We start from the raw sequence: 111,194 nt of genomic DNA on the forward strand, positions 1-111,194 counted from the left end.
AGTTGTCCACGTTGAAGTTCATCTACCATTTTTATGTTCCCTCCTGAAACCTTATAAGACATTCCTGACATTTATTTTTCTTCTGTCTAGTGGTGAGAGTTGTATTTCATTTGTATGTTTGGATATTTCACTATGCATTCCCTCCTCTTAGACATTTACAAAACTAAAATTGGGCCTAGCTCATACTTAGGAGATCCTCACTCTTTATATTCCTCATATATTCTCTATTAACTTTAATCCTTTTTTACAGATTAAATGCCAGTTCCCTTCTCGTAAGAAGACTGGCCTTATGGTGATTCCAATTAGTAACTAGTCTTTAGTGTGGAACTTTTATCAGAGACTTTTATTTTAATCATCAAAGGAGAATGATATCCACTAGATTTCCATTAGCCACTTGCTTATTTACTCCCATGCCTCACCTCCCCTTCCCCCAACCAGAAAAACTCCAGCCTATTAGTTAGGCATATTTTCCCCTTATAGAAACTATATTGCGTCTTCTAATTTTTTAAATGTTCTGTAGTTAAATCCTTTACTAGATTCTGCCAATTTTTGAGGAATGAAAATGAGACTCTATAATATCCAAGTAAAACCCGGAACCCTTCTCATGGGTAGAGGTATTGGTGATGATGCTTCAGGCCTCTGGTAGGCTATTTACTATGAGCAGCAGTTCCCTTTTGTCTTTGAGTTCTATCACAACTCTGAGGTGGGAACCATTGAGTTGAGGAGATTTATTTACTGTTAGTTTGAAGATGTAAAAAAAAAAAATTCAGGGCTGGAAAAGGCCTTAGCTATCATCTGATCTAACCTCACAGGTAAGACCTGTGATGTAGGGGATGAAGGGTATCAAGGGTGTTCAGAAAAGACTAGCATCTCTAGTGTGAAGTCTTGCTGAGTCCTTTTTAGGGCTGTTTATCCACTTTGGTATACAGCCAGTCACCCAGCTTTCATTTAGGGCTCCTAGGAGCTATAGTATGCACAGTAAAACCATCACGGCAGAAGAACTAAACCAGTTTGAGGGTAATTATTGGCTTCAAACTAATGGTGAAGACATTCCCCAGGGAAATAGGTGGATAAGAACAGTTTGTTCCAGCCATGAAGCTGGCTGAAGCAGATTGAAGACATCAAAGCTATCGCATCCTGGGCTGTCTTATCTTGTCATTGGACTTGGATGACTACAAGAAAATGGGGCCTCATTGCATAGTCATTAGTCTGAGGACTTTGTACAATGCTGCTTCATTTAAATTCAGTTCATGTATGAGACAAGATATCACTGTGATATTATTGGTCCTCTTCAAAAACAAAGGGTGAACAAGAAATGAGGAAACTTAGTCCACAGAAGTTAATTAATAACATGCCCAGGATTCTGGAAGAATGGGCAGATAGGGAAAAAAAAGAAAACCCTTTAGAAAAATGTCTTTTTTCTGTGAAACACCCCCAATTTTGGGTTATGGTCTTTTGTTTTTGAGTTACTAAAATATTTAATGTTCACATATTCTCACCCAGCTCTCAAAATAATTTCTGGAAGTCATTTGCAGTTCTGAAAAACATATGTGTGCCTGGATCATCAGGTTACACTTTTGTGGGTAGGACAAGGGATGTCAGGCTTCTTGGCTTAACTATCTAGAAACCTGAAAAAATTTCTCCACTAGGGTAAAAAAGCTAGCATCAACTTTTTGCTTGCAAGAAAGCTAGCCACAATGTATCAGAGAACAGGAAAAGGAATGAACAAGCACTATCCTGTGTCATATAGCTCTACAGTAACCCCATTTCCCAAAGAGTCCACAGTGAGTTTCCAAATATAGTTGGAATCCCATGGAAAAATGTTTTCTTCCTGGCTTCCTTCTTAAGTTGATCCCATTGTGTTCTTTTTTAGAGCAGTAGACTTCTTCCTTGGAAGGATCATAGATTTTAGAGATTTTAAAGGGACCTGAGAACAGCTTCATCATTTTCAGAGGAAGAAACTAGACCAAAATGATTAACTTTCCACCCAAGGTCATCTATAAAATAAGAGAACCACAGGTCCTCTGATGCCAAATCCAGCTTTATTTTCACCACATTAGTGCTGCTGCTTTAGGCAGAGACTTACTTATCCAGAATCAGGATCTTGGTGCCATTGCCACAGTGATAATGTACACGTTAGAGATTTTCCTCTCAGGTTTGTTTTTATTTATGATACATAAGTTTTGGAGTTAGAAAAACAGTAATTCAAAAACAACTTCAGACATATAGCTGTGTTATCCTAGGTAAGTCATCTGCCTCAGTTTCCTCAACTGTAGAGATTGAGAACCAAATGAGATGATATATGTATCAACATGCTTTCTAAATGTTATTTATTGTTAATCTATCCTTCACATAGGAGCCTAATGCTTCTGACGATATATCACTATTCCTTCCCTCTTTGTGACCCCCTTTAGGTTTTTCTTGGCAAAGATACAGGAGTGGGTATTTTTACTTTTTCCAGCTCATTTTACAGATGAGAAAGCTGAGGCAAACAGGATTAAGTGACTTGCTCAGGGTCAGATTTGAACTGAGAAAGATGTCTTCCTGACTCCAGGCCTGGTACTCTATTTGCTTTGACACTTAGGTGCCCATAAGTGGTGCTTACTGCCCCTCTGATAAAATATGGTTTCCTTGATTTGGACATACACAATTGTCTCCAATTTAATTTTTCCATTCTTATTTCACACTTCTTTCCTTTGCATATTCTTGAGTTCCAGTCCCATGCCTAGACAACACCCCTTCCTAACCTTTGCCTGTTAGAATCCTTCCCTTTCTAAATATCAGGTCTCGAAGCCTTTCAAAAATTTCCTAATTGCAGTTGCTGGTGTTCTCTCCTTCCTCAAATTAACTTGTACTTGCTTACCTTTGTATATATTATGCATACCATTAGAATGTAATCTTAAGGGAAAGGATTTTATTTTTTATCTTTGTATTTTCAGCTCATTGTACAGTTCTTGGCATAGAGTAAGCATTTAATAAATATTGGTTGGATCAGATATCCTGGAAAAGAGACAGTATAGTCAGGAGAGGATGGCTGTCTTCAAGAATTTGAAGGGATGGAATCATGCAGGGAAGTAGGAACAATCTGCTTCAATCAGGGGAACAGAACCAGCAACAATGAATGGGAGTGGAACATTAGAGTTCAATATGTGGAAAAATTTAATAACCATTACTGCTAAGTCAAAATAGAGACTTTTTTTTTTTTTTGATAAAACAATGAGTTTCTTATTCCCAGAGGTGTTAACAAATACTTAATGACTACTTATTGGGAAAATTGTATAGGATTATCATTGGACTTTGAACTAGATAATCTCTATGGACCCTTCTAATATTGAGGATTGCGGTTGTAGTTCATGAGGTTTTTTTTTTTTTTTTTGGAGAAAGCTCCTTTCTTATTGTGTATTTTGTTTTGTGCATTTAAAAATTTTTTTCTGAAAAATTACATAGGCTTCAAAGTTAAGAACCCTGTCCTTAGGAGAAAAACCTCCAACTCCTTTTGAAGATGAATGCTTGCTTTATCTTTGTTTCACTTTGTGGAAGATACTAAATTTGGACCACTTCATAATCTTTTTCTACCCTAGTGTTGGCCATTTATTCTCAGATTTTTATAGAATGTAAATATAGAAGCCTACTTCTTTGATGCCAAAAGCTAAGATAGTAGATTCTGTAAAAGCTGAGTACTTTCGTTTATAACAAAATCAATTACAAAGAACTCTGATTTCATTGATGGGAGTGTACTCCCATTGTTGATAAAGATGACAACTATCCTGCATGTCATTATTTGACTTGAGTGCAATAACCCAAAATCCACCACTTGGTGTCCTAGAGAGTCTATCCAGGCTTAGCCAGGCTGGTCCTCAGATGTCTGAAATAGTATTGAGCCTGTGCTAGAGGCAGAGCAGGGTAACTAGGAATCCTAGCCCTGAAAATGAATTCAAATTTCCATTGGGAGAAGAGGTTTTCAAAGTGGGACTGGGTACAGAAGACTGATCTGAGTGATGAATTAATTAGGCAGAAAGGGGACTGACAGGAAAGGTCCTAGGAAACATCTGGAAAGTATGGGGTGAACTTTAAAGGAGGAGTGGGAAACCTTTAAAACGACTATGCTAACAGCTCCTGGCCTTGTATATCAGGAAATGTGAGAGAAGCAGTCAGCTTTGGAGATGGAGTCCCTGAGAAACTAGATTTCATGAACACCAGAAGACGACAAGATTCCATTTTTAAAAAGGTGTACATGTACATCTATATTATTGTCTTTGTATATCATTTTTATTTGTTAATGCTTAGCATGGTGCCTGGCACATAGAATAATAAATTATTCCCTCCCTTTCTCCCTGCCTTTTCCTCCCCTCCTCATTTAACAAAGGAAGGGGAAAACTAAGCAAAACTACACACACATTCAGCAAGCTCATTATCCCCCACCTCTTCAATGAGAGGGACCACACTGTTTCACTTGCTCCTTTCCAAAAAAGGGGGGGGAGGGGCAGCATGACCTTTACCCTAACATTAAGTTCTGAAACTTTTGAAACCTATGGATTTTTCAGAAAAAAAAAAAAGTTCTTAAATGCATAAAACAAATGAGATTACAAAAAAAGCCCAAAGTTATTGAAAATGAAGATGCAACATTTTCCCTCCATCCAAGTTCATGGGCCTTCTGAAGTTTACGAAGAAACTGGTGGCCAGATTCCTAGAAAAAAATCCTTGCTCCAGAAGTCTGTAATCGTTGTAAACTGTTAGCCAGATATTCCGGTAACACTTGGGAATGAAATGGCTGTTTCTAGCCAGCTCTCCAACCAGGGTCGGCTCACTACCATTCCTCACATTCTAAGCAGCCCCATTCACAAGTAAGCGAGGGGACAGGGGGTGGCAGCAACTTTGGCCTCTGGGACAGTGCCGTCCCTGGTGGCTTGGGGGAAGCCGCCGGCCCAGACAGATCCTCGGATGGGTTTCTGCCAAAGCCAATCAGGAGGCTGGCGGGAGGGAGCTAGCCCCAAGCCTCAGGACCCACAGCGGAGGGGCCGGGGCTGAGCTGGGGGCAGGGGGAGGAGGGAGGAAGAGGAGGAGGAGGAGGAGGAGGAGGGGATTCCCAGCCCTGGGGGGAGGCTCACGTGTCCGGGGCTAGGACCCGTCACGCGCTGCCCGCCCCGGGGTTGCCGCGTCACCAAGTTCCTTAAAACGCTGGGACGGCGGCGCCTTCACCTGACGAACCCGAGGAGCGCAGCTACATGGCGGCGGCCGAGGCTGCGTCGGGGCCCAAGGGGGTGGCAGCGCTGGAGCTATGGCTCAGTGAGTACGGCGCGGGCTCGGGCGCTTCTGGAGGTGATGACGCCCGCCGGCCCAACTACCGGCGACGAACGCGGAGTGTTGTGCCTCCGGAGCAGCTCCGTGCGCCCGACGCGCGGGGTCTGTGCCTCCTTGGCTGCGCCCGGCTCGGGGGACGGGGCAGAGCAGGGGCCGCACTAGGCTGGGCTGGGCCCGTGCGGAGGCCGGGCCCGAGCAAGTTCGCTCCGTCCCCTTTTTCTCCCTTGGTTTGTTGCTCCTGGCTCCGGGCTGGGAGGTGCCGCCCCGCCCCACTCCGCTCAGCTTCGGGGATCCCTAGGACACTCAGGTGCTCGGAACCGCGGACCCTGGCCCGGGAAGACGAGCCTGCACCCCACGCCTGGCTTCCTGCGCTTTCCCCCTCCGCCCCCGATTCGTGGCCCGGAGTTTGGATTCAGCTTTGCTTTTTTGGCCTTGGAAGGTCAAGTCTGCGGCGGGGGTGGGGTGAAATGCAGGGAGCCGAAGGAAGGAAGGGAGATCCCCGAGGGTGCTAGAAAGCTAGCTCAAAGTCCCGGGCTCGGCTACTCGGGACCTGCGGACATTCACACCCAAGGGTCTTCGCTCTGTAATTTGAATATCCCTCTCAACACAATCCGCCTCTACCCAGCCGCTTCCTGCAGCTTGGGGTGGGCTAGCCGAGGCCCAGAGGCTTTTGTGGTGGGACTGGGGAAATCCCAAAGGGGGGTGGCTGCAGCCCCGGGGCCTCAATGACTGCTTGCTGGCATGAGAGGCCATCGAGCCCTGTGGGATTCGTTGGGGGCTACTAAGAACCCTTCTCTGAAGCCAAGATTGTGTGCGCCGAGGCAAGGACGAGATGCCTCCGGGTTTTCAGACCTGAGATCGTGCCCTTGATGAACTTTTACCTTCAGTTAGGGTGTAGAGGGGATTTTTTTTTTAGGCCCTCTGGATTAGATGGCCACTGAGGCCCAATTCTGGAATTCTGTTAAGATTCATATCATCCCTCTCTTCCCTCCTCCCAAACTCCCCTTGCCCAAGGTCACAGATCTATTCGATGGCAGAACTAGTACTAGAATACTGGCTTCCTGATTCTTAACCATAGTTTAAGGATCTTAGCATTACAAATGTGAATGTTACATCACCTCTTTTCCCACAGCAATTACCTTTAGACAATTGTAGGATTGGTGAATGCCTCTCAGCCTTATTAGTACTTTTAAAATAAAACCAATCGGGAGTGTTGAAAGTTTGAGCCCAGCTGGAATGCAGATATTTCTGGAATCGGCAAGCAGACTAAACCCTTTGATTCCTCGGTTACTCTTCCTCTCTGCCGGTGCTGGAGTGTAAGAGTCACCCAGAACTCACAAGTTCAAGTTCTAGCTGATCTTGTGACCCTGAGGTAACCTTGGGTCATCTGTCTTTGCCCTCTATTGCCACCCCTTAGGAGTATCTTCTTTGTTTTCTCACTCTCTTCCCTCCCATCCAAAAAAATCTCACTTTATAGTAAAAGTTAACACTTGGCATCGCTGGGAAGAGGAGCCGTTTTTGCAAATACATGTGATCCCTGCTATTGGGAGAGACAAATCACTTGAGCTATAGTGGGGCTAAGGCTAATCAAATATCCTCATTAAGTTCAGTGTCTAGATCCTGGTCAATATAGGTCACCAGCTAGGAAGGAAGAATTGGCCCAAGTAGGAAGTAGAGCCTGTCAAAACTCCTGTGTTAATCAGTAGTGGTCCCTGATACTTGAATGGCTGCTCCACGACCAACTTGGGTGAAATCAGAAGATCCAGTACCAAAAAAATATATTTTATTTATTTATTTTTTTGGGGGGGGGGGTAGCTTTTGACTTGTCATCTCACCATATAGACCATTTCATTTGATGTCCCCAATCATGAAGAATTTTCCTTTTTTGGTCTTGATCTGTGGCTTCATCTGTGCAGGGAACTCTTAAGAGGAAATTATCTATGCAGATAATCTACTGTTTCTGTAACTTCACATTTTAGAGTTGCCTGGGTCATTGAGAGGTTGTGTCTTGCCCAGAATCACCTGCTAAGGGTCAGAGGTTAGACTTATACCATTCTTTCAGTGGATGACTCAAGACACCATCTTTGCTATATTTCTATATCGCTGCACTGGAGGATGCCTTACTATATTAATTATAGTTCAATAATCATTTCTTCCTTACATAAAGCCGTTCTCCATCTCTCTAACTTCCATGTTTAAGTCTCAGTTTTGCCTTCTGAGATCAAGGAGAACAAGACTAATCCCTCTATCATTTCCTAGAGCAGTCAATAAGTACTTATTAAATGCCTGTTATTTTGATATTATATCTCTTACCCCTTAATCTATGCCTCCTTATGACATCCTCTCCTTCTGACTAATGCTCTCTGAGCCTAGAGGATGAGGTGCAGTACATACATTGTTCAGTTGTGTCCGACTCATTTGAGGTTTTCTTGGCAAACATTTCCTCCTCCAAATATCAATCAACATTTGAGGAAACCAAGGAAAACAGGGTAAAGTTGACTTGCCCTGAGACATAAAAGCTAGTAAATTTGTGAGGCCATGTGTGAACTCAGTAAGATGTCTTCTGACTTCAGGCCTGCCACTAACACCTAGCTCCCACAAACTGATAATCATGTCCTTCATGGATAGTAGTGATGAAAATAATTGACATTTATATGGTGTTTTAAGGTTTGTAAAGTGACTTATAAGTATTGGTTCAACACGATCCTATGCAGTTAAGTGTTTATAGATAGTCTCATTTTATGGATGAAGAAATAGGTTGAAATAAAAATGGGTTGAAATATGCTCAGAGGTATCCAATTAATGAGTGTATGAAATGGAATTTTAATCCTTGTCTCTATGACTCAGTGAATAATTCATTTTATGATGATTTTTTTTTTATTTCATTCTCATATTGAAGTCTTATATTGGTGTGAGACATTTACTGAATGCGTATTTGTCTGGTGGATTCATTGGTATCATTTTTAGTTGTATGGATTATTCCCATGTTTAGGAAAATTCTTCCCTCTCCCCTTCCATGATGTTTATCCTTGGTCTCTCCATTCTCTGTATTAGGTTAACTTCTTTGCTATTTGGACCTCTAGAATTCTCTTATTTAATGCTTGGCTTATCCTGTAATAATTGATTGTATTTAAAGGAACCAAAATAAAGGAATTCTCAGAAGGCTTCCAGGTAAGAAGATCCATCTTGGCCAAGGCCAATAATAAATTTCACTTGATCTGAGCCACAGCTTTCTCTCTCTTTTTAAAATTTTTATTTCAAAAAGATAGTGTTTTCAGTTTTGATTCTCTTTTCTTGCAGAAGGTTTTGGGCTTTGGTACAGACTGTCACCTGCAGGTCTGAATTTTTAAAGTTTTTTTTTTTTTTTTTAAAACAGAAATATCTTTTCCTGTACTGCTTTCTTTAGTTGTTGGTCTTGGGCCCTCGGAGTCAATGTCATCAAAGAGCCCACAATTTTGCTTTTTATCTTTTATTACAAGCTTTAACATTTCACGGCTAAATCTACTGCCAGGATCATAGGTTCATAGTTTTAGAGTAGGAAGGAACCTTAAACATAGGTTCATAGTTTTAGAGTAGGAAGGAACCTTAAAAATAATCTAATCAAAATTCTGGCTTTGGTTTCCTGATTGCCTCCAGGATCTGATACAAAGTCTTTTGTTTGGTACTCAAAGCTTTTCATAAACTAGTTCCATCCTACCTTTTCAGTCCCCAATACAGATACTCTTTGATCCAATGGCCTTTCCCTCTTCACTGGTATATAAATAAACAAGACATTCAGTTTTCTAACTCTTAGATTTTCTCTGATTGTCCCCCATGCCTGGAATTGCTTTCCCTTCCTCATCTCCATCTCCTGGTTTCCCTGGCTTCCTTTAAGACCCTCCTAAAATCTCATCTTCTTTTGAAAGCCTTTTAAAATACTATGGTCATTAGCTGTGGATGAAACTGACTATATAAGGGAGATTAGATTTCTAACCCTAAGTAACCACTGGGAGCTAAAGAACACGTCTGACCTCATCATCCCCATACTCAATAACTTCAGTGTCTCCTGATCTTTAGAGGATTTTAAGAATTAGAGGTGAGGGGATTAAGGAAGATCTTCATATCATACAGAAATAAAGTGATTTGCCCAAAGTCAGGTGGGTAGTAAGTAGCTGAGCTGAGATTTGAACTCAAGTATTCTAATTCTTTTGTTCTGTAAGATTTGACTCTTTGTGACCTCATTTATTTGGCAGTTGTTTGCCATTTCCTTCTGCAGCTCACTTGACAGAAACTGAGGCAAACAGGGTGAAGTGATTTTGCTAATAAATAAACCGCTAGTAACTAGTCGAATTTGAACTCACATGAGTCTTTCTATCTTCACACTCGACACTTCTACCTGCCTAGGAAGAGAATATATATACACATATGCAAAAACATATCTCAAATATGTGTGTATATCTGTGCATATAGGTGTACATATGTATATATACATACAAAAACATATTTAAGATGCATGTGTGCATGCATATGTGTATTTCAGACAAGAGGTACACAAATGGCTACTCGGTGCCTACATGGAAGCCTTGACCTTCAACATTTCTGACCTGAATTGTTTCACCCCTTCTTAAGCAACCTGGTACCCGTTCTTCTTGCTTACTCTCCATCATATTGATACCAATCCTAGTGTAAAAACCCCATTGACTTTAGCCACCGCATGGTGCAAAACTTCCGAGCTAGCTCAAGGGATCAACCAACCTCAGCCTATCAGGCAGTAAGAATGACAAGGTTAGGTTATCTAGCTAAACTGAACACTGTTCTTTCTACCATATTGTTGTGACTAAAAAATATGACATGACCTTTGGCATCAGGCATCTTGTAGTCGAGCTAGTGAGACTTAATGCTATGGGGATTGTACATGGGAGACATTGGTTTGCGCTGAAATGGCCTTTTAAAAAGGGTGGGGTTTAAATTGGCTAGGAGGAGGTAGGAAAGATGGGGAAGACAATCTTCACTTACATCTTGAACAAAAATTTGAAGATAAAAATTTTCTGATTCGTCTGATGGGTGGGTGTTTATTTGTCAACCAACTTTTAGTAATAAGTGCATATTATGCTGGGAAAAGTCCCTCTGCCCTCCAGCAGCTCACGTTGTAAATGGCCTTGGGCCACCAAATGCAAGTGCACTAGATATAGAGTGAAAGATAATGTGCTTGTAGGAGGCATAGAATACCACCTGTGGAAGGGGGGATTCAAACTGAGGTTGGAAGAAAGCCTGGGAAGCTAGTAGGCAGAACTGAGAAGGCAGAGTGTTCCAGCTGGAAAAATGAATTTTGCTTGACTTCATATTTGTAATGAATATTATATTTCTTGCCTTCCTAATCAGTGGGGGAGGGGCAAGGGGAGAGAATTTGAAATTGGAAAAAAATTTTTTTAAAGAAAATTATTTAAAATCACAATGGATGAATAAATATTAAAATGGATAATATTAAGCTGCTGTAGAAGATAACATTGTCACTTTCAAAGCAGTTCCTAAGAGGATGAAAAGCCCAGTTTGTAATTGTTTTACTGATAAGATGCTGGAGAGCTCTCTTAATTTAATCAATCCAAAATCTCATCAAAGGGACTTTATAAATGTCTTTGAAGTCTTCAAAGAGAATATGAAAAAGACTTTTCAGCTTCTTTTTCTATTCTTCCCCTAAACTGCTGGATAAGCACTGTATGTGGTAGACATGACTGTTCTGATCCTAAGAAAGATAATCATTATAGGGAGCACATGTTCTGCCACAATTCTGATTTCTTTTTTGAAAAATTTATTTTAATTGTATGATACCAAGAGGAGAGCCCATGCCCCAAGCATCTTGTTCCTTTTACAGTTTTCCATCTTGTTCCTTTTACAGTTTTCCATCTTCCCCCTTTTGCTACTTTTCTACTTCTTACCCTCGAGTCAAGGTTCTTTTATTAAATCTTAAATTGTTAATAGTATTTTATTTTTCCAATTACATGTAAAGATAATTTTCAGCATTCATTTTTGTAAGATTTTGAGTTTTCCTCCCCTCAGAAAGATGATATGCAGAGTGATATATATACAATCAATTTAACATTTCCATATGAGTCATATTGAGAAAGAAGAATCAAAACAAGGAAAAACTATGAGAAAACAACAAAGTGAAAATAATGTTGAGGTACAGGTGCAGTCAGACTTTTCTCATACCAAGTCACCACCAGGGTGGGGTTAACCACCAAAATTATGGGGTATTTTATGAGACCCCCAAAAGTTTATTGGGGTTGCATGTCTCTGTCTCAAGTCATCCCAAAAGAATTTGTAGGCATAGGCAGCCAAATCAAGGAGCAAAGATTTCATTATACTGCTAAGTATAAAGTTAGCAAGGTTGAGGGGTTTTAGCAATTAACAAGGGGAAAGACAAGTGATGGAACTCATAATTAACCCAGAGGAAGACTCCATTAAAGTTAAGAGGTGGTGGGCTAAATTCATAGAAAAGTTAGCGAAGACCACAGTATGAGCAGTTCTTTTATAATGTTGCACGTTGGACATCATAACTTGGCTTTTGATTTGGATATAGTAAATAGGGAGTTTCTAGAGACCACCTGAGGAGCAACTGTAATTAAAAGTCCATTTAAACAAAAGGCCTACCCAAAAATAAATGGCCCACTTAAGGCTGAAATGACCCCCATCTGTGCCCTTCCCTGCTTGCATTAGGGATTATTTTAATCCTGTCAGTACTTTTGGCTTTCTTTGCCCACCTGGATACCTTGGACCTTGATGCTTCCATCCACATTCAGTGTCCATAGTTCTTCTGAATGCAGATGGCATTTTCTATCCAAAGTTTGTTGGAATTGCTGAAAGAGCAAAGTCTTTTATCATATAATCTTGACTGTTACTATGTACAATGTTCTTCTTGTTCAGGGCTCATTTCACTCGGCATCAGTTCATGTCCTTCCAGACTTTTCAGCCTGCTCATCATTACTTACAGAACAGTAATATACCATTACGTTTATATACCATAACTTATTCAGCCATTCTCCAAGTGATGGCCATCCCCTCAATTTCCAATTCCTTGCCACTACAAAATGGGCTGTTACAAATATTTCTGCATGTGTGAATTCTTTTCCCTGTTTTATGATCTCTTTGGGATACAGACCCAGTAGGGACACCGCTGGATCAAAGCATATGTAGTAAAGTCCTTTGGACCCAAAGAGATACTTAAGAAGGGAAAGGCACCTGTATGTGCCAAAATGTTTGTGGCAGCCCTGTTTGTAGTGGCTAGAAACTGGAAAGTGAATGGATGCCCATCAGTTGGAGAATGGTTGGGTAAATTGTGGTATATGAATATTATGTAATATTAATTGTTCTGTAAGAAATGACCAGTAGGATGAATACAGAGAAGCTTGGAGAGACCTACATGAACTGAGGCTAAGTGAAATGAGCAGAACCAGGAGATCATTACACACTTCAACAATACCTATGAGGATGTATTCTGATGGAAGTGGATTTCCTCGACAAAGAGAAGATCTAACTCAGTTTCAGTTGATCAATGGTGAACAGAAGCAGCTACACCCAAAGAAAGAACACTAGGAAATGAATGTAAACTGTTTGCATTTTTGTTTTTCTTCCCATGTTATTTTTACCTTCTGAATCCAATTCTTCTTGTGCAACAAGAGAACTGTTTGGTTCTGCACACATATATTGTATCTAGGATATACTGTATATATAGGATTGCTTGCCATCTGGGGGAGGGAGTAGAGGGAGGGAAGGGAAAAATTGAAACAAGTGAGTGTAAGGGATATTGTAAAAAAATTACCCAGGCATGGGTTCTGTCAGTAAAGTTAAAATTATTAAAAAATAAAAGCCCTTTGTACGTAGTTACAAATTGTTCTCCAGAATGGTTGCATCAGTTCACAACTTTTAAGTTCCAGTTTTTCCATTCATCATTATTTTGTCCTGTCATTTTAGTCAGTCTGATAGGTGAGGTTTTAATTTGCATTTTTCCAATCAATAATGATTTAGAGCATATAGGTGACTTTAATTTCTCCTCCTCATGAAATGTTTTATAGCACTTTTCTTTTTAACACTATCCTTGATTTTAATTTATGAAAAATTAGTATCTTTTCTATATCTATATCTGTATATTGTATATCTGTATCACCAACAGAGGGCTATCCCCCTGTGACAAAAAATAAAAAGGGGAAAAAAACCCAGTTCAACAGAAAGAATATATCAAATGAGTCTAACATGGTTTCCTATCAGTAAGAAAAGGAGGTGAATTTTCTCCTTAATTTTGGTTTTCCTTCATCCTTCATCCTTTCAATAATAGATAGGTTAACTGCTTGGTTCCAAGAGCTCTTGCAGTTGTCCTTTGCCTCTGCTTTCTTCAGCCTCCAGCCAGCACAAAGGTGGAAGATGGAATGACTCTCTGTTGCCTCTGAGAGAAGGCTTCTGGCTCTCAATCTCCCAGAGTGCTGAATCTGGTTGCACCTCCAAGAGAGGGCTTCTCAAATGAATTGACGCTCCCCTCTCAATCTTTTCAGCTGAATTTCCAACTCGCTTCTTATATATATATGCTCTCCCAAAGGTTGACTCCTCCTTCTGGAGGCTGGGATTAACTGAGGTGTGAATTCACAAAGTTACAAAGTTAATTTTGTGAATCTCCCATACTTGTGAACTCCATTGAGTACTTGAAATACTTCTTGCTTATATGAGCTCTCTAAGGTGTGAACACAAGCATTGTATCAATTCCATTGAGTTAACACTAGGATTCTAACATCTTCCTTGAGTTATGACCTTGTTTCAAGTTGAGTTAACATTAGGATTCTAACTAACTTTCATCGTGGGTATTTCAATTTACATTTTTAAAGTCATTGGGTAAATGGGTTACTGGTTTGCTTATTTCATTTGGCATTTCAGTTCATGTCATCCCATATTTCTCTGTATTCTTCATATTCATTCATGAATGTGCAGTCAAACTTCATTACATTCATGTACCACAATTAATGTAGACAAACACCAAATGACAAGTATTCAACTTCTTTCCAACTTATTGCTATCACAAAAACTGATGCTAGGGATGTTTGATTATATATGGGACATCTTTCTTTGTCTTTTAAGCTAAGTCTTCCTGACTTTGAGGCCTACTCTCTATTCTTTGCATTATATTTTGCTCGTAAAAAATAAAATAAAATTTAGCTCTGAGAGGGGAAAATGACCTATGAATAGAAAAATAGATGACAGTGTTTCCTTGAAGATGGAGATGATGTAAATCTCACACTAAAGACTGAAAACCTGCCTGAAGTGTGAAGGAAAAAGATACTTATGACTCTGCTTTGCTGCCAGAAATGTGGTTTCAGGACAATTACCTTAGATTGAGTTTGTATAGCATTAATGTTTGATCAACTTTACTCTGAATCTGAGTCACATTGCAGATGATTATCTCTCTTTATAACTTCTCAAAAGGCTATTTTGAGAGCATGAGACCTCATTTATCTCTCATTTGTCTACTTCATCAGTCCTGTCATTGTTCCTATTTTCTCTGTTTCTCACTCTCCCTTTTCCTCCTTTTTTTTCTTGGCAGATAAAGCGACAGATCCAAGCATGTCTGAGGAGAACTGGTCTTGTATCCAATGTTTCTGTGATCAGGTGAACACTGACCCCAATGGGTAAGATTAATTTTGTACATTCTTGCCTAAGTGGTTCTTGTAATCTCATGGGCACAACTATCAGACAATGAGAACCCTAAAATTTAAAGAGGCAGATATTCTGATAGGTTGTTTTGGGAGTCTCTTCTGTGGGTTGAGGGATTAAAAACAAGGAGAAAGGAGTTGTGAAAGGGTAAAGAGAGATGGAATAGGACCCTTAATGAAAGTGGTATGAGAAGGTAGGTGAGGTGAGCAAGAACTGATGTTCATAAGGGATTATCTTTAAAAGAACAAACTAAACCTTGCTTCCCAGTTCTCTTACTTGGAGCCCACAATGGCTCTCTGCCACAGGTTCAGGGTTCCTGGGCCCTTGTTGTATAAAATAAAATGTTCCTCTCAGAAAAGAGTCCCTAGTAATTTTCTTGGACTCACTCCTCTACTATGGAGGCTTACACAGTGCCTGAGGTGCTTCCTACTTGATTTCCTATTCCTCTGTCTCTAGCTTTTTTTCTCTGTCATATTGTATGCTCATGACAGTGGAAGAGGAAACCCTCCTTTTCGCACTGACTCATCCTTTTTTAAGTGTCTGTTGGTTCCTTCTTTGGTATGCAAAAGTAACTCAATATAGCACTATGCTGGTAATATGTTCCAGTCTGCTGGAACCATCTCTGTCTTGGTCCTATTGATGGAGGCAATTATGTAATGAATGCACTGTGGTCAGGGAGTTTGAAACCCCCACAAATACAGTGCTTTCTGTAGATTATAACAGTATTCTCATGGCCTCATCAGAATTAAATAACTCCAAAGGAGTGATTTAGATCCCATCCACTTTGATTTTTTGGGGGTACTCCTAGTGTGTGTGTCTGTGTCTGTGTGTCTGTCTGTGCCTCTGGCCTGCTTCTCTGGGATTCCTAGGGCAGCCCCAGTATTAGGAGATTCATGTGTGACAAGCCATGTCCCCTCCCCTTTTTCCTTCTGTCTAGAGAGAGCTCTCAGTCCAAGCCTGGTCTTGCCTTGTTTCTGTTTCCTCAGGCCATCCCATGCACCTTGGCTGTTGGCCCACAAGATCCAGTCCCCGCAGGAGATGGAAGCTCTTCATGCCTTAACAGTGAGTTGGAGCATGGCCTTTCCCCTCCCCCCTCATCATTGGAGAAAAGGACACTAGAGACTCTGTCTGTGGCTGATGAGCTCCCGCTTTGACTTTCCTGAAGGAGCTATTCAGACTTCCAAGCTTTGGGGGGGAAAGCAGGATGTGGGGTGAGGGAAGGAAAGGGGGAGGGGAGAGCTGAGCCCAAGGTTTTACATTCTCAAGCCTACCTCATAATAAATAAGACTAGATGCTTTCATACTAGGTGAGGAAGGAGAAGCATTCTCCTAGCTTTTGGTACGTGCTTTTGTGCATGTCATACCAGTCAAGGCAAAGAGAGAGGGCTTGGAAGAGAGAAAGGAGGATCTGGCCAATCAGGAATTCTGGAATGGAAGGGAGGAAAGAGAGAGAGAAGAATCATCTGATAGATATTTTAAGCTTGCTAGTCTAGGAGGACCAGAAAAGCCTTGGGTTTGGGGAAGCCTAACATACCACATATCCCAATACTGAGAGGACATATTTCCAAGGAATTCCATGCAGGGAAACAGATGTACAAAAACACATTTTGCTCACATTTACTTACTATACCATGTGCCAGCCATGTTTCTACTTGCTGTAAAGACATAGCCATCACAATTATAAATAGTGGACAGCTAGGTGGTGCCGTGGATAGAGTACCAGTCTTAAAGTCAGGAGGACCTGAATTCAAATCTGGTCTCAGACCCTTAGCACTTCCTAGCTGTGTGACCCTGGGCAAGTCACTTAACCCCAATTGCCTCAACAAAAAAAAGGAAAAAATATATAAATAGCTTTTTTTTTGGATCCTGATCACTTCATGATCAGTTCCCATGAATTCAACTCTCATCTTTATGCAGATGATTCTTAATTTCAACTTCTGCAGATCTTAAGTCTTATCTTCAACTGCTTTATATATTCAGTTCCAAATGGACCTCTCGATTTAGATGTCTCATATAGACACTTTAAACTCAGCATCTCCACAACTGGAACTCATGGTCTTTCTTCCCAAAACTTTCCCTCTTCCTAAATTCCCTATTACTGTTCCTATTCTCCCAGGCTCTAGTCTGGGTGTCTCTTTTCTTATTATCACACCTATCTCATAGCTAATCAGTCCCTAAGGCCTATTATTCCTACCTTCACAACATTGCTTCTAGGTGCCCCCTTTTCTCCTCTCACACTGCCAACACTCTGCTGCTGCTCCTCCTCATCTCACTCCTAGACTATTGCAGTAGCCTGGTCTTCCTGAGTCAAGTGATTCTTCTCTGAGCTGTCAAATTGATCCTCCTAAAGGTAAGTTGGAGTATCTCTCTCTCTCTCACACACACACACACACACACACACACACACACACACACTCAAATACTCAACACTCACACTCACACTCCTCCCTATTCACTTAACTTTAAATCAAATTTAGGATTCTCTTTTTTGGCTTTTAAAGCCCTCCATATCCTAGACCCATCCAAAGTTTCCAGTCTTCTTACATTTTAGTTCTCTCCATGGAGACTTATCACTACATCTTCCCTCTCTAGGCATTTTCTCTGGCTATTGCCTATGTCTGGAACTCTCATCATCTGCTTCCTGGCTTTCCTGGCTTCTTTCCAGTCCTAGGATAAAATCTAGTTTTCTGTAAGAAGCATTTCCTGAACTCCCTTAAAGGCAGTGCCTTTTCTCTGCAGATTATCTCCAGTTTATTGTATATCTCTTGTTTGTACCTAATTGTTTCCCCCATTACACTGTGCACTCCTTGAGAGAAGGTCCTGTTTTTTGCTTCTTTTGTATCCTCAGAGTTTAGAACAGTGCCTATCACATAGAAGGTGCTTTTAATTGACTGGTTCACTAGTGACTTGAACATACAGATGATATGCTTATCTAATTTTTAAATGACACCAAGCTGGGACTTGTAGCTGGGATTGTGGGTTTTAAAGTCAGAAAATTCATAATCCAAATTTCCTTACTAGATGAAGAATTTGAGATCCAGAAAAATTGATTCGCCTAAGGTCATAAAGCTGATAGGAACAAAATCCTGGTGGATCTCACAGGCTGAAATGATGGAGTGAAACCAATACGGTGAAATATAGCAACAATGTCAAGCCCTGTATTTAAGTTAAAAAAGAATCAACTGCAGAGTTACACACTTGAGAGAGACTTGGCTAAAGGGCAGTTCATTTGAAATAGTTTCAGAGGCTTTAGTTGACCATACATTTGCAAGTTAGTATTGTGGCAGATGTTAAAAACACAAATGCGGGGCAGCTAGGTGGCGCAGTGCGATAGAGCATCAGCCCTGAAGTCAAGAGGACTGAGTTCAAATCTGGCCTCAGACACATAACACTTTCTGATTGTGTTATCCTGGACAGTCACTTAACCCCAATAGCCTCAGCCAAAAAAAAAAAAGAAAGAAAGAAAGAAAGAAAAACACAAATGCATTACTTAGGAAGAATAAGAAGAGGAAAAACATTTTTCTGTATTATATATAGCCCTTCCTATATCATGGGAAATAATAATTGAAAAATGGTATAACATAAGACATAATAACATTGGAGCTTTGGACTTGGAATTGGAAAGGCCTGTCTCTGATAATAGTTATGTGACCATGGCAAGTCATTTGACATGTTTCAGTTTCCCTATCTGTTAAATGGGGATAATAATACATGTGGTACTTACCTCAGATACTTGTTTTAAGACAAGGTAAAATAATATGTCAAGTACTGTGTCCAATTCTGGTTGTCACACATTAAGAAGGATTTGGACCAACAGAAGAATCAACTTGGGAGATATCATGATAACAGTATTTGAAAACTTAGCACAAAATCCTGGAGTTAGTAGGAAAGTCACTTAGTTTAGTAGTTAATTAGTCATTTAGAGATCATTTGTTTCAGTTCACTTCATGGTTCATTAATCTCATATATACAATTTACATATTTGTGTATATGTAAGACAAATGACCATTAAAGCCATTGCCAATAATAACAACACAAGTCTAAATAAAGCTATGATCATATGGTCACTGATTCACAATTATATAGTATTAAGGTTTGGAATAGAATTAAATTTGCCAATCAAGAAACATTTATTAAGCGCCTACTTTGTGCCAGACACTTTGCTAAATACTAGGAAAATAAAGGTCGGCAAAAGAAACTCCTTTCTTTTGCGCTCAAAATCTAATGGGGAGGAAGGGAGACACCATATATAAATTGGAACACACAAGGTAAATGCAGAGTAGATGTGGGATAATCTCAGATGGGTTGGCACTAGCACCTCTTGTAGTAGGGTATTTAAGTTGCACTTTAAAGAAAGTCAAAAACTTGGAGATATGAGACAAAGCATTTTAAGTGAAGAGGACAGTTAATGCAAAGACAGAGAGGAGAAGATGGGAGTGTTATGTTCAAGAAATTACAAGTAGACTAGTGTTGGATTCTAGAGTTGCGTGAAGAGGAGTAAAATATTAGAAGACTGAAAGGAGCCAGGTTATAAATGTCTTTAAGTCAGAAAGATTTATATTCGATCCTGTAATCAGATAATAGGAGTTTGTTTGGGGATTTTATTGAATAAGAGAGTGACGTGGTAAGATCTGTTTAATGAAGATCTTTTTGACAGCATAGTGGCAGGTAGAATGAGTGGGGAGAATCAGGAAGTAGGGAGACAAATGTGAACATATATGGGAAAAGTAAAAAGCCTTAATTAGCATGATTGCTGTGTGAGTAGAAAAAAGGTAGTTGTGTGTCAGATTTTTGTAAAGAAAAGAATGACAAGATTTGGCAGCAGATTGGATTTATAAAGTGAGAGAGAGATGAGTATAGAATCAACCAAAGCTACAAACATGAAATGAAGGGAGAGTTGTAATTTGTCTCCTTGACAATAACTGGGAAGTTCAGAAGAGGGGGAGGTTTGATTGGGGAAGAATTGCTGCTTTGACTTTTTGTAGGAGGCTGTTAAATGCTTTAAGTTTTCATAATAATGTTAGTCCCTTCTCACAGAGAAAATTATAAAGATTGTGTTCACCATGATTGGTTTAGCTCTTCCTTGTTTTGAAAGGCTTGAGCTCTACAGGATTTCACAAACAAAACAGCCATTCCTCTTCTGATCTCCTTTGCTTGAAACACTGCCATGGAAACTGATTTTTTTTGTTTAATCTAAAAAGTTAGGTTTCCTGTAGGAGTTCCCTAGCACACAAGCAGAAACATTGAAGCTTTAATAAGATGACACAAAACTTAGCCATCAGCGATTTTTAGGGTGTTGCATTTTGATTTTATAAGACATCAGCCTAAAAATGGCATTGTTATTTAAAATGACACCATTTTCAGTGACCTGAAAGTGGGGCCCCAGAGGTCTTGTTGGATTTTGGGTATGGCCAATGCAGAAATTAGGTGGGGAGTCCTTTCTTAGATTAGAGTTGGGCTACATAGGATCCTGTTTCTTTCTTTCTAATGGGTCTAAGGCCAGTAAGATTTCTTGGAAATTCTTATACCAGAGTAATGGCCTACTCTCCCTCTTAGGTATTTCTCATGGGTCTTCTTGAAGGAGGGGCATCTGAATTGAGTGACAGATGCTATCCTACCAGAAGCTGCTCATCCTTGGCCCCATGAATAGGAGCCCAGTAGACATGAGTTCTTCTTGTGCTGAAAACTAATTGGCCCTTTCTAGGTACTGGAGGTGTGCATGAACTATTGTGGAGAGAAATTCCATGGCGAGGTGGCCAAGTTCCGCTTTTTGAATGAGCTGATCAAAGTGCTTTCTCCAAAGGTGAGTATGTCCCAGGAAACCCTGAGTTTTTAAAGGTTATGTTAGTGGAATATAAATTCTAGCAGGTCTTAACAAAAATTTAAAGATCCTAAGCAGCCTATTTCCTGAGTATCAAGTTAGCTATATTCAGAGAGGCCCATTCCCAAAGGGTAGGTGGTGAATTCTTTTGTCCAAGGCAACTCATTAAATCATCAACTGAAGCATGGAGGAGTTGTGATCTGATTCTTTAGGGGGGATCTTTGGAAGTAATGAAATGTAACATATAATTCAAAGAGGCACTTGAAGGAATTCTTTAGTTTGAATGGATGCTAGGTTTGGAGTTATTGGTGTGCAGACTTAGGTTTCATTTTGAGCCTCATCAATGTCTTTCTGTTTCCCATATTTTGAGGGAAATCATCTTCCTTACTTTTTTGGGCTTCTATCTTAATTCATTCCTATAGTATTTTAATGAGCATCCCCAGAAAATGGAATGGAGGGTCTTAAGCAAGATTGGGTTTAGAGAATGAATCCTTCCGTCCTGAGGCAGCAAGGAAGTCTCTAAGCCTAGAATTATACCCATATACTAAATAGTCAGCAAATGTTGGTCAGCTTTGGGACTTATATCTGAAACCTACCTTCTACTGCCTAACATTTAGTTGGAAGTATTGGGTAGTAAAAAGAACAGTGGAGAGTATTGTGTAGTAAAAAGAAAGGTGAGAGCCAAGCAACTTGGACAGCAAGGGGAAAATAGCTCTGGAGCTCCCAGGGACCTGACACCAATTGTATTACTTAAATACTGTTGGTTTTGGACTGGACTGTTTCTCAGATTTTTTAATGGTCTAAAATTCCATCTTTCTACCCTTCACTTTTAGTATCTTGGATCCTGGACCACAGACAAAGTCAAATCAAGAATTATTGAAATAATGTTCAGTTGGACAGTTTGGTTTCCTGAGGATATCAAAATACGAGATGCTTATCAGATGCTGAAGAAACAAGGTCTAGCTTATATTACATTCCTATTTATTTTGAGTTTTAAGAACTTTACCTTTCCCTCTCTGTCTACCTCCTGACCCCGATTTTGGGAGGTTAGTCAGGAATCGTTCAGTGATTGTTGGATTTGGGGATATGTTTCATCAAGATGACCCAATGTGGCTTCGAGTGTGTAAAGTCTAAAGTTCATTGGTCTCAGAGTTAGGCTTTGTCTCTACTGTTCAGTAGCAGTCACCTTGTAGTGGTAGAGAGTCACTGACTCTCCTAAAGCATCCATGCCCCTGCCTTTGTGTTGATCCATAGAATTTCCCTCAAAGATGGTCTAAAACTATGCTGGATGTATCCTACCTAGCAAGTGCACTTGTCTGTCCCTTACAGGACACCAGGGATTAGGCCCTTCAGATTCTTTGCAGAGGGAGCCTTCTTAAACTATAAGATTCTTGGATTCAATCTGAGGTCGCCAAGACCCCCATGAGGGCTGAGCAGAGGCAGCATTTGAAATCTAGGTGTTGCATGTTTCAGGAATCATTAAACAAGACCCCAAATTACCAGTGGACAAAATCTTACCCCCACCTTCTCCCAGGCCCAAGAGCTCCATCTTTGATGCTGATGAAGAAAAATCAAAGGTAATTAATTAATATACTTTTCTTTTACCTACCTTTGTGTTGGAGGGTTAATCTTTACTTCCTCTTCATGGTCTGCCTGATAAGCAACACACGAGGAGGTTTTTACATAGATTGTCTATGGGCTATGACTATAGGTCCCTAAGTCCTTCTAGAAGATCCTTAAGCATCCAACTTAGTGGTCATTAAGCCTCTGTGAACTCATGCAAGAGATAGAAAGGGATCTGGCTTCTGGAAACGATGTAGTGATTTTGAAAGCTTTGGATAAAAGGAAATTGTGTGTGTGTGTGTGTGTGTGTGTGTGTGTGTGTGTGTATCTGCCAGCACATCCTGGGGCTCTAGCTGGTGATATTTAGGAGCGGAGAGGTGAGGAAGGGAAATAATGCTGTGCAGGTTCTCTAATCCTCGGATAGGTAGTTCAGGAATTATTAAGGTAATATTAAGGTAGTATAAATAGTATAATATATAGAGAGAGAGAGAGAAAGAGAAAGAGAGAGAATGAGAATGTGTATATATAATAATTAAGGTAGTACTGTGTACATAACTAGTATTTTTATTCAGAATAAAATGAATACATCAAGGACATTCTGGATGAAAGGGGGAAAGGAAGGGTACCCTGAGTGGGGTGAATGTATATGTGTGTAGAGAAATAGACAATTACTACAGGTTGAGGGATAGGCCAACTACATATCAGTCTGGTGACTTTGTTTTAAGTATTAATCTGGCTGCATCAACTCTCAACTGGATGAACTACCCAAAGCCTCCCAAAGTTACCCCTATATCAGCCAGCATTTGGTGTAGAGAATAATCAGATTTTAAGGGTTTCCAAGGTTACATCTAGTGATATTTCTGCCTTTTGTCATCCTTAGCTGGCTGACCTCCCCTGTGGATGTACTGCCAGTTTGACTCCTTCTTTGGCTTCCTTCATTGAATAATAAGGAGAAATGCTACAGTGGTTTGTTTCTTATATGTGCTCAGAAGCCTGACTTTCAGGCCAGGTATTCACTCACCTCCTTTCTTCCAGGTGTATCAATCCAATGTCTTTTCCTTTTCTGCTTTTTGGGCAGTCACATTTTCCCCCAACTTTGAAAGATCAGGACCCACATGATAGTCTCAGCATTCTACTGTGGCATGAGCTACTCATTAAGCCCTGGTTTTGTCCAGTGTCTCAGAGAATAGCCACTGATGGGACACTGGGTTCGAGTAGGAACAAAAAAATGGGAGAAAAGGACAATTATGGTCTTACTGTCATCTTCTCATGGAATTTCTTCCTCAGCTCTTGACAAGACTTCTGAAAAGTAACCATCCTGAAGATTTACAGGCAGCCAACAGATTGATCAAGACCCTTATCAAGGAGGTGGGCAGCAGTAGACTTTTTATTTCTTTTGGATAAAGAGGAGCCAGTAATAGGAACCAGTTTCTAGAGTCCAGATCTTAGAATTTTTAATAGTGTTAATAGTGTTTAATAGTGTTTTAATAGTGTTTTGGTTCTTTTGGAGAGAGCCTTGTGTCTTAAGATAGATATACTCCTTTTATTCCTTCTGACAATGTTTGATCCTTGGGTAGAAGATGATGGAGAGCATAGGTATGTTAGCTATGTGTGTAGGGGTGTGAATGGACAGTTTGCTGGGAAAAATGGGCATGGACACTTCCTTAATCTAATTCTCAGCCCCAGCTCAGGTGGTTTTGTAAAGGTTTATACTGATATTCCAAACCAGTGTACATTTGCTACAGATTCTATTTGAAAACTTTGGATAAAAATAAGACTAGTTTGGGAAATTTATCAGGAAACCTACTTTCAAGTGGGTGACTTATCTCAGCATCCCTATCTTCTTAAAGTAGCAAGTCAGTGTCCAAAAAAAGAAATTATAAGGGATGATACCTCTAATGTAGTGAGTACCAAGAATGTTCTTGTTCACTTACCTCCTTTCTTCTATTCTTTTGGAAGGAACAAGAGAAATCTGAGAAGGTGTCCAAGAGAATCAACACCATACAGGAAGTCCACAGCAATGTAAAACTGATAAAGGAGATGGTAAGCAACCATCAAGGGCCAAAACAGAAGCAACTGGACCTGAAAAGCCTACAGGTAATCCTAGATCTGGGTAACCACAAAAATTGGGAATATTAGAAACTTTGAGCATTTAGATTTGTTACAGGCCCAAAATGAGGACCTTGAATAGGGTCAAAATAATTTGTGAAACTGGTTTCTTGGAGGAGGAAATTGACTTTCCAGGTATTAGATTAGAATCGAACAATTTTGGAATGAAGGAAGTTGGGAGAAATCGGGGCACTGTGTCTAGAGCAAGGATTTTTTATCTGTGTTCTATGAACTTAAATTTTTTTTATAACTAGGCTTATTATAATTGATTTTCTTTAAAATATATGTATTTTTTGCATTTAAAAAACATTCTGAGAAGAGGCTCATAAACTTTGAGAAGAGTTTACTCAAAGTAAACTCACTTTACTAATGAGTTTTGGATTTTGTTAATGAGTTTTACACACATACATACACACACAGACATACACACACACACACACACACACACACACACACACACACACATACACACTCCCTCTCTTTAAATGAAAGGGAGAAAGAAAAAGCCATCAGACTTTCTTCACTGGAATATATTCCAAATTGTAAGGTGAGGTGGTCTCTATACATATGTTAAAAAGAATTCCTCTTTAAGAACTTAAAACTCAGGAGCCATATTAAAAAAACAAGCTGTGTGAATTTTGAGATTGGAAGTTATCCTAGACAAGATTTTCTTAAGATGTGTGTGTGTGTGTGTGTGTGTGTGTGTATTTTTTAATATGTGTTTGTCTTGCCCTTTTCAGTATCACATAAATCAGTCATCCCAAAATAAACCCAGCATTGAATTATTGCCTGTCCTCCCCTTTTTGGGGCCAAAGCTGCACAGTAAATGCCATGGACTGACGTAGCTAAAAGAGTAGGGTTTACCTCTGTAGGTTGGGAACCATTGCAACCTAATATTCTCATTGTCACATCAAATCCTTTGGAAAGCGTGGGGTACTTGTTTCTCAGGCTTGGCTTTGAGAGATGTGGCTAACAAAAGGTTGAGTTTTTCCATGGGATACCATTTTCTTAAAAAGCAGTCCTCTATTATCAGTTGTCAGAAGTTTTGAGAAGGCATCTGGGAGGACTAATTTGACTTTTCCTTAGGAATATACTACTACTGTGCAGGAAACAGAGTGACCCCAGGATATTCTTATAGGCTTATAGAGTGTTATAATTAGAAAGTCTTTAGAGATCATTTCGTCCAAAACCTTCATTTTACAACTGAGAAAACTGAAGTCTAGAAAGGCTGACACCTTATAATTTCATATGACAAGAGTATCAGAGCATGGAGCCTCTTTCGTGCAGTGCTCTGACCACTGCACTAAGGAGTCTCACTCCTGTCTTTTGGTTCCTTGAGGTTTGGCCTGGAATATTGTGATAGGCTTCTAATTGGTTTTCCTGCCTCAGGTGTTTTCCCCTCTCCAGTTCATCCTCCACTTAACTGCCAAAAGTACACAAGTCTCCATTAATGAATCCCAGTGATTTCTTATTCATTGCCTCTAGGATCATTTAAGCCCCTTCATAACTTTCCTTCAACCTGCTTTTCCAGCCTTATTATGCTTTGCTTCTTTAATGAACTCTTTGATCTTGCCAAAGTAACTTATTGTTTCTCATAAGCTACATACTGTCTCCAATCTCCATGCCTTTGAATAAAATTGTATCCCTAATCTGAAAGCACTTCCTCTTAGAATTCCTAGTTCACCATCCTTCATAATTTTTTATATATATACATATACATATATATATATATATATTTTTTTTTTTTTTCCTGAGAAAAAGATATTTTGCAAAATAAACCAGGATATCAGAAACATCTTATGTTATGTGCCAGAGGTATCAAAGCAGGTGGCTCATTCTGTAGTGTGGTCTGAACCAAGTTAAAGTATAATTAGGGAATGTTTAACAAAATAAATAAAAACAGAATGTAGATGCTGAAACATTATACAGCCCGAAGGGAGTCCATTTCTGTTTGTTTGGACACTATTGTTAGAGGTAGTGTTCCGCCTTCATGGACCCCAATCTCTGTAGAGTAGCTGAGTGAGATGCCTTTTCTTATCTCTTTGAGGCCAGGTTTGTTCTCTGTTAATTTCACAACATTTAGTTGCTATAGTTTTATGGTTTGTGGGGAGAATATGCAAAGTTTATGTGAGAGTCAGTCCCTGCTTATGGTCTAGCAAGGGGTAGGACATAAAAAGAGATAACTATGTACAGTATGTGATAAGGGCCTGAGAGAGTTACCAAACAAAGTGCTGTGAAGGTGCAAAGGCCAAATTGGTTCCTGTTTGGGATCCTCAAGAGTTGAGATACTTATTTCCTCTGAGTGTAATAACTGGTTTTGGTTTTGAAATATACAGTGAATTGAGCTTAAGGGATGAGAACTTGGGTAGGCTGGCACTGGGGAGTGTGGCTCATTGGAAGAGCTTCCTGTGGAGCACCGCCAGGCGTCTACTGCTCCCCGACAGCCACGAGCCGAGAGCTCTGGGTTGCATGTGGTCTCTTTGTCACTTAGGACCTGTACGAGAAGTGTGAAAAGCTGAGGCCCACTCTGTTCCGGCTTGCCAGTGACACTGTGGATGATGATGAGGCACTAGGTAACGGGGGTTTTTTGTTTTTTTATTTTTAGTTCTTCATTTGAAGCCATGCCCTGGAACATGATCACAGATGTGATCCTGGGCTGGGGGATGAGACAAACATAAATTTTGGTCCTGTAGTTTAAGAGGTGGTGGTAACTGAGGTTTGGGTATCTGGTTTGAATTGCCCAAAGACTTCCTCTTTTTTTTTTTTTTTTTTTTTTTTTTTGAAAGTGAGGAAGGTATATTTTAATGATCTAAAAAAGTTGGAGAAGAGGTAGTCAGAGCTAGAGGGGGAGTAGAGACTGAAGGAACCAGCTGGGCAAAGCTAGACAAGGGATGTTCAATTCTGTTTTAATGGGGAGAACTTTTTATGTCTCTGAATGAAGCTGTGGCTCTGGGCTTGGCATTCAAGCTCTGTGAGCAGCTGGGAGAAGAGGAAGGTATCTTTGATGTGAGATTTGTTCAGCTCTCTCTGAAGATGGTGCTAGTTTCTCCTTGCCAGTGTTTCTAACTTGTTTTCCATGCCTTCTGCAAGCTGCTGGGCCTGGCATTCTGGCTGACTTTGATCAGCTACAAACCAAAGGACAGAAATGAATTGAGAAGGTCCTGTTAGTCATTCTCTAGTTTAAGCTACGTTAAAAGATTAGCATTGTTACTGGCTCCTACTTTTTTGGAGGCTAACAGGTCTGTATCTCAATGGTGAGAGTAACTGTAGAGTAGCTACAGTTGTGACCAGAGGCTTCATTGATTCAGTTGGATTAATATGACCTTATTGGAATCAAGTGAAAATAAAAAATGCTACTTTTCTGGTTGAGGGAGAAAGTAGAGGGATATGTGGATTTCTGTGGATAGTGAAGTTTGTATAAAAAATAGCTAAAGTAAGCCTGGAACTGGGGACTGTTGATGGACTAGACCAAGTGACTTGTTTTTTCCTCTTGTTTTTGCAGCAGAGATTCTCCAGGCCAATGACATTCTTACTCAGGGTGTTCTCCTATATAAGCAGGTGGTGGAGGGGCAAGTCAATGCTGGGAATGTGATGGCCAGCACAGTCACCAGAAGTACCCAGGGAGAGCTGCCTGCCTCCCAAGGTAGCACACCTTTCATATTCTATATACTTTTCACTTTGCAGGATTACCTTAATAGTGTTTTTTGTTTTTTTCAGAGTGAAGCAGTTTATTATGATGATGGTGATTATTATTTTTGGCAAGACAGTTGAGGTTAAGTGGCTTGCCCAAGGTTACAATTAGTTTAAGTGTCTAAGGTTAAATTTGAACTCGGGTTCTCCTGACTCCAAAGACAGTGCTCCATCCATTGTGTTGTGCTGCCCCAGAAGCAGTTTATTTTAACTTGTCACACTTACCTTTAGTTATTTTTTTATTTTCTATAGTTAATATTTTTTATTTTTCTCCAATTACATGTAAAATAATTTTTTACATTTGTTTAAAATTTTGAATTCTAGATTCTCCCTTTCTCTCCAACCCCCCCCATCTTTTTAAAAATTTTTAGAAATATTAAGAAATATTCATGAATCATAAAATAAGATGGATGTGATAGTGGAAGGGCACTTCCTAGGCAGCTACATTTTCCCCAGAGCCCCCATGAAGATTGAGGGAGAAAACTGATATGTTTATGAAGAGATGTCCAGATTTGGCTGTGTTTAGATGGTAGTCCCATACTCTCAGAAGCTAACTGTCCCCTTCTCTAGCCTTAAAGGATAAAGAAGCCAGCATCAAAACCTACTCCTTGATTGACTTTTCTGAACTGGACTCTGCATCTGGCGTCCCTTCCCAGCAGTGTGAGCTCATATCATCTTGTCTTCTAGAGAAAGAGCTGGCTACTTTAGGTGGGTGAGTGGCATAAGGAAGTCCATATAACTTAGGGAGCACTATATGGGTTTCCCTTTGGGGAAAAGTATCTATACTTTTAGTGGAGTCACAAAGATGTGAGCTTTTACTTGGACTTTAGAAATAAACTATTTGGATGCCTGGCCTCTTCCAGGAATGATGGGGATGTGAGTATTTTCTAATAATTGCTTGTTACCTATCTGCAGGTCTCAATGATGCCCCAGAAACACACAAGACATCCTTAGACTTTGATTCTCTTCAGGTGAGGAAGCCTGTCCCAGGGCCATGAAAGGAGGGTGGTGGATATTCTTAAACTCACTTTTATGGCAACATCATTTCTGATAGCAGAGATGTGACAGGGAAATGAATTGGAGACCTAAAATCTTTTCAAATTATATTGCTCAGCTAAAATTAATATGGGTCTTAACTCCTACCTTTCTCTGGTTTATACTTCTAATAATTTCTGTTCCCCACCATTCTTTTCTGCTTCAGTCTAAAATCAGGAAGCATAGACTCTAGTTTCTGGTGATCGATGTATCTTGGAGGGGCGGGAGGAGAAAAAGAGAGAGAAAAGAGGGTGTGTGTGTGTGTGTGTGTGTGTGTGCGCGTGCGTGCGTGCGTGTGTGTATGTTTCTTAGGTGACAGATTAAGAGCTCCGAGCTCTTTGGCTAAAATAAGAAGGCATCTGTCTGTTTGGCTGAGTGGGACTAAATGGCCCGTCTTTCCTGAGACATGCCTCCCTTTTAGTTCTTTGGCGTGCATACTCCTGGCCTTGGCTTTGGGGAAATGTGTTTTCTTACTTTATGTGGTTCTGGTCTGACAGATTGCCCCAGAGAATGGTTGCCTGGAGGAAGGGAATTTCTCTCCCAATGCAGTGGCCAAGAAGCCCTTGCCTGCCTTGCCTGGCAGGACTGACCAGATTAATGGCTCCCAAAGAAGCTCTCAGGAGAAGAAATTGTTATTGGACTTGTCTGCTCCCCAGACACCTCTAATCCCTGACCCATCGAGCACATTGTGAGTATAGCAGGGAGTGGGTGGGAATGAAAATTTGGAATAAAGAGTTTTTCTTATAGACAATTCCAGTAGTTTCATGGGTTGGGGGACAACCCAGAGAAGAGACTTCCAAGAGCAACATTAAGACCCTTCTGGAAAAATCTTTGCATCAACAAGACAGTTTATCCAGAGCATGTTGCTTCTTCCCTCATCCCTTCTCTGCTGCCTTAATATTGTTTCCCTCTAATCCTATCTCTTACCTCCAAACCCCTCTGTAAACATGTGTTTTTATGAGCTTTTCTGGAGGCTACTGAGAATTTTAGGCTCAACTTTCAGATCATGTGAAAAAGAGGCAGAGGACAATTGGATAAAGATATCTTACTATGAAACATCTTTATTTGTCTTCAGAGTACCTATGATTCCTAGGGCTGGCTTTCTGGGTGTTTTATCTTATCTTTTTCTACTTCCAAATGTGTCAGTTTCTATATTGGAAAGCATGGAATCAAAAAAGATTAGTAACTTTGTAATTCAGAAAAGTGACAAATAATAAATCCATGGAGCAAAACTGATAAGATTCAGCTAAACATAATGAAATTTAATAAGAATAAATGTAAAGTTTTTCAATTCAACTGAGGAAAAACATGAGGCATATTTTAACAGCATACTTGAAAGTGCTGAGGTGTTCATTATGAATCAACACTTTAACATGGTTGGCAAAAAAAAGGCTATTAAATGAAGTATAGTGTCTAATACTAGGGAGGTAATAGTTTCATTCTGCCCTTCTCTTGCAGAAGTACATTTGGAATGTTGTATTACATGTTTAAAGAGTGACAATGACAAATTGGTAAGGCAGCTAGTATGGTGAAGGAACTCCAAATCATGGCATAAGAGAAGTGGGAATTGGGAACAGGTAGGAATATAAAATATTTGAAGGGCTGCATTTTGAAAAAGAGGATTAAGATGACTGGTACAAGTTATAACAGTAGATTTTATTTTTTAAATAAATATTTATTGGCATCTTTTATTTTTGCAGTGCCTGAATATTTTTATAATTATTTTTAAAAAAGAAAAAGAGGAAGACAAAAAAGTGAGATTGATCAATTCACTGAAAAAATATTTGAGATTATATGTAATGATTCACTCCTGCGGGCCTCAGCTTATGTAAAAAGAACACTGATTTCCTCTTTGGGGCCATATATACAGCATCATTTTGACTTTATGGTTATTTTTTTTTTCCATTTACATTTTTGTAGTCATAATATTTTCTTGGCTCAGCTTAATTTGAATCCCTCCCACTCCGTGGGAAACATTGTCAGGTAATGTAATTGTTAAATTCTTTGCAATTATCTTATTTAATCGTCAAAACAATCTTGGAAGGGAGGTGTTGTTATTATCCACATTTTACAAATGAAGAGGCAAATGGGGTGAGGTGACTTGATTTAATGATGAATACAAGTTTTTTCTTTGTAGTAATATCCATTGGTCTTTTCATAAAATCCATCCTTTTAGGATTTTGTATTTAACACTCATGGCATCCCACCATTTGAAATTGTCTTCTATTGTTTATATAACTGCCCATATAGGTATCCAACAATGATGGGAATAATCAGCCAAAGTTAGATTTAGTGGATGTTGTGGAAAATATTCACTCTATTCCAATTCTGTGATGTTCCTATTGGTTATAGTTAATCTTATGAATTTTATAACCATTCTTTATTGAGCATCTGCCTGATTGGACATGTCTGCATAGCTGTCAGAAGATTAAAAAGATCTTTTTAAGAGGCAGTTAATAGTAATCTAGCCCTACTCATTCCTGACCTTCAGTCCTATTGTAAAAATTGCCTTTTGGGTATTTCTAACCGGATATTCTTAAGTTCCTGAAGGTTAACATCCCAAACTTTTTCAACTTGGCTGACGGAGGATGCTTCCTTAAGGAGGTGGCTTCTTCAGTTCTGTTTTACTCCACAATCTCAATCAGTTGGCAAAACATAATTCTTATACCACATCTCTTGCATACTGCTCCTTTGGAAAACTCGGAGCCACTCCTAATTCAGGTCCTCTTCACTTCTCCTTTGGATCATTTTTAATAACCTTCTTGTTCTTCTTCCTGCCTTCTTGCTCTTCTCCACAAAGCCAACAAGTCTACCACTTAGTCCGAGTTTGACCATATCACTTTATTTCCCAGTATTATTTGGCATTTAAGTTCTTTGTGGCCTGTTCCTTTTCTATTTTTCTATTTTTTCTTCATATTATTCCCTTCTAGTAACTCTGCAGTTCAGCCATGTCAGACTTTTCTTTTTTTTTCCCCTGAGGTGATTGGGGTTAGGTGACTTGCCCAGGGTCACAAAACTAGGAAGTGTTAAGTGTCTGAGGCCAGATTTGAACTTAGGTCCTGACTTGACTTGGGTCCTCCTGACTTCAGTGCTGGTGCTCTTATCTACTGACCACCTAGCTGCCCCCTTTTCTTTTCGTTACACACTATATTCTGTCTCCTGCCAATACTTATGTATTGGAATGCTCTCCTTCCTCATGTATGCTTCCTAAATGGGAAATACCTCCTTCTTCATGAATTTCTGCCAGCTAATGATTTCTTCGCTCCCGATTAATTTCTATTTACTTTGTATATATTCTTTATGTATATGTTTGTATGTGTGTATGTATGTGTATATATACTCATATACATGTATATGTATGTGTTGTCTCCCCTAATAAAACCTAAGTATCTCTTGATAAGAGCTGTTTTTGTTTTTTGTTTTTTTTTTTAACTCCCTACAGAGCCTGGCACATAATGTTCAGTACTTTTAGTGGTGTTTGACTCTTTGTCACCCCGTTTTGTTTTTTTTTTTTTAGCAAAAGATAAGTAGTTTGCAATTTCTTTCTTCAGTTGGCAGATATGTTGATAATTTACATTTTTAAAGCATTTTGCACAAATTGTTTCTAGAATGAGTGGTTTGATCTTCACAGTAATCCTATGTAGTCACAATGTAAGGAAACCTAGGGAAATCCTAGTTGGCCAGCTCCTCTATTGGCTTCCCTGTTACTCGGCCCCCTCAGGAACATAAAAGAGAGCATGAAAATAGATGTGTGTGTGTGTTTTCTAACTTTTTATTTTTAAATTATTTTCTTCCAGGAATTTCCTTCATCAGAAAACACTTCCCAAAGATTCACCAATGAGCAACAATTCCTTCCCGGAACAGTCTTGGGAGATGAGACCAGGAGATACTTCTTCCCTGTCAACACCCCTGAATAAATCTCTAGCTCAAGTTTTTGTTCCACTAGAATCAATTAAGCCCAGTGAGTACAGTCCATTTTCTTACCAGTTCTTCAGACAGCAAGATAGCTTAGTTTTTTTATTTTTGAAGGTTTTATTTTATTTTATTTTTAATAATTATAACTTTTTATTGACAGAACCCATGCCAGGGTAATTTTTTACAACATTTTCCCTTGCACTCACTTCTGTTCCAATTTTTCCCCTCCCTTCCTCCACCCCCTCCCCCAGATGGCAAGCAGTTCTATACATGTTAAATATGTCACAGTATATCCTAGATACAATATATGTGTGCAGAACCGAACAGTTCTCTTGTTGCACAGAAAGAATTGGATTCAGAAGGTACAAATAACCTGGGAAGAAAAACAAAAATACAAACAGTTTACATTCATTTCCCATTGTTCTTTCTTTGGGTGTAGCAGCTTCTGTCCATCATTGATCAATTGAAACCGAGTTAGATCTTCCAAGATAGTTTAGTTTTAATTAAGAATGTAGACCAAAAAATGTTGAGGTAGGAGTGAAGAAAGAAGGAATTGGCTGTAAAGTCACTACTTCAATTGAATGCTGACATGTGCTGTGACCATCTGAGGTAATATGAGAAAGTTCAAAAAAAGAAGTTGAAGGATTTCATGAAGGAAGTCAGATTGAGCAGCTCCTTGAAGAATGATAAAATTGATATTAGGTCGAGGGGAGTTGGAAAGAAATTTTTAAAGCAGTAATACAATATAAATAAAGGGTAGAAAGGCAGGACTGAACAATGAGGAGGAATGGGCTATGAGGAAATTGATGTAAGGGAATTCATGGAGATGAGTGAGAGGTGTATAATGGTTTTGAATCAAGATATAGATGAAAAGCCATTCCAAGTAGAGTCATGACATTTAATAACAATTGTTTTAGGAAGAAGATTTGAGTAGCAGTAGTTAGAATGGATTGGAAAAGAGAAAAACAAGTGATAAAACCAGTTAGAAGCTTTTGCAATTATACTATATTTATATAGAATATATAGTATAGCCGTTTACAGTTATACTATATTTTCAGTTGCAGTTATATTTTATGCCGTTATTATATAATATATTGCAGTTATATTATATGTAAGTAAGATGATGGCAGGGGGAGTAGAAAGGAAAGGCTGGATCTGGGAAATATTTTAGAGGTAGAATTTATAGAATTTTGTATCTGAACAAAGAAGAAAGAGTAAAATGTCTTGGGGAAGTTGGGATTAGGATAAGGATAGTATATAGTGGACTGATAAATTTGCAAGAGAAAAAGTTAATCTTAGATGCTATGAGGTATCAATAGGACATCTATTTGGAAGTATTCTGCACATGCATAATTGGGGCACTGCTGAAATGCTATGGCTGTAAATACGTATTTGAACATCAGTCAAATAGTTCTGATAACTGAAGCCATGAGAATGTGCTCAGGTAGAAATAAAGATTAAATATGATAATGAGTGTCATCGACTCTCACTGCCTGTTACAGAAAGTGGCACACATAGACCTCTTCTTCCTCATCTTTAACTTGTTCCTTTCTAAGATCAAGTCCCTTCATAGGAGTAAGTTTTTCCTATTTTTTAAGGTGGATAGATAAAAGTGGTTGAGGAGTGGAGGCGGAAATGATCGTGATATAAAATCCTTTATTCTCAGGTATAGGAAGTAGTTCCTTAGGCCTGGAACTGTTACAATGAATTAATCATTGCCCTTTGAGTACTAAGGTGTTAGAGGAATTTGTAGTTATTGTTCTTCCTAATTGGGTCCCTTTCCACCAGGTGACTTGCCTCCTATCACCGTGTATGATCGAAATGGTTTCAAAGTCTTGCTCCATTTTTCCCAGGCTGGGCCCCCAGGTTTCCCAGAGGTACAGGTACTGTTGCTGTCCATGCTGAGCACAGCGTCACAACCTGTCTGGGATATTGTGTTTCAGGTGGCTGTGCCAAAGGTGAGTGGTTGATATAAACTTTTTTCCTGAAACCTTCAACTCCTGAATCCTTTTTCTGAACCTTAAGCTATTTATCTGGGTCTTTGCCAGAAAGAAATCTGTTTGGAACCAGGAAGTGGGAAGGAATTTTTTAGACTATTAAAAATTTATTTTATAGAGTTAGAAAAACTGATAGCAGAATTGATTTGGAAGAACAAAAGCTCAGGAATATTGAGGGGATTGATGTTAAAAGTATGTGAAAGAAAAAAAAAGTATATGAAAGAAGGTGCCTTAGTCATATCAGATCTCAAATTGTAAAGTTTAATTATCAAAATAATTTGGCACTGGCTAAAAACAGAGTGGTGGATCAGTACATTAGTTTAGGTACAAATTAATTTATAGTAAATACAACCATAGTAATCTGATAATCTGATAAATCCAAGTTTATGGAATAAAAAGTCATTGGACAAAAACTGCTGAGAAAATTGGAAACCAGTATAGCAGAAGCTAGCTATATACCAACATTTTCCATCATTGCATGATTTACACATAATGGTGATACCATAAATGAATTAAGACGGCATGTATTAATTTATCTGTTTGATTTATTACAAGGAAAGATTTTAGGATTAAAGAAGATAGAAGAACATTACAAAATGTAAAATATAATTTTGATTACAAAATGAAAATGTTTTTGTATAAACAAAACCAATGCAATCAATATTATATATAAGGAAAGCAAAAAATGCGGAAATTTTGCAGTCAACTTTTTTGATAAAGGGCTCTCATCTCTCAGAATTGAGTCAGATTTATAAAACTACAAGTCATTCCCAAATTGATAAGTGGTCAAGGATGTGAATAGGTGATTTTCAAAGAAATGAAAGCTATCTATAATCATATGGAAAAAATTCTCTATATCACTATTGATTAGAAAAATGCAAATTAAATCTTTGGCTAAGATGACAGAAAAAGATAATGATAAATGTTGGAGGGAATGTGAAAGACTTAATTGCACAAAAATATTTTTAGTAGCTCCTTTTTGTAGTTGCTGAGAATTAGAAATCAAAGGAATGTCTATCAATGGGAAATGGTTAACTAAGCTGTCGTTTATGATTGTGATAGAATAATATTATGACAATGGTGAAATAAGCTGGATGAGTTTGGAAAAAGCTGGAAAGACTTATATGAATTGATGCCCAGTAAAGTGAATAGAACCAGGAGTATACACAGTATACTCAGTTGTACACAGTAACATTATATTATATGATGAAGAACTGTGAATGACAAGTTATTTTCACTAATACAATCCCAAAGGACTAAGGACTATTTGCATCTAGTGAAAGAACTTATTGGTTCAGTACAGATTAAAGTATGCTATTTTTCAGTTTCTTTTATTTTTTTCTTTTGTTCAAGTCTTGTACAAAATGACTATGGAAATTTATATGATAAATTATGCACATGCATAATCTATATCTGATTGTTTAACATCTCAGGGAGGAAGAAGGAAAGGAAAGGAAGGATAGCCTTTGGAATTCAAAACTTAAAAAAAAATCAATATTTATGGCTGGTCAATACTTACACAATAAAAAGGATAATTTTATTGAATTTAATTTACAGCTTTATCTTCCAAAGTGAGACTTTTAAAAAAAATTGGCAAATTAATAGAACAAAAGATCAAGGAAAATAATGAAAAAAGGAATGAAGGAGGAATAGGTCTTCTGGGATTTATATATTATAAAGGTAGTAATTAAATATTTATTAAATGCTTACTCTATGTCAGGCACTGTAAGTGCAAAAGATACAAAGAAAAATGCTCGCCATATACAAACAAAGATAGATATTCAAAGAGTCTGTTAAAAGCTTTCTGTACAAGGTAAGATTTTAGTAGGTACTTGAAAAAAGCCAGGAGGCAGAGATGAAAAAGAACATGCCTATGCATGTGAAAATACTTGGGAAGCAGGCTGTCTTGTGGGAGGAACCCCAAGGGAACCAGTGTTACTAGATTATAGGCTATGTTGAGGGGCCAGCTATAAGATGTAAGAAGACTGGAAATGTAGGAGAGGTCAAGTTACAAAGGATTTTGATTGCCAAAGGAGTTTATATTTAATCCCATGGTTGATAGGGTACCACTGGAGGTGACTGCGTTGGGGGGGATGGAGACATGGCAAGACCTTTGACAGATGAATGGAGGATGGACCATGGGAGGGAGAGACTTGAGGCAGGGAGACCAAGCAACAGGTTATTGTCATAGTCCAAATGAGAGGTGATGAGGGCCTGTACCCAGGTAGTGACAGCGTTAGAGGAGAGAAGGGGACATACAGAAGAGATAATGCAAAGGTAAGATTAGGTTTTGGTAACAAATTGGATATGGTGGTTGAGATAGTAAGCAATTAAGGATGACATACGGTATGCTGGCAGTTTAATCTTAATTATTCACATTTTTCTTCATCATTTTCTTAGGTTTAGATAGTTAAAATAATGAAATCAGTTGTTGAAATAATATTTACTTAAAACTTAGCTGAAAACAGTCAGCTCCTTGATTGTGAGTGCCTAACTGGGAGGCTGGTAATATCCTTGACAATATAAAGGACAATTGAGGAAAAAGGGGAGGATTGTAGGGCAAGTTAGTGAGTTTAGTTTGCAAAATATTGAGTTTAAAACTGTCTACAGGGCATCCAGTTTGAGCTGTTCACCAGGCAATTGGAGAATTGAGACTAGATGTCAGCCAAGAAGTTTGGCCTAGATAAGTAGATTTGAGAATCATCAGCATAGAGATGGTAATTGAATTAATGGGAGCTGCTGAGATCGCAAAGAAATAGTGGAAAGAGGAAGATGGGAAGAGATAGCAATGGTAAGCAAGCATGACCTGGCTAAAGATTCAGCAAAAAGCATGGAGGAACAATGAGATGCTTAGGAGGAAAGCCAGGAAAGAATAGTATTCCAAAAAAAAAAAAAACAAAGACGGTAATAGTCAACTTTGGAGTTGCTTTGGAAAGATGGGCACACCTAATACCTTGTTGGTACATGGGCTAAAGAGCTTGGGAGACGATCTTTATCTAAGTTGGGGTGTCATCATCACTTTTTTTTTTTAACTGGCAGGCAATGAAAGTGAAATTGCAACCAGCCTCCAGTTCTAAGCTTCCTGCATTTAGTCCACTGCTGCCACCCGCTGTGATCTCTCAGGTTCTGCTGCTTGCAAATCCACACAAAGTAAGTACTGCTACCTAATGAGGATACCATTTCGCTGTTTCTTCAGGCTGGAGAACAGATTGTTCTTTTCTGGGCATGGAGACCTTCCTTAGTGGTATTTTTACCTGTTGAATATCCTAAAGTCAATTTTTTTCACATCTCCATTCCTTGTTAGTTTGTTTGATTGGAACATTGGAAGTAAAGATAGCATAAGGAAATAAGTTATTAAGCACCTGCTCTGTACCAAGTACTGTGCTAAGTGCTATATAGATGTTGTCCAAGTTGATCTTTAAAACAGCTCTACTATGTTATTATGATTTTATTTTATAGTCGAAGAAATGGAGATAGGGTTAAATGACTTGCTCAGGGTCATGGAGTTATTAATTGTCTGAGGCAGGATTTTGAACCCAGGTATTTTGACTTTAGTCCAGCCACACACTATATACTTTGCCACCCACCTGTCTCTGAATTCAAGGGGTTGTGAACTAGGTTGAAGAAATCTAGCTCTTCTGTGGACAAGGGAGCCTTCGTGTCGTCTTCTCTTTCCCTCACTCCCTTTTATATCTGGGAACTATAGATAAATTCAAAATATAGACCAACTTGGAGCCATTAAATTGTTTCAGCAGCTTCTATTATTTAACCTGTTACTATTCAGACACTCGCGTTGATTGTGAGCTCTTCATAACCCAGGCCAGAAATGTTGCATCTTCTGGTCCCAAGTTGCTTTTTTTTAAAATCCAGGAATAGGTGCTATGGGGCAGATGTCTAGATTGAATGTTCCTTGTTTTAATGCCTGCTGAGTATACTCCCTGGTCTTTGGGTTGGTTGGAAGCATTCTTCTTTGCTTTCTTATGGTTCAAAAGTTTTCCTTTAAAAAGGGTGATCTTTTCCATTTCAGACTCCTTGGGAGGTTTTAGGCTCTACTCAGTATTCTATCCTTTGGAAAACTTTTCATTTCTGATCTTTTTTTCCCCAGGAGCCTGTCAGGCTAAGGTACAAGTTGACATTCATTCAAGGTGGAAAGCCCTTCAGTGAAGTAGGAGAAGTGAGTGATTTTCCAGACCCAGCTCTCTGGAGTACTGTCTAACCTCATGATGCACTCTTCTGGACCTTACCATCAAGCCTTAGCCTATCTCTGTTGCTCATTTTTGCCAGGACTGACTAGGGGTTTTGATACGAAGTGTACGGGTGGGTACTGCTGTTTGGGTGGCATTATGAGCCATGTGTGAAATACATCTGATATCACTCTTCAACATGACAGTCTGCCATCATCTCTGCTGCCTGTATGGTGATGGACTCTCTGGTGTCACTGGAATATTATAAGCCAAAGCTTACAGCAGAGGCCCATGTTTCAGGGAATCATTTCAAAATGGAATGATCTTTTATGAATGTTGCCTCATTGTTCTCACTTTTGTGCCTTGTCATCCCTCAAATGTGTTTGTTAGGGCACCCATGCTGCTCCATTTTCAGAAATCTTGGAGAAATTTGTTTGGGCTTGGGTACCTCTTTGTTTAGGAGATCCTCCACCCAACTGACATCTTTAAAGAGGATCCTTATCTCTTTTTATATAGACTGCTTACAATTTATTGAAGAAATGTTCCAAATGGAATGCTCATTGCACATACCTCTAGATTAGAGGAACACAGTAGCTAGCTTCTACCCCATAGTGTCTTCCACCATTATGCCTTATACCTTCTCTAGGTAGACAGTCTTCAGGTAAAGGAGAAGAAGAAATTAATTTCCTAATATGTCCACCTTCCTTTTTAACCTCATTGAAAGCTTTTTTTACTTGCTTACTTGAGTGTACCATTCTCTTCATTGTACAACACAATTAAGATAGATTTGATTCTTGTTTTTTAGATGGTTTATTGATGCAGTAAGACATAAAAGACACTTAACGAAAAGCTTTGACTGAATATGTAAATCATTTACATTAAATAAATAAAATAGGAGCAAGTGTATTTTTGTGATGGTGTTATAGGGGAAATATATTTTCAGATATTGCTTTGTTTTCCAGAGAAACCCTCATACAGAAGGGATTTAAATAGCTATTTGATTGAAGGTTTGATCACCTAGGTAGATGTGAAAGAGGCAGTCAAAGGAATAGCACGAAGAGGTATAGTAGTTCTCCCCAGTGTAATACCTCCACAAAGATGTAGAAAATGCACCAGACTGAGTAATTGAGATGGACAAGTAGAAGTCTACAAGAGGAGAGTGGGTAGGGAACCTACTAACTTGAACTTCAGTCTTATCTGCATTGGTCGGGTCAAAGGAGAAAAAGGGTTTAGAAAACATTTTCCTCAGCTATAAAACATGAGAGAAAAGAAAAATAAGAGGGAAGGCAGATTCAAAAATTAAAATTAGTCACAAGGAAAACTATATTAGAGTTGGAGTCTGGGCAAGTCTTGGGCTATATGTTTGATCTAGAAGGGCAAATAAGTGGTGGAACAGAAGGAATCATGTACCTATATTTAGACTGGGGTACTGGTCAAGGGGCTTAATTTAAACCTTATATTTGTAAAGCACTTTCTTTTTTACAAGGCATTTTCACATGGTAGTATTTCATCTTTAAAATAATCCTGTGGAGGTGGGGATCACTTTGAAAAAATGGGGAATAATGACCAGTTTCTTTACCAAAATTCATCATAGACTAAATAAAGAGTGCACTTAGTGAACTGATTAACAAAAAAAATTACATAGATGTTCTGGAACAAAGCACTTACGTCGAAGATAATTTTTGTATTTTGATGGTGATTGTGGCACAGGTGATTCTGCCAAAAAATTTTTCAAATTTTTTCCCCTCAAAAAACATTCTTCTTTCTAAGACCCTGTGTTCCAAATATTCCTCCTTCCCATATCTCCCTCATCTGCAGAATAGCAAGCACTCTGACAGATTAAATATGCGCAATTCATTTAAACATCTCATCATTTTCCAAATCCTACCCCTGGATGACTCATTTGCCTTCACTGAGTTCCTACTGCAGCTGGAGGAAGTCAACTGCTGACTGGTTCTACTATGCCTTCATGCCATCTAACCTTAAATCTTTTTACTCATCTCTGATTCTCCACTCCTGTTATGTTGTACAAGAAAAATCAGACCAAAATGAGAAAAAAAAACAAAAGAAAACAAAAAAGATGAAAATACTATATCTTGATCCACATTCAGTCTCCACAGTTCTCTTTCTGGATGTGGATGGCATTTTCCACCCCAAGACTATTGGAATTGCCTTGAATCATTGAATTGTTAAAAAGAGTCAAGTCCATCACAATTGATAATCACATAATAGAAATTATAGCTTAATTTTAGTTTTCTTTTCCTTTATATCATTATAGTCATATGTATTGTTCCCTTGCTTCCACTTATTTCTTCACTTCACATAATCCTCCATAGTTATCTGAATTCCTCATTTCTGAGTACAATAATACTAGTTTACATTTACATTCATATACTATAATTTGTTTAGCCATTCCCAATGAATGCCTTCACCTTGTTTCCAGTTTTTTATGCTAATAGTTATATTTTAGTACATAAGGCCCTTTTCTCTTTGACTTCTTTGGAGTATATGCCCAATGGTGGAATCATTGAGTTGTGGAAGGGTGTGGAAAGCCTAGTGACTGTTCAAAATATAGCATTGCATTTTAATAAGATAGCAGGTAAATTAGAAACTAAGGAGAGAATGAAGTAGGAAAGTAATTTGGTTCAAGCTCTTTATTCAATAATAACTGACAATTATATAGATTTTTTAGAATGCTTTACATATGTCCTTAAATTTAGAGAGAAGTGGTTTGTCTTAGGTCACATGGGTAAGTAGCTGGACCAGGATTCAATTTCGAATACAGTGTATTTTTCCCTGCTACTTATGCTTCTGACTTTTTACATAACTTGATTTTACAATACTCTCATTTTCAGATATTTCAGATATTGCCTTTCTCTTATTACTACTCTTATTATTACTCTCATTACTACATAATAAACTTTCCTGAATAACTAAAAGAGTTAAGCAAAGCCAACTAAGCAATTGTGTCATATGTTGCATTCTGTACTTAAATCTTTTCTGAAAGGAAGTAATTTCTGGACATTTTGAATAGATCATATTTGTAGGTAAGATTTTAAGAATCCTGATGCTTGAAAAGTCATTTTAACTCTTAAGAGTTACCTTTGAATTCCTTACCCCTTTGTCCTGCTGCAGCTCATCATTTTCCAAATCCTACCCCTGGATGACTCATTTGCCTTCACTGAGTTCCTACTGCAGCTGGAGGAAGTCAACTGCTGACTGGTTCTACTATGCCTTCATGCCATCTAACCTTAAATCTTTTTACTCATCTCTGATTCTCCACTCCATTATCCAGTATTGGTTCCAAGCTTCTCTTTCAAGCCACTGCCTCTTTTGCCACTGCCTCTTTCAAGCCTCTTTTCCCTACTCATACAATAACCCAAGTTCAGGCCCTCATTCCTTCTTGCCTGGACTATTAGCTTCCCAGTTTCCCTGAATCCAGTCTTTCCCTTCTTCAATTTTCATGTAGTTCCTAAATTAATATTCCCTAAGCATAGGTCTCACCATGTCATTCTGCTTGCTCAAGAAGTTTTAGTAGCTTCCTAATGCCTCTGGCATAGAATATATAAACTTCTATTTGTTATTTCATGATCTGGCTTTTGCCTATTTTTCCAGGCGGATTATATTTTTTCCCCCTATTTATTTTCATCCAAACTGACCACCTTGATGTTTGTGATATATGACATTGTATTTTCTGTCTGTGCTTTCACACAGTGGATTAAGCACCACCCCCCCCCCCCCCCCCCCACACACACACACACACAGAACACTTCCTCTTCAAGGCTGAATTGAAGAACCATCTTCTACCAAATAATAAGCTAATTTCCTGATTCCCCGAGTTGTTAGTGCCCCTGACAATTTTTTTTTATCTCTGTCCTCATAAACTTTATTATTCTTACATATGTATGTTCTGTCCATAGAATGGAAAGGACTGTCATTTTTGTCTTTCTGTCCCTAGCCATTGATCACTCAACAAGTACTTAATTGACAACTATGCTAGATTCTGGAGATACAACTAAGAAAAAAATTGCTGCTTTAAATGAACTTATATTCCATAGCGAAAACAATTTAGCGAGTACATATAAAATATATTCAGCAAAAATGTGAAGCTCTATATGCATATGTGCACTCCCACACGGAGTATTTTGGGAGGGAAAGCTCTAGCCGATTAGGAGGATCAGGGGAGGCTGTGCAGGTGCTGCCTTAAATAGGGAGACTTAAAAAAAAAAAAGGAATGGGGAGACTAAAGCAGAGTTTAAGGAAGGTGTGCGATCTTGATTGTCCAGGGCAAGGGCACAAAGATGGGAAATCAAGTATTGGGAGTAAGGAACATAATTTGACTGAATTGGAAGGTTAGGCTGATAATGTTTAATGAGTCTGTGCCTGACATAGTAGACCCTTAGTAATAAAATAAAATGAACTGAACAAAACAGCAAATCTGAAAATTAACCAGTTTGCATGGGGGATATTGGGTGTCGGCGCATACATAGTAGTTTTACACATACAGCGGCTTTGCAGGGACACACAGTCGGGGGCTCTGCGGGCGCACACAGACCATCCCCCTCAACTCCCCCCGCCCCCCATCTCGCCCTTCATCTGAGGCCGCAGGACTCCCAAAGGAGCCGCAGCTAGGGAGGCTGGTTTTTCAGTTAGCCTATAGCAGCTTCAGGCTTACCTCGGGCCGCGGCCCAGAGCCCCTGGTTCCGGGTGAGATAAAGAGAGCCTTGGGGCGGGGGGTAGGAGGACCGGGGGAGAAGCCTGGAGTGTGTGGAGGAAGGGAAGCGCTCTCCGTTGCTACGGAAACTTGCCAACCACTTCCGGTAAAATGGCTGCTCGTCACTGCGTTGCTGTGGGGTGTCCGGGGAAGCTGCACTTTGTGGAGTTTGGGGAAGAGTTTGCCGCTCTGCAGCCCAGCGGAGCATAGAGGATTCACAGGCCGTTCTGTGAGGGGAAGTCCCGCCTCCGAAGAGGGCCGTTTTCCGGGAGCGGCGGACGTCCAGGCTGCCCGCTTCTCCGGCTGTCACGGCTGCCCCCCGGGGACGGCAACAAGCGCCCGAGACTCGGGCCTCAGGCAGGGTGTCGTCGGTGCACCCCGCGGGCCTGGCAGTCTGGGGCCTTTGGCTCCGGGGAAAGCGATGGATTTCTCCAAGTTTCTGGCGGATGACTTCGAGGTGAAGGAATGGATCAATGGGGCCTTCAGAGCAGCGCCCAAGGAGGCCTCGGGGAAGGTAGACGGGCACGCCGCCACGCTGGTGATGAAGCTGCAGCTCTTCATCCAGGAAGTCAACAACGCCGTGGAGGGTGAGCGCCGGCCCGCCGCGGCGGTCCCTCGGGAGGGGGGGGGGGGGGGAGGGGGGAAGGGGAGAGGGGGGAGGGGCATAGCGGCTGGGCCGAGCGTCGGAATCCGGGCTAACTCTGATACCGTGGTGCATGCCGGGGGTGTGGGTGGTGACTTACTGGTTGTTGAGTCCGTGAGAGTAATCTTCCGGTCTTTCGGTGTCAAGCCATTAAGCACCTACTTTGTGTGCCGGCTTGGGGACGCAAAGAAAAGTTCCTAAGGCTCCCAGGCTTTGAAACAGCGTGCACAATAACTGTGGGCAGACAACATGTGTGCAAATTAAACCAGAAATAACAGCACAGGGAGGGCTCTGATACTGAGCAGGGTCAAGAAAGATTTCTTGAAGGAGTTAGGGAATGAGGAACCCTGAAGGCAGGGATAAGGAGAGAGAGCATGTTGGACAGCCAGTGAGAAACCTCAGGAGGTCAGGATGTGTTTGTAGAGAGGTTTTATTGAGTCGTTTCTAACCTATCTTACTCTTAATTATCTTGAGATGATTTAATTATCTTAAATTAGATAAGGGATTGGTTTGTTGTTTCCTTCTCCAGCTCATTTTATACATGAGGAAAGTGAGGCAAACAGTATTAAATGACAGTTAATACTAAGTTGGATTTTGAATTCAGGAATTCCAATGATCCTATTTGAGGGTATTCTTGGCAAAGATTCTAGTGTAGTTTGCTCTTTTCTTTTCCTGATAGGGAAACTGAGGCAAACAGGGTTAAGTGACTGGCTCAGGGTCATAATTAATTAGTGTCTGAGACTAGAACTTGGGAAGCTGACTCTTCCTAACTTCAGGTCTAGCACCTTAAACACTGTGCCACTTAGCTACCCTGTCTTTGATCTAGTCTTCTTATTCTTGGAAGCTTTGACTGTTAATGCAGCTCAAGATCACATTAGTTTTATCAGTTATATCAAACTTTTAATCCATTGAGTTTGAAGTCCATTAAGACCAATTCTAGACAGTTGGATAGTGAAATGGCTATTGGACCTGGCATCAGGAATACCTAAGGTTAGATTTTGCCTCAGGCACTTAGTAGCTGTGAGACCCTGTGCAAGTTACCTAACTGATTTTTGCCTCAGTTTCCTCATTTGCTAAATGGAGATAATTATAGCACTTACTCCCAGGGTTATTGTGAGAATCAGATGAAATAATAATTGTAAAGTGCCTGGCACATAGTAAGTATAATATAAATGTTAAAAACTAATTATTTTAAATTTCTGTCTGCTGAAATATCTCCCTGCAACGTCTCCTTGAAGTTCTCTAGAGAGGGTCAGATCTTACCAGAGAGAGAACCAACTCATCGTAAGGAAGCATCTTTCATTCCACAAAGAATTTTGATTGTTAAAAACATTTTCCTTAATCTAATTCTCTGAATTTTTTGCTCATTGTTTCTAGTTCTTTCTTCTGAGCCCAAACAATTCCTCTTCCACATGACATCCCTTTAAATACTTGATGGTTACCATAACATTTTAAAATTTTCCCTTTTCAGGCTAATTATCTCACCCAATCCTTATGTGGCAAGGTTTTAAAACCATTCTCCATTCTGGTTACCATACCTCAGTATACTATGATTTGTCAATGCATTTCCTAAAATGTAACACCTAGAAATTACTATAATATTCCAGATATAGTCGAAGCAAATTGGTTAAGCAGAACTATCACTTCCCCAATCCTGGATACTATGCCTTTCTTAATGTAGCTAAAAGTTTGTATTAGCTTTTTTTGGCCAAGCTTGCCATCCTTAAAAACTCATAGATCTTTTTCTGATTAAACATCTTCTATCGAAACCTTCTCCACTCACAACTTGCAAAGTTGATTATTTTTAGCCCAGAATAAGATCTTACATTTGCATTTGATAGGTCCCCTGTTATATGTGGCTTATTATTGTAGGCTTTTGAGTTGGTTTTATACATTGATTCTGTCATCAGTTGTGTTAGCTATCCCTGCCAATTTTGTTACATATGCATAAATGAAAAGCAATGGAAATCTTCCTCTGTACAGGGGTCCTCAAACTTTTTAAATAGGGGGGCCAGTTCACTGTCCCTCAGACTGTTGGAGGGCCAGACTATAGTAAAAACAAAAACTTTGTTTTGTGGGCCTTTAAATAAAGAAACTTCATAGCCCTGGGTGAGGGGGATAAACGTCCTCAGCTGCCGTATCTGGCCTGCAGGCCGTAGTTTGAGGACCCCTGCAGACTGACATAGATTCATTCAGGCCCATTGTCATTCATTTAGTTCTGAATCGTCTGACTAATTATGCTATCAATACATCTGGACTATTATGTTCAGTTTTGAATACTCCATTTTAGAAAGTGCATTGATAAAATGGAGAATCTCAAAAGGAGGACCAGGATGATGAATAAACAATTTGATTTCTCATAGAAAGATTGGTGAAGAAATTGGTAATGTTTTTCCTGATGAAGAAAAGACTTGGGCTAAGGGGTTTTATAGTTTTCTTCAAGTCCTTAAATGCTATCATGGAAGAAAGAAATGACTTGTGTACAACTCTTTAGCACTAGAAGGTAGAATTAAGAGTAAGATATTTGCTGCAAAGAGACAAGTTTAGATTTGAAGTCAAGGAAAATTTTTTTTTTAAATGAATAGAGCTATCTGAAAGTAAATTGGTTGACTTTAGATATGACTAGTTTCTACTCACTATAGGTTTTCAAGAAAATGACCTCTTGATGTATTTATTATACTGGGGATTATTTTTTTGGGAGGGGTAGGAGAGAACATCAGAGTAGATGTAAAAATCACAGGATCATAGATATAGAGCTGGAAAGGTCCTTAAAGATGATCTTGCCCACCCATTCTTTTGATGGATTAGGAAAATGAGATCCAGAATGATGAAAATGATTTGCTAAATCTAGAGGATTTGAACCTAAGGCCTCTGATCTCAATCAGTACTATTGAAGAACTTTGAATTTCCTTTGAAATTCAAAGATTCCATAAATTTCTTCCAAACCTAAGTGCCATTATAAGGGAAAATCTGAAGTTGGAGAAGACAAGATAATTAATGTTTACGAAGTTAGTTCAATCAGAGTGTAAAAAAGACTATGTAAAAGGCATTAGTAAGAGATATAATTGAAAATGTCAGTTGGAAACAGATTGTGGATAGCCCTGATGTCAAGATCAGGAGTTTGGCTTCTCTTGGAGGTTTTTGGGTGGTGAATCGATAAGATTTGTTATCTCTCATTTTAATTTGGAATTTTTTAAAAAATTAAATTTGCAAAAAAAATTTTCTTTTCCTAAGCAATTTGTTTTTTTTTTATAATTTTGATTTTTTTTTTACCTCTCTTTTGTTCATTTCTGTCCTGCCTGATCTTTTAAAAAAAAAAAAATTATATCTTAAAATCTACCTTCTCCTTCTGCCTCTCCTGCTCTTTATTCTCCCAATTGAGAAAGAAAACAAACCCTCTGTTAAAAAACATATACAGTCAAATAAAGCAAATCTTTATTTATTTAGTTTTGGTTTTCAGTATTTATTTTTGTAAGATTTTGAGGTCCAAATTTTTTTTCCCCCTCCTTTTTCTCTTCTCTTCCCAATATAGCAAGAGATCTGATATATGTTATACATGTACAATCAATTTAAACATATTTCCATATTATTTTGGGAAAGTGTGATGACCACATATTTAAAATCAGCCAGAGTCAGGAATTCAGGTTAGGGGAAAATCGTCGGTCTTTATTCTCAGTGAAGAAAGATCGGAGGTGAAAGAGAATGGGCAATAGCAATGTGTGTAGCTGAGTCAAGAAGCTAGCTAGACCAGCAGCCACACACACGACCAGCAGCTAGGAGCATAGAACCCAGGCCCAATCTCTCCCAGCTTCTCTTCCTGTCTCTCTGCCTCCACCCACCAGAATTGTCATTTCCTATACAACACATCAGGACTTGCACAGAGAGTGGACAGGGGCCATTCTTTATCCAAGCATGTATATTAATAGAGTATAGTCCAATTACTATTTAGCCTCATGTGCTTGGGACCTCAGTGCATCAACTCAAGCCTCAGCCCATTATAGGAAAGGAAAACCATAACAAAAACAAAGAACCATAAGAAAGAAAAAGAAAAAAAAAAAAAAAAAAAAAGGTGAAAATAGTATGCTTTGATCCACATTCAGTCTCTATAGTTCTCTCCTATCCCAAGTCTGTTGGAATTGTCTTGGATCATTGCATTGATGAGAAGAGCTAAATCTGTCGTAGTTGATCATCACATTATATTGCTATTATTGTATACAATGTTTTTCTGGTTTTACTCACTCCACTCAGCATCAGTTCCCTATAAGTCTTTGCAGGCTTTTCTGACATCAGCAATTTCTTATAGAACAATAATATTCCATTACCTTCATATGTCACAACTTGTTTAGCCATTCCCCAGTTGATGGGCATCTATTCATTTTCCAATTCCTTGCCAGTACAAAAATAACTGCTATAAACATCTTTGTATATGTGGGTCCTTTCCCCTCTTTTATGATCTCTTTGGGATACGGACCCAGTAATGGCACTGCTGGATCAAAGGATATACACAGTTGGGCATAGTTCCAAATTGTTCTCCAGAATGGTTGGATCAATTCACAACTCCACCAACAATGCATTAGTGTCACTTTTCCCACATCCTTTCCAACATTCATGATTATTTTTTTCTGTTATCTTAGGTAATTGGCTTTGAAATGCTGGTACTACAGAGTTGTAACCTTTGTAGCCCTATTAGCTCTTTGTTATTGCTGTCTGGGCAAATTTCCATAGTATGGAACTAGGATCTCCATGGCACTAAAAAGAAGGGGATGGGTGTTAAGGTGGATTTTGTTGTAAATATTTGTTCGGTCCATGGTCTGCAAGTGCAGCTTCGATGTTATTTTTGTGGGAGGTAAGAGAAGGGTGCTGAGTGAGCTCAGGGTCAGTGAGCATCAGATCATAATTTTTGCAATTTTTTTTAAACTTTTAAAATTTTGGGTATCCTAGACCATGGAGATAACTGAAGTTGCTTTATCTTTGGGGCATAATTTCTGTTGTGGAGAGGCTTCAGAGAAAAAGTCTAGTTCTCTCTCTCATTGCTCATGTGATCTACTTTTCCTTTTTTCCTTACTTTTGCTTTTTTTTAATCTTTAGTTTCTTGATTAATTTTTTTCAGAGATCATCTGGTCCAGACCTTTCATTTTTTTCATTTACTTAACTTTTTCTTCATCCTAATCCACTTTTTAATTGACACTATTGATTTATTTTTCATTTGAGATGCTCTCTCCTTTCTTGGTTTCTTCCATGGTATTCTTTCTATGTTCACTTCCTCCTACCTGACTGCTTCTTCACTGATAAATTTTTTTACCTACCACACTCGTAAGCATATCACTAGCTGGAGGAAGAGAACATTAAGTTGATTAATTAAGACATTAATTAATTAAAGAAATTAATTAATTAATTAAGATTAATTAAGTTAATTGATTATATTAAAATACAGTTATCAGGTTTTTTAAAAACAAGTTCACAAATGCCAGGTTGAGAATTTTTGTGCTAAGAAGTAAAAAAAAAAAAAAAATCATCATTTCTCAAGATCATTACATTTTAGGAGAGTGTGCTTCATTGGAATGAACTGTCTTGGGAGAAAGGGATTTTCCCCTTACAGAATGTCATCAGATAGAGGGTGGATAACCCCTAGTCACTTTTATTATAAAGAAGGTTCTTGTTCAGATGCAAGTTGGACTAGATGTCCTCTCAGGAACCTTCCAATACTGACATTCTTTAATTCTGTAGGTATGTCTATAAGCATGTGAGATGTGTCACTGAAATTGCAATATTTCATTTTTAATATGATTTCATACATGTATAAACTATATGAGATTGCTTGCCATTTTGGGGAGGGGAAAGAGAAGGGTGGAAGAAAAAGATGGAAATCAAAATCTTATAAAAGTAAATGTTGAAAACTATCTTCACAGATAATTGGAAAAGATAAAATACTATTAAGTAGAAAAAATATAAAATACCTAAATCAATAAGACATGTGATATTAAAAAAAAGAAAATGTAATATTTCAAAACATATCAAGTATGCCAAGTAGAGATATACATTCAACTTTAGACAAGTCCTCAATTCCTTCTTGTTCCTTTTTGGATACCACAAAAGTTCTGGAGTTTCATTAGTGTGGCTACCCACTCTACCACTGCAGATAACAATTCCTCTATACTTTAATATAAAGATTCCTCAAATTTTGGCCATACTGAGTTTGAGATGTCATATCTAGAATAAAATTTAAAGATGAGATTAAGAATGTACATTGGTGAATCATTAGGGTAAAGGTTATAATTGAGGTCATAGGAGTATATGACATATAGGAAAATATGAAATATAGGAAGAAGTATGAAATATAGGAGGAAGAGAGAAGAGCAAGAATAGCCCTTTGGAGTACTGTTTGACATGCAGTCAGTGTTATTTTTTCAGTGCATGCAAACATATATAGATGCTAGTACACCCCTCCAAGGTTGTCTTGTATCCCTTTTATATAATATTTTGTATATATCTATAGAAGTACATATATGTATATGATGAATATAACATGTGAACATCTATGTTGGAATGTAAAGTTCTTGAAGGCAGGGATTGTTTTCACCGTTTCTTTGTTTCTTCAGCACTTAGCACAGTCCCTGGTACATATTTAAGTTCATAATAAATATCTGCAAATTAATTGATTAATTGTTCTCTTTAGTATTAGAAAATATGGAGAAAATGAAATAGTATAGAACTGAGTAAGGCTCTTAAAAGAGGTGCCACTATACAAAAGAAAAGACATCAGAGATTTCCATTTTTAATTTTTTTTAGTCTTTTTAGCCCATGATAATAAATTGTCTAGACCAGTGACCAGTGACCCGTGATGTGAAATGGATCCCTGAAACTGCAAATTTACTTAGAAAACAAATTAACATTATCTGTGTTTCATTGTAATGACTGCAGCATATCAAAAGTCTGACTGAGATTGAAACAATTGAACAATAGCAATGCTTCATTGTATCTTTATTTTTTATAAATATTTCTCAATTATCTTTAATCCACTCTGGGCTGTACTCTGAGGGTCATTAAGACCTGCAGTCTCCAACCACTAAGGATCCCTTTTTCCCTTTTTTCCCTTCCCTGACTTGGCACCTTGTAAGAATCCTAACCCCATATAACGGATTGGAGAAAAGAGAGACTGAGAAAGGAATGCCAATTAGGAGGCTGTTTCATTAATCCAAATGGAAATAATTCGAGCCTAAACTAGCATGGATGTGAGAACAGAGAAAGCGGGTGTAAGAGATATTTTGGAATTAGAAATGAAGAAACTTAGCAACTGGTTGGATATTGGGGATATTCTCACACAATTAGTAGTAGTACTATTAGTATTTTCTAAATTAAGGACCAGGGTCTGACAACAAGTGATTTGTAATCTAGGAATCAAAGACTGGGGAATATGGTCTATCATGGAGCTTTTCTCCTATATTCTTGCATCTCTATCTTCCAATACTCCTCAACTTTGCCCCTTCCTTCACAATACAAGTTCCCTTGCCCCATTTCTGCACAGGAGTCCACTTTAAATGCTACCTGACCTCTACCAGCAGCAACTGCACAGCAACAGCCATTGGGAAAGTTCCTTTCTCACAATTTCTGTGGCCCCCTATACTGCCCCTATATCTCATGTCTAGAGCAGGGACACTTCAGAGGGCAGCAGTTGGAGAGATAAATGATTCACATATCTAACAAAGTCATTCCTTTATTCAGTAAGCTTTTTCTGATCTAGGATTATATATTTCTTCATCTTTATCCTATTTGTATTTTATAATGCACATAGTACAGTAGTAGACATAAATAATTCATAAATAAGTGAATATACCCATATAGTGTTTTGCTAAAAAAGGTATACAATTAAAAAACTTTGGAAACCATTTAGGCTAGATCAGAGTTTCTTAAACGGGGCTGGTAAAGTTATTTTTGAAACTATTTTGATAACAATAGTTCAATAATTTTTTTTTCTTTTGCAAAATGTATTTTATTTTATGCATTTAAAAACATTATTGTGAGAAGGGATCCAAAAGTTTTATCATACTGACAAAGGGGTCCATGATCCAAAAACAGTTAAGAACTCCTGGTCTAGATCATTGCCATTGCAAGTGAATATTTTAAATAGGAGCCATTTTTCTATTAGAATCATTCATTGAATTGCTTCTGAATATATTTTCAGCCTTTGGGAATGAAAATATTAAAAGCTGCAGCTCTTTGAAGTATAAATAGAAGAAAGTTATTTTTCCTCAGTTTCATTTGCCTTTGTCAACTAACATCTGACCATAAACTCTTTTTTAAAAGAATATCATTATTTATTTATTTTAAACAGAGAAAATATTTTTGACTTTCAAATTTGCCCTCTCTCTTCTGCTCATCCTTCAACCCACTGAGAAGGAAAGCAAAATATTACCAATTACACATGTGAAATCATGCAAAATATATTTCCTTATTAGTCCTGTGGCAATAAAAAAGCAAGAAAAATAAAGTGAGAAAATTATACTTCAAATTACACTCAGAATTCATCAATTCTGTCTAAATAGGGATAGCATTTTTTCATTATGAGTTCTTTGGAATTGTCTTAGATCATTGTGTTGATAGAGCAGCTAAGTCTTTTATAAACATAAGTTGTTTTTTTTTTTTTAAATAAGAGCTTTTTGTTTTCAAAATCTGTACAAAGATAGGTTTTCAATATTTGCCTTTATAAAACCCATTGTTCCACATTTTTCTCCCACCTTTTCCCCCACACTCTCCTCTACATAGCAAGTAATCCATTTTATATTAAGCATGTGCAATTCTTCTATATATATTTTCGCATTTATCATGCTACACAAGAAAAATCAGATCAAAAAGGGAAAAAACTGAGAAAGGAAAAAAAGTAAGCAAAATACAGCAATCAAAAAATGGTGAAAATATTGTATTGCTATCTAATTCAGTCCCCATAATCCTCTTTCTTAATGCAGATGGCTCTGTTTATCACAAGTCTGTTGGAATTGGCCTGAATTACCTCATTTGTTGAAAAGTCACATCCATTAGAGTTGATCATCACATAATCTTATTGTTGTGTACAATGTTCTTTTAGTTCTATTCACTTCATCAGTTCATATAAATCTCTCCAGGCCTTTCTGAAATCATCCTGCTGATCATTTCTTATAGAACAATAATATTTTGTAACATACATATGCCATAACTTATTCAGCTATTCTTCAGCTAATAGTCATACTCTGAGTTTCCATGAACTTAAACTCTTTGTGTTAGCATAATTGCTTTAAAATATCTATTGTAAACAGTCAAACATTTTAACCTGGTTAGCAAGTATTCTGTATCATTTTGGGATGTTTTAGTAAAGATTCTTATTTGTCTTTAGAGTTTTTAAGTTTTGTCTGCTTGTGGTAGCCAGTTTTTATCTACAGCTATATTGCTTCTTTGTTTCTTTCTACAGAAACCAGTCATCAGGCCCTCCAGAATATGCCTAAAGTTCTCCGAGATGTGGAAGCCCTTAAACAGGAGGCATCTTTCCTGAAGGAACAAATGATTCTTGTCAAGGAAGATATTAAAAAATTTGAACAGGATACAGCTCAGTCAATGCAGGTATTCATAGAATCATAGAAATAAATGTAGAATTAGAAAATAGTCCAACTCTTTAATTTTACAAATGAGAAAACCAAAGCTCTGATAGATGAGCTAACTTACCCAGGGTCACACATTTGGCAGAGCTGGGACCAGAACTGATCTCTCCTAAATCCCAAGCTAGTTTTCTTTCTACTCTGTTTCACCTTAAAAAATGTAAAATACTATAAAAGATAGAGAGAGATGATATTTCTTTTCAGTACAATAAATGAATAAGATCTCCCAGCTTTGGAAAAGAGTACATTGTTATGTTTTGTCAGTGATGCTAATGAAATCTGGTATTTTGATGCCTTGGATAGGTGACAGTTTAAGATGATCCATTCCTTTATATTAGATAAAACAAGGCATTCTGGGCATAGCACAATAAGGTAGTAGGAAAAATGTTGAATTCACAATCCAGAGATTTGACTTAGAATAATTGTGTTATGCCTTACCTACTCACATTAACTCTCTTCATTCTTCCCCAATCTTTGCTTTTTTGTTCCATTCTTTGATAAAAAAAAAATGGGTACCTATTCTTATCAGAGTTAATCCCTATACTTGTGATTTTTATTCTAATCCCTGCCTGTCTCATCTAGGAGTTTCCCCTTTGAACACCCATCCCCTCTCTTTGTCTCATCTTCAATCTTTTCTTATTAATTCAGTACTTCTCTGTTGCTTAAATATATGTCCAGGTCTCTCCCCATCTTTAAAAACTTGTTTAACCCTGACATTCCTGAAACACTATTGTCTTGTAGCTTTTTTTCCCTTTTGTAGCCAACCTCCTAGAAAAGGGTTTTTTATGGTCATTGTTTCTATTTTCTTACCTCCTACTTCCTTTTTAGTTCCTTGAATTCTGCCTTCCAATTCCAGCATTGAAATGAAACTGCTTTCTCTAAGATTATTGGTAGTTTCTTAATTACCAAATCTGATAACTTTTTTCTCTTTCTTCATTCTACTTGATTTCTCTGAAACTTTTGATACTGTTGGCTTTCCCCTTCTTCTGGAGGGTCTCTCTTTTTTTTGTTTCCATAACACTTCTTTTTTTTTTTTTTTCCTCAATAGTAGTTTATTTGTCCAAATATATGTAAAGATAGTTTTCAACATTTGTTTTATAAGATTTTGTGTTCCAAATTTTGTTTCCCTCCCTTCCTTCCTTTCCTCCCCCTCCCCAAGGCAGCAAGCAATCTTAATATTGGTTATACATATATAATCCTTTTAAACATATTTTAAACATACTGTCATGTTGTGCAAGAAAAATCAGACCAAAAGGGGAGAAAAAAACACAAGAAAGAAAAAGCAAACAAAACAAAAGAATAAGGTGAAAATACTATGCTTCAATCCACATTCAGTCTCCATAGTTCTGTTCTTTCTCTCTCTGAATGTGACATTTTCCATCCCAAGTTTATTGGAATTGTTTTGGATCACTGAATTGCTGGGAAGAACTAAATCTATTATAGTCAATCATCATATAATCTTGCTGTTATTGTGTACAATGTTCTCACTTCACTCAGCATCAGTCTTTCCAGGCTTTTCTAAGATCAGCCTGCTCATCATTCATATAGAACAATAATATTCCATAACATTCATATACCATAACTTATTCAGCCATTCCCCAATTCATCTGCATCCATTCAATTTCTAGTTCCTTGACACTATAAAAAGAGCTGCTACAAACATTTTTGTACGTGTGGCTCCCTTTCACTTTTTTATGATCTCTTTGGGATACAGATCTTACTGGATCAAAAAGTATGCAGTTTTATAGCCGGAGCTGTCCACAACTTTACCAACAATGCATTAATGTCCTGGTTTTCCCATATACCTTCCAACATTCATCATTTTCTTTTCCTGTTATCTTAACCAACCTGATAGATGTGAAGTGATACTTTAGAATTTTCTTAATTTGCATTTCTCTGACCAATAGTGATTTAGATCATTTTAAATGCCATGACTAACTATAACCATAACATAATAAAACCATGACTATAAATGACTTTTAATTTCTTCATCTGAAAAGTGTCTGTTCATATCCTTTGATCATTCATCAATTGGAAAATGACTTGTATTCTTATAAATTTGACTCAGTTCTCTATATATTTTAGAAATATTTTTATCAGAAACACTGGATGTAAAATTTTTTCCCCAGCTTTCTGCTTCCATTCTAATCTTGGTTGCATTGATTTTGTTTGGGCAAAACCATTTTAATTTAATGTAATTAAAATTATCCCTTTTGCATTTCATAATGTTCTCTAGTTCTTCTTTGGCCATAAAGTCTTCCCTTCTCCAAAGATCTGACAGGTAGACTATTCTTTGTTCTTCTAATTTGCTTATGGTATCACCTTTTTATGTCTACATCATGATTCTGTTTTGACCTTATCTTGGTATAAGGTGTGAGATGTTGGTCTATACCAACTTTCTGTCACATTATTTTCCAATTTTCCCAGCAATTTTTATTAAATAGTAAGTTCTTATCTGTGGATAAGTTGGAGTATTTGGTTTATCAAATAGTAGATGTGACTATTGGATCTTGTGTACCTAACCTATTCCACTGATCCACCATTCTGTTTCTTAGTCAGTAGCAAATGGTGTAACCCTACTCTTTCTTCATTCTCCTCCAACTGTCTTACTTACTCATAATTGTTGTCACCATAAATATTTGTCCTGAAATTTCTTCTCTTGTCTTTGTTCTTAGTGATCTTATCTGCTCCATTGTGTTTAGATATCTTTTTGTAGATAATTATCAGATTTTTATATGTAGTCCTCATCTTTCTCTCCTGAATTCCAGTACTATATTATAAATTGCTTGCTAGAAGATTCTATCTGTATCTAGGTACTGTAGATATCTTAAACTCCGAATGTATAATATAGAACTCATTATGTTTTTTCCAAATCTGTTTCTCTTCCAAACTTCTCTATTTTTTGTGGACGGTACCACTATTCTTAAAGTCTTCCAGGTTTACAGTCTCAGAATCCCCATGAACCCTTGACTCTCCCATCTCCATTCAGTTTCTAAAGCTTGTCAATTTTATCCCATATCATCTTTTGTGTCACTGAAGCAGAGATGGGAGGTAGCATATCCCAGGTGGGTCAGACCTGCCACCATCTTGACCACCATCTTTTCTTACACCTCAATGGAGTCATCTCAGGACACTGAACCCAAGGGCCTTGGAAGTTCCAGTTTCCCACAAACCACAGTCTTTGCTTTCAGCCTGGACCTCTTAGCTATCATGTCACTTTGAGGGGAATAGTCACATTGAAGAAGGAACTCATCTTCATTGCTATCACCACCACCTGTGATGGCAAATTGCCATTATTGGAAGGATAAACCCAATATCCTCAGGAATAACACTGTCTCCAGAATTCTGATCCTACTTCCATCCCTCATTGTTATCATCCCGGGAAACAACTCATGTGGGGAGAGTTTATGGCAACTGCTTCTGCAAATGCTGAGGTCTTTAGCTCCTAAGCAGCAACAGTTATTGAAGACACAGAAGAGAACCTTCTTGCCACCAAAGGCCTTGCCACTGTAACATGATTCACCATCACATACAGATATGATTTTTCAAGAGAAAAGTAATGAAAAAAAATGCAATGCCATTTATTTTATCCTTCACACTAAGGAATATGGGACCTTTCCATTTGACTTGACCAAAACTTCTCTTATATGTTGTTTCTCCTTTAGAATTTGAGTTCTTTGAGAGGGGGAACTGTCAGGGATTTTCTCTTTGTTTCACCAGTACTCAGCACATAGTAAGTATTTAATAAGGTACGTGGGATGTCTAGGGAAGACTAGCATCTCTGGTATAAGGGCTTGGTGAACCCTTTTCAGGGCTGCTCATCCAACTTTGGTCTTTGTCAGTACAGGCAGGCTAAATCAGGTTGAGGGTAACTGACAGGCCTCACATCTGTTGTTGGGTTAAGGCAATGCCACCTCAAGCATGTGAAGATTTCCTCTAGTAGAATGAGTGGATGAGAGCAATGGCCACAGAGGTGCTGAAGCAGGTGCATACTTAAAACTTAGTTAGACATCAAAGACACAAGGTCATCCCAGGCATCCTGGGCTGTCATCAGTCATATTGACTTTTGGTTCATCACTGAACTTTGATGATTCTGGAAGGGAGTGAGGTTGATGATTCTGCAACTCTGCCTCACTTAAATCCATTTCATGCTTAAGACAAGACATAGCTGTGTGATGTCATTGGTACTCTTCAAAAAATGAAACACAAACAACAAATTTTGTCCTCATTCATACCTTTAACACTTCTTGCCTAGTCTATTACAATAGAGTTCTGGTTTGATTTCTTCAGTTTCTCTCCTCTGTGATCCATTTTCCACTGAACTATCAAAGATATTCCTAAAATACAGATCTAAGGATATCAATCCTCTTGTTTCCCAAGTCTTCAGTAGCTTCTTATTGCTTCTTGGATAAATGCAGACTCCTTTTTCATTTAAAGCTTTATATGATCTGGCAGGTGCTGGGTGATTTTTTTAAAATTTTAAATAAAAAAAAATTGTCATTGGTATTATGAAAGGAATTCCTACATTTTCTGGGCGCTTGGATCAAAAAATTGCTAAATTGTCTCAACTATAAGATTCTATGATTCTTTTTTGAAATAGGAATCCATTGTAGATTTTTTTATTTTGAAGAATGTAAGATTCTCCTTATTTACCATGTTTATTGGATTGAAAGAATTATTTCATTTGTTTCATTCTTTTAAACTTTTCTTTAGTGTAATTCTGATAAATTGTACATTTTCTCCTTAGGTTTTTATTTCTTGGAATATTCTGACTTTGGCTGAACCTTGGCATGCATGAAAAAAAGCTGGTCTTGGTAGTAGCTTTTGGTTTTAGAATTGCCAGATTCTGGAAAGGGAGATCGATGTGAGAAAACCTATGATTAACTCAGTCTCAAGAGACATTCCTTCTGATCATTCCAGTGTAGTATAATAAAAAGCTCTGAACTTTGAGTCAGAGAAACTTAGATTTAAGTCCTGGTTCGGACACTTGCTATATATGATGAGCAAGTCTTTTTTTTTTTTTTTTTTTTGATAGCTTTTTATTTACAAGATATATGCATGGGTAATTTTTCAGCATTGACAATTGCAATACCTTTTTTTTTTTTTTTTAATATCTTTTGTTCCAATTTTTCCCCTCCTTTCTCCCATTTCCTCCCCTAGATGGCAGGTAGACTAATACATGTTAAATATGTTAAAGTATATGTTAAATACAATACATGTATACATTTCTGTACAGTTATTTGAGCAAGTCTTTTAACATATGTCTCAGTTTCCTTCTCTGTGAAAAAATGGAGATAACATTTGCCCTACATGAAAAAGCCTCCATTAGTTTATGAACAAACATGTTGTGAACTATAAAGAGCTCTCTAAGTAAGGGGAGTCGTTATATTTGATCCCTGAACATTTTTTTTGGAGTTGTGGAATGGTATCTGTTTATGTGGCCTCTTTGGATTTGCCAGATGCTTTATGTCTGTTATCCCAAAGGCTCATGCCTGAAATAGGAAGCCCTGATAAACTTCTTGACCAATGGATGTATGGCCTTCGTGCAAAGGCTTCTGGAGCAGAGTCCACTCTCTTCTGGGGCAGCTCACTCAACCTCTGCCCATCTGTCACAGGTAGAAAGTTTTTCCTAACATAGACCTTATATTGTCCATTTTTCTACTTCTACTCATTACTCTTAGTTCCCTTTTGGGCTCGGGGAAAGAACATCTAATTTACAAGTGAGAAAAATGAAGGCCAAAGAGCTTGTTACTTTGTTATAGTGGACAAATATGAAATAGTCTCTGATCTAAAGGAGTTTATATACCAAGTCACTTTCTTTAGTTTACTTTCTATTCTTTCTGTTTTAGGTACTGGTGGAGATTGACCAAGTGAAATCCAGAATGCAACTTGCTGCAGAATCTCTTCAAGAAGCAGATAAGTGGAGCACTTTGAGTGCAGATATTGAAGAAACATTTAAAACACAAGTAAGTTATTTGTGGGAGGGGTTATTTGAAATATTGTAGGGAAAAACCTAACCTAGAGAGATAAGAAACCTGGGGAAATCAAATGGAAAAGGATGGGACTATCAAAGCTTAATAATACCAGTTAGTGGATTATAGGGGTATGTGGAAACATAGAAAAAGGAAAATTTGTAACTGTATGGGGTAATTCTACTTCCCCCTCTTTCCTTACTGTCTTGACATTGGACATAAGTTTTCTTGGGGAAGTCCAAATAAAATCTTTATAGAAGGAGCAAGCTGGAGTCATCATGCTTTCAGTCTCTTCCCATATCAGTGCCTATTCCATGATTAGTGTAGGTGAAACTTAATTTTAATATCTAGAAGCAGCATATATGATTTAATTCTTTATTATATGAATATAAGAGAGGAGAGGTTTGGAACTGCTTTATGAATTTGCTTTAAGATGTGTGACACTGAGCACAGTGCCTTGTATGTAGCCAGTATGTAACATATGATATAAATGATGTTAAATATTGATATAGTTAGGCTCTATTTACTATGATTTTAAAACATAATCACATTTACCCCTGGGACTAATTTTTTCTTTGTTTTTTGGATGCAGTCAGGTAAGTCATACATCTCCTTTATTATTTGTGTAGAATGTTTACACATTTTATAGACATTGCTTACTTCTTTGACTTGAATGTAGTTACATAGCTTGAAATTCATAACTTTGGAGAACATAAGTTTTTATTAATGACTATCCCATCTGATTTTGTTGAAGGATGTGGCTGTGATTTCCGCTAAATTAACCAGTATGCAGAACAGTTTGACCATGCTTGTAGATACACCAGATTACTCAGATAAATGTGTGCACCTTGAGGCACTGAAGAACAGGCTTGAGGCCATGGCCAGTCCACAAATAGTGGCTGCATTCAATTCTCAGTCTGTAGGTGAGTGCAAGTCTTTTCTGTTTCTATGTCCATTTCTTCCCAAAGAGAAGACGTTGTGCCTACCTGCCTGATCCTTACTGAGAATGTTGTCAATCTGAATCAGGATAATGGATTTTAAAACTAGATTTAAAACATTTTTTTCTTTTATAGTATTTTATTTTTCCAAATACTTGCAAAAATAGTTTTCAGCATTCACCTTTGCAAAACCCTGCAAAAATCTTTCTTCCTCTCTTTCCCCCTCCTCCCCCAGAAAGCAAGCAATCCAATATAGGTTACACATGTACAGTTCTTCTAAACATATTTCCATGTTCATCATGCTGTGCAATAAAAATCAGATCTAAAGGAAAAATACTTGAGAAAGAAAAAAAAAAATCCAAGCAAACAAACAACAACAAAAAAAGGTGAAAATAATATGTTTTGATCCACATTTAGTCTCCATGTTTTTCTCCTGGATGTGGATGGCACTTTGCAGGACAAGTCTGTTGGAATTACCTTGAATCACATCATTGTTGAAAAGAGCCAAGTCCATCACAGTTAATCATCACATAATCTTGTTATTGTGTGCAGTATTTTCTTGTTCTATTCATTACTTAGCATGTAAATCTTTCCAGGCTTTTTTTTTTTTTTTTTTTTTTTTTAAATTTTATAAAGTTTTTTATTTTCAAAACTTGCCTAGATAGTTTTTAACATTCACCCTTGCAAAACCTTGTGTTCCAAATGTTTTTTCTCCTTCCTTTCCCCCTACTCCCTCTCCTAGGTGGCAAGTAATCCAATATAAACATGTGCAATTCTTCTATACATTTTCCCACAATTATCATGCTGCACAAGAAAAATCAGATCATAAGAAAACAAAATGAAAGCAAACAAAAAAGTGAAAATAGCCCACACAGTACTCTCTCTGGGTTTAGGTGGCTCTCTCTATCACAAGGTCATTGGAACTGGCCAGCCTTTTCTGAAATCAGTTTGCCCATCATTTCTTATTGAACAATAATATTCCATTACATTCATATGCCATAACTTAATCAGCCATTTCCAATTGGTGGACATTCATTCAATTTCCAGTTCCTTGCCACTACAAAATTTTTGTATGTGTAGATCCTTTTCCCTCTCCCCAATTACACTTATTACCATTTTTTTTTTATATTTGTTTTTAAAACTTTGAGTTTTAGATTCTCTCCCTTATCTCTACCCACAGCCTCCATTAGGAAAGCAAGTGTAAAGTTATGCAAAATATTTCCATAAAAGTCATGTTGGGAAAGAAAAACATGGATCTCCTCCTCCCTCCTCTTCCTCCCCCCCAAAAACCCTCAAGAAAAATAAAATTTAAAAAATACACTTCAATCTGTATTGTCACAATCAGTTCTTTCCCTGGGTATGGATAAGATTTTTCATCATACTGTGAATCATGGATAGTATGCGAATAATTGTGGATCATTGTCCTGCTGAGAATAGCAATAGTTGACCGTCACACAACATTGCTATTACTTTGTACACAGTACTTTTCACTTTTCTTGAATTCATGGAGGACTTTCCATGTTTTTCTGAGAGCATACTAATCATTTCCCATAGAACAATTCCATAATAATCACATACCACAATTTATTTAGCCATTCCTCAATTGATTAGCATTTCTTTATTTTCCAATTTTTTGCCCTGAGAAGAGAGCTGCCTAGTAGTGGTATTAGGTCAAAAAAAGATGTGATGACTCTTTGGGCATAGTTCGTATCTTTTGCTCATTTATCAATTGTTAGCCCCTTCACTGAAGTGACTGGCCCATGGTCACATGGCAGTGCTGAGCCTCAAGCCTATCTGGAAGGCCAGTCTTCTTCCCCCTGCACTGTGCTATCTTTCCCAATTCTTTCAATATTGAGTTTCATGAGAAACTACTCATGAAATCACTGTGGGGGATGCTGTTTAACTATTCAGAGATTGCTCTGGTTACTGGGGTACATCATATATAACATACATACATACATATATACATACATGCAGGCTGCTTCCTAAGCCTGGAATACACATCCTCTTCTTCCTTGCCTTTCAGTTTCCTAATTTTCCTTCCTGTATTAGTTCAGGTACTACCTTCTCTTTGTAATCTTCTTCAATCTCTCCAGCTGTTTGAGTTCTCTGCTTCCAATATTTCTGGAGCACTTTCTCTGATCTCACTTTTGCCCCTACACTTATTCTGGACAACTAGGCAGTATCTTCCCTCTTCCTTATTGTCCAAAGCATTCAGGTACTGAGTATGGTCATTTCTGCTATATTTAACATTCATTCTTTTATTCATGGGATCAAAAGGTCATAGATTTAGAGCTGGAAGGGATAGTAGAGGCCACCAGGCCCAAAACTTTCATTTGACACATGAAGACACTGAGGTACCAAGTAACTTGCTCAAGGTCTCATCTGAAGTATGATTTGAATTCTTGTCTTCCAAACTCCAAGCCTGCTGCCCTAAGTTTGGTGTTACATTGCCTCTCATTAAATAGAAAATATTTATTAAATACTGTTCATCTTTTTTTTTTTTTTTTTTTTTTTTTTTGATACTGTCACCTCTTTCTTTCAGGTTCTCACGAGCTCTTGCTAGGCTTTAGTAATAGCCTTGTAACTGGCTTTTTATTCCAGTTTGTTTCCTCTCTAATGTATCATCTTTTTGAAACTGTCCCCAAAGTCTTGCTAAGGCACATGTCTGACGGGGTCACTTTTCTGCTCAAAAGCCTTCAATGCCTCCCACATATATAGGGGACATCTAAAATTCTCTTAGCATTAAAAATTGTGTCCAAGGTTATTTCACAATACTGCTTTCCTCACTCTACATTCTACAAACTAGATTCCAAGCTATTTCAATCACATTAGTGATTTAGGACTTCCTTTTTCTACACCCAGAGTACATTCCCACTTCTTTTCTTCCTTCAAGATCCAGTTCCATAAAGTCTTTCCTGGACCTCAAATTGAAAGTGATTTCTCTCTCAAACTTTCCTAGAGCACTTTGTCTAGATTTCTCTTTCTGTCTACCACATCCTATCATCCTTTCTTACCTTTCGAGTTCCTTCAGTGCAAGGGATGCTATATTTTTTTTTAGTGTACCTAACAGAGTACTTTGCATTTGTAGTACTTAATAAATGTTTGCTTAGTTTTACTTAATTAAAAAAGAGTTTATCCTTTGTCATGATGAGCTTAGAAAACCTTAAAAAACTGAAACATTTCCATATAAAAGGAATAACAGAAAAAGACTATTGTATATATGAAACTGAATCTTGTGTACAGCTGCTTTTTGTTTGTTAAAAAGTATATACTAAAGTCGTCATGTTAGTTCCAAAAACTCTTTCTTTGCCTATTTTAGTTTAAACCAATTTCCTACCTGCATTGAATATTTTAAAATGCTTCATTGATAGTATTTTTTCCTTTCTCCCTCCTTTCCTTCTTTTGTCCTTTCTTCTTTCTTTCTACCCTTTTTCCTTCCTTCTTTTCTTGCTGGCCCTAAATGCAATGGGCAAACCTTTGGGAGAGAAGGGAGGGGCTAGAATTAGAGGACGAGATTATGTATTTGGTTTCTGTTCTTAACATCCAAGAAATGCCGTTTTCCTTATTGGAAAATATTTGCCTATCTCAGGCATGAGATGAAGCGTCATAATTATTTTAATTTGCATATTTATTATTATTTGTGATTTTGAAGAAGAGTTCACCTTAGCATGCAAGTGGTCCATAACCTCAATTCAGATAAAAATGTATTTAATGTGTTGATATATTAATAAGAAAAAATAAAAACACAAACCTATGATTTTCTAAGTCAGTATAGGTTCACAGTGATCCTTATGTTTTGTTTAGTGGCCCTCATTTATATATTTCCTGTTGGAGAAATATTCTTGTTCTTATATGTTTGAATCAGTTCCATATATATTTTGGATATCAGGTCTTTATCAGAGAAATTTGCTAAAAAAAAAAAAATTCTCCCTCTCTTCCCCTCTAGGTTATTGTTTTTTTTCTAATTTTAACTGCATTGATTTTATTTGTGCAAAACCTTTTCACAGAGTTTTCCACCTTATTTCCAGTGATACAGCTTACCTCTGGTTCAATTAAGTTTTCCTCTATTTAGTGTTGTGAAGGATATTCCCTTCCAATTGAATTCATTTTAAAAGGACTAATAAGTAGGTAACATTTAGTAGAATCAACGTATGTTGATTCTGGCTGAGTAATGCCAGCAGGTGGTGCTATACACAGGGCTATACTTTCATTGTTCTTTAGCAATTTAATTATATGTTGGAAAGCAGCTGTCATATTTCCTCTTTTTGTTAATCTTGCATGAAATAAGTCAGAATCATCTTTAAAAAAAGATGTGAAGATATCGAAGAGTGCATGCTCTATTTGGAATAATGATATTTACAGTATGATCATTATTCTTGAGAATAGGAGAATACATAGAACACAACTTTTAAAAAATTCTGTTGATATTGGCAGTTTCACAGAATGAAGAGGGCTTTAACTAGAAACTGAATTTCCTTTTTTTTTTTTTTTTAATAGCCTTTTATTTATAGGATATATGCATGGGTAACTTTACAGCATTAACAATTGCCAAACCTCTTGTTCCGGTTTTTCACCTCTTACCTCCCACCCCCTCCCCCAGATGGCAGGATGACCAGTAGATGTTAAGTACATTAAAATATAAATTAGATACACAATAAATATACATGACCAAAACGTTATTTTGCTGTACAAAAAGAATCAGACTCTGAAATATTGTACAATTAGCTTGTGAAGGAAATCAAAAATGCAGGTGGGCATAAATATAGGGATCGGGAGTTCAATGTAATGGTTTTTAGTCATCACCCAGAGTTCTTTCTCTGGGCGCAGCTGATTCAGTTTATTACTGCTCCATTGGAAATGATTTGGTTGATCTCGGTGCTGAGGATGGCCTGGTCCATCAGAACTGGTCATCATATAGTATTGTTGTTGAAGTATATAATGATCTCCTGGTCCTGCTCATTTCACTCAGCATCAGTTCGTGTAAGTCCCTCCAGGCCTTTCTGAAATCATCCTGTTGGTCATTTCTTACAGAACAGTAATATTCCATAATATTCATATACCACAATTTATTCAGCCATTCTCCAACTGATGGACATCCATTAGAAACTGAATTTCCTAAGATGGAATTTTCCAAGTCACCACTGATCATTAATATTCAAATTTTTTTCTTAGTCTCATAGGATGCTACTTGACATATAGAATCTACAACAAGAATCTATAGAAATGGTTCCTGCTAGAATAGAATCTGAATATTTTAGACCTGGAAGGAAACTTAGAAACTGTTTAATGTAACTCTCTTATTTTGTAGATGAAGAAGCTGAGGACCATAGAAATTTAGATGACTATCAAAGTTACAGCTAGAATCCAGGTTTCCATGACTTCCTTTGCTTTCTCTTTATATTATACCATATTGTGTGTATTATAAAGAGAATATTTCTTTTGAAGTCTGTAAACTTTTCCAGATTGTATTTGGATCAAATATAATAACAATGCTCTATAGGTTCTCTTCTCCCTTTCTTTCAAAACCTTCATATCTCAAAACCTCACAGTCTCTAAAACCTTTCACATCATTCTACAGTCTATTCTCCTTTACTCAGTCTCTGAATAATGGGGTGACTCTTTTCCTTTTTAAGGCAAACCTCTCTATATATAGGTTTTTGATCTCATTTCTCTCCATCTTCTCTTACAGATTATATTGTCAACCACCCTTCCTAAACATTAACCTCTTCCCATCTATTGGTTCTTCCCTAATACCTACAAACATTCCCATTATTAAATTTCATTATACTCTCAAGCTAATATCTTCAATCTCTCCTCCCAAATTCCTAGAAAAAAGCTGTTTGCATTTATACATTCACTTTCTCTCCTTTTATTGCTTTCTTTGCCCTTTGAATTCTGGTTTTTCTTTCATTTAAAAATGAATTTCCTCCACAATTAACAATGATTTCCTAATTTCTGAATCTGATGATTTATTCTTAGTCCTCATCTTTTTGTAACTTTCTATTGTATTTACAATTCTCTTTCTCCTGAAAACTATTTTCCCTGGGTTTTTGTAATACTGTTCTATGCTGGTTGTTTTCCTATCTATCTGATTGTTTTTTCTTAGAACCCTTTAAGGATTCTTCATCTGCATAATGTTTCCTAAAATGTAGATGTACCATATGTCTCTGCCCTGGGCCCCTTTGTTCACTGATCCTTTGATTGCATTAAGTTCTAGAATATTGTATAGCCTCCTAAGTGAAATTCATAACAGATTTCTGGACCGTCTCCTTTTAACTGTGTATTTGTTACTTGGACAATGGTTATTCTTCATCAGCTTGCTTTTAAGTTGAACCCTTAAGCAGTATGGATCTCATGTAGAAGGCTCTACTATGTTCTAGAATTTAATGTAATCATCACATTGTCATTTACTAACAAGAGCAGCTGGAGGATCTCACCATCTCTTGGAATTCCTCATCTATTGAGACTCTGCTCTGGATGTCTTTTGTGACAGTGACAAATACTTTTGGTTTACATGTCTCCATCTTTTCTTCTTTATTTGCTATTCACAAGCAGAAGATCATTGAACAAAGTTACCTATTTTCTTTCGTCTGTCAAGAAATCTTATATAATCTTTATGTCCAACACTAAATATGTTGGATCCTGTCTTCTCTGTTCTTTTTAAGTCAGTCATATAACTACAAAGATGCAGGTCTGCTGTAGAATATCGATGATGAAAAACTGCATATCTTTTATCTCATATTTTCATTAAGGAGGTCCTTGATTTGTGTATAAATTATATTCATGAGAATTTATAGAGATGAGAAAGTAAGTATATTGTTTTTGATTGGCATATTGACATATTGTCTTTTGGGCTCCCCAAAAGTAGTAATAATGCCTGTTTATTGTACCTTCCAATGTAATTCATTTAGGTATAATTGATATAATTTATTCCAATAAAATATAACATTTCTCTTTGAAAGCAGTGTCTGGAATTTACTTGATTGTTTAATAAATGCTTATTGATTAATATAGTAGATATATAAAAATTAGTTGTTTTTCAGTTGCTTTTTGCATATTTATTCTTTTCATTACTGTTGTTGCTAATAATAATAATAGAATCCTAGGTGTCTAGCTTTAGAGCTGGACGAACTTTAGAGGTAATTTAGTCCAACTTCTTAATTTTATGAATTATATTAAATCAATTTATTCATGGAGTGAAAACTTCAGAATGTTAATTTTCCTCTATATATCTACATATATGTATATTTATGGGAAATGGTAAATTCTTTTTATATTGAATTTTAATTGTAATAAGACATCTAGTAACTCTTCTGTGCATGTTTGCTTTATATTTTGCTATTTCAGATCAGGCCAAAGTATTTGTGAAAGTTTTTACAGAAATTGATAGGATGCCTCAACTTCTTGCCTACTATTTCAAATGCCATAAGGTAAGAAATTATTGGATAGCTATGATTATGTAATGTCTATAACATTTTGGTGTAGGGGAAAGAATTCTGGATTGGAGTCTCAAGACCTGAGTTCTAATCTTAGTTCGTGTCTGTGAGTAAGTCATTTGACCTAAACTGAGCCTCAGTTTTCTCATATGTAAAATACAGATATTGTTATTATTATCACATCACAAGATTATTGTCTTAAAAGGGACAAGGTGTGTAAGATGCTTTGTAAATGTAAAGTTCTATATAAATATATGTTGTGTGAAGTTACAAAATCTTCCTCTTTTGGGGATTTTTTTCTTTAGATTTTCCTATCCAGTAGGGGGTGCTCCTGGCCTAGGCTTTCAGTTGGTTGTGTTTTAAAATAGCTTCAGTTTAAAATGTTTTGAGTCTTTATATGATGGGATATTGGCAAAAACATTCCTAAAAGGATTAATATATCAAAGAGAAAATAGTTTGATCTGACCGCTTCATCTACTTGAAAAGGTTTTTGTTTTTTTCCTGTTTTTGTGTGCTCTCATTGTAGTTGCTGCCCTAAAGTCCATTACCTAACATAATTGGAATTTGGTAAATATTTTGGTATTGAAATTGGATATTAAAAAAATTTGAAAGTTTCTGACCATAACCCTAATCCCTTTAAAGCCTATTCTCAAGTGGCTTTTAAAGATTAGTATTTAAAATATTAGGATATGGAGTTTTCAAAGCTTTTAATAATTAGGAATCATATTTTGTATATATATGTATGTATATGTATATGTATATGTTATATACATATATAACAGCATATGTATATATGCTGTTAAACGTTCATGAATATTTTTTCTCTGTGGTATTGTTACATAGAATGTCATATACTGTTGTCATTTTTTCTGCCAGATGGGAAAAGCTAATCCATTAAAATATCCTTGGCTTCTTCTTTATAGGCACAGCTTTTGGCATCCTGGCAGGATCTTTGCCAGAGTGACCTACCTTTAGACCGACAACTGACTGAATTCTATGATACCTTGCTTGGTGCCTGGCATAGTCAACTCCAATGGTCTATGCAGGTAAATTAAGAATGAAGAGAAAACAAAATAAAATTACGATTACTTAAAAAAGGTGTCCTTATGTTTAGTCTCCAAAAAAAGTATCTGAAATTAGTCAGTTTGCTTGGAGAGTTAAACCATTTCCTATGACCAAAGGAATTAAAAGATCAATTTAGAAACACATCTATAATGCTGTTTGGTTATTAAAATTCTTCTTTTCACTCTTATTTGTATCTTAAATAGAATCTAATGTGTCAAGTATTGTACTTTGTTCACTTAGGGAACATGTAAAATTCCTAAATGTCATTATTTTCTGATCTAAAAGCACAAGGAACTCAATCAAGTAGGGTTTGACTGCTGTTTTGTGTCTTTTCCTTGGAGCTGTCTGGAAGTTTCCCACATTATCATTATACCCCAAATATTAGAAAAATTTGTCTAAATATAATATGAATTTGACCTCCGGAAGGGAAGAGAAGGGAGAGTTGAGAGTCATGTATTACAACTTAAGACAATCTAAAATTTCTTTTCCCCAAAGCTTTAAGTCCATGAAGGATGACCATTCTCTTTACTTGAAACTTTTAACATGCCATATGTTCTTGTTTAAGGCAACTCAATGGCACAGTGAGTGTTGGACTTGGAGTCAGGAAGACTCATCTTCCTGAATTTAAATCTGGCTTTAGACATTTATTAGCTATGTGATCTTAGATAAATCACATAATCCTATTTGCCTCGATTTCCTTATTTGTAAAATGAGTTGGAGAAGGAAATGGCAAATCATTCTAATACATCTTCCAAGAAAACTCCAAATGGGGTCACAAAGAGTCAGATATGACTGAGAAAACAATTGAACAACAAATATTCTTGTTATATAAGAGGAAAAACTGACCCTACTTTAGTGTAATACTTGCAAGGCTTGTTTAAAATGTGGTGATTTTTTCTAATTAGTTATGAATCACTCTTCATGTTCAGTCATTCATTGGCATGTGCCACACAAAAAAACTATTTTTTTAAATAAGAATTTGTACACAGTAATACCATTCATTTAAATTGAAAGAATTTTCCCCAGTCCCCAACTTCTCTTTGTGTTAGACTAAAGCAGTTTTGCATATGGTTAAAAAAATTGTGGGTACATATCAGTTTTCACGGATATGATACTGAATTGATCCTGTCCACACTTATGCCACTCCACCCCTTCTGCTTCCTGTAGTACCAGAATAAAAACACCAGCTCTGCTTGTATTTAAATAAACTCAAACAGCTCCTACTCATATAAGTACCTACTCATATAAGATTTTAAGAAAAGCATATAATAAAAAGCTATGTTTTCATTCCTTGTGTCAATTGAAGATCTGTAAAATTTGGAAGAAATGATGAAGTAGTCAAAGAGAAGTGTATTTCCATCTCCATTTAAAAAAAAAAAATGTCCCTTTAGATAGCTCTATAATTCTAGGGGTTTTTGTAAATTAAAAAAAATTAAACTTAAGTTCAAAATGAAAAAAAATTGTCATGTATACACTAGACCATGAGAGGATTCAGTATAAAATAATAAATTTCCATTTCAAAAAGTCTATATCATAAATATTACACATTGTTTTTAAAGTTGCCCAGCTTTTCTTTCCTTCTTTGTTGGTTTTCTTTTATTCTTTGCTTGGCACTTTTTACTTTGTTTCCCCCTCTCTTTCCCCCACATTCTAAAGAAGGCTACAAATTAAGCATGGATATTTATAGATGTATACATAGATATGGTACATACAGAGATATACACATATATTTTCAAACATATTTATGTAAGACTGTACTATGCTTATTTCTTCCTATCATCTGTTTCTCTGGAAGTGGATATATTTTCATCCCTAAGTCCAAGTCTTTCCATGTTTTTCTAAATCAACCAGCTCATCATTTCCTATACCACAGCAATATTCCAACCCAACCACATCTTATTTGAGAGCCTGTCTCTACAAGATTTTCTCCCAGATTTTCTGCATTCTTTCTATTCTTGGCTACATAGGTTTTATTTATTCAAGAAAATGTTAATTTAAAATAATCAAAATTATCCTTTTTGTACTTCAACAATAAGATGTACTTTCATCTTATACTACAGTTTAAGGTCTGATACTGTTGAATTTGCTTCCTTTATATCTTTTCCCCCTGGTTTCTTGAACGAAAGATTCCTGACCTTTTGTTGTTGTAATTTTGTAATTGTAATACTTTTTTCTAATTTATAAAATAATTTTTTTGTAATTTACTTGGGATGACATTGAATAGAAAGGTTGGCTAGGTAGAATTTTCACTTTAAAAATTATATTGGCTTTACTTACCCATTGACAACCTCAATTATTTAAATCTGAGTTTACGTGTATAAAAAGTGTTTTATGTTTATGTTCATATAGTTCCCATGTTTGGTTTGGCAGGTATACACTTAGGTATTTTATATTGTCTAGGTATTTTAAATGGTCTAAAACAATATTGAATAATATTGCTGACATATAGCAATAGTTTCTCTATTTTTCATCTATAAGCATACTGATGAATTTAATCTTCATGAATTTGAGAACTTTCTGGGTGTTCTGTGATATAGAGCAGTGGTTTCAAATTTCAGTAGAAATGGGGGCCACTGGCTGTAAAGAAGGATCCCTGTGGGCCGCATATTACATCAAATCAATAAAGGCAATAAGCTTTTATTAAGTTACCACTATGTCTCAGGCACTTTAATAAACACTACATATACCAAGACCAATACCAAGAAACCAAACAGTCCTTGTCCTCAAAGAACTTACATAGTGAGGGTAGATACATAATAGGAAGCTGAAAAGGTAGGGGATATGGTACCTAACACTGGGGCATGATAGAGAAATCAATTAGAGAAATCCTAAAGTAGTTAATCCAGGTAAGAGATAAGGAGATGCCTGGACTGAGCTCTCTCTAAATGGAAATTTAGGGTACGTGGCCAGAGAAGCTGAGGGTTAATGATGAGGTAAAGTATGAAAGTTGATAAGATCTTACATGATGATGAGGTTATTTCAAGAATGAACTTTCTGGGGCATCGTGAAGAAGTAAGTGAGATAAGTCTAAAAGTATTATAGCCAAGGAGAGATGAGGATTAGAGAATCATATATTAATATTGTTGTTGTTCAGTCATTACGTATGTCCTATTGTATTTTTATTCATTTTGTTAAATATTTTCCAGTGACATCTTACTTTGGTTCCTGGCACTTGGGAATGTTATAGCCACACAGTTGATACTTCTGGTCTAGAGTAGCTAACAGTTTCCCATATGCTAGAAGATTCTGAAAATGAAAAGGTACTATATGGTTGAAAATAAAAATAATGAAAATTTTTATATTATCTAGCAAGAGTTCCTGAACAGAAGAAAGTTAATTAGTACTTTTTACAGCTTTGCATCTTTTAACTAATGATCCCTTTGCAATAATTGGTCACCTACTTCCTCCAATTATTTAAGTAAAGGATGAAAACAAGTTAGACATACCTTTTCTGTTTAATCTATCATCAGATGGATTAATGTAATACAAGTAAAAGGCTTTCTTTTTTTGGTTGGAGTTGTTTTTAGATACTATCTGTGTTTTTTTTTTTTAATCTTTTTTCTTTTACTATGATGCCTCCTTTGTCTTGTATCAGGCTGTGGGATAGAAATTATTTTCTCACAATTTTCATTTCGTACAAGGAAAAGTGTTGTGTCCTTCATTCACTAATTGTTGTTGAACTTCACTGAATGTTAGTGAGATCTCTGGATCAAAGGACATGAACAGTTCAATAAGTCTAAAATATTTTCCATAATGCTTAGACCAATTCACGGTTCTACCAACAGTGTATTTATGAGTCCAGTAATGCATAATAACACAAATAAATATATATTGTGAAACAGCAACAATGACAATAACAATTATAACTTCATTGACTATTCTCAGCAATTAACTTTTGCCGATGTGATTCCAATTGGGATATGAGTACATTTTCAGTTCATCTATCTCCCAAAGGATAACTTTAGGCAAATCCTTGAAATTTATATGTCTCAAGACTTTGCTTTACTAATAATACTTGTCAGTAACAGTTATTTTCAGCGAGAACATTGTATAGATTTCTTATTTGAATGTCTTAACCATGACAAAACTGTCATTCTATTTCTTGTTTTTTAAGCTTAATAACTATAGACCTTCCTTCAATGGTATAAATAATAAAAGAAAAATAGCTATCATTTATTTGGACATATAAAGAAAAAGAACAAATAAACATAAAGGGAAGTACACCTAGCTGTTCCAGAATATACACTCAAGAAAATCCAAAATTAATATAATTAGCTAGCAAGAATAGATAGTTAATATGGGATGAAAGATGAAAAATGAAAATATTCTTAAGAATAAGAAGGATGTTATTACCAAATATCTTATTCATTAAGTATTTGTTGATATCTGCTATTGGAATTATAGGAGAAATATTATAGTCCTGGCACACCAGGAGTTATTCTCTCCTAGTTAGAGAGAGACTACTTGAAACTAATAGTAATAAAGCAAGGAAATATATCATTTATCTTCCTACTAAACTTAGTGTGTATGTATTAAGTGCCTGCTATGTGTCAGCTGTTTTGTGAGGAATTGGGATTACGAAGCTAAAAATGAAATAGTCCGTGCCTGCATGGAATTTACATTCTAGAAAGGGAGATAACATAGACTAAATAGTTATTTCACTGTTTTAGAAGTCTCTTATATATGCATGTAAATATATGTGAAATATATCTAGAATAAATATAAGACAATATATATTTTTTTTCTCTTACAGCTAGATAGACAGTAAGTTCCATGAGGGCAGGGGAAATGTCTTACCTAAATCTTCCACTTTTTGTACACAGGAGGCATTTAATAAATGTTTGTTGAATGCATAACTGAAAAATTGAATCATAATAAATCATATTTAAAAGTAAACTAGCATATGAGAAAAAGAAGAGACAATTGTGAAATACAATGGTGGAGAAATTCTTATAGAAGTAGCCAACTGGATCTTAAAAAAGAAGGGAAGATTTAGATATGTGGAGACAACCAAAGTAGCAAAAGAGCAGTATAAATAAAGGGCTTAGACTGGGAATAATTATGGCATGTTTAGAGGACAGTATGGATATGGGTTTGACTGAAGTATAGGGTTTATCTTGGGAAGAAATGGTAGATCAGATTAGATAAGTGAAATGGAACCAAACTAAGCAAGGTTTTGAAAGCTAGGACAAAGCTTTCTGTATAGCCTTTTATAGACATTGAGGAGACTAGATCATTTTGAGCAATAATTAAATTGATATATTGAGGATTTTAGTTCGGTTGGATGGATACATAAAGGAGATACTGGAAACAAGTATATCCATTAGGAAACTTTGGTCTTCAAGGTATAAAGTGTGATAATCCCCTTACATGGGGTAGCAGTGGAAGTGGGGAAGGACCTGGTGGCTCAAGAGTTATTTTCAATGAAGAATCAACAGATCTTAAAAACACATTACATGTAAGGCATGAAGTAAAAGAAAAAATAAAAAGTAACTCTTAAATTTCAAAATGATGGTCCATGGATAAAATGATAGAAATGTGTGAAATTGAGAATTGAATCAAGATTGAGGTGGGGAGGAATGATTATTTTGCTTTTGAATGTGTTGAGTTCAAGGTTATGGTTGATGTCCTGTAGATGGGGGAAATATGGAACTATAGTTTAGGTGAAACACTGGTTTTGGAAATGCAAATTTGAAAATTATTGGCAATTTATCCATTTGGTTAATCATTATTATTTTGATTTATTTCTTTCCTACTCTTATTTTCTTTCAGACTATAAATAAGAAGACCCAAGTTCAGCCTAGCAATTAGATTTGTAGTTTATAATTCAGGATTAAAATGTCTATTTCTAGAAATTCTTTAAGAAAATGTTGAATTTCAGTGTATTGATTAGTTTTTTTATTTTTTTTCCTGCTTTTTTTTTATCTTTAAGAAATACTGTTTTATAGAATTGTTCTTAGGGAGGGAGAGGGGAAGGAATAGTGGGAAAAAACTATGAGGATAAAAAAAAAGATGTCAATAAAAACACATTAAAAATAATATAGAAAGCCATCTGTTGGGATATTGAAATGGTGCAGTGAGTAGAGTATCACTCTGGAGTCAGGAGGAAAACCATCTGTCTTGAATGTGTTAGAAAATAGCTGGTTATATTGGGTTTTTTGAAATTCCTTCCACCTTCGATTTCAGTGCATGATTATTCTTTAATACTATTTCTTCTTGATATCTTTGATATTCCTGAAATATCAGGATTATCTTTTAAATTTGATTTTTGATAGTCACTTATATATCCTAAATGAAAAGTCAAATAGAAGATTTTCAAATAGTCAATTACATAGCAATGGTCTTTGGTTAAAATCATAGTAGGGAACCCTTGAGCTGTTGACTTTTTTATTAGACCATGCTATAGTCTTTCTGTGATGTCATTAGTGGTATTTTTGGATTATTTGGGGATAAATTAGTAGAAGTGGAAAGTGGTTATTATTTTAAGCCACTTGTATTTACTAAGATAGAGCGCTTTTTCTGAAATTAGCTTCCATTTTCTTCTACTTACAGGTCTTCAAGAATCCCCATGAGGTGGTGACTGTGCTTTTGATTCAGACTTTGAATGCTTTGGTACCATCTCTGCCAGTCTGCCTGGATTCTGGAGTAGAGAGAGCAGGGCCTGATACTAGGCTTACGAAGCTCCTGGAACTCTATGACACTACTGCTCATTTTGCCAAGGGCCTAGAAGTGGCACTTCTCTCACACTCCCGTAAGGAATTTATCTGTCTCACTCTGTCTTCCTTGTCTCTGTCTTTTTCCTTTCTTTTCACTCTCTCCATTTCTCTTCTCCCTCCCTCACTTCTTCTCTCCTGCTGGTTTTTTTCTCTTGTTCTTTTTGGAAATTGTAGAACTTGGCTTTGTTTGCTTTCTAAGATAACCAATCTAACAGAAATAGAAGGAATCAGTCCAAGTCTCAATAAGTAAATACTTTGTTATAAAAATTTGTTTCAGTTTTGGTCCTTTTTGAGGTATCCATTACTCAGTAGCAACCAAAGGTTAGGTGTACTTTATTTAACTTAGAAAGTCTTGTTTGCTTCTTAGTAGGTTTTGAGATTAAATGAGTCTAGAATAAGAGTACAGTTGGAAGCAATGTACGTCACGTTGGAGGTGTATTGTTTCTTCAAGTCTATTTGGAACTTCAGCTAATCTGAACTAAAATTAGACTTTGAAGAAGACTTGGGAATCAGGAATTTCTTATGATCTCTACTGTGGCACCAGATGTCCTTGGAAAAGAAAAAAAAATCACTTTTAAAATATCAGCTATGCAAACAGTGAGTTATATATTTGTGAAATACCTAGTTAGAAACTATTCTCTTTTTGTGAAGGAGCAGGGAGAAGCAGTAGCTGATTAGGCAGGGATGAAGGCTGTTTCAGGACTAGGGGTTCGCATGGATATAGCATCATAGATTGAGAACTAAAAGGGACCTTAAAGGTCATTTAGTACCATTCCCCAAATAAGCATGGGCTGTGGTGGCCATTTCCCTATGAACAATAAGAGTAGAGAGAACTTTTCATTCTCTTTTGGGCAAACAGTACATGATGTGTTGTTTTCCTAGTCATTTCTCCATCTATTTTAAAGCATCATAAATTTTTAGTTACATGAACTTTGTGACGCATGTTGGTGTCTAATCCGGAAATTGCCAAGGTAAGGCCTTGTTCTGCCATTTGGTTGGTGTGTGTCACTGACTTGGTTTATTTAATAGTTATTCTCTTTAATTACATTTGCTTATAATTGCTTGTACATTCCAGGGAGTGTTTATTGTTCAGTTTCTGGTGATTCATAAGGTATTCTTGGTGCACTCACTGGTCAGGCTTTAATTATGGGAGGCAGGAGATCCACTGTGGATATTGCAGAGAAGTAATCTCCAAAGGAATGGGATACAGTTGGCACCAGAATTAAGAGTTATGAGATTAGGCATGCTTCTGGGGACGGGGTGGAGTGAGGTTAGAGGCAGATGAATCAATTGCATTCATTTGAAGTGGTACTAAATATTGGAAAAAAAGAAATCTTTTAAATCTTTTAAATTCAGCTATGAAAATGCTTTTTGGGGCATGTGATCAGAATAACATCAGACATACATTAAAATGCCAACTCTATACTAATTTCTGGGACTACAAAGACCGGCAAAAGATAGTCCCCACACTCAAAGATGCTTATCATTTAATGGGGGAGAAAACATGCAAACTACTGTGTATTATAACAAGATACAGGATAAATTGGAAGTAATCAACAGAGGGAAGGAACTAAAGTGGGATCATAAAAGACTTTTTGCAGAATTTGGGATTTTAACTGGAATTTAAAAGAAGACAGGGAAGGCAGAAGGTAGAAATGTTAGGAAGAGAATTCCCAGCCTGGAGACAGCCTGTGAAAATTCCCTGAGTCCAGGAACTGAGTGTTTTGTTCAAGGAACAGCTTGTTGACTTGACATACATGCATACACATCCATATATATGTATTTGAATATTTCATGTTAGTGTCCACTTTTTTTTTTTCTCAGCAACAGAAAAGCACCAGACAAGAACTATTCCCTTATATGCAGAAGAGCTGTTTTTTAGTAGCTTATCTTTTAGTAGTTCACTTGATATAAGTTGTTAAAATTTAAACTTAAGAATGCATAAAAACATTAAGTTGTGAGATTAAGGAGCTGGTGTCTTTTTAACAGTATTTTAGCAACAAAAACAGACAGGGCCTATCTTTATTTAATAGTCTGTATTTGCAGTCAAGGGAATTGAATGAAAATGTTTTTAGAAATGATTGTTTGTTGGAATCTTTACTAAAGTGTTAAGACATTTCACTTAACACTTTTTAAAGATTCCAACATCTCCCCTTTTCTTTCGATTTAGAAATCAACTCCAATGTCTTCACACTTTGTAAAGAAATGTCTTAACACTTTGTAAAGATTCCAACATTTGTTGATTGAAAAAGAAGCCTTGACAGAAAAAAGCAGGTGACATAAATCTAATGACATCATTGTAAGAGTTATTAGGGCATTGTTCAAGTATTTGAACACTAACACATCAGGTAAAGTAAAAGGAAAGTTTCTTGCTTACTGTTTTCCAGAGATTTGATTTAAATTTCTAATCGACTTATCTTTCAAATTGCTGATTTCTTTCAGGAGAACATAACTTAGTGAAGGTCATGGAACTGGTAGAAGCTGTATATAGCCCATATAAACCCTACCAGCTACAGTATGGAGAATTGGAAGAGAGTCATCTCCTCATTCAGATCAGTGCTGTCCCTTTGGTAATGTCACAATACTCTACATGCATCAACACATATTTAATATTTCTGTACTAAATATTCTGGTAGGTGTGGTGAGGGCTACACAGAAGTATTAAATGCAGACTCCACTCTTAAAGGGATGTATAGGCCAACTGTCAATGATTAAACAAATTTCCTATTTAAGAATTCATTGGTAAAATAAAGATTTAAACATTCTAGATAAATTGATGACTTTCTTTTAGTGAATTTCTTTTTAATAGTGAATAAAGCTATTAATTATCTGAGGTAAGATATAAAATTGAATGTGGGCAAATAGAATTAATGAGCAGTTTTATAAACCCAGTCGTAAGGTACTAATGGGGAAAGCTATAAAATTTCAATTTAGAAGCTTATCTTGTCTTCAAGTATCTTCAGAACAATTTCCAAACTGATCTTAGCACTGGCAGTCTTAATTTGCCATTTTTATCTTCCCCAGTCTCTTCTTGTTAGTTATTTTTTGCCACTAGGCAAAAAGAGAATATTGTCATTGATGTATATTTATTTTTTCCTAGAGAATTTGATACCAACTAAAAACTTGTGGTGTGGTCAAGTTAATAACTATAAAAAAAAGAGGAAATGAAAAATGTTAGTTTTAATAAAACATGTTTTTCTGCAGAAATTTGTTTCTAGTCATACAGATATCTCAAGTTCGTCTTCTATAGTTATGATTTCTAGGTGCTTCCCCAATTTTTGACTATGTTTTTGTTAAATGAATTGCTCTTAGTGGAGTTTAGAGGTCCTAGAATTAAATTCTCTTTTATTTTCCCCATATATTTATAGTATTGGTTAGTCTAGATCAAAGGTGTAACATATTTGTACATGTTGCCTGTGGGCTACATTGTATGCACACAAGATTCTTTGAGTGTAGCCTGAACCAGATTAAAATATAATTGGGAAATATTTAACAAAATAAATAAAAATACAATGGAACTTAATGTTAGTATGTGGTTTTCTAATGTCAGTCAATATGCAATCCATAGGGATCCATATGCATGATTTAGTGGCCTTGATTTCTGTTTGAATTTGGCACCACAAATCTAGATGTCCTTGTGTCTAATGCAGCTTTTGTTCTTGTTTGATGAACAGGAACATTGGGAAGTTATTGACTGTGTTCAAGAGCTGAGCCACTCAGTGAATAAACTCTTTGGTTTGGCCTCAGAAGCTGTGGATAGATGCATCAAATTCACAGATGGACTGGGCACTTGTGGGCTTCTGTCAGCCCTGAAATCTCTTTTCACAAAGTAAGGCAGTACTACGGCATGTAGAGAAATGGAAGTAGGAAGGAACCCAAAAGGTCATTTGTTCTAGTTTCCTTCTTCTAAGCAAATGATGCCTAAGTCATGGAAATTCTAAAACCTTGTTAACTTATTCCAGAATAAAATTGCCCATTTTTCCTTATTTTGAATTGAATAGTCTCTGGTTAAGATTAGGGAGAGACTCCTGATCTCAGAATTTCCGAACAAGTTATTGAGAGTTGTAAAGTTCAGCAAAAGGGTTTTATCACCAAGAATGGCTCAGTCAGTGCTAGGTGTCTTTAAAGGAGCTAGAAGAGATACTATCAAATTTCTTTTATGCTATAAATATGGTTTTTATACCCAAACTAGGGAAAATTGAAACAAAAAAGTCTATAAACTAGTATCCCTAATGAATTTTAAAGCAAAAATTTTAAATAAAATATTAACAAAGGCTCTACCAATATAAGAGAAAAATCATACATTATAACCATTTGGATTTATTGGGTATTTGGAAAATGATAAACATAATAGACTATATAAAGAAATAAAAATCATAAAATTATATCAATAGATGTAGAAAAAGCTTTTGACATGAAACACTAGCTACTTCTATTAAAAGCACTAAAAAGCTTATGAATGCATGACTTCCTTAAACCATGAATTCCTTCATATGATAAATTGTACCAATTTAAAACCAAGAATCAACAGTTTATGGAAAGGGGATGAACCTTGGGTTTTTCCAGTAAGGTCCTGTAAGGGTCCAGGAATACAGGAAGGATCTTTCATTGCCACTGTTCTTTGTTATAATACTAAAAATGTTAGCAGCAACAAGACAAGAAAAAGTAATGGAGGGTTGGCAAGGAGAAAACAAAATGATTGCTCTTTTGCAAATGATTTAGTTTACTTCTAGAACCTTAATGAGTCAATTAAAATTAATTGAAACAATTTCAGTGTAGTTGCAGGATATAAAATAAAACAACATAAATCAGCAGTATTGCTTTATGTTACTAGTAAATCTAGTGGAAAAAGAAATTCTATTTTAAATAGCTCCAGAATGAGTAAAATTCTTGAAGTTGGCCTTCAAGGCACAAACAGGAACTATATGAATATAATTGCAAAAGCATTCATTGCAGAAATATAGACCTAAATAATTGGAGAAATTTTAATTGTTTGCAAGAAGACTACATTAATATGATAAAAATATCATCTGTTTTTATTTGACACCAAAGGATTAATTTATGAAGTTAGAAAAAAGTAAAATTAATTTGGAGGAATATAAAGTTAGGATTTTCAAGAGAAATAATGAAAAGTGGGAAAATGAGAGGTCTAGAAATACCAAACTACAAGCCATGTGACGTAGTAGTCATGATTTGGTGCTGGTTTAAAAAAAAAAAAGGAATGTATCAAGTTCAGCTGTTTTAAAATTTGAATCAGTATGCTAAATGAAATGAGCAGAACCAGGAGATCATTATACACTTCAACAACAATATTATATGATGATCAATTTGGAAGGACGTGGCTCTCTTAAAAAATGAGATGAACCAAATCAGTTCCAATTGTTCAGTAATGAAGTGAACCAGGTACACCCAGTGAAAGAACTATGGGAAATGAGTGTGAACCACAACATAGCATTTCTATGCCTTCTGTTATTGTCTGCTTGCTTTTTTGTTTTCCTTATCAGGTTATTTTTACCTTATTTCTAAATCCAATTTTTCTTGTGCAGCAAAATAAGTGTATGGATATGTATAAATATATTGTGTTTAACATAAACTTTAACCTATTTAACATGTATTACTTTATCTGTCATCTAGGGGAGGGGAGGGGGAAAGGAGGGAAAAAATTGGAACAGAAGGATTTGCAAGGATCAATGCTGAAAAATTACCCATGCATATAATTTTTTTAAAAATTGACTCATTAAAGAGGGAACATTATTAAGATTCCTGGCAGCACTTAAATTTAATGGGCTTGTAAGTATAGGACAGTCTATAATTATTCTTCCTTTATATAAAAATTTAAATTAAAATGACCCAACAAATCTAAGTAACCAGAAAAGCACAAATAATATTTTTATGAATGCTAGAGATCTAGGAATATATGATTAAAGTATAAATTTGCTGACAGATTATCCATTACCCTCTATTACACTGTCTCAAAAAAGAAATAGAGGGTTGAGGGTAAAGGTATGTTGAAAGTTACCGAAGTGGTAAGCATTGGGTCAGGCTAGTCTGGGACAATTTAAGAGAAGTTATAAAAGAAGAAAGGTGCTCGGTTTGATGGAAAGAAGAGTAATTGGGATGGAATACTAGATTAGGGAAAAAGCAGATGTAATGAATCTGGTGAGACAGGGCAAAATACATTAGGAAGATGTGAATGCCCTCTCTTGGCTGTAGCAAAACTTGTGGTATGTGGCCTGTAGCAGAGGAGAAGAGGAGTTAAAGGAAGAAAAGGCCTTATCACAGTGATGATGATTTGTAATTAGGCATTTAATTGAGAGCCACTCAAGGGTTCTACTAAGTTATATTATATATGTATTGCAAAATACAGATGTGCTTCTGTAATGATTATGCTCAATATTACTAAATTTTAAAATGAAATTAGTGAAAAATGCAAATTGCAAATAATTTTAGAAAACTGAGACTAACATAGGTTCTCTTTTTTAAAATGAATACTAGTAATTTGTTGATAATTTTTCCTTTTTTCTTTTGTATAACATTTTATTTAAATATTTTTATTGCTATCTTTTATTTTTTATATCACCTAGACCCTTTCTACATTCCTTTCTAGAGAGCCATCCCTTTTAAATAAATATTTTTTTAAAAAGGGAAAAAAACAGTTCAGCAAAACTAGCCAGTGCATCAACTGAGTCGGACAGAATATGCAGTGTTTTACACTCATACTCCCCCATTGCTGAAAGGACTTCTGCATATAATGATTATTTTCCAGAGATTAATGTAGAACTATCCAGAAACTGCCATACTTATTATCTTGGAGAACTTTGATACATGAAGTTTGGGAAGTGTATGGATTGTATCCTGAAAAATACATATTTGTTTAGTTGCAAAGGTGACAGAATTGTTCAGCTTCTTACAGGTAAAACATACAATGAAAACTACATTCCCCCATATTCCATTGCTGTTTGAAGATTCCCTTCCTTTCCCCAAAGGCCAAGAAAGTCCTTAACTGTTCTTTGTTTTAATAAAAGGGACTGAGTAGAATCTTAGCTTCACAGATTTCTTCTTTTTAAAAACTAGCTTATAAAGATGAGAGGAATCTTCTTATGGGCAGATAAAAGAATTTTGAAAAGACATTTAACTAAGCCCCTTGTCATAGGTTTTTTTTAATGTTAAAGATGTTGTTGTTGTTTTTTTATTTATTTTTATTTTTCCATAATTATAACTTTTTATTGACAGGACCCATGCCTGGGTAATTTTATACAACATTATCCCTTGCACTCACTTCTGTTCCGATTTTTCCCCTCCCTCCCTTCACCCCCTCCCCCAGATAGCAAGCAATCCTATACATGTTAAATATGTCACAGTATATCCTAGATACAATATATGTGTGCAGAACTGAACAGTTCTCTTGTTGCACAGGAAGAATTGGATTCAGAAGGTAAAAATAACCCAGGAAGAAAAACAAAAACGCAAACAGTTTACATTTATTTCCCATTGTTCTTTCTTTGGGTATAACTGCTTCTGTATTCATCCTGCTGGTCATTTCTTACAGAATAATATTCCATAACATTCATATGCCACAATTTACCCAACCATTCTCCAATTGATGGGCATCCATTCATTTTCCAGTTTCTAGCCACTCCAAACAGAGCTGCCACAAACATTTTGGCACATACAGGTCCCTTTCCCTTATTTATGATCTCTTTGGGATATAAGCCCAGTAGATATAAGCTGGATCAAAAGGTATGCACAATTTGATAACTTTGAGCACAGTTCCAAATTGCTCTCCAGAATGGCTGGATGTATTCACAATTCCACCAATAATGAATCAGTGGTCCTGTTTTCCCACATCCCCTCCAACATTCCACATTATCTTTCCCTGCCATTCTAGGCAATCTGACAGGTGTGTAGTGGTATCTCAGAGTTATCTTAATTTGAATTTCTCTGATTAATAATTGTCATAGGTTTTTAAGCAGTATTTTCCAGCTGGGCTTTTATTTGGCCTAAAGGGCACTGTTGTATACTTTAGTCATTTTTATGTTCCTTCTCTAAGGAAGTTGTAAGGGTCTTTATTGTGTAGACAAATATTTTAAAATACTCTTACTTTCTAGAGAATCCTAATAGCCTGCAGAGGACATATAACCCTTCTTTCTGTCATAAGGACATCCTTGTAACAATAATGTCTTACATGATGATAGAATGTCCTCTTTCTGAAGGATAGAATCTTCTCTATTTTGTATAGTCTTAGAAGGTGATCTAGAACACCAAGAAATTATACCTCTTGCATGGGCGAGAGGCAGGACTTAACTCTGGTTGTCTTGGCTGTGAGACTGGCTCTCCTTTCACACTACCACACTGCTTTTTGAAATGAGCCTAGAAAATGAATAGACCCAGAGATGCTAAAGGGGTTTGTTCCAGGACATAACAATAAATCAATAGTGAAACAAGAATTGAAAGCATAGACTCTTGGCCTGGAGTACAATGTTCCTTCTATTCCACCATATAAAGGTCACATGGAAATTTGGTACCTACAAACTGTTGGCTTCAGTTGTTTGTACCTGCATCAAAGATAGGAAAAGTCAGACTAAATACTGAGTTCAGCTGGATAGGAAGCAAAAATGTTACAGTTGAGGCCCAGAAGGGAGAAATTATTTAATCGACAGCAAATCTGGGACCAGATCCCAGGTCTTCTAATCCACAGTCCAGTCCAGTGCAAGTTATTCAACATGTATTTTAATCAACTTTTAAAGAAATACATTTGTTTAGGTAATCAACTCTTTGGTCAGGATCATGTATTTATTTCATGTGTCTTCTAGATTTGAGAGGTTTACTAAAAATTTGTCTTCTTTTTTTTTTCCCTCAAAGGTATGTATCTGATTTCACTAACACCCTCCAATCAATCAGAAAGAAGTGCAAACTTGATGATATTCCTTCTAATTCCCTTTTTCAAGAAGATTGGACAGCTTTCCAGAATTCTGTTAGGTAAAGTGGGAATTGGGATTTAAAGAAAAAAAAATTATAGAAAGCATGAAACTCTGTAGTATGCCCTATGAAAAATTGAGTGTAATAGTTGTAATTTTTCTTTCATTGCCTTACAAAAAAAAAACAAACATCAAAATGAATGCCATAGATAAAGCAAAAACTTCTTTCCCCATTATCTCTCACTGTCCATTCCCAGACTCCTGGAAGCTTGGGGTTAAAAAAGAAGAACAAAAAGTTCTTTTTAATTCTTTTCTTATTATAATGACTCCTAATAGTTTTTAAAAATTTGAATACTTTGATACTTCTTTGCCCCCACAGCCAAGTTTGAACAGAGCAAAATGTATTCCTTAAATTAAAAAACAAAACACTTCAAAATACAATTGACTTAGTTCAATAATGTCTTCCAGTATAACTGAGTTAATTTGAGTGTAGTGGGCAAACAAATTTAAATAGAATGGAAGAAATGAAAAGACATTTTCTTGTTTGGAAAATGATTTCCTTTGTTAAGAATTGCTACAATTAATCTTTAGGAAACATTGCATTGTCTGAAAAGGGCAATGTGAGTGAGGAAGTAACTTCTCAAAGGGAAACTCAGGATTAGAACCTGTATTTGATGAAATCTCTTTGGGAAAATCTTTCACATGAGGCTAGGCACACTAATATCTCATCATCAGGAGTCTAGTTGATGCAGGAACATCTGTTTAGAAAGCCTCAAAGTGATTTGAGCCTAGATTTGTGAAGAAGATTTGGTTCTGCTTGGAAGATGTACAGAAGTTAGTAGGAAACCACTTTGATCTAAGACTCCCTTGTTACCCCAGAGCAGATCTAGTTCCCTGCTAGAAAGACTTCTATGGTCTGGCAGGCGAGCATGCTCTGCTTCTCCTCGGTCCATGTTTCTTAGTGCACACTGAAATGGTGTATGTATCGTTGTTGTGTTATACCTGGAGGGTGATGAAATATTTTAGTTCTCATAAACTTTCCTTATGATGGAATGCCTAGATACTCTGGTGATAGGCATTTTGAGAGAAAGTTAAAAGTTAACCCGACTTAGGATATTTTTAATCCTTAGAATCTGTCCTGACATCATGAATTTGGTGTTAAAAGGCTCAACTGTTAAAATTTGAACTCTGACATATGATGCCTTGAAAATCAAAGGACTATTATATTCAAATATGATGGCCATAGCAACTTATTTCTGGAGAATGAGTAGATTGTTTCTTATTGAATTTCCATGAAATGAGAAACAGAACACTTTTTTTTTTTTTTTTTTTAAATTAAATAACTTTTTATTGACAGAACCCATGCCAGGATAATTTTTTACAACATTATCCCTTGCACTCACTTCTGTTCCGATTTTTCCCCTCCCTCCCTCCACCCTCTCCCCAAGATGGCAAGCAGTCCTATACATGTTAAATAGATTACAGGGGATCTTGGATACAATGTATGTATGCAGAACCGAACAGTTTTCTTGTTGATCAGGGAGAATTGGATTTAGAAGGTATAAATAACCTGGGAAGAAGAATGAGAAACAGAACACTTTTTAAGACACAACCCTATTATCAAAATCTGAGTTTTGTGTAATGCCTCAACAAATATTAAATAAGACATTCTGATTGCACAGAATACTTTTTCCCAAGTATTTTTCTTACCATTATTATTTTTAAAAATGTTTTGTTGATGCTTTTTTTCTTTTTAAAAAAATTTACTGGCAGCTAGGTGGCACAATGGATAGAGCACCAGCCCTGAAGTCAGGAGGACCTGAGTTCAAATTTGGTCTCAGACACTTAACGCTTCCTAGCTGTGTGACCCTGGGCAAGTCACTTAACCCCAACTGCCTCAGCAAAAGAAAAGAAAACTTACTGTCATTTTCTCACCAATATTCCCCTTTCCCCCGTGATCCATTGTGCCAATGAAACCTCTCTGCTCAAAAGTTAGAGGCATGCTTTCAACATTAGAACTTCAAAGTCATGTTTGAACACTGCATTGACCAGAGTTTTGAAGTCTTTCAGTGTTTCCTTTATGTTATTGTGTTAGTGATTTAAATTATTTTCCTGGTTCTGATTTGTTCAAACAAGTCTTTCTTGGTTCCCCAGTATCTTATCTATAATTTCTTTCATCATAATGACATTTTCTTACGTTCATATGCCATAATTTTTTCAGTCTTTCTCCACTTGATGGGTACTTAATTTTGTTAATTTATTGTTACTGGAACTCCCAGAGCAGAGCAAACTCATTCATGGAAGAAAGGTTTGGGAGGATTTTATAAATATACCTTTTATATTAATCACCAAAGGAGGAAATTCTTTCTATCATGTCATTAAATAGTTAACTTTTCTTCTGGACATAATATTACAAAATTTTCTGAATAGTCAGAATTTATTGTTAACAAGATAGTGTTTGTCATGTGTCATAATTTTGCATACTTCAATTTTTTAAGTGCTTTTTGTTTTACTTAGGATAATAGCCACCTGCGGAGAACTTTTGCGGCATTGTGGAGACTTTGAACAGCAGTTAGCAAACAGGTAGGGAAGATTTGTATTTTGATTTTCTCTGTTTAGAAGAAAACTTGATTTTTTAAAATATGTGTTATATTCATTGCAAGTTTATCAAATCCAAAATCTACACAACTGTTGATTTGTACCCAGATAAAAATTGTATTATTGTTTTTATTATCATTGTCATTACTGTCTTTATTAAATATCAAGCACTGTAAGAGGCCATGGTACTGGCTAATGCTAAAATAAGGATTAATAGCATAGTTTTGTTTAATCTTTATTATTAGGAAATAATGTAGATATTCCCCAATTATATCCCCAAAATTTCATTTTAAAATAAAATGACCACTGCATTTTATTTTATGGACCACTAAACATATTTTTCCATAGAAATAATGTTATAAATGGTGATTAAATTGCCATGTCAGGTCTCAAAAACATTGACTTCATAATATAGCTGAAGTATTGTATCTAAGTGTTAAATAAGGAACAGGAGAGAGGAAAAGATAGTTTCCTAGACAAAAGTTTGATAGTTTTTTTTTTTTTTTTAATATTATCCTATTTCTTTTCTAATGTCTTCTCTCAGGAACTCAATGACTTCATGCTCTCTAAGCCCCCACTTTTGTATGTCAGCCAGGTCTGCCTTTCTCACAGTGTTTTATGCTCTAAAATTATTCCCTTCCTCTTTCCCAAAAGAAAAATTCCCTCAGTTTGGGTGATAGATGTTAGAAGGAAAGCAATATGATTGAACTCCCATTGATGTATTGATGACTGCTAACTTGTCTTCTGCAGTTATTGGCATTTTAAAAGAAGATATTTTGCTTATGTAAAAAAAATTGGTAATTGGTGGAATTTGAGACAATATAAAAGTGAAATGGGGAAAAAAAATAGAGCAGTGTGAAGTGTAAGAGGGGAAGATGTTTTTGGATGGGGGAACTATAATAGTTTGATCTTATTTCAGAATTTGTCCCTGTGGTCAACTCATTTAATCAATTTATGTTTTTCATATCTTTTCTCTTTCTATTTATGAAATGATATTTTTTTTCTGAAAGCTTAAGTTTTTTCCATAACTAATTTCATGATAGTGACTTTGTTATTGGTGAAATCAGGACAGGTCAGGGATGACCCATAAATATGGTTTCTTTGTAAGTAAGGATTATCTTCAGGAATTTATTCAGTGAATAAATAGATATATGTGTATGTGGAATAGAATAAACAAGTAAAAAATATTTATCATAAACCCATAGTCAGTGAATGAGATAGAAATTAGATTTGGATTTCTCAGGTAAGATTTCCTGGAAGAGTTAGATATTTAACTTTAAATCCTGGATTGAGACTAGGGACATAGTATTTAAAACAGAGAAGAGTCTGAGTAAAAAATTTAACTTTTCAGAGTCTGAAGGAAGAAGAGACTTGAAAGCATGAGTTTTCCTGTGGAGTATGAGCTATAATGAGTTATTCATTGACAAGGTGATAAGTTTTGGTGATAGAAAAGGAAAGAAACAGGCAGATAAAAAATATTGTATGCTTAGGCTGTAATTCTATAAACACTGAAAATTGAAAGGAAAGACCATGTGTTCTCTGTGTTAAGAAGACAAAATGAGTGACACTGGCCTATAAAACTTATCTTATCTCCCAAACTATCTAAAATATGGGAACACAGACTTCTAACAAAGACCACTCCTTTAAATAGCAGAGGCAGCTGCTTGAAATACTATGGAATTAATTTTCAGCAACAGACTTGGGATTTGTCATCATTCTCTTGTAAGATTGCCACATTGCAGAAACTGATAATTTAATGATTTTGTAGGAAGTAAAAGTAGGATTGTGCATAGCTGTTAGCTGAAGGATTTCCCATATAATATATGACCCAGAGATGTAAGTGAGGTACATGTTTTGTTTTGTTTTGTTTCCCCTGCATTTAAATGTTGGAAAGCTATCCATAGAATAAAATGTTGGGGGACTTATGCTAGAATCCTTTTGGAATAATTTAATAGTAAAATCAGAATTTGAGATCCCGTATACTGTCCCATGTACTATGGGGAAATCACTTAATTTTTTTAAAGATCAATTACCTTATCAGTAAAATGGGTATGATGATACTTAACATTATTTTACAGGATTGTTTCAAGTACAGCTCTTTGTAAATTACAAAGTGCTTTGTAAAGGTGAACTATTAATAATTCACAAAATTTAATGGTATTGATGATTTGCTGACAGCTTTCTTTAAAATTAATTGAAAAATATGTGAAATAGAAGTATACATTTCAACTTATTACCACAGTACTATTAATATAATATGAAATCAGATAATTTAAGATCACAATACTATTCATAGTATTAATAAAATAAATTAGATTTTCTGATACTTCTCCAGGTAAAGAGAAAAATAAGAAGAAAATACACTTAGCTTTCTTTATATTTAACATGATTTTTTTAAAACTTGCCATATTTTATGTTTTAAAAATTTCTGACTATACTGCTCTTCAGTTTGGATAGTAAGGTGATATATTGAAATCAGTTCTGTTGAAGTGACTAAGGCTTGTATTATATAATAGCTATGCAAAGCAGGAATGGCTTACTTGGAGAGCAAGGGAGGACACTGATTTCTCATATGTCTGATCACCAGTATCTGACCAGCCTACTACACTTTACACATCTAGGGTTTTTTTTTTTCTTTTTCATATATGAGGCCTAAAATTTTATTTTCATTTAACTAAAGGAGAAGTCTTTGAGACATAAATTTAAAGGGACAAAGACCCTCAAGCCCCTGTTGTTTGTTACTGTAATGGTTCTTGAAGACTGTCCTGACAACTGCCTGGTCACACTTGAACTTATTCCCACTTACTAGTTCATGTGTACTTTTAGGGAGGTAATAATGTGGTGGGGAAAGCACTATATTAGGAATAAGAACATCTGAGGTCTTTAGTTTCAGCAAACATTTGTTAAATGTCGATTGTGACAAGGCATTGCACTAGGCACTGGTTATATAGAGATGGAAACAAGATAGTCCCTATCCTGAAGGAACTTAGGTATTATTTGGGGGGAAAGCCCATTTTTACTTTTGTAGTGCTTTCTTCACAATCATCCATTTTGCATGGTTGAATTTAGTTCTTATATGGCTTATGAATGTGAGAAAACACCTCACCCCTCTGTGCTTCCATTTCCTTAGTTTTAATGTGGAAACTGTAATAACTACTCCCTACTTGCTTCATGTTGATCTACTGGAGTTTAATATATTGCAATTGGAAAAAAGTACAAGATCCCTTCCAGCTAGTGTGCTCTCTTGCTCTGTCTGTCTGTCTCTCTGTGTACAAATGTGATGTCATAATAATAATACCCATTCTTATTATAGGATTTTGTCCACAGCTGGGAAATATCTTGCAGACTCTTACAGCCCTCGTAGTTTGACAGGCTTTCAGGACAGCAGCCTGACAGATAAGAAGAGCTCTGTTAAGAATCCATGGCAGGAATATAATTATCTTCAGAAGGAGAATCCAGTAGAATATGCCAGTTTAATGGAAGTACTTTATACTCTCAAGGTATGAGACCAGACGACAATGTTCTTGGGAACAAAAGCTTTTCCCTTGGCACTTTAACTACGAAAGTTTTTAGGGTACAATGCTCCTTCCCCAACATAGTTGTTTTTGCTCATGTGTAAGATTTATGCTGTTGCTTGCCCTATGGCCATTGTTCTTTTCCATTTATACATTGAATCTCACTTAAGTCTGTCTACCTGTGTTAACTCTGAAGAAATGTTCTTGGCATTTGGGGATAAAAACTATTTCAACAAAAGGGGTGACGCAAATAGCAAATTGTGATTTATATTGTGAATGGTACCATTGATAATGTATGGCCTACCAGTTTTATATCCAGAAATGTTTTCAATAAATTTGGTATAAAAACTTTGTACCCATCTTGTATAGAATCTTATCAAGTGGACCTCCTTACGCTTTTTTGGCCATGCATATCCTTATGCTTTTTAGTCAATGATTTCCCTAGTTACTCCATACTCTACAGCAGGATCATATCTTAATGCTGGTGTGTCATCTTTATGTGGCTTACTTGTACTCTACAACCTGGCCCCCTTAGCTGGCTGTTTTTGTGTCACACACATTTCTTAAAGTAATTCTGTAAATCCATTCATCCGTGTTTTTGTGATTAGGTTAAAGTAACTTTGTTTATCTTTATTGCTAATCTGATTTATGTCTGTTTGTCTTAATTGACTCATTTATAATAACAAAACTAAGGTTACAATTTCTGTTGTGGTATTTTCTCAGGCTGTTTAGAATTCCTTGAAACTTATATAAGTGGTACATATGCTGCCTTTTAGTTAAATTTTATTGACTTGACCTTGGAAAGCATGATCATGTTTATGTTTTTAGTGTTTATTGATGTTAAGCTAGTGATTTTTCCCCCCTACCTTTTACCCCATTTCCTGGATGGTCAGAAATTATATAAAGATATTCCTTAAATCCTGGGTTGTTTTTTTTTTTTTCTGTCATTTAAATTTTAAAAAAAGTTTTGTCATTTAATATCTTTTGTGGTTGTCTTTGTATGGAACTTTGTATTTAGAGATATTGGTCCTATACTTAATAAAAATCTTGTGGTATTTGGGTCTGCTTATTAATATGCCCTTTTATTCTTACATAGGAAAAAGGCTCAAGTAATCACAACCTGCTATCTGCCTCTCGTACAGCCCTAACTCGCCTTAATCAGCAGGCACACCAATTGGCTTTTGATTCTGTTTTTCTGCGCATCAAACAACAGCTTCTACTAATTTCTAAGATGGAGGTGAGTTTTTTGAAGTTTCTTCCAGGGACCCGTTATGATTTATTTCAGAGCCCTGTTTTCCATCAGGAAGCCAGCCATCTTTGCTTCTTGTTTAAATGTAGGGCTAACAGTCGCCTTTTATTTCTAGAACTTTTAAGGAAAGTTCATTTTTGATGTCCTTAAAATCTATCTCAAAGGTTTTACTTTTCTTCTATTAAGTTATTATTTAACATGGATTCTTGAGTTAATACCATTAATTTGAATTAGATTTGTATTATTCAGACCAGCAATAAAAGAATAAATAGAAGAAACATTGTGAAGGAAAAATTGACAGGACTTGGTGGTGCCATCAACAGAATATATCCAGAAAAAATATTATGTATCTCAATAAACATGAAAAAATAAAAAATACAAATTCATAATTTCATTTTTTTACACCTTCTAGTTTAGATTCTTATTACTTCAGTCATGCCTCCAGCCTCCCTGCCTCCAGTTTTTCTTCTTTATACTACACATTTAGCACTGTCACCTGATTCAGCTTCTTATAATCCTTCCTTCATGTCATACCTTTGTTCACAATCTCCTTTAAGATAAAGGCCAAACTCCTGATAATTAAGACCCTTCGTTGTCTGAACATGAGATATCTTTTCAAATTTATTTCCCACTATTCCACTACTGTATAAACTTTTTGTTCTGGCTAAACTGGTCTATGCAGCAATCTCCAACTAAGACTATCATTTATGTTAATTACTTTTTCCATGCTATTCTCCTCAAGTGGAATTCTTCTCCACTTTTTATCTGTCATAATTCTACATTCAGCTTAAATATCATATCTTTCATGAAGTCTCTTTTGATTGACCTAGCCATAAAGAATCTTTTTCCTTTTATTGTGCTTGTTGTCTGGTACAGAGGAAAGAACATTGACTCTGAATTCAGACAACATAAGTTTGATTCCCCCCTCTGAAATTTATTTACTTATGTGACGTTGGCCAAGACATTTAGACTCCTTGAATTTCAGTTTCTCATCTGTAAAATTAAGGGCTTGGACTAAATGCATTGGAGTCCTTTCTAGATTTGTGATCCTATGGCACTTCTTTTATACTGCTTTGTAATATAATTTTTTTTTGTCACATCTCCCCTATTGAATTCCTTAAGGAAGGAAGGAAGAAAAAAAGGAGGGAAGGAAGAACCATGCTTTTGAAAAATCTTTTTTACCTTAGCACATAGACAGTGCTTTGCATACAGGAGACACTAAGTAAATATTGAATTGGAAGAATAAATGTAGATACTTGAAAAGTTAATTACTTGAAACAGTAAATTTTAAATTGACAGGAAGGAAAACATTAAGAATAAAGACATATTTGAAATCAAACAAGGGAATTTCAAAGCAAGAATTGTTAACTGGGACAAGGTAACTAAAAAACTTGGGCAGGAGTAGAGAAATCAAGAAGCTTTCTATAGGGAGTCTTTTCTAAAAGGGGGGTTGGGAATCAAGAGATGTAAGTCAGCACTTGAAAATGAGTAACACTAATAACTGATATTTATGTAGCCCCAAGAATCATAGGATTGTGGAGTTAGAGTTGGAAGGGACCTTAGAAGCCCAGGCTTGTTATTTTACAGCAGAGGAACTAAGACCTAGTGAGGTTAAATGACTTGCCCAGGATCATATAGGTAATAGTGCCAGTTTGGAATGAAAATTAAGATTTTTGACTTCAAATCCAGTGCTCCTAGTAATGAACTGAACCAGCTACGCCCAGAGAAAGAACTCTGGGAGATGACTAAAAACCATTACATTGAATTCCCAATCCCTATATTTATGCCCACCTGCATTTTTGATTTCCTTCACAAGCTAATTGTACAATATTTCAAAGTCTGATTCTTTTTGTACAGCAAAATAACATTTTGGTCATGTATACTTATTGTGTATCTAATTTATATTTTAATTTCTAATTATAATTTAATAAATTATAATATAATTTATAATTTAACATCTACTGGTCATCCTGCCATCTGGGGGAGGGGGTGGGGGGGTAAGAGGTGAAAAATTGGAACAAGAGGTTTGGCAATTGTTAATGCTGTAAAGTTACCCATGCATATAACCTGTAAATAAAAGGCTATTAAATAAAAAAAACAAAACAAAAAAACAAACAAAAAAAACAAATCCAGTACTCCTGCCATTGCACTGTACAACTTACAACAGTAAGCTTTATGAAGCATTTTTCACACTCATCTTATTTGAACCTCATAAGAACTTTGTATGGTAGACAGGACAGGGATTATCATTTCCATTTTCCACACGAGGAAACTAATGCTCTTTGAGCTTTAATGACTTGTTGACAGTCACATGTTGTTATGTGTCAGGAGTGGATATATACTGAATTCTGGCTCCAAGTATAGTATCCTTTCCCCTACACCATACTAAACCAGGGCCACATTCTATAGTCTAGGTTCATTTAAGAACAGGTCATTGATGGGTCAGGGGTTTAATGAAGACAGAATTATTTAATAATATTGATTTTTTCCCCCCTTTTTCAGAGTTGGAACACAGCTGGAATTGGAGAGACATTGACAGATGATCTTCCCACATTTAGTCTTACCCCTCTTGAATATATTAGCAATGTAAGATACAAAACATATTGATTGCTTTTGGACAACCATAACAAAATCTTTGTGTGTTTTGGTTGTTAGACATTGAGATTAAGTAGTAGTTTATCCCAGTTCTTTATTTTGTATTTTAACCTTTATAGTGTCTGCACTTGTCACATTCTTTAAGGAAAAATCTATTTTAGAGCCTTTTGAAACATATATGGTAGCTAAAAGATGAATATGGAGTTTCTTGAAAAGGAAAAAGGATGAGATACGTTAAATAAGTGATATGTGGAAAGCTCCAGGATTAGAAGTTAGTGATGCTCTTTTGATTTTCTGTTTCCCTTTACAGAATTGGGGAAAGTGTTGGCAACATCAAACAAATGAACAATCTTTATTATTTTTGGTCTTCTTTCCATCAGGCAATATAAAAACTTATTCTAGTCAATTAAAAATAAATGTCAACTTTAAATATTCTTCTACCTCTGCTGGAAAGAGTGTAAACTAGTAATGTTTTTCACAGGCTAGTTAACTGTACTACAGTCACAATATTGTTGGCATTTATCTATAGAGCAATAATGTTGTCTGGTATGTAGAAAATGAGGTAAATAAACAAGAAAGCAACACTTGGATTCTAGCCTGGACATGACTTACTTTTTGTTATTTACATCTGATTGGGTTTTTTTTTTTTTTTTTCCTGTAAAATTAGTATAACATCAATAACTTTCTAGAGGTAGTGGGAGGTTTAATGAGATTCTGTTTATATAATTAGTAATCTTTGGAAGAAAGGTACTGGAAATACAAAATCATTTAATTTTCACTGAAAGTCAGCATTGTGTCGGTAAAAATAAGTAGTTCATATTTCTATAGTCCTGCAAGGGTTATCAAAGAGCTTTAATATTTATAGGATATTTAATACCCATTATACCTTTGGATTCTCTTTATGTGAAGTGAGAGGGAGGCAAATGTTACTATTCTGTTTTAACATATGAGGAAACTGAGGTTCAGAGGAGTAGAATGATTTGCCCAGAGTCAGCAACAGAATACATATTAGGAGGTAAATCTCATAATTTCATGTCTAAGGCTTTTCTGTGTTTTAGTGAGCCTCTCAGAGCCACAGTTTTGGTTTTTATACATAAGGCAGTTGAGGCCCATTTGTTGCTATTTAGTTGTGTCTGATTCTTCTTGATCCTTTGGACTATAGTGTCCATGGGTTGGTTTTTTTTTTTAATTGGAGATTTTGGGGTGGTTTGCTATTTCCTTCTCCAATGCATAAAGGTAAGCAGAGATTAAGTCATTTGTCCACATAGCTAGGAGTGTCTGAGGCCTAATTTGACTCAGGCCTTCCTGACCTCAGGCCCAATGACTGGGTCACTGAGCCATTTTAGCTTCCTATCCAAGGTCCATAGAAGTATAATAATAATTGTCTCCACGCAGAGGGAAAATCTGATGACCCAAGTTCTAGTTTAGAGTTTTGCCACAAACCAGTTGAGTGATCCTGGGTGAATCGTTTAACTTCTCCGGGACTTAGTTTCTTCATTTGTAAAGTGAAAGGAGTTGGATTATTTAGTCTGTCAAAAAGCATTGTGTGCTAGAAACAGTGCTCAGTACTAGAGATACCTAGAAAGGCAAAAACAGTTTTTGTATTCAAGGAGGTTCCAGTCTGATCAGGGAGACAATATGCCAACAACTATATGCCACTAAAATATAGACAAGATAAACTGAGAATAATCTCAAAGAATGAAAGCACTAGTTCTACGAAGGTTGAAAAAGGTCATAGAAGGTAATATAGTATTTACCCCTTACGTACATAGTACTTAGTACTATGGTACATAGTAGGTCCTTAATAAATGCTTTTTAACTGACAGACCTAGCTGACACTTTAAGGAAGCTAGGAAAGTCAGGAAGGAAAGAAAGAAAGAAAGAGTTTCAAGCAGGGAAACAGCCAGTGAAATGTGTAGTCAGGAACTGTAATATAGTGTGTGAGAAGCAACAAGGAGACCACTCAGGATCTCACAGGATCACCCAGTAGGGGAAGAAGGTGATAGAAGACTGGAAAGGGAAAAAGGGGTCAGTTTATGAAGAACTTTAAAGTCAAAGAATTTTATTTTTGATCCTAAATAATGAGGTATTAGGATTTAATGAGAAAGGGGGTGAGAGCTGAGGGAAGGATAGACTAAATTGGAGAAATTTGTGACAGAGAGATCAACCAGCAAGCTATTTATTGCAATTGTCCAGGTGTGTATTAATGTGCACTTGGGTGATTGCAATATGACAGAAGAGAAGAGGGCTTAATGTGAGAGATGAAAACAAATATTTGTTTTACTACTAAGATTAAAACAAGAGGACTTAACAATTGGATATAGAGAATGAAAGTGAGAAGCTGAAGGTGACAGGTGGGTTGTGAACCTGGGTGACTGAGGGGGAGAGGATGTGATATCCTTGACAGCAGTGGGGAAATCAGGAAGAGAGGAAGATCTGGGAGGGAGGAAGGTAATCACTTCAGTTATGGACATGTTGAGTTTAAGATGTCTATGAGACATCCAGTTAGAGATGCAGGGTTGGAGATCAGGAGAAAGGTTAGTGGATCAGTTAGGTTTGAGAATCTTTAGCATAGAGATGGTAGTTGAATAGTTTAGAGAGGATAGTTAAATTTGAAGCTAGTTAAATTAGAAATTGATGAGATCACCAAGTAAAATAGAAAAGGAGAGGAAAAGCAAGACTGAGCATTATGGAAAAACAGTTGTTATGTTAGTGAATGTGATGGATAAAGATCCAGAAGAAGCCTGAGAAGGAAAGAGCAGAATCAGGAAAACTAGGAGCAAAGAGAGTATCAAGGAAAAGAGGGGATAGATAAATGGCGTCAGAGGTTACTGAAAGGTCAAAGTTTGAGGGCTAAATGATTTTAAAGTTTCCTTTAATATCTGACCTTCAGTGTTTAAATAGTAGGTTTAGGATTAGAAATTGGGATTCCTGACTTCCAGTCCTGTCTGTCTAACCTTATGTAAAATATCTTATGATGGGAAGAAGTATAATGCAGTCAAATTTTATCTCAGATCTACTATATATTTTTGTTATTATTTTTTATTCATGTTCTTCCTAGGGAGCATACTGTTTCAGGGTAACTAATAGATTGGAATGAGAATATTGAACCATTAAGGCTAGTCCATTTTTTGAGAGTCAGGATAAATATAAAAACCATGAAACTCAAAAGAGTTATTTTAGAAGGTTCTTTATAGCTGGAATCTGGGCTTGACCATTTACATTTGATATTTTAGACATTGTGGTATTCTTTGAATTTTGATTCATATAAAACAGTAAGACAGGATGACCACCAATAGGATCCTGGATTCTAGCCAATCTGTTAGCCATGTTGATTATGTCTGCACTTTGCTGAGCTAGACTGGACTGTACTTATAAGATAAGCTGAAGTGTGGCAGCCACAACCACAATCAACAATTGTTTTAAACATTGATTTAGATTAGTCCATGAGACTAATCCTCTGTGAGCTGCCAGAATTACAATAATAGAATAAAGTAGCACTCATAGTCTGAGGCAAGACATAGGTCAAGGATAAATCTCAAAGGCAAAGTTGCATATAGCACTGGGATCTGAAATTATTGTTTGAATCTTCTAGTCAGAGAATGGTATTTATATATATAGGCAATAGAGAAATTCTGCCTGTGGATCATCTCCCCATCTCTATAAATATACCTACTCATAAAATTAGCAGGTAAGTCAAAAGTAACTGATCATGATTACACATACACACAAACCTATATTACATATTCAAAATATCATTGGTTTAAGAAAGTCTGTAATAATGGTCAGTGAAACTAAATTCTGGAAAGAAATTGAGGTCAAAGAGCTTTGGTATCAAGATATTTTGCCTCTTTTATTTTCCTTTGAATAAGCATACTAGTATAATTAATATATTAAATAATTGCCTGCATTCTGCCAACACAAATCTGTTATGACAGTCAAAATCTAAGTAGAGGTAAGCTGTCTGTTGGAAATACAGAACTGGAATACAGATGAGATCTCTGGGCTAGAGACAATGTAGATTTGGTATTTTGTCTAAAAGGGATAATAGCCAGAACCTGTTTTGTCCTAAAAGTAAATGAGATTCCCTAGGAAGTAAATATTGAGAGAAAATAGCCAGCTGAAGGAGTCTTAGATATTGTCAACTTCAACTTAGAATGTACATTCTGACTATTAAAATATGAATTTGCCCAAGTTGTGTAAGGACTTTGAATAAGAAGAATGCTGGTTTCCTTTATTCAGCTACCAATTAGAAGTATAAGCTAGCGACCTTTTGTGTGTGTGTGTGTGTGTGTGTGTGTATGTGTAATCGTAGTAGTAGTAGTAGTAAAATGTTTGTACTTATTGTGTCTGAACCTTAATGATAATAGTATTTTATTTTATGTTTAGATTGGACAATATATCATGTCTCTCCCACTAAATCTTGAGCCATTTGTTACCCAGGAAGATTCTGCTTTGGAATTAGCTTTGCATGCTGGAAAGCTTCCGTTTCCTCCTGAGCAAGGTAAGAGAATCACTTAGCTGCTGTTGCACTTTTAAAAAACACTGATTCATATATTTCTAGCCTTGCGAGAATTTCAGAGGATCTTAGGTTTGTAGTGGGAAAGAACCTTCTCATCATCTCATCTAAAACCCTTACTTTGTACATGAGGAAACTGAAGCTTAGACAGATTCAGTGATTTGCCTAGAGTTGTGAGGGTCATGAAGAGTAGAAATTCAGAATATTAAATCCAGCACTTTTTTCAGAGCACCATACTGAACTTCTGTCATTGAATCACTTTGATACCTTTATATATATGAAACATGTTGAATCTTAGATATTATTTGGAATATTTTATGGATAAGGAAACTGAGACCAGAGAAAGAAAAACTCTTATCTCAGATCTACTGGCTTAGCCCAGATTAGAAGCTAGTTCTTTTAATTCCCATTTCATTCTTTTTATACCCTTCTCATCAGTGAATTCATTCACTTGAATAGAATTAACAATTGTGGATCAACAGTTTTCAAAGAGCCACAATGTGGAATTGTGAGTCGGAAGTAAGGAGAAAGTATTCCCTAAGATGTTTTAACTAGCATTGTTGATGTTTGCCACTCTCTAATGGGCATTTATAATAGAACCGGTCAGGGCTGATAGTATTTATTGATAAGCAGAAAGTGATAGATTTAAGGTTCCTGGAAATTTTGCCTCAAATGGAGCGTCAGCTGATAGGCGTAGGTTGGGTCACAGACCCAGAAAACAGAGATAAGCATTACTGACCTCCAGGGTGAAATCAGAACATTCATGTTCTCTTTGGGTAAAGTCAAAAGTCCTTGGGTGTAACTTAATCAAAAGCATTTCCATGAAATAGTTGCTATTAAAATTAGGGAAGATTGAAATAATTACAAGACTTCACTGAAACCAAATCCAAAGTTAAAAAATATAGAACTGTTGTTGTTCAAAAATCTAGTTTTTCAACATCTCTTCTTGAAAACTCTATTTTCTTGGCTTTGGTGATAGTTCTCCTACTTTGCTGGTTATCTTTTACTGGCTCTTCTTCCTTGCCTCTCTTAAGCATGTCCTCCAAGGTTTATCTGTCTTCACTTTCCTTCCATCCATACTTTCAACTTCAACTACCATTCCCATACTGAGAACTCCTGAATTTACATCTCCAACTCTGATCTTCTACCTTTGCTTCATATCTCTGCTTCCAAACAACAGTAGAAAGTGTCCATTTGTATGATGTCACAGCAGATTCAACATGTCCAAAATAGGACTCATCTTCTTAGCATTTTCTCTTCAGAACAGTTCTTCCCCTTTTCTGTCAGTGGTCCCACACTTCATCTAGTCTCTTCTTTGTAATGTCCTAGAGAAGTGAGTTCTTTAAGTGGGGATTGTGAAATGGGTATGGACTAGATTTCACTGGGTCCATAGACTTAGATGGGGTAAAAAATTTATAATCTAGAATCATACTGCTATCTAACCTAATTTTTTATTACTTTCCCTTTATTCCCGGGCCATTTCTGTTTCTCAGGCATGTGATACTCATTTCTTCCATATGTTATGTTGGCCCATATTATTTCCATATACACATTATCTGCTCCCACAATTCCACTACCATTTAGAATATATTCCCTATTCTCTTTTTATTTTTTCTCAATAGTATTTTATTTTTCAAAATATACATAAATAGTAGTTTTCAACATTCATTTTTATAAGACTTTGTGTTCCAAATTTTTCTCCTTTCTTCCCTTACAAGACAATCTGATTTGGGTTAACTATATACAATCCTTTAAAACATATTCCATATTTGTCATGTATAAACATTCCCCATCCTCTATAAAAAACTAATGCTCCTTAAAGACCTAGCTCAACACCGGTGTCTTTTATGACATTTTCATCAATTATTCCAACTCATCTTGTTCTCCTTTTCTCCTAACTCTTGTAGTATTTATCAAGTACTATGCAATTTAACACATTTTTTGATTGTTTCGTGTGTTGGTCTTATTTAGGCCTGGAGCTCCCTGAAGACAGACCACTTTTTAGGTTTCTTTTGTATCCTCTATAGCATGTAGTACAATTCTGTACACACACAGGAGATATTCAATTGGCTAATGGGATTTTTCATGGGGAGGTATCTTATTATTTCTGGTGGAATATTCTTTCTTCATTTCAGGGGACGAGTTGCCTGAGCTGGACAATATGGCTGACTATTGGTTGGGTTCCATTGCCAGGGCCACAATGCAGACATACTGTGATGTGATCCTTCAGATTCCTGAGCTAACCCCACACTCCACAAAGCAGCTGGCTACAGACATTGGTACATTTGGGGCTTATGGGAGTGGGGTCGCTGCAGTTGCTTATCCAGCTGTCCCCTAGAGAAAGCTTCTTCCTTAAATGTCCCCCCAGGAACTATGGTGCAACCTTTTTGGCCCATAGGAGCAAATATATAACAAGTCTGCTTCCTTGCTGTCTTCATTTGGGTCACTCCAGAACTCTCCTTATGCCTCTGGTGGGATAGATCAGTTGCCATATCAGATATGCCACTTGCCTCCTTTCAGCATGCCCAAGTTGTGCTCCTCTTCCTCTTTCCTGAAAGGTGAGAGATCAGCATTCACTAACACAGGATACTAGAGAAGGAACCTTTCAGGTCTGTCTATAAAAATCTGATTTTTCTGTGTTCAAACTGTTATGTATTGCAGAATAGCCTTAGAGTACATGAGGGGCCTCATTTCTGCAATGCTGCCTGGTCTCCAGAGAAAGAGCCCTTTGCAATAAAGAGTTTGCTGAGGAGCAGCCCAAGTGCCTGCTTGTTTCTTGCAGGAAAATAACCCTACCAGCATGGGGCATTAGATGCACTTACAGTATCCAGGTTCTCATCTGAGTGCCTGTATAACTGTTTGATGTTCCAAAAAATCTTTTCCACAGTAATAGAGAGGATTGCTAAGATAATTGTGCTTGTAAAGATAAAGTCTTCAGAACTAATTTCATAAAATCAGATTTTTTGATTTGGAAAGAACTTTAGAGTATGAAGTCTAATACCTGCATTTTACTGATAAGGAAACTAAGGTTTTCCAAAGGAATGTTCATTCCCCAAATCCAACAGCAAATTAATGGTAGAACTGGAAATAGAATCTAGCATTATTTTTTCTGCTATGCCATATTACTTCCCAAATAGAACACATTTTTATTCATGAGCTTCATCTAAATTCATAGACTCATAGACTATTGTACAAAAGGGACCATAATGGTCATCTAGTCCAACTTCCTCATTTTATAGGTGAGGAAACAAAGGCATAAGGAGTTTTAAGTGATTTGCCTAGAATCTCATAGCTAATGAATTGCAGATCTGGAATTACAACTCAAGTGTTTTTATTCATCTTCCAGTGTTCTTATCTATTAAGCAATCAGGATCACAACATAAGCACTTTGTCCCACTTCACTGGGCATATTTTATTTAGGAAAATAAAAAAAAATGAAGCTCATTCATTTGTGTTACTGCTTATTAATTGTTTTAGCCAAAGGTCGTGGTGAAGAACAGAAGATTGATGGATCTTTGTTACTCCTTTTCCCATATATTTTAAAGAGACAATCCAAGAAGTCATTGAATTGCAGTCAGCTGAACAGGTTATCTTAGCAGTTAAACAGATGCTTGATTTGGCATATTATCTAGGCAACATCTTTGGGAATGGGCCCCAGTTTGATAAGATTATAAATTTCCCCGAAAGGAATGAATGAAAGAGGAGAGGAAGGAAAACTAGGAATCGCTTTCCCAGTTTATGTCTCACTTGTTTAAGAGACCATGTTTACCTTCTGTGTATGTTTTTTTCCTCTCATTTTAATATATTAGAAAAGTAAGCATAAAAGAAAAGTGTAGCTAAGTTATGGGACTAGATGCAGTTATTAGTTAAAATGATACTCCTTTACAACAATGGGTTAAGGGATGTAATTCACACTTTAGTTATAAGTGTTATGATGGAATTTTACTAACTGGAGTATTTTTAAAGGTTTATGGTTTGACTTTGGCATATTTGAATTCATATATTAATGTACTCTGTTATAAGAAGTTTTATTATGTTTAGAAAGACCTGGGACAGAACTGTAGATTTTGTTCCTTAAATAGGTATTTGGCAGGTAGGGTACCCTGAACTTTTCTTCCTGTGTTTAGTGGCCTCATTTAGGTTGCTCTTTCTTATTTAGGAAGAGGATGCACTGGTCATCTTTACTTTTAGTGTAGAGTCATGCTTGTTTGCTTTTAAAGTAATAACTTTGCTTGCTTACAAAGAAAAAAAAAAAAATATATATATATATATTTATTTATTTTTTTTTTTTCCTTTTAACTTCACAGACTATCTGATAAATGTGATGGATGCCTTGGGCCTTCAGCCATCCCGGGCCCTTCAGAACATGGTGACTCTCTTGAAGACCAAACCAGAGGATTATAGACAGGCAGCTAAAGGTCTTCCCCGTCGATTAGCCAGCAAAGTGGCTTCCATGAGGAATGTGAATTACTGATCTCACTGTGCAGACTTTGGAAGGAGGGTGAAAGCTAATATTCTGGGCCAGCAATAGTATTCCTGTATGGATTGAGAATATTTTACTAACTTAGCCAGGAATCAAAGGATCTCCTTGAACAAGAAGAGGGCCAAAATTAATTTGTATAATCTCCAAAGGATTGTGGATAGAGGGAATATTATTTATTAATATAAATATTTTAATTATTTTTGAATGACATGATTTTTCAAATGGAATTTACAAATAAAATGAAGAAACTTCCAAAAAAACCACCAACAGCTAATCTTTGTGTTACCATGAGCACCAAAATATTGAATTGTCATAGTAACAGACCTTTAGAGAATATAGAGACTGGCTGTAGCTTATTTGGGTCTTTGCTTTTCTTGGAGTGAGCAATAGTGATACAACTAGTGCTTGCCTAGGTATTGTGCTTTATTTTACATGAATGGCAGCTTGTGACTCCTGATGCTGCTTAAGGCTGGGAAACTACAACCAGGTTTTGTGTATCTGAGAACTTCCATGGATACATGACAATAAAAATAGCAAGCAATAGCTATTAGACTTTTTGATTTGGAAGAGAATAGATGATTCTTATAAAAATTATGTGCATTTCTCCTTCCTGTAAGAAAAAAAAGATTATTTGGAACTATCTGAATGGTATGTTGTAACATTTGAGAGGGGATCTGTATTGGGATAGGCAGACAGGAGTGCTGACTTTTTGGGATGTTTACAAATTTTTTTTAATTCAAAAGATAAAGTAAGTTTTGTTAATATAAATATTATGATTAAGAGAATGACACTGAGACATTTGCTCTTCTTGGGCTGTCCTTTCCATCATTTTAGATCTATTCTAATCCATATCACTTCTTTCACTTGGTTCTCATGATCAATCACACAAATATGAATGTGGCATTACTAACTAGAATATGTCATCTTTGGAGCTCTCAAGACGTATTCACACCATTGTAACCAATTTGTTTGGTACCAACAGAGCCCCAACTGGGAACCTGAACCAAAAAAGAATATTTCAATTTTCTTATTTAGATGAGCATACACTGTCTCTGGTAGTATCTAAGTCTGTGTTTGAGGATGGCCACTGGAGAAAACTGCCTTGAATAAAAGAGGATAGATTCATATAAGTATCAAAGAAATCTAGAGGGCAACCATATGTTTATTTAAGCTGGAAAGCTTTGTGGTTTTACTGACCTTGTTCTCTTTCTCCATCCCCTATGGTAGTTTTTCTGTTTACATGACGTAATTCATCATTTTCTGAGCCATCCACATTTTCAGAAAAAAATGCCCAGATAATGTCATTTTAGTCTCTTGCTTTTCCTTTCCACATAACTTGGGAAACTGGGTCCTCTCTATCACAACATCTATTATTTCTCTGGTGTCCCAACTGGAATTCTTTGAAAAGGAATGGCTCAAGGGAAGGATTGGGAGAGGAGGGAGAGAGATAACTTGAAATGGAACTACAAATCAGTCTACTTAATTTTTTCCGATTGTCCTGACTTGCAGCACTTTTCAACTGGTGACTCCTCTCTCTCTAGAAATAATCTCATCCTTGTTCTATGGGGACCCAGATTCTCCCATTTCTTCTGGCCTGTGTGTATGAAAATCTGCTTTTTTTTTTTCTTAGTTACTTTTTTACTTAGTTATTTAGTTACTGGAGATAACTAACTTAGTTAGATTAGTTATTGGTTATCACTTAAAAAAAAAACTTAACTAGTATCAAAAACAACAATAGATAGTTCAGATTCTAACCCCAATAACCCCTACAGTCCCAAATTTATTATCATAGGCTTATCTCCATGTGGATAGCTGCCATGATTCCCTAAAGGAGAACCTGCTTATGATTATCCCTCATCAGTACTTAACCCGATTCCTTTTCTTTTTTGGCTTCCAAATAGATATCTCATGTTTTACTATCCCCCAAGTTCTGATAGAGCTTATTATTTTTTTCTTTTTCTATTTGTAAGATTTGAAAGATAGATAGCTTTATACCCGTTCCAGGTCAGATGTTACCTCTATCCACTTTTTGTTCTCAAATTGATTAGTTTTTTTTTTCCCCAAGGAAATGCTCATCTGAAGTCTGCCTTGTAGTTTTTACAATCTTAAAAAATACTTTGCACAAACAGAAATAATAATAGTTTCTTCTAGTCCTAATTTAATGAATTTAATGAATCCTTGACAACCGTTCTTTTAGGAAATGGAATAATACAGTTGCTTTTCTTACTTGCTGCTCCAGGTTCTAGGGGTGTGACTCTAGGGATGGGTTGTTACTAAGTTATGGAATACAAATAAAAGAACCCACATTCCTAGTAGCCACTAGTCCAACCCAAACGTTGTGGGTGGGAGAAATTATTGGAAGCAGCCAGTTGAGAATGGGAGGAGATGTAAGAAAGGCTTTTTTAGCCCAAGGACCCTGAAATAGGAATTATAGAATGAAAAAGTGGTTTGTTCAATGAGAAGTGATACAAGTGTATAAGAACTCTTTTCTGGGGTGGGAGGGAAAAGAGGTTTACTTCATGTTGTGATAACCCCATTATTTACTGGTTGCTCAGAGTCATTGTGAAGTGTGGGGGTGGAATTAGGATCAAATGATTTTTCATGGGATGAAATACTTTTCCTAAAGTCATCTAATGAGACATTAGCAAAAAAGAGATTAAACCTAAGACATCGTACTTCCCAGTCTAGCACTTTTACAAAACCTCAGATGAAACCACTGAAATGAGATGAGAAGATTCAGAGGGAAAGATGAAGTAGAAATTAATAAAAGGGAAATCAGGTGATAGTAATGTAAGAAAGGGTGAGAAACTTAAAGTGGGTTTTCATTAGATTAATATTGATTAATAGTAATGGATTAATAATTTGAGAGAAGTATATATTCTTCCTGCTAGGTTTTGGAGACTCTCACCTGGAACCAGCTCTCCCTGTGCCATCACCCCACCCTAGGAATCTGTGACTCTTGGGCCACCACACCCACCCATGTTCAATGGAGAGCCATATAAAAATCCCAGCACTACCTGGATGTACTTCCTTACTTTTAGACTCCTCTATCATCTGCTTCTTTCTTTAAGCTCATGAGTTTCTGTTTTAATCTTTCCTGATGATGGCAGCTCTTGCTTGCTGCTACCTTCACACAGGGTTGGAGGCCTTCCTTGTGGCCTGCCTCTGTTTTACCATATTATCTTGAGAAATGAGGAAAAGGAAGGGCTAGTTTTCCAGGGCCTGCTTCAGGCCGAATTTTGTCCTCTGAAGGGGATGAGTTGAGAGAGACCCTTTTAACTCTTAGCACATGGTTGAGTTTGTTCGTGGAACTTGGATAAATGTTGAATAAAAAGAGTGCAGGAATGAACTTCCATCAATCTCAGTGACACAAACATTAGGCCTCTTTTGGGGACCTCTTGAAAAAGGCATTCTTTGCCACTACACCAGTTTCATTGCTTTTTTGGAGTGCAATGAAAAATAAAATCCCCCTTATCCTTTTTTTCATCTTTGTTGGGATTGTGCAAATGAGTTAGGAGAAATTCTTAGGTTTCCTTTGAAGAACAGCTATGGGGACATAAGGATTTTTATTTTGGGGGGGGCCAATGTTGGTCCCCTTGTCTAGGTGATCACAATTACATGCTGACATTGCTTTGAGACTGAGGGTGCCTAGAGATGATTCTATCTTGAGAGAGGACCCAAAGTTTTTTTTTTTCTTCAGGCCTATCTGTGGTACTGAACTCTTTGCAGATTCCTCCCCCTTAACTTCAGAAGATGAGTGTAAACCACTGTGGTTACTAGACAGAGGAGCAGCTAACTGCAACCTAAAACAACTTTTGCCTCCTGGTTTTGCTGTAGGACTTTGGTGCCTGGAAGTTGGCAGTAAATTTTGATCCCTAGAGCCATGAGATAGAATAAATTGGGAACTTATTCTGCAGACTTTCAAGGGGATTAGTGAGCCCAGTTCTAGATCCTCTCATTTGAATGGTCCTGCTCATTGCTTGTGCCCGTCTTTGAGAGGGATCTTTGTGGTTCAAGGTCTGGAAGAAAATCAGGCTCTCATTAGTGGGTGCACAAAAACTACCTTTGCTTGACCATTTACAGCTTTCCGTTCTATTACCTTCTCCAATAACCTTCTCAGAGTAGCCACAGAACTCATCAACCTGAATGATTTAGGCAACTCAGAAGTCATCTTATCCCCAGAGACTTTGAAATGGTCCCAGGAGTGTTCTGTCTGTGCAGGACAGGTTGGGATTAGTGTGATTTTGGTTGTGTGATTATCTAAATCCTTTGTATTTCTTTTCTTTCATTAGTGCCTTTAGCTGAGGGTGGGAAAGGCAAGGAAGTTCAAGTAGTTTGTCCCCTCTTGGCAGCAAAATTAATAATTTAGATATTTATTGATTACTAAATACCAATTACCAGACACTGTGGATACAAAAAACCCAAAAAAACAAACCAAACCAATAAGCACACACCTGGCTCAAAAAATTTACATTTGAATGGGGGATATGACAAGCAGACTGGAATCATTCAAAATGAAGAAAAAAGAAAGAAACAAGAGTTAATATCAGTTATTTGACATAATATAAAGATATAGCCAAGGCAAAGTTTATATAGAATGCTGGGATTATTGGTAAAAGCTTGCTTTTGGTATGATTATATGCCCATAAACATTTGTGGATTTAGTGATTGATCTATATATTTCCCCTTTCACTACAGCGTGTTTTATGTATCATGAGGAATGGGACTGAATTAAATTCTGATTACATGCACATCAGTCTTCACATTAGATGAAATGAATTTAAGGATTATCACTCTTTTAGTCAGTAGAAGGTATAATTACCTCCTCTTTCTAGCTACGAGAGGGAGTTTCTTCTGTTCTTAATTCCCAAACCTGTTTTTGCCAGACATTTTTGCTGAAGGTAGCTTGGGACCAGGGAATGTGGAGCCCCAGCTACCATTTCTTCACTTTCTATTGTAAAAAAAAATTTCTCTTGTAGGAAATTTGAAATGGAGCCTTGGATTAAAGTATGATGATATCAAATGAAAAGTCATCATCTTACTTCCCCAAAGCCACCAAGCTGGATTTAAGGTACTTAAATGGGCATCAATAGGCAAATCAGGTAGAATAGGCTTTTTTTCTTTTTAAAAAAAAATTATTTAATTTTTTAATAAAGTTTTAAAAATTTTCAAAATACACGCATAGATAGTTTTTAACATTCACCTTTGGAAAACCTTGCGTTCCAAATTTTTTTTTCCCCCTCCCTTCCTGCTACCCCTCCTTTGGATGGCAAGTAATCAAATATATGTTAAATGTACAACTCTTCTATACATATTTCTACAATTATTATGCTGTACAATAAAAATTAGATCAAAAAGGGTAAAAATGAGAAAGAAAACAAAATGGAAGCAAACAACCACAAAAAGATGAAAATATTATGTTCAATCCACAGTTCCCACAGCCCTCTCTCGGGTGCAGATGGCTTTCTCCATCACAAGGCCATTGGAACTGGTCTGAATTACCTCATTGTTGAAAAGAGCCACATCTTTCAGAATTGATCATCATATAATCTTGCTGCTATGTACAATGTTCTCCTGATTCTCCTTACTTCGCTTAGTGTCAATTCATGTAAGTCTCTCCAGGCCTTTCTAAAATTATCCTACTGATCATTTCTTATAAAACGATAATACTCTATAACATTCATATATCACAATTTATTCAGCCATTCTCCAACTGATGCGCATCCATTCAGTTTCTAGTTTCTTGCCACTACAAAAAGGGCTACATTTTTGTACATATGGATCCTTTTCCCTTTTTTTTATGATTAGAGTAGGTTTTTTCTAAGAACTCTAGGAAAGAAGGTCTGTCTCTACAGAGCAAATGTTAAACCCTGTGGGACTCTGTGAATGACAACATTACCAGCATTATAAAAATGATTACTTATAATGCAGTTGACACACTTCATAATTTATTTACAGAGAGATCATGTAGAACTTAGAGCTGGAAGGGATTTTAGAGTTCAGTTAGCCCAACTTCCTCATTTTACAAGTGGGAAAACTGCAACATAAAAAGAGTCATAACTGAAAAAATTTCACATCCTTGGTTATCAAATTTAGTGCCCTCTCTATTACATCATACTTGCCATCTTATTAGGCTAAAGGGACTTCAAGATTCTAATAAAACTCAATTTAACATGTAAAACAGTTTCAATTAGAAAAGCATTCCTTGTCTATAATATCCAAGACATTGTAGTAGGTTGTACACAGAGACAAAAATGAAATTGTCCCTGATCTCAAGGAATTTACAATCCAACTGGGGAAGATAACCATAAACTGGAACATACAATATCAATACATAGTATCTAGAAGGTAATCTGAGGATTAGGGATGTCAAACAAGAAATCTTGAAATGGTCACAGGATATTGAACAGATAATTTTCAGACAAAGCCATTTCTAGATATATGAAAAAATGCTCTAAATCACTATTGATTAGGGAAATGCAAATTAACACAGCTCTGAGATACACTTCATACCTTTCAGATTGACTAAGATGACAGAAAAAGATAATGATGAATGTTGGAGATATGGGAAAACTGAGACATTAATGCATTGTTGGTGGAGTTGTGAAAGATCCAACCATTTTGGAGAACAATTTATAATTATACCTACAGGGCTAAAAAACCATGCATATCCTTTGATTCAGTAGTGTTCTCTATTGGGCCTGTATCCCAAAGTGAGCATAAAAATGAGAAAAGGAGCTATGTGTGCAAAAATGTTTGTAGCAGGCCTTTTTTGTAGAGATAAGGAACTGGAAATTGAGTGGATGCCCATTAGTTGAGCAATGACTGAATAAGTTACGATATATTAATATAATGGAATATTATTGTTTGATAAATTTTGAGCAGGCTGATTTTGGAAAAGCCTGAGAAGACATA

General features: G+C 36.4%; 2 protein-coding genes across 2 annotated transcripts; both read left to right on the forward strand.

Moving 5' to 3' along the window:
* The first annotated feature begins 5,084 nt into the window (after positions 1 to 5,084).
* GGA2 (golgi associated, gamma adaptin ear containing, ARF binding protein 2) lies at positions 5,085 to 40,190 on the forward strand. The gene is made up of 17 exons (XM_012543010.3): positions 5,085 to 5,286; positions 14,867 to 14,951; positions 15,963 to 16,038; positions 20,680 to 20,778; positions 21,630 to 21,753; positions 22,270 to 22,373; positions 23,647 to 23,727; positions 24,319 to 24,456; positions 26,960 to 27,041; positions 27,971 to 28,111; positions 28,729 to 28,866; positions 29,074 to 29,129; positions 29,691 to 29,881; positions 32,991 to 33,154; positions 34,897 to 35,066; positions 38,145 to 38,255; positions 39,211 to 40,190. Exons 1-17 carry the CDS (start codon positions 5,226 to 5,228, stop codon positions 39,319 to 39,321), a joined length of 1,932 nt encoding a protein of 643 aa, XP_012398464.2. The 5' UTR covers positions 5,085 to 5,225; the 3' UTR covers positions 39,322 to 40,190.
* A 4,089-nt stretch (positions 40,191 to 44,279) lies between these two features.
* Positions 44,280 to 104,613, forward strand: COG7 (component of oligomeric golgi complex 7). The gene is made up of 17 exons (XM_031945330.1): positions 44,280 to 44,590; positions 54,089 to 54,237; positions 60,122 to 60,238; positions 60,999 to 61,167; positions 68,533 to 68,615; positions 69,545 to 69,667; positions 76,239 to 76,437; positions 78,845 to 78,972; positions 80,077 to 80,231; positions 85,265 to 85,381; positions 87,838 to 87,903; positions 91,232 to 91,418; positions 92,530 to 92,670; positions 95,185 to 95,268; positions 99,667 to 99,781; positions 101,932 to 102,075; positions 104,104 to 104,613. Exons 1-17 carry the CDS (start codon positions 44,425 to 44,427, stop codon positions 104,268 to 104,270), a joined length of 2,310 nt encoding a protein of 769 aa, XP_031801190.1. The 5' UTR covers positions 44,280 to 44,424; the 3' UTR covers positions 104,271 to 104,613.
* The last annotated feature ends 6,581 nt before the right edge of the window (positions 104,614 to 111,194 follow it).

The sequence above is a fragment of the Sarcophilus harrisii genome, chromosome 1 (genome assembly GCF_902635505.1).
Source record: "Sarcophilus harrisii chromosome 1, mSarHar1.11, whole genome shotgun sequence".
In the NCBI taxonomy this organism is placed as follows: Eukaryota; Metazoa; Chordata; class Mammalia; order Dasyuromorphia; family Dasyuridae; genus Sarcophilus; species Sarcophilus harrisii.

What these genes read in the sequence shown, in the direction of transcription:
- GGA2 (XM_012543010.3), top strand. Translation starts at nt 5,226, where the DNA reads ATGGCGGCGGCCGAGGCTGCGTCGGGGCCCAAGGGGGTGGCAGCGCTG. An exon ending in AGCGCTGGAGCTATGGCTCA is followed by an intron (nt 5,287 to 14,866) that starts GTGAGTACGGCG and finishes TTTTCTTGGCAG; the next exon opens with ATAAAGCGACAGATCCAAGC. An exon ending in GAAAGAGCTGGCTACTTTAG is followed by an intron (nt 28,867 to 29,073) that starts GTGGGTGAGTGG and finishes ACCTATCTGCAG; the next exon opens with GTCTCAATGATGCCCCAGAA.
- COG7 (XM_031945330.1), top strand. Translation starts at nt 44,425, where the DNA reads ATGGATTTCTCCAAGTTTCTGGCGGATGACTTCGAGGTGAAGGAATGG. An exon ending in ACTATTTCAAATGCCATAAG is followed by an intron (nt 68,616 to 69,544) that starts GTAAGAAATTAT and finishes TCTTCTTTATAG; the next exon opens with GCACAGCTTTTGGCATCCTG. An exon ending in CTGAAATCTCTTTTCACAAA is followed by an intron (nt 80,232 to 85,264) that starts GTAAGGCAGTAC and finishes TTTCCCTCAAAG; the next exon opens with GTATGTATCTGATTTCACTA.